General features: G+C 44.2%; 11 protein-coding genes, 4 non-coding genes and 1 pseudogene across 15 annotated transcripts in view; 2 read left to right on the top strand and 14 right to left on the bottom strand.

The window, feature by feature from the left end:
* znf839 (zinc finger protein 839) overlaps nt 1–12,452 on the top strand; it is a 14,657-nt gene extending 2,205 nt beyond the window's left edge. Inside the window, exons 2-10 of the mRNA XM_078289612.1 lie at nt 1–802; nt 1,376–1,507; nt 2,008–2,121; nt 2,233–2,325; nt 4,877–5,023; nt 6,160–6,267; nt 6,715–6,802; nt 10,439–10,619; nt 10,765–12,452. The exon at nt 1–802 is cut by the window's left edge and continues 248 nt beyond it. Coding sequence (XP_078145738.1) covers nt 1–802; nt 1,376–1,507; nt 2,008–2,121; nt 2,233–2,325; nt 4,877–5,023; nt 6,160–6,267; nt 6,715–6,802; nt 10,439–10,619; nt 10,765–11,317 — 2,218 coding nt within the window. The 3' untranslated portion in view covers nt 11,318–12,452. The remainder of the gene's footprint in view (nt 803–1,375; nt 1,508–2,007; nt 2,122–2,232; nt 2,326–4,876; nt 5,024–6,159; nt 6,268–6,714; nt 6,803–10,438; nt 10,620–10,764) is intronic.
* Nucleotides 12,364–15,593, bottom strand: cinp (cyclin dependent kinase 2 interacting protein). The gene is made up of 5 exons (XM_071925598.2): nt 15,488–15,593; nt 14,349–14,526; nt 13,327–13,447; nt 13,105–13,234; nt 12,364–12,802 (listed from the first exon to the last, which is right to left on the bottom strand). Exons 1-5 carry the CDS (start codon nt 15,492–15,494, stop codon nt 12,600–12,602), a joined length of 639 nt encoding a protein of 212 aa, XP_071781699.1. The 5' UTR covers nt 15,495–15,593; the 3' UTR covers nt 12,364–12,599.
* Nucleotides 15,594–18,253: 2,660 nt separating this feature from the next.
* On the top strand, nt 18,254–22,872 carry LOC139932575 (uncharacterized). The gene is made up of 4 exons (XM_071926419.2): nt 18,254–19,320; nt 19,787–19,987; nt 20,829–21,036; nt 21,963–22,872. The coding sequence occupies exons 1-4, from the start codon at nt 18,591–18,593 to the stop codon at nt 22,198–22,200; spliced, it is 1,377 nt and encodes a 458-aa protein (XP_071782520.2). The 5' UTR covers nt 18,254–18,590; the 3' UTR covers nt 22,201–22,872.
* A 1,238-nt stretch (nt 22,873–24,110) lies between these two features.
* On the bottom strand, nt 24,111–31,034 carry dkc1 (dyskeratosis congenita 1, dyskerin). The gene is made up of 15 exons (XM_071925712.2): nt 30,974–31,034; nt 29,965–30,020; nt 29,787–29,873; nt 28,761–28,852; nt 28,144–28,328; nt 27,884–27,948; nt 27,633–27,759; nt 27,257–27,387; nt 26,649–26,792; nt 26,369–26,489; nt 25,758–25,876; nt 25,509–25,612; nt 25,082–25,124; nt 24,654–24,818; nt 24,111–24,475 (listed from the first exon to the last, which is right to left on the bottom strand). The coding sequence occupies exons 1-15, from the start codon at nt 30,987–30,989 to the stop codon at nt 24,410–24,412; spliced, it is 1,521 nt and encodes a 506-aa protein (XP_071781813.2). The 5' UTR covers nt 30,990–31,034; the 3' UTR covers nt 24,111–24,409.
* Nucleotides 26,237–26,317, bottom strand: LOC139932796 (small nucleolar RNA SNORD83). Its single transcript, XR_011785570.1, has one exon. It is a non-coding gene; the product is annotated as a small nucleolar RNA SNORD83 (small nucleolar RNA).
* On the bottom strand, nt 27,033–27,162 carry LOC139932852 (small nucleolar RNA SNORA36 family). The gene has a single exon (XR_011785574.1). It is a non-coding gene; the product is annotated as a small nucleolar RNA SNORA36 family (small nucleolar RNA).
* Nucleotides 28,590–28,665, bottom strand: LOC139932742 (small nucleolar RNA SNORD83). Its single transcript, XR_011785567.1, has one exon. It is a non-coding gene; the product is annotated as a small nucleolar RNA SNORD83 (small nucleolar RNA).
* LOC139932906 (small nucleolar RNA SNORD17) lies at nt 29,278–29,471 on the bottom strand. Its single transcript, XR_011785577.2, has one exon. It is a non-coding gene; the product is annotated as a small nucleolar RNA SNORD17 (small nucleolar RNA).
* A 4,206-nt stretch (nt 31,035–35,240) lies between the features above and the next one.
* On the bottom strand, nt 35,241–36,254 carry LOC139931479 (trace amine-associated receptor 13c-like). Its single transcript, XM_071925030.2, has one exon. The coding sequence runs from the start codon at nt 36,252–36,254 to the stop codon at nt 35,241–35,243; it is 1,014 nt and encodes a 337-aa protein (XP_071781131.1).
* Nucleotides 36,255–44,360: 8,106 nt separating this feature from the next.
* On the bottom strand, nt 44,361–46,426 carry LOC144542567 (uncharacterized; annotated as a pseudogene).
* Nucleotides 46,427–50,365: 3,939 nt separating this feature from the next.
* LOC144542568 (trace amine-associated receptor 13c-like) lies at nt 50,366–51,385 on the bottom strand. Its single transcript, XM_078289613.1, has one exon. It carries the CDS (start codon nt 51,383–51,385, stop codon nt 50,366–50,368), a length of 1,020 nt encoding a protein of 339 aa, XP_078145739.1.
* A 6,676-nt stretch (nt 51,386–58,061) lies between these two features.
* Nucleotides 58,062–68,750, bottom strand: LOC139931565 (trace amine-associated receptor 13c-like). Its single transcript, XM_071925141.1, has 4 exons — nt 68,710–68,750; nt 64,342–64,513; nt 60,726–61,673; nt 58,062–58,367 (listed from the first exon to the last, which is right to left on the bottom strand). The coding sequence occupies exons 1-4, from the start codon at nt 68,748–68,750 to the stop codon at nt 58,062–58,064; spliced, it is 1,467 nt and encodes a 488-aa protein (XP_071781242.1).
* A 5,019-nt stretch (nt 68,751–73,769) lies between these two features.
* LOC139931653 (trace amine-associated receptor 1-like) lies at nt 73,770–78,601 on the bottom strand. Its single transcript, XM_071925254.1, has 2 exons — nt 78,381–78,601; nt 73,770–74,760 (listed from the first exon to the last, which is right to left on the bottom strand). The coding sequence occupies exons 1-2, from the start codon at nt 78,599–78,601 to the stop codon at nt 73,770–73,772; spliced, it is 1,212 nt and encodes a 403-aa protein (XP_071781355.1).
* An 8,040-nt stretch (nt 78,602–86,641) lies between these two features.
* On the bottom strand, nt 86,642–87,520 carry LOC139932191 (trace amine-associated receptor 1-like). Its single transcript, XM_071925931.2, has one exon. The coding sequence runs from the start codon at nt 87,518–87,520 to the stop codon at nt 86,642–86,644; it is 879 nt and encodes a 292-aa protein (XP_071782032.2).
* A 12,377-nt stretch (nt 87,521–99,897) lies between these two features.
* LOC144542559 (trace amine-associated receptor 1-like) lies at nt 99,898–100,875 on the bottom strand. The gene has a single exon (XM_078289593.1). It carries the CDS (start codon nt 100,873–100,875, stop codon nt 99,898–99,900), a length of 978 nt encoding a protein of 325 aa, XP_078145719.1.
* Nucleotides 100,876–112,371: 11,496 nt separating this feature from the next.
* LOC144542558 (trace amine-associated receptor 1-like) lies at nt 112,372–113,349 on the bottom strand. Its single transcript, XM_078289591.1, has one exon. The coding sequence runs from the start codon at nt 113,347–113,349 to the stop codon at nt 112,372–112,374; it is 978 nt and encodes a 325-aa protein (XP_078145717.1).
* Between the last annotated feature and the right edge of the window lie 8,231 nt (nt 113,350–121,580).

The following is a 121,580-nucleotide window of genomic DNA, read 5'->3' on the forward strand; positions in this document are numbered from 1 at the left end:
CCCCGTGGTGGGATCCCTGCTCCCATTGGTCCACAAGCTAACGGGCCAGCCGACCGCAGCCAATGCCGGTACCGGTCCGGTCCAGAAACCCGCCAACCCCCCCGCCCGCATCCAGACTCCCGCCGTCATTAAGACCCCGTCCCCCTCTGCCGGTAAAACTGTTACCGTTCCGCTCATTAAGACCCCGGCTAACGGCACGACGACCGTCTCCGTTAAATGTCCCGTTAAGCCTCCTGCCGTTATCACGGCACCGCGGGTACCGAACACACCCGTCGTCACCAGAACTGCTGGGCCGGCCGCGCCAGCAGCGAGAGACAAAGAGAAAGAAAAGGAGAAGAAAGCCAAAATGAGAGAAAAGAAGGTGGTGAAAGTTCAGACGAGGTCGGGCCGCGTGTCACGACCCCCCAAGTACAAAGCCAAGGACTACAAGTTCATCAAGAACGAGGATCTGGCCGAGAGCCACCAGTCCGACTCCGACGACTACTCCGAGATGAGCGTGGAGGAGGAGGAGGGGGAGGGGCGTAAGGATGGCTCCGCCCCCTCCTCATCCACCGTCACCTACAGCCACAAGTCCAGAGCGTTTCGCTGTCAGAGCTGCGATAAGGCGTACATCGGCCACGGCGGCCTGAACAGACACTACAAACTGAACCCGACGCACGGGGAGCCCGACTCCCCCGGCTCCACCCAGAGGGAGCGGGACGTCCCGCAGGAGACGGGCGCAGGAGGCGCAGGAGGCGCAGCGCCGCAGCTGAAGCAGGAGGAGGAGAAACACGACAAACCTGCAGCTGCAGCTCCACAGAGAGTAAGATGCTGCTACAAACCAGCTTTCATTTTACGGTCTGTTCACTAATTCAGAAGAGACTTAACAAGGAAAATTCCTGACCCCTGACCTTAACCCTGACCTCTGACCCCTGACATTAACTCTGACCTTAAACGTGACCGCTGACCTTAACCCTGAACTCTGACCCCTGACCTTAACTCTGACCTTAAACCTGATCCCTGACCTTAACTCTGACCTTAAATGTGACCGCTGACCTTAACCCTGAATTCTGACCCCTGACCTTAACTCTGACCTTAAACCTGATCCCTGACCTTAACTCTGACCTTAAACGTGACCGCTGACCTTAACCCTGACCTCTGACCCCTGAAATGGGTTTGTTCTGAATGATTGCTGTGTGACTGAAGCATGGGAATTCTGACTGACTTGTTTACTGACTGTTAGCTGACTGGTTTCCCCAGGTGGAGGCTGGACCAGCAGCTCAGGGGCCTCAGTCCCATTTAATGATTGGTTAGTTGACTGGTTAAATGACTGGTTAGGCTAGTTGACTGGTTTGCTGACTCTTTTACTGACTGTTTTACTGCCTGGTTTCCCCAGGTAGAGGCGGGACCAGCAGCAGCAGTGGGGCTCAGGAGCCTCCAGCCCAGGGGCCCCGGCCGGCCCCGAGGCCGAGGGAGGGGGAGGGGGAGGGGGAGAGGCAGGGGGCGAGCGGTGGGGCCGCCGGCCAGGGTGAGTATGGATTCATCTGGATTATTAATCTATATTATATTATAGGGACAGGGGTCGCAAATTAGCCTTGGCTAGAAATCCCATATGCAACACATCTGTATCATGTTATTGTAACCTGTTACAATGTTTGTTTTGCATTATCCCTGACAAATAAACTAATAAAAAAATAAATATTAAACTGGGTTATTAACCGAGATTATTAGTCTAGATTATTTAAACATGGAGATATGGATTAAACTATATTATTTAAACATGGAGGTATGGGTTAAACTAGATTATTAGCCTGGATTATTTAAACAAAAGTATGGATTAAACAAGATTATTTAAACATGGCGGTTTGGATTAAACCAGATTATTTAAACATGGAGGTGGCTCTTGGTTGTCTGCCAGAATCACTGTGTATATAAACTAAAACTAAAATGGCACTAAAATGCCCATAATTCCCCCATAATCTGTAATGTAATCTGACAGGGGGTTGTTGTTGTTGTTGCTGACCTCAGGTGGCGGTGGGCGTGGCCAGCAGGCGGGGGCGTCGAGGCCGACCTCCGAAGCTCGGTGGAGCTGCAGCTTCAGCAGAACAACAGGCAGAGAGGAGGAGAGAGAGACTGCAGGAGGTAAACTGAAGCTTCATTGGCTTGATGAAAGGAGTGTGTGTGTGTGTGTGTGTGTGTGTGTATGTACGTATGTGTGTGTCACTATGACGACTGACTGTTTCCTGTCTGCAGCTGCTGCAGCAGTGTGATGATGAGGAGCTGATGGACATTGTGCTTCCTCGTCTGGCCAAAGCTCTATCTCTGTGGGAGCTGCTGCTGGCTAAGGTATACACACACACGCACTCTCTCTCTCGACGTCTGTCTGTCTGTGTGTCTCACTCTCACTCTCACTCTCACTCTCACTCTCACTCTCACACACACCCAGGAGAGGGGAACACTGAGTTAATGGTAACGGTAATTGCTGCAGCTGGAGTGGTGAGCTTTTGGAGAAGGACAGGGAGGGGAAAAATTATTTTCAAAAGAAATATTCAGTAACTTGTTGACGTGCAGTGAAACCAGTCATGTGTTGTACATCTGCTGCGGCGGCGGCGCCCGGACAGTGTGTCACAGCTGCTGTTTGTACAAGTAACTTGACACTTTTTAACCAGAGACGAGTCAAACTGCTGAACACTCAGACAGACTGGACTCACTGCTGTCACTGTAGCTCCGCCCCCAACAACCACTGCCACAAGTAAACTGACAACCTGTGGAAATGAGACATCCGGTGCGCCGTAGGAAGGTCGCACTGACAATGGCTCCGCAATCAACTCGTAGTTTTTTGTTTATTATTACCTGTATAGCTTTTATTTTTGTACGTACTGCACTGTCGTTCATTCAGTATGCTCAACAAGCACTTTTGGATATTCGTTCGTCACTGGATACGGACTTTCTCTCCACTTACTGGAGTACGTGCTGCGATTCCTTTGTCTTGCCGCCGTTGTGTTTACCAATACGCCGACGGAGGAGAAAGAGAAGAGGCAAACGTGCCGGTATCCTATGCAGATCTCGGACGAAACACTGCAATCCGCCGTTACCGAGCATTTTACTGGCAAATGTTCAATCCCTGGACAATAAAATGGACGAACTACACGCACGGATTAACTTCCAGCGGGACATTGCAAACTACTGCGACCTGGCTAGACCCGACGGTACCTGACTCGGCTGTTACCCCAGCTGGATTTTCCATCTACCGGCAGGACAGAACTACGGAGTCAGGTAAACGCAGAGACGGTGGGGTCTGCATTATGGTTAACTCTCGCTGGAGTTCGGATATAGCAGTGCTTACAAAACACTGCTCACCCAACAGATCTACGGATGACGCCATCGCCCTGACGGTGCACACCGCCCTCTCCCACCTGGATAAGAGTAACACATATGTGAGGATGCTGTTTATAGATTACAGCTCGGCATTCAACACAATTGTGCCCGCTAAGCTCGTTCCCATGCTCAGGATCCTGGGTCTTAACACCTCCCTTTGTAACTGGATCCTGGACTTCCTGACGGGCAGACCCCAGGTGGTGAGAATGGGTAACCTCTCCTCCTCTGTACTGACCCTGAGCACCGGAGCCCCTCAGGGCTGCGTACTCAGTCCCCTCCTGTACGCCCTGTTCACGCATGATTGTGTGGCCACGCGCAGCTCTTTAAGTTTGCAGACGACACCCCCATCCTGGGTCTCATCTCCAACAACGATGAGACCGCCTACAGAGAGGAGCTCAGCGCCTTGACAGAATGGTGCCAGGACAACAACCTCTTTATCAACGTCTGCAAGACTAAGGAAATGATCGTGGACTTCAGGAAGCGACAGGGGGGGTCACGCCCCCATTCACATCGATGGAGCTGAAGTGGAGAGAGTCTCCTGCTTCAAGTTCCTCAGTGTGTTCATCAATGATGACCTCTCCTGGTCCAGGCAATCGGACGCGGTAGTAAAAACTGCCCAAAAGCGCCTATCCTTCATGAGGAGACTCAAGAAGTTGCCTGTCAAAACTCTCACTAATTTCTACAGGTGCACCATTGAGAGCATTCTCACTGGCTGCATTACTACCTGGTACGGCAGCTGCTCCGCTGCTGATCGTAAGGCCCTCCAGAGGGTGGTGAAGACAGTGGAGCGCATCATTGGCTGCCACCTCCACACTGTGCAAAGCATATACCATACACGATGCCTCAGGAAAGCACGGAAAATCATAAAAGACTTCAGCCACCCAAGCTGTGAACTGTTCTCGCTGCTGCCGTCTGGTAGACGTTACCGAAGCATCCAAGCACGGACTACCAGACTCACAAACATTTTTTACCCCCAGGCCATCAGGCTTCTCAACCAGCAGTGATCACATTGATCACATGATCACCTCAATGGGTAGGAAAAGCAGGTGTGAAAGGTCCAGGTCAGGGATTTCCTCGTACTCCTCCTCCCCCATACTCACGCACAGAATAGCACTCCTACACTTTATATTTATAATATTTAATACTCCTTTATAATATTTAATACTCTTATTCTTACTGTCCATATTGCCCATCTTTACTGGCTTTGGAACTGCTGTACTTTTGCTATTTTTGCCCTTATTTGTGACTCTTTAACATTTAATATTTTATATTTTCTTTTTTTTTTCTTTTTTTCTTATGCCTACTACGTAGTTGTTGCTTGCCTTGTCCTAAGAATTTCATTGTTCAGAATGACCTTGTGTGATACTGTGCATTTGATAAATAAAACACTTTGACTTTGACTTTGAAAGACTGCTGTTAATTTACTAATTTCAATGGAGAGTTTTAGTGTCCTCTGGTCAAAATGCTACTGATTTCAGTGGAGAGTTTTAGTGTTTTTATATGGATGCTGGTTGTTCAGGTGGAGAAGGGCGGGCCGGCGAAGAGCCATTTTCCAGACATGTACAGAGAGTTCGAGTCCCTGCAGGCACAGGTGAGGAAGACGGCGCAGGAATACATCTGCAACCCGCAGGGCATCAACACTGCGCTGGAGGTCCGCAACATCGAGGTGAGGGCTGTTCTATTCTGTTCTGTTCTATTTTGATCTATTCTGTTCTGATCTATTCTGTTCCATTTTGTTCTATTCTGTCTAGGGGTGCAACGGATCACAAAACTCACGGTTCGGATCGTGTCACGGTTTTGAGTCACAGATCGGATCATTTTTCAGATCAGCAAAAAAAAAAAAAAAAAAGGGTTAGGGTTAAATTAATTTAAAAATGTGCTACTTTGGCTCTGATGCAGCCGCCTCTGTCTGTAGTCACCACTCTGTAGTCTCGCTCAATGTCCCGCCCACAGCACTATCTGATTGGTTACACGTCACAAGTAATAGCCTATCAACACTGAAGGCTTTGCCACAGACAGGCAGGCAAAGAGACCGGAGCTTCTCCGAGCGGAGCTGCGTGTCGAAGGGAAGGCGGCATATTGCCGAAGTTGCAATAAACATCACAATCTTGTGATCTATTTCAATGATGACAAGCATGCCCAGTTTCCCAGTTACACCACTGAAAATGCCCGAAGTCACAGCCTACGGGATTTCACTCAATGGAGGCGAAAGCGACGGCTTTTAAATCAGTCGCTCTTCCTTGTTTTTTTCTTCCCTAACGCAATCATTGCGCTTCAGAGTAAAACACAGCACGCATCTGTCTTGTCTGTATCTTTTCACTGCAACTCTGCATCGAGATTTAGGGAATTATTACTTTAAAAAGTAACAGTGGCAGTAAAACTGTATTTCACACTATGATGGTTAAACTTTGCAATTAATCCACGGTTCACATGCGTGCCGAACCGTGGGGGGGGATCCGTACGGATCAAATACGGTCCGTTACCGCTAACTCTGTCTGTTATGTTCTGTTCTTTTCTGATCTATTCTGTTCTGCTCTGTTCTGTTCTGTTCTGTTCCAGGTATGTAGTAGTACTGTGCATGTGCAGTAGTACTGTGTGGTAGTACTGCAGTAGTACTGTGCAGCATTACTCAGCATTACAGTACTACAGAGTCTGTAGTACTGTGTAGTAGTACTATGTAATAGTACTCAGTAGTACTGTAGTACTCAATAGTACTGTGTAGTAGTACTGCAGTACTCAGTAGTACTGCAGTACTCAGTAGTACTGTGTAGTACTGCAGTACTCAGTAGTACTGTGTTTCAGGTTGCCAGGTCTCTGGGAATCTTCGACGAAGTGAACAAGCTGAAAGTTCTTCCTGGGGCGTCTCACAGCTCTGCCGCTCTGACCAGCAAGAACGTTCGATACATGGAGGTAAAGATGGTTGTAATATCACCAGCTGATCAATATGCTGATCAATTCAGTCATATGAAGCCTTTTACAATGTTTTTGAACAGCCAACACACTGGCAGACCAATGAAACAGAAAGAACAACAAGGTGTAAAACAGTAAAAAGCCTTTAATACAGATCAAACAAAAGGAATAAACAACAGGCAAGGCAACAAGGATAAAAGGAGTTAAAGCCAACGAAACTGACTCTAAGTTCCACAGGCAAGTTGATCCAAAACCAAAAGTCTGGTCAGCTTTAGTTTGGGTGCAGGAACAGAAAGGAATTTCAGAAAAAAGTAAAACATTTTACGGGGCCTTAAAGATCTAAATATATATAATTAGAGGATAAAACTTAAAGCAGACTTGATTTTTCATCTGAACGATTCAGTTATTGATCCATTGAAATCAAACACAGAAACTCGCCCTTTCCAGAATTCCAAGATGCTGCCGCCATCGAAGAGATTTAAGATGGAGAACAGCGTTCCTGTCCATCAGAACGGCATAGAGACGCCCAAGAAAGGTAGGAGTACTACACTGTACTACTTATTACTGCAGTAGTACATCAATACTGCTACACTGTACTACTTACTACTGTAGTAGTACATTGATACGACACTGTACTACTTACTACTGCAGTAGTACATCAATACTGCTACACTGTACTACTTACTACTGTAGTACTACGTTGATACGACACTGTACTACTTACTACTGCAGTAGTACATCGATACGACACTACTACTTATTACTGCATTATTAAATCAACACTACTGCAGTACTAGGTCAGTACTACACTGTTCTGCATATTACATTACACTGCGTGATTTAGCAAGCGCTTTTGTCCTAAGCGACTTACAATAAGTGCATTTTGTCAACAGTAGTCAAACCAACGGTATATCACAGTCTTTATCAGCTAAGCCTTCAGTAGGAATGAGTAGCATTTGTAGAATCCGTTTTTTTGTGTTTTTTGTTTTTATTGAGAGAAGAAGGGGAAGAAGATTGTTATATGTACAATACATATTCCTACATACATTGCATATTCCTCGGAGGCTAATGTTTCTCCTGCTGCTCAACAAAATCTCCAACGATATAAGCTGCATTAGTAGATGGAGCTCTGGGCCCCTGCAGAGTAGCTATCACTCCTCCTGAGGCCTAGCTCTGACCATTGGCGTCGTTCAGAGGCCAAGCCCAGAGGTTGAGCCGTCGTGGTTCCGAGTGCCACAGAGAACCCGGCCTGTGACAGCAGGTCAGGTCTCAAAGGCAGCTGCCACGGAATCCCTGCAAGGAGAGACTGCAGAAGGCTGAACCACGGGCGCCTGGGCCAAAACGGGGCAATTAGAATCAGGTTGCGCCCTGCCAACTTGTTCCTGTCCAGGGATCAGGGTAACTGGAGGAAAGGCGTACATCAGCCCTCTTGGCCAGTCGTGGGCCAGGGCATCCAGATCCAGAGGTCCCGGTGGTTCTGTCACTGAGAACCAGAGGGGGCAATGTGTGTTTCTTGAGGAGGCAAAGACGTCCACCTGGGCTCTGCCAAACGTCTCCCAAAGCTTTTGCACAACCTGATGATGCAGGCATGCCAGCCCCCCTCTCTTGAGAGCATATCTGCCACTGTGTTGCGAACCCCGGGAATACATGCTGCCTGAAGAGATGCTAGATGTTTCTGGGCCCATAGGAGGAGTTTCCTTGCCATGCTGTGGAGAAGTTGAGATCTCAACCCCCCTTGGTGGTTGATAATAGTCAACCACTGAAGCATTGTCTGTCCTCACCAGCACACGCTTGCCTACCAAGGAAGGGTGGAAACACTGCAGAGCATGAGCGCCACATCAACAATGCCCTTAGACACTGCATTGATACCACCAGACGACCGTGCCTGTGGTGCTTTGGGTAAAGTCTGTGGGAGTTGAACCACTGCTGGAGTGGTCTGAGATGGTGCAGGCCCAAGTGAACCAGTAGTGATGTAGCACGTGTGCCGGGGAAAACATACAGAACCTTAGTCGCTTTAGCCAGTGATTTACCCCCCGCAGATTGAGAATGGGGTAAAACCCACCCCCTTTCTTGAGAATAAAAAAATATGTGGAGTAGAACCCCACGTAGTTCGTTCGTAGATGGCTCTAGCCTCCTGATGGCTTTCTTGCCTAGGAGTGCTAATATCTCCTTCAGGGGGTTGGCCACTGAAGTAATTTGGATGCCCTTGAAAGGAGGAGGCCGGCTTCTGAACTGGAGTCTGTACCCCTGTAGCATAGTAGAAAGAACCCAGGGGGACTCCACCTGCTCCTTCCAGATTGCCCTCTTGAAGCCGGTAACCCCGTCCTCTTGGGAGCCAGCCATCTGGGCCCCTCAGACTAATTCCTCCTCCAACGGCGGTCATCCTGCCTGCGGCTCTCGATTCTCTGCTTAGCAGGGTTTTGTGGGGCATTCCAGGGGAAGGCTAGTAAATGTACCCTGCATAGAGGAAGGGAGCAGAGGTAGCGCCTAGAGGTCACCACCTGGGCCAGAGCCTTACCATTGGCCCAGGCCATGTCCCTCTGAATCTGGGAGATCTGACGAAACACTTACTCTACCTCCTTAATATGTTCTCCTGCTCACTGTGACCTGAGGCAGGAGTTTTTGTAGGTAGGCCTGAAGAAGCAGTGCTGCATTAGATAGGCGACCTAACACCATAAGCAACCCATAGACCGATTAAGGTCGTTGTCGAACATCCTGGGTGGACCAGGTTTAAGGCGGGGGCTTTTCCCAACAACATCTTTGTCTGACAAGACCACGGCCACTATCTTTGTGTCCATGGTTGGGTATTCACAGAGGCCAAGTGAATCTGGCTCTCTGACAAAAGCCCAAGGCCCAGAATCTGGGGTAAAATGGTAGCAGCCCCTCCTCTTGGACTAACCTTCCATCATGGCCTTGTTAAAGCCAAATATGGGGACCGCAGGTGTTCTTCCCCCGGCTCCATCCTGCGTGAGGTCCAGTGCCACAGCAACCCTCTCCAACTGGAACCCTTTTTGATGACCTGGGCCTGCTTCCCGGGTGCTCAGTGCCACCCTCAGAGGGCTCACTCAACTGTACAGCCTCTCTGTGATAAACAGAGTTGGTATGATCCCCAAGGAAGAGCCCATCACTGGCCACCACCGAGAGAGCGTCCTCCATGAGGAGCATACTCTTGCTGACGCCAGCCTGCTCTGGCTGTGGAGTGGGAACCCGGGCTCTCTCTCACTCTTCCCCTATCACGTTTCCTAGGGGGAGCTCCTGAGCAGCTGGAAGGGAGGCAGAGTCCTGTCCTCCTTAGCAGAGGCCAAGGAAGCCTGAGTTACCCAGGAAAAACATGGTCTGCAAATGGGCTGTGTGTAAACACTCCGAAAAGACAGAGCAAAACAGGCAACTATTCCGATGCTTCACTGCCTTCTCAGCATGGTCCAACCCCAGGCAGTTCACACTTCTCACAAAGATATGACATGGTGGAGCAGGCACTGAAGCCACCCTAACAAGGGTCCATGCTCCCAATATACTGAACCCCATAAGGGAATTACAAGCCTTTTTGAAAGTAAACAGTTATACCAATGGCTGTCCCATAAGGGTCTTACACCTCGGCCGCTGCAGCCCAAAGCCAACAAGGACACTAGGTAATGGGGATGACCTGTTGCCTCTAATATTATATATGTAACCAGCAACTTACACACCCGCCAGGCCACCAGGTTATGGCAGTGGCCTGCTGCACAGCTGTTGTTGAGTAGCAGCCAAGCCACCAAGTTATGGTAATGCAGGCTGAAACTACAATTTAAGCAGGAAATCTCAACTGGGTTTCCTAGAAGGAAAAAGGAGAGAAAGAAAGCAAACCTTAGCTCAGCTAGTTATCATAGCAGAAGCATGAGGCAGTAGCTATACAGATAGCTGCTAACAAACTGACACTAGAAGCAAGTAGCCAAAGGTACAAACAGTAAGCAATACTCCAAGAAATACTCGTATGGAAGGGCTAACAGTGTAGCTGCTCCAGGCTAGATCCCTCCACTGGGAATGCTAGTGAATCGTAAAATCCCTCTGCTGCGGAGTGATATCAACATTGGAGTGATCCAACTGAGGGAAACATAACCAGCATAGAACTTAGAACCTAGATCTTCACCGTGTAAAACTTGTTTTTTTTTTTTTTTTTTTCTTCCTTCAAAAGTGGGGACCTCTGCGACTCCTGTGACCTCTGCAACCCCTGTGACCTCTGCGACCCCTGTGACCTCTGCGACCCCTGCAACCCCGGTGACCTCTGTGACCTCGACCCTGAAGTCCTGCTCCGTCGCTGTTTCTCCTCTGGTCTCAGCGGGACCCAGACTCTCCACCACCGTCTCCTCCTCCAGGTAACTCCTCCCCCTGTCTAAGCCAAGTCCTCCCCCTGACCAAGCTAACTCCTCCCCCTGTCCAGAGTAACCCACTAATCCTTGTGAGCTTGACTGCAGTGGGAGAAGAGATTTTTTTAGTCATTCTGTATTTCTGTTCTCCTAGCTCCTGTAGCCCCGCCTCCACCAAGCCGTCGTCTGCCCTGTCCTCGCCCACAGCCATGGAAGTTACCCAGGAAGCTCCAGGCAGCGAGGGGGAAGCTGCAGACTCTGCTGCCCAGGAAGTGTCCCTGCAGGCGGGGCAGGCAGGCTCCATAGAGGATCAGGTTCTGAGCACCAGTGACATCGCAGCCCAGATGAAGGAGCTGGAGAAGGCTTTGGGTTCGAGTCCGGAGCCGGCAGCAGAGAGACGGCAGGCTCCTCCCTCCGGCTCTGCCCACACAGCCGCCTCCTCTCCGCCCCAGCAGAGTGAAGCTGCCCCGGCTGTGACTGGAGGTGTGGTGGCCTGCGAAGCCAAAGGCCTGCAGGAGGGCCAGGAGATTTACATCCAGACTGAAGGTCTGACCATGCAGCTGGCCGAGCCGGGGTCAGACCGGATCGTGATCGTCAACGGGCCGGACGGGACCACCATGCATATCCGAACCCCGGAGGGCGTTCCCCTGGAAGCTGTCCACGCCCTGCTGGGCATCGAGGCTTCAGAGGGCCGAGCGCCGCAGTGATCCGCCTGGACACACACATATGTATATGTATATATATAATATAATATATAATTTATATATACATAGATAATGGACTGATTAAATCTCGCTGTAGACTGAAGTGTTTTTTAATGGAGACTAAGGCTGGGCTTCCACTGGGACAAGAAATATGATTTTGGATCAAGCTCACTGATGTTTCTCAGTAAATATCAGATGGAGTTAGATGATTCTGTTCTGGTGCGACTCTAGCCTCAGTCTGTATTGAGGATGTTTTTTGAGTTTGGAGGCGACTTATAGTATTTGTTGCAATGTCCTTCCTTCCTCTATCTGGAGACCAAACCTAAACAGCAAGTCAAGGATACTGAAATTCTGTTGGAAAGAACACGTTCCAGCTCCTATAGCCTTCTCCAAAAACTCACTAGTTTCTTCACCAAAAACCCTAAACTGGCTAGTCTGTTCTCTAAAAACCCTGAACTCAGTATCGCTCAAACTGCAGCATGTTGGCGAAGGGAAGTGGTTCATTTTACAGACGGGACAGAGTCACAGCGGGCTGGAAGGATGAGAAGTAAACTAAAAAATACAGTCACAAAACTCAGTTCTGCTCTTGGTTTAACCATCTGTTCATTTAATAGAGCTTAGGAAAACAAGGAGTGGACGCTAGAGTCGTGACATCAGTGTCCGCTCCTCTGCTCTTGGTGTTTAGTGTTCAGTAACAGGAAGTAACGATCCTTCATGCTGTCCATCCTCTGGTGGTTTTAAGGTCTCTCCAGTATTCTTTGTAAATTTGTAAACTTGTTCTTTTTCAATGTTTTCATATTTGATAGGAATAGCCCTTCATTTAAGAGAGAAAAAGTGCTTAGTTGGTTGTGATATGTTTATATGTAGATAAATATGGAAACAAAGTTAAAAAAAAGTTGCACTATTTTATTACTTTTTATAAAAATTCCCAGCGTAACATTTTCCAAACGTAAGCTTAGGTTTGTACTACCTTGGGAAATTTATGCAAGGATGGGACATCAAAAAAAGAAATTTGGAGGAAGTAGTACTTTTATTCATTTTCATGTGATTGTTCTGATTGCTGAATGCAGTACAACCATTTCATAAGCTGGTCAGTCCAGTTCAACATGTTCCTCCAATAAAATGATGAGAAACTCAACATTGTGCTGTGAGTCAGTGGATTTCTTCATGTCTCAGAACACACGTATATTTATGTAATAAATATCTATCAACAAATATTACAAATGTAACCCTTTGCAGGCTCACAGTCCGGCTCTGCTCACAGCAGCATCACATCATTTCCTCGTTAAAGCGGCCGGTGTCCGGTCTCCAGCAGCAGCGCCTCCAGCGTCAGCCGGGCCTGTGGGAGGATGAAGGGCTGCTGCAGCCAGCAGGACAGGTAGACCATGCAGAGGTCAGAGGTCATGGTGTGGGCCACTTCCTGCAGGACGGCCCGCTTCAGCCTCAGCTCCTGGCTGTAGGAATTGAACAGGCGGAGGGATGCTTCCACTGCAGAGAGGAGGAACCTTTAAACCTGAGTTGCAGATGGATGTCCAACATGGTGCATGTATACAGGACGTTATGTTGTCATGGTGACGCCTGTCTGTATGATCTCATTAGATTTTGCTGATATTTGCAAACTACTTGGAAAAACTGCTGTAACTCTTTAATTCGTATTAATACCAGCTGTGTCATGTGAAGTATGTTGACAGAAATATTTGCTAATTAATGCATTAATTAGCGAATGAATGACCTAATGAGCATAATTAAAATATCTAGCCCATCAGTAGGACTAACTGGCCCAGACTCACCAAACTGAGCTGTGGTCCAGCTGTGGAACAGCGGAATCTTCCGGCCTTCGGCTCCAAATTGAAACTCTTCCAGATGTGCGATTCCTCTCTGTGACTCCAGCAGACGCTCCATCTTACAAACCACTGCATTCTGGAGGGAGGGAGAGACTCTTTTCAACATGGAGAACATTTATTATTATGATTATTCCTGTGAGTGATGAGCTGCAGAAAGTAAAACTTCACCATCTTGTCCACAACAGCCAGCAGCTTGCAGCACTCCTCCTCCAGCTCTCCGCTCCGACCTGCAGCTCGCTGCGGTTCAGGAGGCGGAGCTTCATCCACCACCTGCTGCTCCGTCTGGGAGCTGAGGACAAGAGTGATGAGACATTCAGACTGTGCTGCACTGTACTGATGAAAACTTTATTGATCCCCAAGGAACCCAAAAACTGAGGCAGCCACCCTACACACAAAACACACACAGACGGTATACACTTCAGCATCAAACACTTGATTATCTGCCGTAGTTCAACATCATATCCAAGATTTAGCCATTATCCAGTGTTACTAGAAAACATCAGTTAAAGCAATATTCCCCTTAGTTTAAACTTAGTTTCAGGTGTCAGGTCTCCCCTTCTGAGCAGAATAACCAGGTTCAGGTTCAGGTTCAGGTTCAGGTTGAACATGGAGTAATCTCACTCTGTCTCAGACTGACGGAGGTCTGGAGAAATTCTTGTCAGAAAATGTAGGATCAGAGACCTTGTGGATCCAGAGGAGCCGTTTGATTGGCTCAGAGTTTGAAAACACACGGCGCCTCGCTTTCTGTCCAGTAGAAACTAATTTCCTGTTTCAGTTCAGCTGCTCTAACCATAAAAACAGATGAAAACTTCCACTGAGTGGATGAAGCCTTCGCAGCTTCTGAGCTCCAACACAGGACGGAACGGCTGTTTACGTTTGATGTATCAAACCCGGCCGACAGCCTGTGATGCATTATGGGGGAGAGAAATGTCTCGTTTCAGTAGTCTGTGATGGTGGAACAGGAAGTCGTTCTAAAGGCCAAAGGGACTGAAGCTGCTGCTGGTGGAAGTTCAGAGGAAGACGAGAAAATACAGAGTGGGGAACGTTCTGTAGGAAACACACAGGTGAGCAGCAGCGCCAGGCTCCGCCCCCAGAGCAATCTGATTGGTTGACGGCAGCCCACAGAGGCTCCGCCCTTTTCTAACCAACTGCTCTGCTTGAATTTCAGAGATACAGACAGAGCGTCTTACTCTTTCAGTCTCAGGTTGACGATCCTGCTGGCGGCGCTGAAGCCTTCGTCGTTCAACTTCTCCCACCTGAGGATCAGGTTGTGCCAGTCGGCCGCGTTGTCTTTGATCTTCCTGGCACTTCCTGTGACAGCAGAGCACTTCCTGTTTCCTGGGGTCACAACGCTGTCACCTGACTGGGCTGGAGGGGGACGTGCAGTCAATATTAATCAGTAATAGTCATTAGTAATCAGTAATATTAATATGGATATGATGAGCAGGTAAAGCCAATCATTGTTAATTTAATTCAGCCAGAACAGACTGATGAGTTAAGAAAGTTGTATTACTTTACAATAACACAGCCTTTAAGACCAGGAAAAGTAACATTTAAGCTTTTTCACAATATTATGATGACCAAAATCCCAGACGGTATCTAGTCTCATATCACGATATCAATACAGATATTTCGCCCAGCTCTCTATTCTAACTGCTGGAATACCTCTTATTATTATTATTATTATTATTATTATTATTATTTCTCCTGTATTTGGTCCAATAACTGGGCCATATGTTGCTTTTTCTATTTCTTTTTTTTAATTTTTATTTAAATCTAAAGACAGTAGCATGTAACCTGGCGGTCTATAATGAGATGAGACAGACTTCACACTTTGTACACGTTTGTCCACATGCTGAACCATCTGCCAACAGACAGAACCATAAAGCCCACCTGTCAAAAGTTTCTCTCATTTTTTATTTTTTGAAAAACCTTTAAAAACTAACCCTAACCGCAGGTTGGCATGAAGTCTGGTACAAACAATCACATAACCTAACCCTAACCTAAACTTAACTTAACTTAACCTAAACCTAACCTAACTGTAACCCTACTGAGAGATCGGTCTGAAGTTTTTTAAACTTTACTGAGTGACTTAATGAGCTTAATACCAAGTTCTGTTACTGAGAACAAACTCAAACTACGATGAGAGAATAAATACTACTACTAATACTACTGCCACTACTACTACTACTACTACTACTACTACTGGCTGCTACTGCAGACAGTCATACTGTCAAGTTATTGAATAACTGTTGTTGAGAAAAGCAGCTGATTAGCAGCAGATAAAGTAAAGTATATATTTATATTTATTTATATTTACTGCGGTTACCTTCCATTGCAGCCCGTCTGCTGCAAAACAAAAGATGACGTCTTGATTATTTACTGCAGCCTCAGTTCGCTCCTTTAAATCAGCAGATAAACAATGTGCTGAGCAGCTGCCACATTAAACTGAGAGCAATATTTCCGCTTTCTTCTTCTTCTTCTTCTTCTTCTTCTTCTTCTTCACCTCTGAGTTTAATGGTAAATATGTTCACATCGCCCTCTGTTGGTTCGGAGTGAAATGAATAGAATATAAAATAAGTACTGCACATGTGCAGTATCTATTTTATATTCTATTAATTTCATCTTTAAAAAATAAATATCTGACATCCTTCATTATTCAAGCAATATACTGAGAGTTTGAATTGTATATAGCCTACATATCAATACTCACGTAATGTTCCCAGGAACCTATTTATTATTTATAATTTACACACTTGAATGTTGAATTATATTATTTAAATGACTGAATGAGTTAAAATAGTTTGAGATGGTTGTTTATCTGTTTTTATTTATTTTAATGTTCACTTTATATTCAGCACTTTGAGCTGCAAACCGTATGAAAGGTGTTTTACAAATAAAGTTTATTATTATTAGAAATGATTATACAGCTGTGTTTTCCATTAGCCTATTATTCAAATTCATATACCAACATTCCTCACATACATCTGAAAGATTTCCTTTGAAGGACTTTATATGAAAAGACTCCGCCTGCAGACTCTCTGGCCAGTGACGTACCAGGCGTTACGTCAGAGTTTTGCTCCCTCAGCGCAGACTGTCAGGCTGTCAATCATCAGCTCGCCTCTTTCTGCAGTCTACACTCTGTTTATGAAATCTAAAAGAAATTAAAAACTTCTCCAAAGCTTTGTAACTTCTCATGATTTCACAGCCATGCTTTGTTAGTGAAAGTGTTTTACAAACCTCATGTAACTTGATAAGCAGTGAGCTGCAGTTAGCTAACTAGTTTGGAGAAATAGACCATATTTAACATGATTTCTTCTTAAAAATGGTCATTGTTAGTCTCTAGCTGTAGTAATTATACATGAGAACACACCTGACTTCAGTGATAAAATGTTAAAACACTTGAGGCAGTAGGCTACTTCCTGCCGGACTGCATTTCACAATTAATTCCTCAAAGGCAGCAGGTGCAAAGCAATGTGATTTCATAAAAGTTCGCAAAATGAGCACAAAGTCTGAAACACAGATTACGTGCTGTGGACACAAATTATGCTTCAGATTCTGGATTCTGTCACAATAACACAATTTTGACACAACATTTTCAGCTAAAAGTTTAGGCAACTAAAACAACTTGGTTAAGGTTAGTGAAAGGCTTTGGTTAAATTATGATAAAAACTTAAAGCTAAAAATTAAAACTTCACTTGTGGTTGAAATCTTCTTGGTATGACTTGAGAATCAACCCCAGGTCATTGGAATTGAAGGTAAATGTATTTGCCCGACCACAACGCCCTGACTTTCCACTGCGCTACTTCAGTGTCAGAGTACTTCTAGTTTATAGTTTCCTCCTTCATGTAAACCTTCACTGCTGGGCACACGGAGTTATCTGACTTTTCGTGCACAGAACACATTTGCATTTTAAGACTTTATTTCATAAAATCTCAGGAGACCAGGCTGGTACAAAGTGATGCTAGCTGCAGTTTGCTAAACAACCAGAGGTGTGACCAAGTCTGCTATGCCGGAGTCCCAAGTCAGTCCCAAGTCTTGAGGCACAAGTCTCAAGTCAAGTCGCAAGTCTAATGTAGATTACCAAGTCATGTCCAAGTCAAGTCCATGTCATTAACGTCAAGTCTCAGGTCTAAATGTAGAACAGCAAGTCAATTCAGATCAAATCAAGAGTCCAGTATCAATTTAATATCTTAAAGAAAACTAAATATCTAGGACTTTTCAATGCAATATGGTTTTAATAGGATAAAAACTTGGTAAGAGCATCATGAGTTTGATTTCTATAATCAGTTTCAACTTCAATAAATTCAATCATTCCATACAAATTCAGAAAACAGAATTTAAATTCAGTCGTCCGCTGGAACAAATCTCATCACTTTCAATCTAAGTCATTTACACAAACACAAGATCTCAAGTCAAGACTTTAGAAACCTTTTCAAGTCATCAAAGTACAAGTCAGAGTCGAGTCCCAAGTCACCAGAACCCAAGTCAAGTCAAGTCTCAAGTCTTCTCTTCATGCATCAAGTCAAGTCTCAAGCTATTAAAACTGTGACTCGAGTCTGACTCGAGTCTAAGTCATGTGACTCTAGTCCCCCTCTGTCGTTTACAGTAGTCTGTAAACGACAGAAGCAGAACGACACATTGAGCCTCAGGACAACAGACCTCTAAAAAGTATTCTAAAGAAAGTTATGAGAATGTCCCGCAACTATTAATATTGACAGAATATCACTGAAGTGTATTCATGTATAGTTAGGGATACAACAATGGCTAGTTTTAAGATGAAATCATGATAATTATAGGCACCTCTCCAAAACTTTAGCTCCTAGGTTAGGTACTAGCCAGCTAACAGCATTACCATGTGGTGCAGTTTGATTATCACTTGCAGTTGACAGAGACGAGCCGCCGCCTGGTCACTGCTGCCTGGACACCGCCGCCTGGCAGACCGTACTGAGGGAACTAAAGTTCCTCAGGCAACACAGACAGGACAACAAGGAAGAGGAAGAAGGAGAAATGACGGGTGAGTCCAATTTACTTTCAGAAATAGATTCAGTCTGTAAAGCTTTGGTAAAAAGACTCAGAAGAATCAAACAGTTAATAGAAGCATCAGAATCTATGAAACATTAGTTAACTGAAGAATCAGCATCTATGAAACATTAGTTAACAGAAGAATCAGAATATATGAAACATTAATTAACAGAAGAATCAGCATCTATGAAACATTAGTTAACAGAAGAATCAGCATCTATGAAACATTAGTTAACAGAAGAATCAGCATCTATGAAACATTAATTAACAGAAGAATCAGCATCTATGAAACATTAATTAACAGAAGAATCAGCATCTATGAAACATTAGTTAACAGAAGAATCAGCATCTATGAAACATTAGTTAACAGAAGAATCAGAATCTATGAGACATTAGTTAACAGAATAATGAGCATCTATGAGACGTTAATTAACAGAAGAATCAGCATCTATGGAACATTAGTTAACAAAGTGAACACCATGACTCTGGGAGAACTGCAGCTTCCTGAAGAAGTTTGGGTTCAGGTGTTCAGCTTCCTGTCAGTTCAGGACAAACTGAGCGTCCGGGCGACCTGCAGGTACTTCAGAGAAATCCTGGACAAATCCTGCTGCCTGTGGAAAGGTTTCTCTGTGGTTCTCAGTAAGTTCTCTGCCTACAACCGGCAGTTTTGGAGCAGCTTAACCCAAAGGAACATCGGCAGCGTGGTGGTGCGGAACGGCAGGAGGAAGAACCTGAAGCAGCTCGGCATGTGGCTTCCCGCCGTCGGCAGCATCGCCTTGGAGAACTGGTCCGAGGTCAGCGCCGACGAGCTGAAGCTCTTCTCCAAGCTGCGGCGTCTGGCCGTCAGATCGTCCGTCAGCCCGCTGAAGGTTTCAGGGTTTCTGATTCCTCTGAGTCTGCAGCTCACCCAGCTCAGCGTCTGTAACGTCAGACTGGCCTGTCCCGCCACCGACTTCATCAACGCCGTGTCCAACATGACGCGTCTGACCTCGCTGCTGTTCCACCATGATGGAAGTCAGCGCATTCCTCTCAGGGATTTTCATGCCTTGCTCAGCGGCCTGCCGAACCTGCAGCACCTGTCCTGGGAGATGATCACCTATAAAACACTGACGCATGACTTCTTTAACCCCACTGCAGGTCAGCACGCTGCGCACGCATGCACACACACACACACACACGTACACACGCACACACACGCACACAATAAAGTATTATTATTGATTCTTTTAGAATCTTTCAGATGAAGTTGGAGTTTTTATATATGAGGAGATGTATTTTAATTCTTACAGAAGATCTGTTGAAGAACCGTGAAAACAGCATTCTCTGAACCTTGAAGCCTTAGACACAGTGTGTTGTTCATATAGTTATTGCAGTAATGGTTACTGTCTCTTTAAGAAACGGCCTGGCCTGTGTTCTGTCTGTTTACTGTAGACAGATAAATTTGGATTAATGCCAGTGGATTGGAGCTGCACAGTTTTCTTACCACATCTTAACGCTATCACATTGTCATTACTTTGCAACAGTTATTCAGACTTTTACTCTATCTTGTAAGATTCATTTAATCTAGTAAGACTAAAACAGAAAGTCTTCTTCTCTGCTGCAGCCTGCGGCCGGCCGGCTGATCTGGTCTTATCCAGTCTGGAGCTGCTGAACTACGACACTGTGGTGTCACAGGAAGTCCTGCGGCCTTTGTCTCGCCTCCGCAGCCTGTCCGTCTATCACCTGTACTCTGTCCCCGGTCCAACGTGCCACCTCCAAACATGGCTGACCGGCCTGCAGCAGCTGACCTGCCTCAGCGTGCATGGTGACGCGTCTAAATATCTATTAACGTTTCATCTTATTTTATCTACACATTTGTTAACGTTTTATCTTATTCTATCTTACTCTATCGACACATCTATTAGTTGTATCTTATTCTATCTACATATCTATTAAAGTTTCATCTTATCCTACCTGAAAGAAGACAGAGGGAAGGTAACAATACTGCTGCCATTGGTCACATTTAACATTAACATTCATTCCTGTTCACTTTACCACTGACAAACACAAAATAAATTTTCCTTAAATATAGTGAGGTATGGAATTTGTCAGAACAATCATTTTTGCATAGATAGATTCCACATGATTCACACCACACACCTTTCTCACTGAGCTTTGATCACAATCACCAGTTGGGACACAAACTAGAACTAGAACAACTCTTGAAAGTCCTTTTATTTAACCAGGTAAATCTCGTTGGGATTAAATCTCTTTTGCAAGAGAGACCTGGCCAAGAGGACAGCATGGAGGAAAAAATGTACATAAAAGTTGCTGACAAGAACAACATAAAAGCAAAACACTTACATGTAGCACAAATAAATACAATCAAGATTAATAGAATCAATAAAGTACATCATTTAAACAGTGTATAAACAATTTCCAATAGAGTTACTTTCTACACCCTTCATAGAAGAGAATTCACCAAAGTAAATCATATCAGTCAGTTTTAAATTATTCTGCAGTGCGTTCCATGTAGAGGGAGCTGAGTACTTTTTTACCCAGCTCAGTTTGAACATCCTGTGAGCGTAAACCATAATGTCCAAGGTTTAGTTTTGTGTGTAGCAGTCTGTGTCCACCTGGTTTCATCAGTGTGTTTTGTGTGGCAGGCGGTCATCCTCTGGGCGTGTACGCAGACTTCCTGCCCGCCTCGCTCCGCAGCCTGACGCTGTGTGTCGACTTGACGGCTGAAGACCTGCAGACGGTCGGGACGAAGCTTCCCGACCTGCAGCACCTTCACCTGGAGCCCTGGGGCTCCGCCGGCCTCGTCGGCCTCGTTCCTCAACTCTTCCCCCGGCTCCGGACGCTCAAGATGCGGTGAGTCAACACCGTGTGCTCCTCATACCACAAGTTTGAATCTGCCTCATGACCTTTAACATCTTCGCTGCTTGGGGATCCGTCTCTCTCCCCACAGCAAATCAGGCCAATTCATTGCAGAAGACTGCCACCTCATGGATTTTTAACTTCAGTTTACTAAAACACTGAAAGAGAAGAAAAAAGAAGAAATACAAACTATGTGGGTGAGAAATACCCACAAGATGTCAAAATGACGTGTGGTAAAGCTAAATTTTCTTCAATTGGTCTCCAAGAGACAGCAGCGTAAGGGTCGGACCATTTTGAGAGTGGACTTAGGCAAATGCCCAGTAATAAAGTTTAAAATTTGGTAATGAAAGACCACCATATATCTGAAGAGGCTGCATGACCAACATATAGTAAAATATCGTCAGCGTAAAGAGATATTTGGTGTGAAGTGTTACTAAAAGTAATCGGATGCAAGATGTTTTCAGATTTTTTGGGCATGAGGCTCAAGAGAAAGGTTAACAAACAATAGAGGAGAAAGGGGGCATCCTGGGCGAGTCCCACATAAATTTTCATTCCTAATTGTCATTTTTTTTAAAGAAAACAAGAAATCTACTTTGATATTATGGATTATCTTTAGATCAGTGACAAAAAACATCTAATTGAATCCATTCTGAATTAAGGCTGCAACACCACAAAATGAATGTCAAGCAGGTTGAACACTTTCTGAAAGCACTGTATTCATGACTAAAAATACATATTAATATAAAAAAAATATATAAAATAAAAAAATATAATATGTATTTATGTATTGTATGCATTTATGTGATGTCATCTCTGCTGTCTTATCAATCCTAACATTGTTTGGACAGAAAAGTACAGCAAACAGTGAATGTCCATTGCATTTTGCGTCACTTCAGTGTGACTTCAGTGTTTTGTTGCAGGCATCACAACGTGCCAGACAGCGACTTCCTGCGTCTGCAGCAGCTGCAGCACCTGGAGACTCTGGAGATTCTGGACTCATACCACCGACCCGACCGGGATGATCCAGACCGAGTCACCTACCGGCCCGGCCCGCACTTACTGTACCTGATCGCTCAGCTGCAGAGCCTGACCAATCACAGAGTCCGAGTCGTCACCTGCAGACAGCACCGAGACCCGTTCACCTGCCACTGTGTTTAACCTCTTACTGTCACTGTGTTTAACCTCTTACTGTCACTGTGTTTAACCTCTTACTGTCACTGTGTTTAACCTCTTACTGTCACTGTGTTTAACCTCTTACTGTCACTGTGTTTAACCTCTTACTGTCACTGTGTTTAACCTCTTTGAGCAAGGCGCCCACCCCTCCCATTTAATGTCACTACAAAATCATTGCAAGGGTGATTTTGGTTCAGTTAAAAATATGGAATGAGCAGATGAGGGTAAAAAAATCTGTATTTAATGCATCACTTTCACATTTTATAATTTACATTAATTTACATGAATGTGTAGTCTGTCAGTATCACAGAAGACAGCTGACCAGGGGAATGTAGACAAACTTTATCTGTAAATAACTTCTCTAGTCAAACTCAATTTCATCCCAGGCCACATCAGCATTATGGTTGCCCTCAAAGGGCCGGTTGTAAATGTAACACTATATAAATGTATCTACTTGTTATCATATTACATAATTGCCTCTGCATTCGATTATTATTAGTTTTAGTAATAACTTAATAATTAATAACTAGCTCTGAAAGCAGAATTCTAGGAAAAATAATGGCAAATAGACATTCAAGTGTACAACTATTATACAATTTATTTGAAAAAATAAATAGTATAAGTAATAAAGTCAAAATAACAATAAAGGTTGTTCAGTTTGTGTAACCAGGTTCTGGTTCAGGTTACTCAGACATGATGTGGAGGAAGTGGGATGTGAGAGTGATGCTGCCTGGACACCAAGCAGATCTCTCCAAGTGATCAGCCTGGATATCACACACCATCCTAATCCATGGATCGATCCCTGCACATAATAACAAATACAAAACATACAAAACACAAGCACAACCATTAGAATGCACACATATTACATTGTACCTAGCTTGATTGAAAATGATATACATTTCATGATATTGTATACGTGAAGGTTTTTAAAATGCTTACCTGTTTGTCTTCTGGCCAGGTGACTGAGGTCAGTCCTGATGTCTTTTAGGTCTCCTGCGGTAACAATCCGTGAAACAGCTGGCGGTTGTCATCGCTGATGCGTGATCTGTGCTTGGCAGCACAGCTCGCGGCTAGACGCCTTCAGTGCGTGGATAACAAAATCGGGATGCATTCTGGGATATGTAGTTTATGGACACCGTACTTCCTTAACGCAGCATAGAATTGTATTGCGCAAATTATATTCTTTGCAAGCTCTCGCAGGCCACATAAAATGAGGTGCCGGGCCGGATTTGGCCCGCGGGCCTTGAGTTTGACACACCTGTGCTAGATCATTGATGGGTATAGTGGAGTGGAGTGTATGTGGAGAGCAAGAAAATGAAAAGGCAAAAGCCACCCGGGGCGCAGACAACTGGGGAGGTTTTACTAAATTGTTTTGAATGTAGCGTAATGTAGGCTATTAACCAATCAAGGGCGATGAGTGTGCGTCGGGAAGGCCCATGTTGTGCGTCGGGTGAAGGTAAGATGCCTTCGCAGTTTATTTTCATGACTTTGTTAGGCTGTGCTTTTTACATATTTGTTGTTTTTCTTGGTTGTAGGTTGCGTATTTAGCAATTGGCAATGTGTGGTGATGGTTAACGGGACATGCACGTTGCGCATTTGGCATTGCGTAATGGTGAAAGCATATGGCTATTTGGCAACAAAATACATGTCAGGAACAAGTAAAGTGCAAATTTTCATAGTAGATAATCCTATTTTGCATGGTAACATTGTGTGTGTTTGAGAGAGAGAACTGATTGATGCTGTGGGTCATTGTGTTGCAATAACAATGGGCATCATATTATTATTAGTTTTTGAGTTTGTATCACTGATGTCTTCCTACCAATATACTCCAACGCTCCACATTTCATTTAATGTAAATCTGAATAAAAGTGTCACTGAAACAGGACAGCAGATAAGAAAACAAGGATTTTTATTTCCAAATTACAAATGTAGGCTTCGCACCCATGGCTATATACAGCTGGAAAAAAAAATACAATGTTACAAAAGACAAAAACATCCGTTACGGCAATATAATCCAACCTCATGTATTCTCTCATTCCTGCCATCATGCAGTCCACATTACAGTTTATACTCCCAGAATGCAGTGGGAGTCCAGGCGCGGCGTCTGGGCGTTCAGCACCGAGTCCGTCAGTGAAACCAGTCAAATGTTCAGCAGAACTTCCCGTTTCCCGCTTCAGGTCTGACCGGAGCGTCACTCTGACACGTCGCCTTCTTTCTGCTTCTTTTTCTTCTTCTTTTTTTTGGCACTTTCCCCCATCTGGAAGAAGAAGAGGCAGCGTGAGCTCGGGTTCAACTGGGGATCAACTGAGGTTTAGCATACAGGAATACATTTAGTGGTCTTCACCATGACCCTCCAGTACTTTGGGTGGATTAGACCTTTAATCAGATTTAAACTCAGTTTTGGGGGACTAAACCTGTAATAGATGTAAACTCACCTCGCCCTCTGGCTCCGCCCCCCCTGCTGGCTCCGCCTCCTCCTCCAGCTTTACTTTCTTCTCTTTCTTCTTCTTTTTCTTCTCCTTCTTCAGCTCCTCCGCCGACGGAGTGGAAGGCGTTGTGTTCGCTCCTTCGCTGTCGCTGTCGGCCGCCTCCCTCTTCCTCTGCAGAAAGATAACCAGATTAGACGATCACTTTACGCTCAAGTTTCATGACCAATATCTGTCAGATTTTAATATCCTGGGTATCGTTTTGGCCACAAACTCACTTGACTAATGAAATAAAAATTAATAAATCTAATAAAAATTATAAACTACGTGGATCCAGCAGCGGTCTGTCTACATTTCCCCAAACTTTTTGACCTTTGACTTTTCCAGACAGAATCCTAGAGGACTGAAACCTTTAACACATTCATCTCAAACTTTACCTTCGCCGTCCCGTCGCACGGCTCCTCCTTTACCTTGGAGACACTAAACGGAAAGAAAACAAACATTGAAATATTGTTTCTTTAAAGATGTCATTAAAACATAGGCAGCTTCATTTAAAGTCTGAATACACCGTTAACCAGTCCAAATAAAACTGTTCTCAGGTCAGCAGCAGCTCTGCAGAGAGCAGGCTGCAGAAGCCGAAATCTGAGAATTTCTGTAGCAGACTGACTCCCTCAGAGAGCATGAGCAGCTCAACAAGGGATAACTGTCTGCACCGCCATCCCATAATAATGATAGTAATAATAAATGCATCATCATCTCTGTAGTTTTCATAGTTAAGCTGAACCTGGAAACATGATTATATTAGACTGGATTAGACTAGATTGTACCTGTAGTTAGATTAGACTGGATTACATTAGACTGTACCTGTAGTCTACATAGTCGTTCTTCCAGTTGGCAGGTGTGCTGCCGTTGGGTTTCCCATGTTTGTCCAGAAGACCTTTCTGAATCATCATCTTCTTCTGGCTGGCCTGGAGGTTTAAACATTTACAACAGACACTTAACTGGTGCTAAGCATTTCTCAGAACAAAAACCCAACAATTCAGGACTGGCACGAATGGATTTGTAGATGCAGAGAGAATGACTCGGAGCTAAAAGCAGCAGCGCCTGTCGTACCTTCGGGCCCAGACCCCACTTCCGAGGATACGTGTCTCTCTCCATGATCACCCTCTTGATCTTGGCGACGACGCCGTGGTCACATGTGGAGATCACCGCCGTCGTCATCAGGGCAACAGCTGAGGAGAAGAGGATCAATCAACTTATTTCAACTCTTGACAGGCGGTAAAGTTAAACCCGAGTATCTTAGATCCTTTGGTTTCACTCTGTACAGACTCGCTGTGCCTCGATAGATTAATAATCCTGAATCAAAGCATTTCTGGCACAGTGAACTTCACTCACCTGACAGATCCGTCATCGCTCTGTCAAGACAAACAATCTTTAGTCTGTCTTTTTCCTCCTCATACATCGCAGGAGTGAGTTACCGAAAACTATCAGCGCAACATTCACTGATATAAACTGTTTAACTGTTTTGCCCTGATGAAAAGGACAACATGGCTTTAGTCTCATTAGTTTAAAGGAGGGATTCGTCCCTAAGAAGCCATCAGACAAGGGTGATAGATAGCAGGTCATCATGGCGCATCAAGCGCTGCTGCAGGCTATTCAGCTCTTCATGTGGCTTCACCTTGAACATCCCCATTCACTCCCTATGGAGAAGCAGGAAACCTCACCTATACAGATGGCCTCCCCCTTCGTCGTTATGACAACGATGTCCTGGTTGATTTCAATCCCGTCTTCGTACCTCAAGACACCGGGCAGCATGATCTTCGCCCCGTAGCAGATCGCATTCACCTGGAGACAAAAACCATTTATTCACCTGGAGACAAAAACATACTTTATGCAAAAAACAAATTCCAAAGATTATTCTATTGTTGTGTTTTGGGGGCAATTCGCAAAACCATATTTCTAATTTTCTCCTTCAGTGGGAGTCAGGTGTTTGGGGAAACTCACAGCGCTGTCCTTCATCACCAGCCTCTTGTGTGACACCAGCAGCTTCTCCAGAGGGAAGATGACTCTCCTCAGGTACGTCTCATCTTTGTTGTGGTCGAACTGCCACTGAGCGTCCAGGACGTCGTGCATCGTCACCATGTTGTCCTGAGAACAGCAGCACAGCAATTCATTATTTAATCAGTGGAGGTTTCCAACTTGCACACCAAACCTGAGCTGATCAAATCCCCCCCCATAATTATTGATAGTACTCAGTTCCCTGTAGTATTACTACAAATTCAGTACCAAAAACAAACTACCTATACTGGATGTCCATCACATGAATCACAAGCATCGTACTAAAACATTCATCTTAATGTGAAGTTAGATGTTTTTATCTTACAAATCACATGTTGGCAAGAGTGAATCCCAAGTCAAAGCTGACAGAGGAAACCAGTCACTCTGAGCCGGTTTCTGTACCAAAGTTTAATTAGCAGACCTGGGGTGTTGGCCCAGGACCGAACTCAACACTTTGGATCGCTAGTTTCTGGAAACACAAACTGAGGAATAAAAAAATAACTTCCTGCAGGGACAGGAAGCTGGTCAGATTTATTCAGATCCAGAAGACTGACCTTCTCGCCCTGAACGCCGGACCGGACTCTCCTCAGCTCCTGCATCTGACCTCCGACCCCCAGCAGGAGGCCCAGGTGGACGCACAGCGTCCGGATGTAGGTTCCTGCCTCACAGCTCACCCAGAAGATTCCTGCAGCAGAGTTAGAGTTAGCTAGCGCTTCAAACTGACAAAACAGATCTATTAGCTTCTTCGATAACCATGTGACCCTTGACCTCATTTTTCAATAACCATGTGACCCGTGACCTCAACCTGTACAGAAACAGGCGAGAGAAAATCTTGCCCGTTTCCACAGGGGGTCAGAGGTCACAGTCGTCCGCTCTGTATGTTCGCACGTAAAGGCTAGCTGAGATGACCGACGGCGCCGGCTTCCTTACCCAGCCTCCTCTCTGGATCATATTCTATCAGCTTGCTCTCATAGATGGTCCGGACTCTCAGCTGGCGCTTCACGGCGGCGATGAGCGGCGGTCGCTGGAACAACGCTCCGGTCAGGGTCTCCAGAGCCTGCAGACAAACACAGTGAGCATCCAGCCGACCGACAGGTTTCCCTTTCAAACACTGAGCGCTTTATTCAGCCTGCAGACTTTCAGTAATTATATTATTTATTCAAGCCTGAAAATAGACTTACCCGAGCCAGAGTGTGCTCGTTTTCAATAGCATTGTGCAGCCGAACTATTCCCACATACTCTTTGCCTGCAACACACAGCAGAAGAGTAGTAAGGAGGGGCCGTTGGTTTTTACTGTCTGACAGCTGTCAAGCAGAGTTTGGTTCAATTCACTTTCAATAAAGGAAGAGCACCAACTTCTGTACCAAAAGTCTGATGTAATGTGTGCAACAATAATAATAATCATTAAGTTGAGCGGTCATGGAGCCGGCGCTCTACGTACCGGCGCTCTGCTGCGACTTCACCAGCCTCGTGGCTCTGTCCACACAGACGATCAGGCAGCCGGTGACTTTCGGGTCGAGCGTCCCGCTGTGACCCGTCTTCTCCACCCGCAGGATCCGCCGGATCCACGCCACGACCTCGTGAGACGACGGATTGGCCGGTTTGTCCAGGTTGATGAAGCCGGACCTGAACACAGGAGCGATCACGGTGAATAAAAAACACATTTGATTTCTCCTGAGAAAGACTGATTCCTTGGCGTTTAAATATTTCCCCTGTCTGGCAGAAAACTTTACCCCCTGCCACCTCAGCTAACCAAACGGCAGTCTGTTATCACTACTAGGTTTATCTACCAATTGAAAATAACAGGTGAACCAAAGTCACAAGCTAGCTCATTAGCAGGAGTCAGCAGTCACTGGTTTCCATGGAGAACAGACTAAAAACAGGTGAAGCCATCAGACTTGGGTGATAGATGACAAGTCATCTTTGCACATTGTGCTCGTGACATCTGAAGTCATCATGTGGCTTTACTGACAGTAAACATTTGTTTAGCAAATCAGATTTGTTTTCCATGTTCCATGCAAAACAAACCTGAAAGGTAAATAAATGAATCAACGCTACCTGACATAGTCCTGAATGTTCCTCTTCAGTGGGTTGGAACCGTTGGGCAGCGGAGTGTAGTGAGCCGTCCGGATGTTGAGTTTATCGAAATTCTGCAAAAAAAATAAAGGTAACGCAGGTCAGTAGAGTCAACCAGAAACTCTGAAATGAATGAAACTGGTGTGAAGTTGAAGCAAAACTATCCAGCCAACTTTACAGGAAAACTCCCCTCAGATACTCAGACTGTTCCAGATCAATCTGTTACACATCAGACTGTTCCAGATCAATCTGTTACAGATTTCTGTGTATTGATGTTTGTTTGATGTTACACAAAAATCTGTAACAGATTGATGTGTAACATCAATCTGTTACAGATTTCTGTGTAACATCAATCAGTTTCCATTAAGATTTGTAGACAAGCTCACTTCTGTTCAAGTCACAGGCAAAAAGTAAGAGTGAGAAAAGGTGAACATGAAACCAACCGTCTCCACTGGAAGTCAAAACTAAACTGACAGAAATGACGGCTGTCATGAAGCATGTGATCAGAACAGTAAATCGTCTCGGCGGCAGCCGGTCCAGAGCCGTGCGCCCGGTTCGGCCCGGTTAGCCGACCCGGTAGAACACCGGGCCGTCGCCGAGCCGGACCGGTCCCCCGAAACCAGAACGGCAGCGGAGGTGGCAGGCGGAGGCCGGCGGCGCTCAGAGAATGGATAAACTTCTTCATCACTTCACATACGGCTGACAGACAGCTGGGTGGAGAGACTTATTGGTTTTAATATTGGGAGTTTTATTAATCGACTCTGGAAGCTACACTACATCTTATTCTACAGTAAAAATGATCCAAGGTTAGGTAACAGTTTTGCTGTTTGAAGCTGCCACTTTAGCATTTTCCACCTTCATCAAAATGAACCAAACTGACTCCAACAGACAAACCTGAACCCTGTTCCTCTTCAGTACTGATGTCATCAGTCTGTGACATGAGCTCAGTCTACAGATATGTTTTACAACACAGGGAACTGGCTGGGCAAAACAAACAACGTTACTCACTTTCAGCAACAACGGCCACTGAGATGTGTCCAAACTGGCAACCCGGGACTCTGGTTTGATGAGGAAATCTCCACTCTGTTGGATTTCCTGTTACAACAAAGTCAGGTTAAACTCCAGTCCAACAGCAGAAGGAAAAAGCAATAAAAACAGAAACCTGGAGCTAAATCTACAGACTTACCCCGACTTCTTCTTCTGCAACTTTCTTTGCCTTCTTCTTCTTCTTCACCGACACTGCTATAAGACAGAAATAATGGCGTATTAAGCAAATTTCACCAAAAGCTGACAGTTCAACCCTCTGATAGATGACTAGCTCGGTGTCATAAAGATAGGGTTAATTGTTTTAATGCTGTTTTATTTTAATTTCATACATTATAGTTTCTCCGGGAAGCAGCCCACGTGGCCTCTCCACCAACACGTGGTTGTTAGCATTAGGATGCTAATGCTAGCTAACAGGCCATCTGGGACAAACTCCAAATTAACAGCTAACTAACGACATAAACACCTACATTTACAAGCCACGTGAAATATTTCATCTACATAATAGATGCTAAAAGGCCTGACAGCAGGAAACTGTCTTGTTTTACGGCGACGGGCCGGCAGCAGCTTTCAACGCAGGAAACCGATAAAGATACGATTGATTTTCTATCCATTTTGTCTCATTTATCTGCATGAAGTAGAAAACTGTTCGCACGCAGAAGAGCAAATTTAGCTCTAACGTTACATTTAACAAACCCGATGTGTGCAGCGGGGGCAGACTGCTGCTCGGTGGCCTTGTTTATCCGCAAAGGAACAGAAGTTACCTGCAAAAATCTGCCTGAGACCTAACCTCAACTTCCACACGTGGTTCACGGCCCTTCGTGGTGTATTTTTAACGGAAGGAGACTGTGAGATTAAAAGGCCGACCAAACCCAAAAGCGTAAACATTATTAAAATAACAGCTGCTCGGTATATAATATGTACGCCGAAGTGAAAAGTGAAACCTGACGATTAAAAAAAAGGTTGAATATCATTTTACCGGTTATGTAGCTTTGCCGATAACTAAAGGCACGTCAACACGCCAGATTTCAAATCGAGTTTGGCGTGAAGTTCTCAGTGCGAGAGAACTGCAGCTAACAGACCCAGACTGTGTTTAACTTGATGCTATGGATCAGTTTCAGTAAAACGCGGAGCTCGTTGCACACACTCACCTTCTGTGTCCGCCATCTTGAACTGAGAGACTCCACACGCCGCCTGCGCCTTCGACCTTCTTCTTCTTCTTCTTCTTCAGTTTTGTTTTATGGCGGTTGGCAAACAACTTGGAGCGCAGTATCGCCACCAGCTGGCCTGCAGTGTGAACTGTGGATTTACATCTCAGTATAAAATAACTCAAACTGTCTATCAGGCTTCTTGTTCTTATGTACTGTAGCAGAAATGTAACTGCTGCAGTACAAGAGTAAGAGCCTTATTTATAAAAGTTACCCACACACAAAAATGATGCACGGCACTTTCCACGCATATGTTGGGATTTATAAAAACAAAACTTACTTACTTATGTACATTACTGGTTACTCCACAGCTCTGCAGCAGAATCCAAGTGTCCTCAAGCCAAACGATTAAACTTTGGGTCCAAAAGTCAAACTTCAGTGTATCGGCATCAAGAAAGTTGCTCCACCACATAGAAGTGGTAACATGGATAAACTACTATCAAAAGTGAAGCCTGCTGGGTTTTTACGCTAAACGCTATGTCTCCAGCCAATTTAAATGAAGAATCTGATCTGTATATATATATATATATTATTATTATATTATTATTATATATATATATATTTTTAAACTTTTTTCTTGGCATTTCTGTTTTATTAGACAGTCACAGTAGAGAGAGACAGTCCGGTACGGTCCGCATTCGAACCCATAGATAAAGACTGAGCTTTACTGGTATGAACTCTACTGGTGGAGCCATCAGCTGGCCTGATCTACAGACATGTTCATTGTCTTATTCATAGTCTAGGAAATATAGATGTAGTTATTCAGGATTGATATATGTATAAATGCAGCATTCATAAGTAGGAGAGGCCATGTATGTGTAGACTATATGTATGAGTATGTGAGGGTGTAATAGGTGTAGCCTATATGTCTTTGTGTGTGTATATATACATATACGTACATATACATATACAGTGACTATGCATGTATAGATGTATGTGCATGTTTCTATTTGGGGTGAAACTGTTCCCTAAAAAAATCTGAACCGTTCGCTTCACCACCCACGGTTCAGGTCGCACATGCGTGCCGCTTTCCATTCGGTTCTGTGTCCCCCACTCCCCACGTGGGTCCGATCTCCCTGGAGCGTAGTGCGAGTTCAGACAGGCACAGAGCAATAACCAAACATGGGGGTAGTGATGCGAGGGTCAGGTTTTTTTTTCACACATCAACCTAGCCTACCCGAACCCCCCCCGTTCGTTCTCAATATTATCTTCAATCGACCCTAAACCGCCCCGACTGCGGGTAAACTTGTGGAACCACGGGACCCGCGGGTTTCGGATCGACTCGTGCGTCACTACTTGGGGTGTTTATAGCGAAAGATTTGTAGCCCTGTTCAGTAGTGGAAGATTTCAGTATACGATTTAAGTTGCATTTTATGTTGATGTTGGCCCACTAACCTACGATGCAGGGATATTTTATAATAACAAAGAGGAGTATTTACTTTTGACTAACCCTAACCCTAACCCTAACCCTTAGTCTGTTGATTTTGTTATACTGGACTTTAATTTTCAGTGAAAAAAGTTTTAATTCAGGCAAACTTTTAAATAAATAAATTGTGTAAATTGGAATTGCAATTGTATTTCCCCTCCCCAGTGCACCAGATATATATACCGAACCGGACCGAAACTGAGACCCCAAAACCGTGATATGAACCAAACCGTGGGTTTTCTGAACCGTTACACTCCTAGTTTCTATATATATATATATATTAGATGATGATGCTCATATGAAGAGGGCTAGATTTTATTTATGGGCCTTTTGGGGGACTTTTATTCTGGTAACCTCAGACACCGATTTCACCAAGAGCAGCAACTGACACAGCTGATGGTGATTTGTAAATTAGCACTCATTAGATCTCGCCAGATCCAACAAACTGGTATTACACACTGATCAAGGCTTGAGCCGAAACGTTTGTGCTGTTTGCTGTTTATTGTTTGTTAGAAGAAGCTGGTTTAAAAAAGAACCCAGTTTGAAAACTACGTCTAGTTACAAACACAACTCTGACACTTCCACAGCTTCCAAATATGTATAAAGCATTTCTTTGAGTCAGACATTGACAAATGTGGTAATTCTAGTTTTAATCATTTGCAGATCTGATACCTTCAAAATACTTTACAATATAACTAAGAAACAAATATAACCATTTAACGACTCATGAAATGAAATTGTCCTCTATATAGCATTGAAAACAATGCATAATTGACTTCATACTGTTTCTTAGTCCTCTTAGACCCAAGAATCCCAGCTGGAGGTCGACTGTCTGACGATATGAGCTTCTCACCTGATGAATTCAGCATTATCACCCGAGATGAAATATAAAAGAAAAATATTCGGCTACGATTAACGTTAGTAGTTTACAGAATGAGACTTGAGATGAAAAAAATGCTTTTGCCGGGGAACCCAGTCCTCTGAACTGAGTTGATCAGCAAAGCCCATCATGCCATAGGGAATTCCTGGTGTAATCTGGAGACGTACAGTAGATGTGATGAAGTGATACACCAATGTATAAGTGCTTTGACAAATGTTGAATTCTGAGGTATTCAGAGGGTGGTTCATAACAACTCCATGTCTGAACCGGTAATCCCTTAAAATAACCCCTTCATTTACATTAATTCACCCCATAATTCATGCAAAATCCCCTTAAAATTAGTTAAGGGAATTATTAATGGAGGAGACCCCATCAAAACCTCCTTAAACTCCCCTTAATGTTTGAATGCTTACTTTCTAACTTAATGATATATTCAGGGAGACAGGAACTTTCCCTTAATAACTCATTAATAACCTGTAAACCTGCACAAAAGACGTGAAGAATCCCTTAATTTCTAGTGTCTCCATGAATCAACCCATGAATAAATCCATTAAAAACCCATGATACTAACCTTACTTTTTTAAAGCTATGCTATTTTTAATGGATAATTAATTTTTTACGTAATGAAAAATTAAGGACATTTCAGGGATAAAATTAAGGGGTTTGGTTTCGTAGTGATGTGGTTTTTAAAATGTTTTGAAATCTTACTAATGTTAAGATTACAGACACATTTGTCATATCTGTACAACAGGATAACTGGATAGAATGATAGATTCCAATTTTATCCAATTAAAGGACACAGAAATAAATAAAGTCTTATGTATTGTGCTTTTCAAGATGAGTGCATTCATTTTCCATTGGTGATAGATGGAATATTTTTAAGGCTTGAATATATTTGCCGTTGCATGCTGTACTTATTTTCTGTGCTGCAACTGAAGACAGAGGAAGACAAACAGCAGAACAGAAAGACAAAATATCTCTTGAGCTTAATGGAACTACTGAAGAGTGTAATTGTAAATATTGCTTTGATATAGATAAACTGAGAAAAAAAAATAGAATGATGACACTAAAGATGACATTATCACTATTGCCTTTTTTATGGTGATTGCCTGTACTTTGTCTATGCAAAATTAAATAATGTTAATATTCATAAGTTTGTTATTTGTAACAGCGTGTGAACAAAACACCCACACATACCATGCAAAAAGATTTAGATTTGTTGATGTATTCTGTCACTTGTAATTGTAATTAAGGGAAATTATATTATTATTATATAATCACAATTACCAGGATCGGGTTATAAAATGTTTTCTAGTCATTACGGGTGACTCAATATAATTAATAATATCATCAGCTTAAATAAATAAGACATTTTAATATGTCCTGTGTTAAGTAGGACTGCAGGATGAACATGGAAAAATGTACAGACACAGCAAATCTGTGTCCAGATACCATTTGTTTGACCAAGTTGCATTGCACCCTAAAATGTTTGTAAAATCCATGCAAGTTTTCTTAACATAAGAAAAACATGTATTTATGCTAATGTAGACGTTCAAGCTACGTCTTATTTTTCATTGAAATAACTTCAGCCATCTGAGTCATGTGTACATCGATTAAAAAATTCACCATAGAATATACTGTAGCTTGAAAAGAGCAATCAGTAAAGAGACAAAAGTAATCAAGGGCAGACGCACTGAGATGAGGCATGATGTTCCAGAAAATGAGCTCTAACATTGAGTTCATCTGCAGCTAGACAAAACACAAATGTTTTTGAAAAGATTGTTGATAAACACTAGAGAAAAACAACAAAGACCTATCCTTCATACAAGTACATAGAACCTCGTTTTAAAAATAACACATTTGAAAATAGGAATGAGTATGATCTCCTGGCATAACTGTGTCAATTAACATACATTTATGGTTGAAGAATGGCAGTTGAATATTTTCAGAGTGACAATAAGACGGAAATATTTCCTGAACCAAGGATAAAACAAGGCATAAATAATTGGGTTCAAGGTTGAGTTGAAGTAACCTAACCAAACAAATACTTCAAACAGGGCAGCAGGCGTGCTGAAGCCGGTGTAGGCATCAATTATAGAATCCAGAAAAAAAGGCATCCAACAAAAGATGAAAGCACCGACCACAATACCTAGAGTCTTCGCTGCCTTCTGCTCAGAGCGTTTAATCAGTCCGCCTCTTCCTCTGTCATTTGAACTTATACATTGGCTGATGTCTTCAATCTTTCTTACATGCTCTTTAGCCACAAAAAATATTTTAGTGTACAGGCCAACCATTACAGTGCAAGGAAAGAAAAAGACAATAAGAGTGTCCAGAGTTCCCCACAGGGTGTTGAAGAGCAGGTTGCAGCTGCCCAGGCAGTAGACTGACGCCAGGTATTCTTCTAAACCGGCGACATTGGCCTTTGAGTACAGCAGTCCGTAAGAGTAGAGAGCCGCCAACACCCAACTGGCAAATACCATGAGGCAAGCCAACGACATGGTGATGTTCCTGGAGTAATGCAGAGGGTTGCATACCGCTTCGTGTCGGTCCACAGCGATGCAGATGAGGTGGAAGATGGAGACGGAGGTGAGGAACATGTCGAAGCTGGAGTGCAGCAGGCAGAAAGCGTCTCCGTAGAGCCAGCAGCCTCGAACTGCCCGCAGTGCGCTGAACGGCATCACAGTGACGCCCAGCAGCAGGTCGGCCGCCGCCAGAGACAAAATCAACACGTTGGTGGGATTCTGCAGCTGCTTGAAATGAGCGATAGACACAATGACAACAGAGTTCCCCACAACAGTAACCAGCATGCCGAAAACAAACACCACATACAGGGCGACCTGGGTTCCCACACTGAACTGTGTCCGGACACAAGACACATTTGAGCCTGGGAAACACTGTTGCTCTTCAAAAGTCGTCATCATAAACACAAAGACACCTGAACCCTAAACACAAAGACACCTGAACCCTAAACACAGACAACCTAACCCTAAACACAAAGACACCCCAATCCTAAACACAGACAACCTAACCCTAAACACAAAGACACCCAAACCCTAAACACAAAGACATCCTAACCCTAACCCAGAGACAGAGGGTTCAGGACTGAGAGAGAGAGAGAGAGAAGCTAAGGAGAGATATCTTAGCATCTGTCTTAGTATCTGTCTCTGTCTCTATATACACCTCTGACACTCTCCTGACACACTGCACCGTCCAATCACAGGCCTTTAAGCTGCGTACATGGTAACAGTCTAACACACAATTTCATTTCTGAACCAACCTCAAACTTGGTAAATCTGAGCCAACACACTCTGGAACATCAGGTTCATTTCTCAGTTCTCAGTTTCTCAGTTCAGCAGGTTTGACCCTGTGGCCCAGGAAACTGCTTCAAAATCCACTGTTCCCTGCAAATGCATCATGTTCTAAAAATAATGCTATTTTTCACTTTCCCTGTAAAGATAAACGTGAGCTTATCAACTTGGCATTTTATTGATGTGTGAATGGTACATGATGTGATGATTTGTAATTTGTTTTATTTTACACAATGTCTGCAAATCAAATTTGCCTTTCAGGACAATACAGATGTAATTAATTGTTAACCTTTTTTGTGGCAAAATGATGAAAACAGAGATAATAGTAGTGTAGTAGTATACCATAGCATAGTAGTATAGTAATATATTAGTATACCATAATATTTTAGTAAATTAGTATACCATAGTATAGTAGTATAGTAATATATTAGTATACCATAATATTTTAGTAAATTAGTATATCATAGTATAGTAGTATATTAGTATTTTAGTGTATTAGTATATTAGTGTATTAGTATAGTAGTATACCATAGTATAGTCGTATAGTAATATACCATAGTATAGTAGTACAGTACAGTTAGAAGAAGCTGGTTTAAAAAATTCCTTGACAGATTTGGTTGTGTGAACTAATCTACTTTGTGTCTACTGGACTTCTGTGTTTGTTGAATGCTCCCCGTTTCTTTGTGTTTTGGTTGAACGTGACAACAGTAACCAGCATGCCTGAAACTTTAACTTCTGCCTCCAAGGACCCAGTTTGAAAACTACGTCTAGTTACAAACACAACTCTGACACTTCCACAGCTTCCAAATATATATGGTCTAAAAGCATTTCTTTGAGTCAGACATTGACAAATGTGGTAATTCTAGTTTTAATCATGAGCAGATCTGATACCTTCAAAATACAACAAATATAACCATTTAACTCATGAAATGAAATTGTACTCTATGGACTGAATTGCAAATGTGTTACCATAGCATTGAAAACAATAATATAATTGGCTTCATACTGCTTCTTAGTCCTCTTAGACCCAAGAATCCTAGCTGGAGGTCGACTGTCTGACAATACAAAGCGTTTAGAGACGGACTGACACGAATTCAGGGGAACCCAAAGACAGACACGCAGACAGGAGCTTAGTTTTCAAGCAGTGTATTTAGACAGACTGTTCGGGGCAAGAGTCAGGTTAGGTCGGGCACTGGAGCTGTGGCTGGCGTGGGCCAAGTAGAGTGGCAGCTGAGGCAGGGTGAGCAGCGGCGTCCCCCAGCTTGGACTGTAGGAGCGGTGGCTCGGCATGGACCGAGCGGAGTGGCAGCTGAGGCGGAGTGAGCAGCGGTGTCTCCCGGCTTGAACTGTAGGAGCTGTGGCTCGGCGTGGACCAGGCGGAGTGGCAGCTGAGGCTGAGTGCGCAGCGATGTCCCCAGGCTTGGGTCAGGCTGTAGGTGCTGTGACTGGCGTGGACCAGGCAGAGTGGCAGTGGAGGCAGTCTGTGACAAGGAGACGAGGAATCAGAATCGGACAGCAGGCATACAACACAATCTAAACTATGACTAGAACTTCTAGAGTTAACTTGGCTTAAAATGTATAAACGTTCATAAGACGGGTCACTAACCAACAGTCTAGCGGCTGGCAGACAGCACACTAGAAACTACAATCTGACAAAGACTGCAGGCACAGCAGGGAGTAAGTAGTCAGCTTGATTGACGGACACACCTCCCCACGTGCGGAATGCAGGTCCAACCTATACACCCACCACCCACCGACACAGAGAGAGAGAGAGAGAGAAGGAGAGGTGCCAGACGGCTGCCATGACAGTACCCCCCCCTCAATGGGCACCTCCAGGTGCCCCACCAGGCCGATCCGGGTGCTGCCGATGGAAGTCCCGGACGACAGTCGGGTCAAGGATGTGGCGTTTGGGAACCCAGCATCGTTCCTCCGGGCCGTACCCCTCCCAGTCCACCAGGTACTGCAATCCACGGCGGCGGACATCTAGGAGCCGGTGGACGGTGTAAGCCGGATGGTCATCCACTAGCCGAGGAGGAGGAGGGGGCAGGACAGGGGGGGACAGGACACTGGTAGTGACAGGCTTAATCCGAGAAACATGAAAAGCAGGATGAACCCGGAGGGTCCGGGGCAGTTTTAAGCGGACCACAGCGGGATTAAGGACTTTCTCAACTTTGAAGGGACCAATGTACCTGGGGGAGAGTTTACGAGATTCAGTCCTTAAGGGCAAATCAGAGGTAGACAGCCATACCTTTTGACCAGGCTGGTATTCCGGGGCTGGGGTCCGATGGCGGTTGGCTTGCCTTTGATAACGCTGGGAGGCTTGCAGCAAAACTGAGCGAGCAGTTCTTCAGGTACGACGGCAGCGACGGATGTGGGCCTGCACTGACGGGACTGCGATCTCTTCCTCCTGGGCTGGGAATAATGGAGGTTGGTAACCCAGAGAGCACTGGAAGGGAGACATACCTGTGGCGGAGCTAGTCAAGGAGTTATGAGCATATTCCGCCCACGGAAGCTGCGACGCCCAGGTAGAGTGGTTGGAAGAGGCAAGGCAACGAAGGGTGGTCTCCAACTCCTGGTTCAGCCGCTCTACTTGGCCATTGGTCTGAGGGTGAAAGCCAGAGGACAGACTAGCAGTAGCGCCCAGCGCAGTACAAAATGCCTTCCATACCTGGGAGATGAATTGAGGTCCATGGTCAGAGACAATGTCAGCGGGAATGCCATGGAGACGGAGCACATGTTGGACCAACAGATCTGCGGTTTCTCTGGCAGTGGGAAGCTTGGAGAGTGCAATGAAATGAGCAGCCTTTGAGAAACGGTCAATGATGGTAAGTATGACTGAGTTACCCTCTGAAGGTGGAAATCCGGTGACGAAATCTACTGCGATGTGAGACCATGGGCGTTGAGGAACAGGCAGGGGACGAAGGGGACTTTGTCCCCTTCGTCCCCTGCCTGTCTTATTCCGGGCACAAACAGAACAGGCAGCAATGAAGCCACGAGTGTCCTTCCCCAAGGTAGGCCACCAGAAGTGACGGCGGAGGACCTCCAGAGTGCAACTCACGCCGGGATGACAGCTGAGACGGGAGGCATGAGACCATTGGAGCACTCGGGACCGCACAGAGTCAGGGACAAACAAGCGCCCGGGCAGACTCAATCTCCCAGGTAACCGAGGCGATGACACAGAAGGTGGGCAGGATGGTCTCCACAGGCGCCTTACTCTCATCAGCAGCATGCTGGGGAGACAAGGCGTCGGGCTTGATGTTCTTGGACCCGGGACGGTAAGTCAAGGTGAAATGAAAGCGTCCAAAGAACAGCGCCCACCTGGCCTGGCGAGAGTTCAGACGCTTGGCAGCTTGGATGTAGGACAGGTTTTTGTGATCAGTCCAAACCACGAACGGGTGCTCAGCGCCCTCCAGCCAGTGTCTCCATTCCTCCAACGCCAACTTAACCGCCAGCAGCTCACGGTTCCCCACATCATAGTTTCTCTCCGCCGGAGAAAGCTGGTGGGAGAGAAAGGCACAAGGGTGAAGCCTCTGGTCTGTGGCTGAACGCTGAGACAGGGCAGCCTCAACCCCAATGTCGGACGCGTCTACCTCCACAATGAACTGCCGGGAAGGGTCTGGCTGGATCAGGATGGGGGCTGAAGTAAAGTGTGTCTTCAGGTCCTGGAAGGCTGCACCCGCCTCAGGGGTCCAATGAAACTCAACAGAGGTGGAGGTGAGGGCCGTCAGAGGGGCAGCAACGCGACTGTAATTCTTGATGAAGCGCCTGTAGAAATTAGCAAATCCCCAAAAACGCTGTAGCTGTTTACGGCTGGTTGGCTGTGGCCACTCGGATACAGCTCTCACCTTGGCCGGGTCCATGAGCATCTGTCCCTCAGAGATGATGAAGCCCAGGAAGGTGGTGGTTGGAACATGGAACTCGCACTTCTCTGCCTTGACGAACAGCTTATTCTCCAGGAGCCTCTGCAGGACTTGACGGACATGCTGCACATGATCGGGAAGAGACCTGGAGAAGATGAGGATGTCGTCAGGGTATACAAAGACGAAACGGTTGAGCATGTCCCTCAAGATGTCGTTGACCATGGCTTGGAACACTGCAGGGGCGTTAGTGAGCCCAAAAGGCATGACCTGGTACTCAAAGTGGTCAAGGGGGGTGTTGAACGCAGTCTTCCATTCATCCCCTTCCCGGATGCGCATGAGGTGGTAGGCGTTGCATAAATCCAGCTTGGTGAAGATGGTGGCTCCATGGAGAGGTTCGAAAGCTGAATTGATTAGTGGAAGGGGATAGCGGTTCTTTATGGTTATGTCATTTAATCCACGGAAATCAATACAAGGCCTCAATGAATGGTCCTTCTTATCCACAAAGAAGAAGCCTGCCCCCAGAGGTGATAAAGAGGAACGAATTATACCAGCAGCCAGTGACTCCTGGATGTAGGCCTCCATAGCCTCACGTTCAGGATGGGAGAGGTTGTAGAGGCGGCTTCCAGGCAGTGGGGCTCCAGGCCGCAGCTCGATGGTGCAGTCGTAAGGCCGGTGAGGAGGGAGTGAGAGGGCACGCTGCTTGCTGAAGACCTGAGGTTGTGATACTCTGGAGGTACAGCAGATAGGTCAGGCACAGCACCTGGGGAGGACTGACAGGGAGAGGCAGGGACCAAGGCAGATTTAAGACAAGTGTTTAAGTGTGAATGACAAAAGGAACTCCAACTGCAGATAGTACCTGAAGTCAATGTTGGGGTTGTGAATCACAAGCCAGGGATGACCAAGAACCAGGGGGACATTAGGGGAGCTGATGACGAAGAAACTGATCTCCTCTTGATGATTACCAGACAGGTGGAGGGTCACAGGCACAGTCTTCTTAGAGACACGAGCTAACAATTGCCCGTTAAGGGTGTTGGCTTCAGGTGGAACCTTTAATTCAGTTAAGGGAATGTTAAGCTGCTCAGCTACAGAGAAATCAATAAAACTTTCATCAGCTCCAGAGTCAACAAGAGCAGGAAAAGAGTTGGATTTACCTTTCCACACCAAGGAGGCTTGAAGCAGGGTTCTTTGACGGGAGGAATGACACCTAGTTTGATCAATCTCTGATTTTATTAATCTCCTCCCAGTTACTGAAGGGCCTGATCTTTTAGCGGCCTCAGGGAGCAGGAGTCAATGAAGTGGCCTGGTTTACCATAATAGAAGCAGCAGTTATTGCGCAACCGGTGTTGTCTCTCCGGAGGAGAGACACGGGCCCTCCTGAGTTGCATCGGCTCCGGCTGGGCAGTCGGCTCTCTCCTTGGCAGCTCTCGGACGTTTTCGAGGGTTGACGGGCCTCGGGTGAAAACGGAAGCACGAGGTGGCAAACGGCGAGAAGAAAACGGGATATGGCCGCTCCTCTCCCTCCGGTGTTCTCGGAGACGGTTGTCAATGCGAACGGCAAGAGAAATCAGCGCGTCAGGACTGTCAGGCTCCTCCCGTGAAACTAGCTCATCCTTTATGGATTCACCTAGGCCATACTGGAAAACTTCCTGGAGTGATGCCTCATTCCAGCCGCTCTCCGCAGGGAGAGTTCTAAACTCAATAGCAAACTCCGCTACACTTCGGGAACCCTGACGGAGTGACAGCAGTCGTTTCGAAGCCTCCCTGCCCTTAACCGGATGATCAAAAACCTTCCTCATCTCCTGAGTGAAAGCTCCGTAAGAGAAGCATATGGGTGACTGTTCTTCCCACACCGGACGCGCCCACTCCAACGCCTTTCCCTTTAGTCATCCCAAGAGGAAAGCGATACGGCCACGGTCAGAAGGATAGGACAGAGGTTGTTGATCGAACACCAAGGAACACTGCAGGAGGAACATGGGGCTCACGATGAGGAAACGTCTGAGCAGGAGGTAAGTCAGCATTGGAAACTGGCGCAGCTAAATCATCGGGGGACTGGCCCTGAACGACAGATGTGTGTAGCTCGCTCCGCAGACTGGCGACATTAGCAGATAAATCACGTAAACCTTCAATGACATCTCGTAGCGCTTGATCATGTTGCCCAATTAACGCTCCCTGGTTTGAGATGGCTTGGTGGATCGAATCGGCGTCTGCTGGGTTCATTCTGGTCAGATCGTACTGACACGATTTCAGGGGAACCCAAAGACAGACACGCAGACAGGAGCTTAGTTTTCAAGCAGTGTATTTAGACAGACTGTTCGGGGCAAGAGTCAGGTTAGGTTGGGCACTGGAGCTGTGGCTGGCGTGGGCCAAGTAGAGTGGCAGCTGAGAGCAGCGGCATCCCCCGGCTTGGACTGTAGGAGCGGTGGCTCGGCATGGACCAGGCGGAGTGGCAGCTGAGGCTGAGTGCGCAGTGGTGTCCCTAGGCTTGGGTCAGGCTGTAGGTCCTGTGACTGGCGTGGACCAGGCAGAGTGGCAGTGGAGGCAGTCTGTGACAAGGAGACGAGGAATCAGAATCGAACAGCAGGCACACAACACAATCTAAACTATGACTAGAACTTCTAGAGTTAACTTGGCTTTCACTAGCAGGGACCACGCCACAACAATATGTCATTTAAAGGTTTAATGGAAATTCAGAGGTATTGGATGTTGAGGACAAGTGGATGGATGTAAGGGGAGGGGTGAAGGTGGAAGGAGGATGTCGTGTGTTAGGCTGGTCTGGGAGGATGTACTGGAGACCGGGCGGAGGGAGACTCAGTGTGGGGGTTCCATCTCAGGCAAGTTCCCACCCGAGCTGATAACAGGCCCCCAAAAGAGTCAGATCTAGATTGAGCTGAGTTGAGTGTGAGCTTGACGGAGATCGTTAAGATTGTTGCGGATATAGGAGCGATATGCCTGAGATAACCAGCGGCCAAGGACCTGGATGGTTTGATCCGAGATGCCCAGTCTGGCTGCTGTGGATGCTGCGCGGAAGGAATGGCTCGAATAGTGTTCTGAAGATATGCCTGAAATGTGGAGGACTCTGTGTAAATGCTTCTGGAACCAGAATCGAGTGGCCATTTTTCCTGTCTCGGCGAGAAAGAGCGGGTGTTGAGGTGATGCCTTGGTGGCATACCTAGAGCTGATTTTTGCTGTATTTTTTGCTGTTTTTCTGTATTTGGCCAGTGGCTCGTATGGGCTGAGATAGGAGTCGAGGCGGAAAATGTAGATAGGGAAAAAAATTCCCAGCTGATCTGTTTTACTCCTTCGGAGCGTGAATATGAGAGAGTCGGAAGTGTGGATGGTTATGTCAGATAGACTGGGATGACGAGAAGGATTATAGGCAGATGAAGTCGGGGCAAATTCGGAGCACCTCAGGAAGCCGAAAAAAGCCAGCAGGAACATGGATTCTAGGGTCAAGTCGACCATAGGGGATATGTAGCCTGAACGTAGAGAACGGATGCAGAGGCTGAGAAGGTCAGAAGTGAGTGGCAAGCGTCTGGTTTGTGCAAGCCTTTGATTAACATGGTAACATGGGAATGGGAGGTAGGAGGACAATGGAGGCCAGTGACTAGTTTGAAGAAGAAGTTGATTCCTGCTAAGTAGGTCTGGATGGTGGAGGACCGGATTTTTTGGACAGAATGAGCATGGGTGATAAAATTGCAGATAGACATGACGTCCAGAGAGGGAAATGACAGCTGGTAGGTGGCGTGGTATGCCTTGAAACAATTCCAGCCAGTTAGGTAGGCTGAGAGAGTGCTTGGGGCGAGGCTGTTGAGGATAGCTTCTTGTGAAGCGTTGGAGAGGTTTCCCAGCTGTGGAGCTAGTTGAATGTTGTGGCTGAAAACGGTGGGATTGGTATGGGATGAAAATCCGATTCGGGGGCCAAGTGTCTGAATTTCTGGAATGAGAAACGAGACAATGAATCAGCGATGCTGTTGTGGTGACCAGGAATGTGGGCTGCCCGGAGGATGAACTGGTGTTGAGCCGAGATTAACGTGAGTCTGCGCAGGAACTGCATGATGGCTGGAGAACGGGATCGACCTTTGTTTAGGATCTCTACGACTGCGGTGTTATCGGAGTGGATGAGTATGGACTTCCTAGACCATTCATGGCCCCAAAGAATGGCAGCTATGACAATGGGGTATAGCTCGTGAAGCGTGGATGAAGGAGAGCGGGACTCGGAGTCGAGAGATTTGAACTCTGAGGGCCAAGCAGAAGCGAACCATCTCCCTCCATAGTAGCCACCGAAACCTATGGAGGGAGCTGCGTCCGTGTAAAGTTGGATGTCCTCGGGCTGGGTGATGAAGTCGTCGTAGAAGAAGGAAATGCCATTCCAAGAAGACAGGAAATGTTGCCACATACGCATTTCCATTTTGCAGGCATCGTCCAGATCGACTCTATCGTGGAGAGAGGGGACGGCTGCAGCTTTAGTCAGAAGGTTGGACAGAAAGGATTTTGCTTGTGGAATTATGCAAATGGCATAATTGAGATGGCCAAGGAGGGCTAGTAGCTGGCGTTTGGTGCATCTGTCTGCCAGGAGATAGTTCGACAGGAGCAGAGTGATGCGCTGTATTTTCTCTGAGGGCAGAGATGCCTGGAAGGAAATTGAGTCCAGGGTGATGCCTAAGAACTCGATGGATGTGCTCGGCCCTGAGGTTTTCTCCTCAGAAAGAGGGACACCAAGTTCTGAGAAAACTTTTGTGAGAGTAGTGAGCCCGAGGTGAGGAGGTGAGGCTGGTGGAGTGACAACGAGGAAATCGTCGAGAAGATGGAGTATGTAAGGGAATCTGTGGTTGTTAGTCAGGATCCAGCACAGGGCTTCTGAAAGAGAGTCGAAGATCCTAGGACTGGATGGATTGGCAAGACTTTGAATGCGCTGGTGATGTCTGCTTTAGAAAGCCAAGCTCCGCGTCCTGCCAGACGGATGAGGTTGATGGCATGGTCGATGGTTGCATATTGCATAGAGAAATCGGGACTAGGAATGACACTGTTGATGCTCGGAATGTGTGAGCCATGCGGGGAAGACAGGTCTATTATCAACCTCTTTTTTCCGGAGTATTTCCAAGTGGCGACGCCTATTGGGCTGATGCGGAATACCGGAAAAGGAGGATTGTCGAATGGGCCTATCATGAATCCTTCCTTGACTTCCTTGGCCAATAGGGTGTCGACAGTGTGAGGTTCCGCAAGAGCGGACTGAAGGTTGTGAGAGACGTGGGAAGTATCGGGAAGTACTTCTATACCTGGATGGAAACCATGTGTGAAGCCATTGATGAGAAAGTGAACGAACTGTCTATCTGGATGGTTTTGTAGAGCAGTGGCAAGGACATGTACCTTAATGGGTGTGCCGAGATGCCGTGCTAGTCAGTCTGCAGGTGTGGTTGGATTGTGGGGGCAGGTACTCCTGGCGTGAGCGCCTCCGCAGAAGGAGCAGATGTGCAGGAGGCGGCAGTTGGAAAGAGTGCAGCCCAGGTGGTTGAAGTTGTTGCACACCATCCTGCCTCCCTGGTAGAGGATTGGCCTTCCCCGTTTGTCGACTCCCTTCGGCACGGGGACATTGACTGAAGGACGTATGTCCGTGGGCCTGGGGATGATGGGAGGTGGGGGTGCGGCTTGTGATAGGCGGTTGAAGACTGGGGCGTTGCGCGAGGAAGAGGGACATGAGCGAGGTGGTGGAGCACTGACTGTGCATGCTGTGGCGGGGTGGGAAGGGGCTCCGCATAACTCGCAGGAGAGGGACGTGCGGGCTGCGAAGATGCGGCAGTAAAGCTCGGAGTCGAGGGCGCCCCAGTATGTTCCCTGATTAAATTGCTGTATCCGGCCAGCTGCCTGGTTAGCAAAGTGAACGTGGTAGCTGTAAAAACCGGTCCCTCCGAAACGTAAGGCCATGTCAAGCACGATAGATAGATAATCATCTAGCTCGGATCTCCGTCCGGGAAAGGCTGAGCAGATAATGTCGCGGTAAAGTGAAAGTGCAAGGGCGAATTCTGCAGGAGTTAAATCCTTTGACCTTGAAGGTAATGGGTGGCGGAGCTGCACTGAACCGAAGTTAGTCTGCATTTCCCTGGGCTGGCTAGTGTCAACAATGGAAGGCTGAAGGAGCTGGGCTAAATCTACGTAGTTACCGGTGAGTATCTGCTGGCGTAATGCAGGAGAGACGGGAGAAGGGCGACAAACTGACGAAGCTGGCTGGGTGGGTGGAGCTGCTGTGGCTAGAGTGTAATTATTGGCACAGGGATAAAAAACATTTGGGTGTTGGGGAAGGGAGGGGGTGGGGATGGAGAAGGGGAGGGGGGGGGGAAAGGACAGACCAGTTGGAAATGAAGGAGGAGGCTGGGAATAAGCGACTTGATTAGCCTGTGGCGGGGCCCCTTGAGTTGCTGGAAGGGGCTCTCGTGCTGCCGTGTTGGCTGTGAAAGAAAAGGGGGGAGCGGAAGCCATGTTGCTGTGAGCGGCTGAAGGAAGGGTAGAGGAAGGGATGATGGGATGAAAGGATGTATGTGCACAGGGATTTTGTGAAGCCTGCGAAGACAGGGATGAAAAGAAAGCTGAGATCAGCTGAGAGAACTCTGAAACGGAGGGAGCAGGCACAGGGGGACATACGACCTGCCCCCCACCAGGGGGGGCTGATGATGCAGGCTGCGGCTGTGGCGGCGGAGGCTCTGTGACGTCACGCCTGACGACACGGGCGGTGGTTGGCTCTGGCGAGGAAGCCGGAAGCGCGGGAGGTACGGTGTTTGTTGTTGCTGTATTGATGGAGGCTGAATATAGTTTAAACAGTGTAGCTTTATTGTCGCCGCGGTGGAAGGGAATGCCTTTCCCTCTCAGGAAACGTTGGAGGCGGGCGACGGTCCACTCTCTGATGTCGGGCTCTGTTTGTGGACGAGGAGACTGCCGAGTGGAAGATGAGGGCACACCGCGAGTGCGTCGTGGTGGATCGCCGAGGACTGTAGGCCTACGTGAGGGGGGCTGCTGCCGATGAGAAGAGGGTTGGAGCCGGCTCCTATGACCATGCCTGCTACGTCCATGGTTTTCGGCCCTCGCTGAAGGAGAACTGCTGGGAGTCGGAGAGATCTCGCTTGGCTGTGGTCTGGTTGCTGTGGCATGTCTGGTGGAGGATAACTGGCTCCGAACAAGTCATCATCGTCCTCTGAATCGGGTGGATTGAGCCGCAGTTCGGGATCCATGGTGAGTTGACTCGATTTAGTAATGCTGTCGAGCGTTTAGGAGCGATGCACGGTCTGTCTGTTGTCGAGAGATCTGAGACAAACGAGGCAGGATGGGTTGACCAGGTATAAGTAGATTAGGCAGGTGATTAGAGGTGTGGTTGAGGCGTGGCCCTGCTCCCGAACCTAAGTTAACTAATTAACTTCATTAAAACGTATAAACCTAAAAACTAACCAACAGTCTAGTGGCTGGCAGACAGCACACTAGAAACTACGATCTGACAAAGACTGCAGGCACAGCAGGGAATAAGTAATCAGTTTGATTGACGGACACACCTCCCCACGTGCGGAATGCAGGTCCAACCTATACGCCCACCACACACCGACAGAGAGAGAGAGAGAGAGCCGGAGAGGTGCCAGGCGGCTGCCATGACATGGACTGACTTGAGTCGAGCTTCTAGTCTGCTGAATTCAGCATTATCACCCGATGCTTTTGCCGGGGAACCCAGTCCTCTGAACTGAGTTGATCAGCAAAGCCCATCATGCCATAGGGGATTCCTGGTGTAATCTGGAGACGTACAGTAGATATGATGAAGTGATACACCAACATATAAGTGCTTTGGCAAATGTTGAATTCTGAGGTATTCAGAGGGTGGTTCATAACAACTCCATGTCTGAACCGGTAATCCCTTAAAATAACCCCTTCATTTACATTAATTCACCCCATAATTCATGCAAAATCCCCTTAAAATTAGTTAAGGGAATTATTAATGGAGGAGACCCCATCAAAACCTCCTTAAACCCCCCTTAAATGTTTGAATGCTTACTTTCCAACTTAATGATATATTAAGGGAGACAGGAACTTTCCCTAAATAACTCATTAATAACCTGTAAACCTGCACAAAAGACGTGAATAATCCCTTAATTTCTAGTGTCTCCATGAATCAACCCATGAATAAATCCATTAAAAACCCATGATACTAATCTTACTTTTTTAAAGCTATGTTATTTTTAATGGATAATTAATGTTTATGTAATGAGAAATTAAGGACATTTCAGGGATAAAATTAAAGGATTTGGTTTCGTAGTGATGTGGTTTTTAAAATGTTTTGAAATCTTACTAATGTTAAGATTACAGACACATTTGTCATATCTGTACAACAGGATAACTGGATAGAATGATAGATTCCAATTTTATCCAATTTGTTTATGACAGTAAAACATCATGAACCACGACCATCCAAACCAGCAGTTGTAGATTATGGTATCACTTATCATGAGACGCCCAACTACTTTATCTATATTTGCTAATCTTGAGACAGTTATGTAGATGTCATTTAAAAATGTGCTTGGTTAAGGACACAGAAATAAATAAAGTCTTATGTATTGTGCTTTTCAAGATGAGTGCATTAATTTTCCATTGGTGATAGATGGAATATTTTTAAGGCTTGAATATATTTGCCGTTGCATGCTGTACTTATTTTCTGTGCTGCAACTGAAGACAGAGGAAGACAAACAGCAGAACAGAAAGACAAAATATCTCTTGAGCTTAATGGAACTCCTGAAGAGTGTAATTGTAAATATTGCTTTGATGCAGATAAACTGAGAAAAAATAGAATGATGACACTAAATATGACATTATCACTATTGCCTTTTTTATGGTGATTGGCTGTACTTTCTCTATGCAAAATTAAATAATGTTAATATTCATAAGTTTGTTATTTGTAACAGCGTGTGAACAAGATGAAACTGTCTCACTGTCTGTCACTGTAGAGCATTACATCAACCTATTTGCTTGTACTGAGTATTTGATGCAATGTTTTCTGATGCAGTGTGGCCTTCATTGTATTAAAGTTGGTCCATCCTTCTATTATTGAGAAAAAAGCTTCAGCTGTAGTTTATGACAAAAGCCATAACAATGATGTAATGTTCATTTTACATCAAACCACCCACACATACCATGCAAAAAGATTTTGATTTGTTGATGTATTCTGTCACTTGTAATTGTAATTAAGGGAAATTATATTATTATTATATAATCACAATTATCAGGATCGGGTTATAAAGTGTTTTCTAGTCATTACGGGTGACTCAATATAATTAATAATATCATCAGCTTAAATAAATAAGACATTTTAATATGTCCTGTGTTAAGTAGGACTGCAGGATGAACATGGAAAAATGTACAGACACAGCAAATCTGTGTCCAGATACCATTTGTTTGACCAAGTTGCATTGCACCCTAAAATGTTTGTAAAATCCATGCAAGTTTTCTTAACATAAGAAAAACATGTATTTATGCTAATGTAGACGTTCAAGCTACGTCTTATTTTTCATTGAAATAACTTCAGCCATCTGAGTCATGTGTACATCGATTAAAAAATTCACCATAGAATATACTGTAGCTTGAAAAGAGCAATCAGTAAAGAGACAAAAGTAATCAAGGGCAGACGCACTGAGATGAGGCATGATGTTCCAGAAAATGAGCTCTAACATTGAGTTCATCTGCAGCTAGACAAAACACAAATGTTTTTGAAAAGATTGTTGATAAACACTAGAGAAAAACAACAAAGACCTATCCTTCATACAAGTACATAGAACCTTGTTTTAAAAATAACACATTTGAAAATAGGAATGAGTATGATCTCCTGGCATAACTGTGTCAATTAACAGATAAATTTATGGTTGAAGAATGGCAGTTGAATATTTTCAGAGTGACAATAAGACGGAAACATTTCCTGAACCAAGGATAAAACAAGGCATAAATAATTGGGTTCAAGGTTGAGTTGAAGTAACCTAACCAAACAAATACTTCAAACAGGGCAGCAGGCGTGCTGAAGCCGGTGTAGGCATCAATTATAGAATCCAGAAAAAAAGGCATCCAACAAAAGATGAAAGCACCGACCACAATACCTAGAGTCTTCGCTGCCTTCTGCTCAGAGCGTTTAATCAGTCCGCCTCTTCCTCTGTCATTTGAACTTATACATTGGCTGATGTCTTCAATCTTTCTTACATGCTCTTTAGCCACAAAAAATATTTTAGTGTACAGGCCAACCATTACAGTGCAAGGAAAGAAAAAGACAATAAGAGTGTCCAGAGTTCCCCACAGGGTGTTGAAGAGCAGGTTGCAGCTGCCCAGGCAGTAGATTGACGCCAGGTATTCTTCTAAACCGGCGACATTGGCCTTTGAGTACAGCAGTCCGTAAGAGAAGAGAGCCGCCAACGCCCAACTGGCAAATACCATGAGGCAAGCCACCGACATGGTGATGTTCCTGGAGTAATGCAAAGGGTTGCATACCGCTTCGTGTCGGTCCACAGCGATGCAGATGAGGTGGAAGATGGAGACGGAGGTGAGGAACATGTCGAAGCTGGAGTGCAGCAGGCAGAAAGCGTCCCCGTAGAGCCAGCAGCCTCGAACTGCCCGCAACGCGCTGAACGGCATCACAGTGACGCCCAGCAGCAGGTCGGCCGCCGCCAGAGACAAAATCAACACGTTGGTGGGATTCTGCAGCTGCTTGAAATGAGCGATAGACACAATGACAACAGAGTTCCCCACAACAGTAACCAGCATGCCGAAAACAAACACCACATACAGGGCGACCTGGGTTCCCACACTGAACTGTGTCCGGACACAAGACACATTTGAGCCTGGGAAACACTGTTGCTCTTCAAAAGTCGTCATCATAAACACAAAGACACCCTAACCCTAAACACAGACAACCTAACCCTAAACACAAAGACACCCCAACCCTAAACACAAAGACACCCCAAACCCTAAACACAAAGACACCCCAACCCTAAACACAAAGACACCCTAACCCGAAACACAGACACCCTAACCCTAAACACAAAGACACCCTAACCCTAAACACAGACACCCAAACCCTAAACACAAAGACATCCTAACCCTAACCCAGAGACAGAGGGTTCAGGACTGAGAGAGAGAGAGAGAGAGAGAGAGAAGCTAAGGAGAGATATCTTAGCATCTGTCTTAGTATCTGTCTCTGTCTCTATATACACCTCTGACACTCTCCTGACACACTGCACCATCCAATCACAGGCCTTTAAGTTGCGTACATGGTAACAAACAATTTAATTTCTGAACCAACCTCAAACTTGGTAAATCTGAGCCAACACACTCTGGAACATCAGGTTAATTTCTCATTAGTAAGTTCAGCAGGTTTGACCCTGTGGCCCAGGAAACTGCTTCAAAATCCACTGTTCCCTTTGCAAAATGCATCATGTTCTAAAAATAATGCTATTTTTCACTTTCCCTGTAAAGTCACTTTAACAATTTACTTTTGTGACCTTGTTTAACTGGATTATATTGAAACAGTTCAGACATTTTGAATCACAGCCTGGTTTGATAAACGTGAGCTTATCAACTTGGCATTTTATTGATGTGTGAATGGTACATGATGTAATGATTTGTAATTTGTTTTATTTTACACAATGTCAGCAAATCAAATTTGCCTTTCAGGACAATACAGATGTAGTTAATTGTTAACCTTTTTTGTGGCAAAATGATGAAAACAGAGATAAAAGGATACCACACAAAAAGCTTTACATTGTTGATTACACACTAATTTACAACCTAAAACCACAAACCCACCTCAGTATGGTCAGGCAGTTCATTTTTGAGATGAAAAAGTTATATGGTTCTAAATTATATTGTTTTAAATCTACGACCATTATTCCCTTGGACAGGCTGGCATTAGCACTACCATGCTGCACTCTGTTCAGTATAGTAATATACCATAGTAAAGTAGCATAGTCGTATACCATAGTATAGTAGTGTAGTAGTATACCACAGTATAGTAGTGTAGTAGTATACCATAGCATAGTAGTATAGTAATATATTAGTATACCATAATATTTTGGTAAATTAGTATACCATAGTATAGTAGTATAGTAATATATTAGTATACCATAATATTTTAGTAAATTAGTATATCATAGTATAGTAGTATATTAGTATTTTAGTGTATTAGTATATTAGTGTATTAGTATAGTAGTATACCATAGTATATTAGTATATTAGTGTATTAGTATAGTAGTATACCATAGTATAGTCGTATAGTAATATACCATAGTATAGTAGTACAGTACAGTTAGAAGAAGCTGGTTTAAAAAATTCCTTGACAGATTTGGTTGTGTGAACTAATCTACTTTGTGTCTACTGGACTTCTGTGTTTGTTGAATGCTCCCCGTTTCTTTGTGTTTTGGTTGAACGTGACAACAGTAACCAGCATGCCTGAAACTTTAACTTCTGCCTCCAAGGACCCAGTTTGAAAACTACGTCTAGTTACAAACACAACTCTGACACTTCCACAGCTTCCAAATATATATGGTCTAAAAGCATTTCTTTGAGTCAGACATTGACAAATGTGGTAATTCTAGTTTTAATCATGAGCAGATCTGATACCTTCAAAATACAACAAATATAACCATTTAACTCATGAAATGAAATTGTACTCTATGGACTGAATTGCAAATGTGTTACCATAGCATTGAAAACAATAATATAATTGGCTTCATACTGCTTCTTAGTCCTCTTAGACCCAAGAATCCTAGCTGGAGGTCGACTGTCTGACAATACAAAGCGTTTAGAGACGGACTGACACGAATTCAGGGGAACCCAAAGACAGACACGCAGACAGGAGCTTAGTTTTCAAGTAGTGTATTTAGACAGACTGTTCGGGGCAAGAGTCAGGTTAGGTCGGGCACTGGAGCTGTGGCTGGCGTGGGCCAAGTAGAGTGGCAGCTGAGGCAGGGTGAGCAGCGGCACCTCCCGGCTTGGACTGTAGGAGCGGTGGCTCGGCATGGACTGAGCGGAGTAGCAGCTGAGGTGGAGTGAGCAGCGGTGTCTCCCGGCTTGGACTGTAGGAGCTGTGGCTTGGCGTGGACCGGGCGGAGTGGCAGCTGAGGCTGAGTGCACAGCGGTGTCCCCAGGCTTGGGTCAGGCTGTAGGTGCTGTGGCTGGCATGGACCAGGCAGAGTGGCAGTGGAGGCAGTCTGTGACAAGGAGACGAGGAATCAGAATCGGACAGCAGGCATACAACACAATCTAAACTATGACTAGAACTTCTAGAGTTAACTTGGCTTAAAATGTATAAACGTTCATAAGACGGGTCACTAACCAACAGTCTAGCGGCTGGCAGACAGCACACTAGAAACTACAATCTGACAAAGACTGCAGGCACAGCAGGGAGTAAGCAGTCAGCTTGATTGACGGACACACCTCCCCACGTGCGGAATGCAGGTCCAACCTATACACCCACCACCCACCGACAGAGAGAGAGAGAGAGAGAGAAGGACAGGTGCCAGGCGGCTGCCATGACAGTACCCCCCCTCAACGGGCACCTCCAGGTGCCCCACCAGGCCGATCCGGGTGCTGCCGATGGAAGTCCCAGACGAGGGTCGGGTCAAGGTTGTGGCGTTTGGGAACCCAGCATCGTTCTTCTGGACCGTACCCCTCCCAGTCCACCAGGTACTGCAATCCACGGCCCCGGCGGCGGACATCTAGGAGCCGGTGGACGGTGTAAGCCGGATGGTCATCCACTAGCCGAGGAGGAGGAGGGGGCAGGACAGGGGGGGACAGGACACTGGTAGTGACAGGCTTAATCCGAGAAACATGAAAAGCAGGATGAACCCGGAGGGTCTGGGGCAGTTTCAAGCGGACCACAGCGGGATTAAGGACTTTCTCAACTTCGAAGGGACCAATGTACCTGGGGGAGAGTTTACGAGATTCAGTCCTTAAGGGCAAATCAGAGGTAGACAGCCATACCTTTTGACCAGGCTGGTATTCCGGGGCTGGGGTCCGACGGCAGTTGGCTTGCCTTTGGTAATGCTGGGAGGCTTGCAGCAAAACTGAGCGAGCAGTTCTTCAGGTACGACAGCAGCGATGGATGTGGGCCTGCACTGACGGGACTGCGATCTCTTCCTCCTGGGCTGGGAATAATGGAGGTTGGTAACCCAGAGAGCACTGGAAGGGAGACATACCTGTGGCGGAGCTAGTCAAGGAGTTATGAGCATAGTCTTATTCCGGGCACAAACAGAACAGGCAGCAATGAAGCCACGAGTGTCCTTCCCCAAGGTAGGCCACCAGAAGTGACGGCGGAGGACCTCCAGAGTGCAACTCACGCCGGGATGACAGCTGAGACGGGAGGCATGAGACCATTGGAGTACTCAGGACCGCACAGAGTCAGGGACAAACAAGCGCCCCGGAGGACCGGTTCCGGGATCAGGCTGGGTGCGCTAGGCCTCCCGGATGGCAGACTCAATCTCCCAGGTAACCGAGGCGACGACACAGAAGGTGGGCAGGATGGTCTCCACAGGCGCCTTACTCTCATCAGCAGCATGCTGGCGAGACAAGGCGTTGGGCTTGATGTTCTTGGACCCGGGACGGTAAGTCAAGGTGAAATGAAAGCGTCCAAAGAACAGCGCCCACCTGGCCTGGCGAGAGTTCAGACGCTTGGCAGCTTGGATGTAGGACAGGTTTTTGTGATCAGTCCAAACCACGAACGGGTGCTCAGCGCCCTCCAGCCAGTGTCTCCATTCCTCCAACGCCAACTTAACCGCCAGCAGCTCACGGTTCCCCATGTCATAGTTTCTCTCCGCCGGAGAAAGCTGGTGGGAGAGAAAGGCATAAGGGTGAAGCCTCTGGTCTGTGGCTGAACGCTGAGACAGGGCAGCCCCAACCCCAATGTCGGAAGTGTCTACCTCCACAATGAACTGCCGGGAAGGGTCTGGCTGGATCAGGATGGGGGCTGAAGTAAAGCGTGTCTTCAGGTCCTGGAAGGCTGCACCCGCCTCAGGGGTCCAATGAAACTCAACAGAGGTGGAGGTGAGGGCCGTCAGAGGGGCAGCAACGCAACTGTAATTCTTGATGAAGCGCCTGTAGAAATTAGCAAATCCCAAAAAACGCTGTAGCTGTTTACGGCTGGTTGGCTGTGGCCACTCGGATACAGCTCTCACCTTGGCCGGGTCCATGAGCACCTGTCCCTCAGAGATGATGAAGCCCAGAAAGGTGGTGGTCGGAACATGGAACTCGCACTTCTCTGCCTTGACGAACAGCTTATTCTCCAGGAGCCTCTGCAGGACTTGACGGACATGCTGCACATGATCAGGAAGAGACCTGGAAAAGATGAGGATGTCGTCAAGGTATACAAAGACGAAACGGTTGAGCATGTCCCTCAAGATGTCGTTGACCATGGCTTGGAACACTGCAGGGGCGTTAGTGAGCCCAAAAGGCATGACCTGGTACTCAAAGTGGTCAAGGGGGGTGTTGAACGCAGTCTTCCATTCATCCCCTTCCCGGATGCGCACGAGGTGGTAGGCGTTGCGTAAATCCAGCTTGGTGAAGATGGTGGCTCCATGGAGAGGTTCGAAAGCTGAATTGATTAGTGGAAGGGGATAACGGTTCTTTATGGTTATGTCATTTAATCCACGGAAATCAATACAAGGCCTCAAGGAATGGTCCTTCTTATCCACAAAGAAGAAGCCTGCCCCCAGAGGTGACGAAGAGGGATGCATTATACCAGCAGCCAGCGACTCCTGGATGTAGGCCTCCATAGCCTCACGTTCAGGATGGGAGAGGTTGTAGAGGCGGCTTCCAGGCAGTGGGGCTCCAGGCCGCAGCTCGATGGTGCAGTCGTAAGGCCGGTGAGGAGGGAGTGAGAGGGCACGCTGCTTGCTGAAGACCTCTCTGAGGTTGTGATCCTCTGGAGGTACAGCAGATAGGTCAGGCACAGCACCTGGAGAGGACTGACAGGGAGAGGCAGGGACCAAGGCAGATTTAAGACAGTGTGTATGACAAACGGAACTCCAACTGCAGATAGTACCTGAAGTCAATGTTGGGGTTGTGAATCACAAGCCAGGGATGACCAAGAACCAGGGGGACATTAGGGGAGCTGATGACGAAGAAACTGATCTCCTCCTGATGATTACCAGACAGGTGGAGGGTCACAGGCACAGTCTTCTTAGAGACACGAGCTAACAATTGCCCGTTAAGGGCGTTGGCTTCAAGTGGAACCTTTAATTCAGTTAAGGGAATGTTAAGCTGCTCAGCTACAGAGAAATCAATAAAAATTTCATCAGCTCCAGAGTCAACAAGAGCAGGAAAAGAGTTGGATTTACCTTTCCACACCAAGGAGGCTTGAAGCAGGGTTCTTTGACGGGAGGAATGACACGTAGTTTGATCAATCTCTGATTTTATCAATCTCCTCCCAGTTACTGAGGGGCCTGATCTTTTAGCGGCCTCAGGGAGCAGGAGTCAATGAAGTGGCCTGGTTTACCACAATAGAAGCAGCAGTTATTGCACAACTGGCGTTGTCTCTCCTCCGGAGAGACACGGGCTCTCCCGAGTTGCATCGGCTCCGGCTGGGCAGTCGGCTCTCTCCTTGGCAGCTCTCGGACGTTTTCGAGGGTCGACGGGCCTCGGGTGAAAACGGAAGCACGAGGTGGCGAACGGCGAGAAGAAAACGGGATACGGCCGCTCCTCTCCCTCCGGCGTTCTCAGAGACGGTTGTCAATGCGAACAGCAAGAGAAATCAGCGCGTCAAGACTGTCAGGCTCCTCCCGTGAAACTAGCTCATCCTTTATTGATTCACCTAGGCCATACTGGAAAACTTCCTGGAGTGACGCCTCATTCCAGCCGCTCTCCGCAGCGAGAGTTCTAAACTCAATAGCAAACTCCGCTACACTTCGGGAACCCTGACGGAGTGACAGCAGTCGTTTCGAAGCCTCCCTGCCCTTAACCAGATTATCAAAAACCTTCCTCATCTCCCGAGTGAAAGCTCCATAAGAGAAGCATATGGGTGACTGTTCTTCCCACACCGGACGCGCCCACTCCAACGCCTTTCCCTTCAGTCATCCCAAGAAGAAAGCGATACGGCCACGGTCAGAAGGATAGGACAGAGGTTGTTGATCGAACACCAAGGAACACTGCAGGAGGAAGGAACCACAGGAGCCCAGGTCTCCATCATATCGCTCCGGCTGGGGAACATGGGGCTCACGATGAGGAAACGTCTGAGCAGGAGGTAAGTCAGCATTGGAAACTGGTGCAGCTAAATCATCGGGGGACTGACCCTGAACGACAGATGTGTGTAGCTCGCTCCGCAGACTGGCGACATTAGCAGATAAATCACGTAAACCTTCAACGACATCTCGTAGCGCTTGATCATGTTGCCCAATTAACGCTCCCTGGTTTGAGATGGCTTGGCGGATCGAATCGGCATCTGCTGGGTTCATTCTGGTCAGATCGTACTGACACGATTTCAGGGGAACCCAAAGACAGACACACAGACAGGAGCTTAGTTTTCAAGCAGTGTATTTAGACAGACTGTTCGGGGCAAGAGTCAGGTTAGGTCGGGCACTGGAGCTGTGGCTGGCATGGGCCAAGTAGAGTGGCAGCTGAGGCAGGGTGAGCAGCGGCGTCCCCCGGCTTGGACTGTAGGAGCGGCGGCTCGGCATGGACCGGGCGGAGTGGCAGCTGAGGCGGAGTGAGCAGCGGTGTCTCCCGGCTTGGACTGTAGGAGCTGTGGCTTGGCGTGGACCAGGCGGAGTGGCAGCTGAGGCTGAGTGCGCAGCGGTGTCCCCAGGCTTGGGTCAGGCTGTAGGTCCTGTGACTGGCGTGGACCAGGCAGAGTGGCAGTGGAGGCAGTCTGTGACAAGGAGACGAGGAATCAGAATCGAACAGCAGGCACACAACACAATCTAAACTATGACTAGAAATTCTAGAGTTAACTTGGCTTAAAACGTATAAACGTTCATAAGACGGGTCACTAACCAACAGTCTAGTAGCTGGCAGGCAGCACACTAGAAACTACGATCTGACAAAGACTGCAGGCACAGCAGGGAATAAGTAATCAGTTTGATTGACGGACACACCTCCCCACGTGCGGAATGCAGGTCCAACCTATACACCCACCACACACCGACAGAGAGAGAGAGCCGGAGAGGTGCCAGGCGGCTGCCATGACATGGACTGACTTGAGTCGAGCTTCTAGTCTGCTGAATTCAGCATTATCACCCGATGCTTTTGCCGGGGAACCCAGTCCTCTGAACTGAGTTGATCAGCAAAGCCCATCATGCCATAGGGAATTCCTGGTGTAATCTGGAGACGTACAGTAGATATGATGAAGTGATACACCAATGTATAAGTGCTTTGACAAATGTTGAATTCTGAGGTATTCAGAGGGTGGTTCATAACAACTCCATGTCTGAACCGGTAATCCCTTAAAATAACCCCTTCATTTACATTAATTCACCCCATAATTCATGCAAAATCCCCTTAAAATGAGTTAAGGGAATTATTAATGGAGGAGACCCCATCAAAACCTCCTTAAACCCCCCCTTAATATTTGAATGCTTACTTTCTAACTTAATGATATATTAAGGGAGACAGGAACTTTCTCTAAATAACTCATTAATAACCTGTAAACCTGCACAAAAGACGTGAAGAATCCCTTAATTTCTAGTGTCTCCATGAATCAACCCATGAATAAATCCATTAAAAACCCATGATACTAATCTTACTTTTTTAAAGCTATGTTATTTTTAATGGATAATTAATGTTTATGTAATGAGAAATTAAGGACATTTCAGGGATAAAATTAAGGGGTTTGGTTTATTAGTGATGTGGTTTTTAAAATGTTTTGAAATCTTACTAATGTTAAGATTACAGACACATTTGTCATATCTGTACAACAGGATAACTGGATAGAATGATAGATTCCAATTTTACCAATTTGTTTATGACAGTAAAACATCATGAACCACGACCATCCAAACCAGCAGTTGTAGATTATGGTATCACTTATCATGAGACGCCCAACTACTTTATCTATATTTGCTTATCTTGAGACAGTTATGTAGATGTCATTTAAAAATGTGTTTGCTTAAGGACACAGAAATAAATAAAGTCTTATGTATTGTGCTTTTCAAGATAAGTGCATTCATTTTCCATTGGTGATAGATGGAATATTTTTAAGGCTTGAATATATTTGCCGTTGCATGCTGTACTTATTTTCTGTGCTGCAACTGAAGACAGAGGAAGACAAACAGCAGAACAGAAAGACAAAATATCTCTTGAGCTTAATGGAACTCCTGAAGAGTGTAATTGTAAATATTGCTTTGATGCAGATAAACTGAAAAAAAAAAAATAGAATGATGATGCTAAAGATGACATTATCACTATTGCCTTTGTTTTATGGTGATTGCCTGTACTTTGTCTATGCAAAATTAAATAATGTTAATATTCATAAGTTTGTTATTTGTAACAGTGTGTGAACAAGATGAAACTGTCTCACTGTCTGTCACTGTAGAGCATTACATCAACCTATTTGCTTGTACTGAGTATTTGATGCAGTGTTTTCTGATGCAGTGTGGCCTTCATTGTACTAAAGTTGGTCCATCCTTCTATTATTGAGAAAAAAGCTTCAGCTGTAGTTTATGACAAAAGCCATAACAATGATGTTCATTTTACATCAAAACACCCACACATAACATGTAAAAAGATTTTGATTTGTTGATGTATTCTATCACAATTGTAATTTATGTAAGGGATATTATATTATTATTGCATTTCACCCTAAAATGTTTGTAAAATCCATGTAAGTTTTCTTAACATAAGAAAAACATATATTTATGCTAATGTAGGGCGTTCAAGCGACGTCTTATTTTTCATTGAAATAACTTCAGCCATCTGAGTCATGTGTACATCGATTAAAAAATTCACCATAGAATATACTGTAGCTTGAAAAGAGCAATCAGTAAAGAGACAAAAGTAATCAAGGGCAGACGCACTGAGATGAGGCATGATGTTCCAGAAAATGAGCTCTAACATTGAGTTCATCTGCAGCTAGACAAAACACAAATGTTTTTGAAAAGATTGTTGATAAACACTAGAGAAAAACAACAAAGACCTATCCTTCATACAAGTACATAGAACCTCGTTTTAAAAATAACACATTTGAAAATAGGAATCAGTATGATCTCCTGGCATAACTGTGTCAATTAACAGATAAATTTATGGTTGAAGAATGGCAGTTGAATATTTTCAGAGTGACAATAAGACGGAAACATTTCCTGAACCAAGGATAAAACAAGGCATAAATAATTGGGTTCAAGGTTGAGTTGAAGTAACCCAACCAAACAAATACTTCAAACAGGGCAGCAGGCGTGCTGAAGCCGGTGTAGGCATCAATTATAGAATTCAGAAAAAAAGGCATCCAACAAAAGATGAAAGCACCGACCACAATACCTAGAGTCTTCGCTGCCTTCTGCTCAGAGCGTTTAATCAGTCCGCCTCTTCCTCTGTCATTTGAACTTATACAATGGCTGATGTCTTCAATCTTTCTTACATGCTCTTTAGCCACAAAAAATATTTTAGTGTACAGGCCAACCATTACAGTGCAAGGAAAGAAAAAGGCAATAAGAGTGTCCAGAGTTCCCCACAGGGTGTTGAAGAGCAGGTTGCAGCTGCCCAGGCAGTAGATTGACGCCAGGTATTCTTCTAAACCGGCGACATTGGCCTTTGAGTACAGCAGTCCGTAAGAGTAGAGAGCAGCCAACGCCCAGCTGGCAAATACCATGAGCCAGGCCACCGACATGGTGATGTTCCTGGAGTAATGCAGAGGGTTGCATACCGCTTCGTGTCGGTCCACAGCGATGCAGATGAGGTGGAAGATGGAGACGGAGGTGAGGAACATGTCGAAGCTGGAGTGCAGCAGGCAGAAAGCGTCCCCGTAGAGCCAGCAGCCTCGAACTGCCCGCAGCGCGCTGAACGGCATCACAGTGACGCCCAGCAGCAGGTCGGCCGCCGCCAGAGACAAAATCAACACGTTGGTGGGATTCTGCAGCTGCTTGAAATGAGCGATAGACACAATGACAACAGAGTTCCCCACAACAGTAACCAGCATGCCGGAAACAAACACCACATACAGGGCGACCTGGGTTCCCACACTGAACTGTGTCCGGACACAAGACACATTTGAGCCTGGGAAACACTGTTGCTCTTCAAAAGTCGTCATCATAAACACAAAGACACCTGAACCCTAAACACAAAAACACCCTAACCCTAAACACAAAGACACCCAAACCCTAAACACAAAGACACCTGAACCCTAAACACAAAGACACCTGAACCCTAAACACAGACACCCTAACCCGAAACACAGACACCCTAACCCTAAACACAAAGACACCCAAACCCTAAACACAAAGACACCCAAACCTTAAACACAAAGACATCCTAACCCTAACCCAGAGACAGAGGGTTCAGGACTGAGAGAGAGAGAGAGAGAGAGAAGCTAAGGAGAGATATCTTAGCATCTGTCTTAGTATCTGTCTCTGTCTCTATATACACCTCTGACACTCTCCTGACACACTGCACCATCCAATCACAGGCCTTTAAGTTGCGTACATGGTAACACACAATTTAATTTCTGAACCAACCTCAAACTTGGTAAATCTGAGCCAACACACTCTGGAACATCAGGTTCATTTCTCATTAGTAAGTTCAGCAGGTTTGACCCTGTGGCCCAGGAAACTGCTTCAAAATCCACTGTTCCCTTTGCAAAATGCATCATGTTCTAAAAATAATGCTATTTTTCACTTTCCCTGTAAAGTCACTTTAACAATTTACTTTTGTGACCTTGTTTAACTGGATTATACTGAAACAGTTCAGACATTTTGAATCACAGCCTGGTCTGATAAACGTGAGCTTATCAACTTGGCATTTTATTGATGTGTGAATGGTACATGATGTGATGATTTGTAATTTGTTTTATTTTACACAGTGTCTGCAAATCAAATCTGCCTTTCAGGACAATACAGGTGTAGTTAATTGTTAACCTTTTTATGTGGCAAAATGATGAAAACAGAGATAAAAGGATACCACACAAAAAGCTTTACATTGTTGATTACAGACTAATTTACAACCTAAAACCACAAACCCACCTCAGTACGGTCAGACAGTTCATTTTAGAGATGAAAAAGTTATATGGTTCTAAATTATATTGTTGTAAATCTAATCATCATTCCCTCTGACAGGCTGGCATTAGCACTACCATGCTGCACTCTGTCCAGTGTAGTAGTATACCATAGTATACTAGTATAGTAGTATACCATAGTATAGTAGTATAGTAGTGTAGTAGTATACCATAGTATACTAGTATAGTAGCATACCATAGTATAGTAGTATATTAGTATACTAGTATAGTAGTATAGTAGTATATTAGTATACCATAGTATAGTAGTATATCATTATACCATAGTATAGTCATATAGTAATATACCATAGTATAGTATAGTAGTACAGTACAAATTTACAGAAACATAGGCTCACTAGAAAAATATTTATGTGGGAAATCTCCAATAATTATCCTTGCGCCAATTAAGTAAAGTCTTTATTTTATATGACAGATTTATGTTTTATTTTTCATAACAGATTAAGGTGTAACTTGCAGGAAATTAAAGCTAAGTTATTCCTTATGTATAAAGAAAAGGGGTCCATTGATATCTGGTATAAACCTAAATTAAGGACATACTGTCAAATCAAGAACACTCATATTTCAGAACCCTATGCTATGTTAAACTTACCTAGATGTCCCAGATCTCTTTGTGCACAGTTAAGGTCTGGTACATTACCACTAGCCATTGAAAGTTTAGTAAAACTCCTGAAGATGAAAGAAGTCTACTTTGTGATTTGGAAGAAACTGAGAACGAGATTCATTTTATGTTCTATTGTCTGGCTTATGTTGTATTACAAATGACTTCCGTACGTATGAATTTCTTCTGGCTAGATGATTATGAAAAACTTGAAATATGTTTTAGAAAGGGCAGTTCCCATATTGCTCGCTTCATTTGTAAAGCATGGGAAATAAGGCAAAATATTTTGTTTGTGTGAGTTTGCCGAATCTTTTTCCTTCTTTTACTATTATGTTGTACACCCAGCAGGTCCAGCAGCAGACAAGATGGAACATAAAAAAGATGAAGGACAAGGCAGAAAACTCTTGAGACCAAATCACAAGTCTCCAGCATTAAGTCCTCAGCGAAATCAAGCAGAACATCAGCCAGTTCGGCAGCAACTATGGAGAGAAGGAAGCAGCCATGATGAAGCAGCGGTCTACGAAGATGCAGCTGTATTGGAAGATGGATCACTTGATGAGTTAGCACAGACACCGCTGACCCATGAAGATCGAGCTCAACGGACAACTGAGTATGTACAGAACCACTCTGTGTCGCAATACACTCCACAGCAATTTCCAGATTGTCAGACGCAGCAGCAAATCTTCAAAGATCCAGGACAAACCCAACCAAGGACAAGCCAACCTCCTCTTCATGCTTATTCAACAAATGCCAGGATGGAGCAGCATGTTAAGGATAAAAGAGCATATCACCTGAGAAATGAATTTCATATGCACGATACCACCCCTCGTCTCGTACGTCCTTCGTAGGTGACTACGTGTCTATGCCACTGCAAATGCCGAAGCACCTGGTCAGAAGAGAGTTAGTGAGTTCTGGGCTGCTGAAATTCGACGACCATCCAGAAAACTACTGGGCGTGGAAGACATCATTCCAAGGCATCACACAGGATCTCGACCTAACAGCAAGAGAGGAACTTGACCTGCTCACCAAATGGCTTGGTCCAGAGTCATCCACACGAGCAAAGAGAATCAGGTCAGTCCACACCCACAATCCAACAGCAGGTGTCAACATGATAATGGCAACGCCTAGAAGACTGATACGGATGCCCTGAGGTGATTGAGCATGCTTTGATAAAAAGGCTTGAGGACTTCCCCCGCATCTACAAAAAAGACACTCTTCAACTGAGAGAGTTAGGAGATTTACTCCTAGAGGCGGATTCAGCAAAGTCTGGTGGACTCTTACCAGGCTTGGTGTATCTTGACACTGCACGGGGAGTTAAACCCATTATTGAAAAGCTCCCATACGGTCTACAGGAAAGATGGATGACACTAGGCTCCAAGTACAAGGACGACTATCACGTCTCCTTTCCACCATTCAGCTTTTTTGTGAGATTCATTTGCAACTAGGCAAAGACCAGAAATGATCCAAGCTTTGCATTCTCCTCAGGTAGCAGCTGGAGCCATGCAAAATCAGAAAAAATAGTCAAGTATGATCAGAAGACATCCGTCTCAGTAAGAAAAATGGAGGTGTCAACCACAACTCCAACCTCAGCCTTGTACACCTGGACAGAAAGCAGAGGAACTGGACAAGCAATGCCCTATTCACAATAAGTCACATCCTTTGGCAAAGTGTTGTGGATTTAGAAGCAAGCACCTAGATGAAAGGAAAGCCTACCTGAAAGAAAGATCAATTTGCTTCTGATGCTGTGCATCCACCAAACACATTGCAATGGACTGCAAGATCACTGTGAAATGCAAGGAATGTGACAGCGAAAAGCACATCTCCGCGTTACACCCAGGACCTGCTCCTTGGTCAGCTGAATTGTCCACAACGGAACAAGAGCAAGGCGGGGAGCTAGACAGTGATGCAAGACCTGAGATCACATCTAGGTGCACAGGGATATGCGGTGCTGCTCCCAGGCCTAGATCATGCTCCCAAATATGCCTGGTGAGTGTCTACCCCTCTAACCATCCTGATAAGGCAGAGAGAGTTTATGCAGTGCTAGATGACCAAAGCAATCGGTCACTGGCAAAGTCAGAATTCTTTGATCTTTTTAGCGTCAGCGGCCACTCAACCCCTACACCCTGAGGACATGCTCAGGTGTAAAGAAGACGGGGGGAAGGAAGGCAAGTAACTTCACAGTTGAATCACTTGACGGAAAACAAAGGTAGCACTTCCCACTATCATAGAACGCAATATGATGCCGGGTGACATCTGAAATCCCCACAGCTGATATCACGCAGAACTTTCCTCATCTCGCAGCAGTGGCAGACAAGATACCAAAACTAGACCCCAGCGCTCCTATCCTTCTCTTGCTAGGAAGGGGCATACTGAGTGTGCACAAGGTACGTGAGCAGTACAGTGGGCCTTATAACACACCATACGCACAGCGACTAGATTTAGGTTGGGTCATTATGGGTGAGATTTGCCTCGATGAAGCCCACAAGCCAGATGATGTCAATGTCTACAAGACTAGTGTGCTTCTTAATGGTCATGCCTCATTTCTCACTCCATGCACTAACAGTATCTATGTTAAGGAGCGATTCAGTGCTCCTCCAGAGCAGTATCTTCCGGTCCTAACATGCTATACAGAGAAGCAGTCCCAGACCTCATTATCAACAACAAAATGTGTTTCAGGCCATTTGTCAGCCTAGTGATAATAACCATATTAACAAAGCTACAGGCCAATATGAACAAATTCATAGGCAATTCTATTCAATTGGAAACATGAGTGATTAAAGTGATTAATTAGTATCGTACATATATTATCATACATATATTATATTATTATATTATTTCTTGATCAATAAAGTTCTATCTTATCTTACTACAGGAGCAATAGATGTGCGCATCAAAGCACCATGTCCAAATGCATTTCCCTATTTAAATCGCAAACAATAACACACCATAAACATTCAATTAATTTGTGACGCCAACCTAAACCTCCTACATGTGGTTTCCAGCCGTCCAGGAGGGAGCCGTGACTCGGTGCTGCAGAACAGCAGGGTGTTGTGCGTCTTGACCAGGTGCTGCTGGAGATGCACGGCGCATATTGGACTGAATGGAAGTTAAATTAACCAGTCTCAAGACTAACTAGTTTGTCTCTAGGTGATAGAGGTTATGCATTGACCACATTGCTAAAGCCACAACTGATAAACCTTCAGACCCCTCAGCAGCGATCATATAATTATCATACGGCCACTCGCTCCGCCACAGAGCGCAGCATACTGTGCTGGAAGGCTGTGATGAGTTTGGACGCCGCAGGAAGAAAGCTCCTGTCAAGAGCTACAGTCAAACCAGTGTCCAACTCCGCTGATGACTGGACACCTGACAGCACAGTCTCCATATTATTCCCACAATCCTTTGCAGCGCCCTGCCGTCCGCCTGGAGCTAATAAACTGCATCTATTTGGAGTTAGACTGTGGCTGACGCTTTTTCAATTCTAACTGTAGGCCTAAGTCAAACTGTTTCTTTTTCATTGAATTCAAGGTGTGTTTCTGATGTTGCAGCATTTACAGCATCAGTAATTTCTTGCCATGTTTTTTTTTCTCAGTTGCTGTCACTCCACCGCTTACACTTTTAAAAAGTATATATATTTTTTTCTCTCACTCCCGACAACACTATTTCAGAGTTTGAATTTTTCTTCTTGGGTCTGTTTGCCATTCTCCACCACTCCAGTAATGCTTTTCCATTTGCACACGACCCTTCAGACAGCAGGCCTTTTATGGAGTTGCCAGGGCATCTACCTATGCTAATCAGTCAACAGGCACGCGCATCCAATTAAGGAACAAGTGGCATTCATCATCAGATACACCTGGAATACGCAAAAATCGAGACTCTGCGCATGCTTCATGAATCCCACGTTGGTTTTATGTAGGCATGTTTCTTAAGAACAAAAGTAAGAACAATTTAAGAAAAGTTTCGTGAATGAGGCCCAATGTATTCCAAAGGATCCCTGATGATGACAAACTCAACCTTTCTGTAGAAGATAGCATCTTAACGTCATGGACAAAGAAGTGTACACTGATGAGGAAAACCACTGGGTGGCACCCTTGTCATTTCGCCTAACTTGCAGGCCACTTCCAAACAACAGGGAGCAGGCATCACACCGGCTCTCTTCCCTGCAGCACACTCTCCGGAAAAGGCCAGACATGAGAGAGCATTTTTTTGACTTTATGCAGAAAGTCTTTGACAACCATCAAGCAGCACCAGCTCCTCCACCACAACAAGGTGAAGAGTGCTGGTACCTGCCTATTTTTGGTGTGTAACACCCCCAGAAACCTGGCAAGATCAGGGTGGTCTTCAATTCGAGTGCCCAATACAAAGGCATTTCCCTCAACAACATACTCTTGAGTGGACCTGACCTAAATAACACACTGCTAGGTGTCCTGCTCCGAAAAGAACAAGTGGCCATTACAGCTGACATCAAGCGGATGTTCTACTGCTTCAAAGTCAGGGAAATCAGGGAATTTTCTCAGGTTCCTGTGGCACAAAGATAATGACCCAGACAAAGACATCATTGATTACAGAATGATTGTGCATGTTTTTGGAAACAGCCCCTCTCCAGCTGTAGCCACAACAAGCAGCACGACTTGGTGAGGCAGAGCATGACTCAGAGGCAAAGGAGTTTGTCCTGAGGATTTTTTATGTTGACTATCGTCTTGCATCTGTGTCCAGTGAAGCTGAAGCTGTCGATCTCCTGAAACGCACAAAGAGGATGCTGGCAGAGTCAAACTTGAGGCTTCACAAAATAGCCTCAAACAGTGCCCAAGTTATGGAGGCATTCTCACCAGAAGACAGAGCCAAGGAACTCAAGGATCTGGACTTGGGTGCTGACCCTCTACCTCTCCAGCGAAGCCTAGGAGTGAGCTGAAATCTACAGAATGACAGTTTAACATTCAAAGTGTCACATGATGTCAAGCCATTCACACGAAGAGGAATACTGTCTACAGTCAATAGTCTCTCTACGACCCCCTTGGATTTGTTTCCCCCATTACTATCCAGGGCAGGGCCCTAGTAGGAGAGCTCTCTTCACAGCAGCATGAATGGGATTTACCTCTCCCAGCAGACAAAGAGGCACAATGGAAAGCGTGGTCTGACTCTCTAACAGAGCTTGAACAATTGCAGATCCATAGGCCCTACATACCAATCTCATTGTCACACACTCAGTGGAGGGAATTGTGCATCTTTTCAGATGCATCTACAATGGCAATAGCCACGGTAGTTTACGTTCGTGTTGTGGACACAAAAGGACAGTGCCATTTATAATGGGAAAATCAAATACCATACCCTGCTCATACCATCCCACGCCTAGAACTGTGTGTTGCAGTCTTACGCCCAGGCCACACAGCCTACCTGAGCAGCGCGTGTGCGTCGTGGAACCTGTTGCTTTTCATTTCGGCGCCCATGTTAACAGGTTAGAGCAGCCACACAGCCCGCGTGAGCAGCGCGGCTCAGGCGCGGTGCGGCTGCGGCTCATCTAGAGATTCGGCGTGTCGCCTATTTTTTTCACGTGACGCGCATGGTTCTCAGCAAAAATAGACAGTGAAAATGATCTGTTGATAGTGATATTGACATCATACCAGCAACATTACACCTTTCAATACAGTTTCAATATCTATATCTGTAGAATATGTCACAGACATGAAAAAAATAATTATTCTTTTTAACTCAACACTTCCTGTTTCCGTTTCAAATTAAAAGCCCTCTAGCGTTTCTGTGGACAGAATTCCTTCATTTGTTAACACAAGGCTTTTATTGTGAAATATTTGCAGGACCGTGTTGTAGAAAATTCAGTGACTTGCACGGCTAAATTAGTTGAGTACCGGCTTTTAACTGTGGAAATACGGTAATCATAGCAACAATAGTTAATAAGTTAAAAGAACATCAGGTGAAGGGCAGTTTTTTTCTGGTGTGCTCTCTCTCTCTCTCTCTCTCTCTCTCTCTCTCTCTCTCTGAATGAGGGTAAACAAAAATGACATATATATATCATTTATATATATAAATAATGACATGAAATGAAACATTCTATGGCCATTATCAAAGGCAAACTCAATGTAGAAAGATTGGGCTGGAAGGCAGTGCCTCAGCAGAGCCTCAGCAGCGCCGCAGCAGCGCCGCAGCAGCGCCGCAGCAGCGCCGCAGCAGCGCCGCAGCAGCGCCGCAGCAGTGCCGCAGCAGCAACGCTGTCTGTGTGGACACCACAGGCGTGCGAGCCACAGCAGTTCAGCGAGGTAGCCGTCACACACAGGTAGAGGTAGGCGGTGTGGCCCGGGTGTTAGCTGTTGAGCTGGCTGAACTGATAAGAGGAGAGATTGACATGGAGCTGCATGCAGTCAAGTCAGTCACTGATAGTCGTATAGTGCTTGGCTACATTCACAACACCGGGTTCTATGTGTATGTTGCAAACAGGGTGGCATGCATAAGGAAATCTACCAAACCGGACCAGTGGCATCATGTCGGTTCAGAGCAAAACCCAGCTGATCACGGTACCAGACGTGTCCCAGCAGCACACTTACCACACACCAGCTGGTTCTCTGGCTCAGAATTCCTGAGACAGGCTGACGTACAGGAATTCATTGAGGCAGAGTCTTTCAAGCTAGTGGAACCGGATTTGGATGATGAGATTTGGCCGCAGGTGACCACACTCATAACCAAGGCCACAGAGCAGCCACTTGGGTCAGATAGGTTTCAGCGCTTCTCAAGCTGGAAGTCCCTTGTGAGAGGAATTGCAACACTTAGCCACATTGCTAAGTCATTCTCCAGAGCTTCACACACAGACAACTGCAGAGGCTGGCACAACTGCAAAATACCCCACACCACAGAATTCTTACAGACCAGGACGTCTATCATCAGAGCTGTACAACAGGAGACAAGGAGAAGAGGAGTTCAAGACTCTGACACAGGATGGGAAAGTGTCACGACAAAGCCCTCTTAAAACTCTGGACCCCTTCATCAACGAGGAGGGTTTGATGAGAGTTGGTGGTCGTGTCCAGTCAGACGATCTCTTAGAACATCCTGTGGTTATCCCGGCCAGTCACCATGTAGCCACACTGTTAGTCCGACACTATCATGATAAAGTAGCTCACCAAGGGTGCCATTTTGAAGAAGGTGCCTTACGCACCGCTGGGCTCTGGATCGTTGGAGGCAAAAGACTCATTTCCAGTGTGATCTACAAATGTGTCACATGCAGGAACTTGAGAGGAAGGCTTGAGGATCAGAGAATGTCAGACCTACCTGCAGATAGGGTTGCTGTGGATCCACCATTCACTCACGTAGGCCTTGATATTTTCAGGCCATGGAGCATCATATCTCACTACACAAGAGGGAATACTGCTAAAAGCAAAAGATGGGCTGTCTTATTGAGTGATTGAGTCCATGACGACTTCTAGTTTAATTAATTCTTTGAGATGTTTCTTGTCAATTCAAGGGCTTGCCAAGCACCTTCGTCTGACAGAGGCACAAATGTCATTGGAGCTTGCAAGGAACTCCAAATCAACACTGAAGACACAGAGATCAAGAGATACTTACAGGACCAAGGCTGCACATGGACGTTCAATGCACCCCAGTCATCCCATATGGGAGGAGCATGGGAGCGAATGATTGGCATTGCTTGGCGCATCCTTGATGCACTCCTGCTGAAAAATGGCACTACACGACTCACACATGAAGTTTTGACTACCTTAATGGCTGAGGTCATGGCCATCATGAATGCCAGACCCTTGGTTCCTGTCTCAACCGACGCAGAAATGCCTGAAATTCTCTCACCTGCAATGCTCTTAGCACAGAAAGCTAGCATTGCACCAGCTCCGCCAGGAGACTTTAAGATGGATTACGTCTGCAAAGGCCAGTGGCGGCAGGTCCAAAGTCTAGCAGATTCTTTCTGGAAAAGATGGAGACAAGAGTATCTGACAACATTGCAGACTAGGAGGAAGTGGACTGACAAGAAACTCAACCTTCAAGAAGGTGATGTCGTTTTGCTGAAGGACAGTCAGGTGAAGCACAATGAATGGCCAGTTGGACTCATTGTAAAGGCTATACCAAGCAGTGACAACAGAGTTCGCAAAGTCATGGTGAAGACTAATAAACAAGGGACTGTCAAGGAATATCTCAGGCCTATCCATAAGATAGTTCTGCTTCTATCTAGTAATTAATAAAAGGACTGGAAAATAGTGGTATAATTGTAATTATACCAGGCGGGGAGTGTTCTGACCCCGGTTGGATGTTGCTTCACTGACCTCTGTTGGTTGTTTTTGGGTACTACCTAACCAGTTAAGTTTTGTTTTTTGTATCCTTCATTTTCCCAGTCCAGCACGTCAGCCTGCAGTGTGCATGATAGTTTTCTTTCTCTTTCGTTGAAACCTTGGAGTTGATATGTCCGTAAGTACAGATACTTACCTGTTTTAATGTGATAAATACTAAATGATACAAAAAAGTTAAATATGTTAAAAGAAGTTGAGTTGCATCTAGTATGTAGAAATAATGTACTGCTTTTTTGGGGGATGTTGCTAGCTATCTAATTCTTGAGCTGATGTGTCCAAGCTAATTGTATATCCTGAGATCAGTCAAATTCATTTTAATTGAATTCATTGTGTTTAAAGGATAAGGCTGGTGTTTTTTAATGCATTTCTTACCGTCAACAAATCCTATGAAAATAACAAAATCAGCAATGATTTTGTTTTGCCAACAAGTCTCGTCCATGTAGCCGGTGCCCAATGAAGCCATGTCCCAGCAGCCATAGAACTCCATTGTATTAAAAAAACTATTAAAAACACGTCACAGAGCCATGCCGTTGCACTGGGCAGCATATTTCATCATCACGATGCACCGGGCCAGCCAACTTTTTCCTCAAACAACTTAATAAGCCGGCTGTAAAGACTTTGCGATCTCAGGAAAGTAGTTCTGTAGCACCGAAAATAGTCCCCGGCGTAATGAAGAACTTGTTCCCATTTGAATTTGACTTGGTAATAACTATAACAGCCTGACTTTTCGTGGTAACAGTTAGCGATTTTAAAAATTGAAACTATGTCTTGAGCTGTATTTCAAGATTTTTAGCTTACAATTAGAGCCAATGACTTCCGGGTCGAAGGCTAAAAACAGTACGTGGGATGTCAGAAAGTAACGGGAGTAGAGCAAACGCATTGTTGATTTTGTTAATTTCATAGGATTTGTTGACGGTAAGCAATGCATTAAAAAACACCGGCCTTATCCTTTAAACAAATGGAACTATGTACACATATGGAATTTTGAGTTCATATATAGATGTGGACAATGTATGTGAGCTCAACAGTAACACTGTACCATTGTTTGTATTTTTTTAATTTTACAGTTTAAGCCACCAGTAAAGCCATTCTGAAAAGAAGATAACGGTTTATTGGACTTTTTTATTAGTTATCTGTCTAGCCTTGCACAGAGACGCAATTGCGATGGCAGAAAAGTGATAGTGTTATGTAAGTCCGTGTGGGCTGGGCACCTTGTGTGTATGACACTTAAATCAACTAAATCAATCAATCAGTACAGTGGTATATTAGTATAGTCGTATAGTAATATACCATAGTATAGTACTAGTACAGTAGTATATTAGTATAGTACTAGTACAGTAGTATAGTAGTATACCATAGTATAGTTGTATATTAGTATAGTATAGTAGTATAGGAGTATACCGTGGTATATTCGTATAGTAGTATACCATATTATAGCAGTATATATAGTATAGTAGTATATCATAGTATAGTAGTATATTAGTATAGTAGTATACCATAGTATAGTAGTATACTATAGTAGAGTATAAATAGTACTATACCACAGTATAGTAGTATACCATAGTATAGTAGTATAGTAGTACAGTATACTAGTCCATTGCAGCAGCTTTCACCTTAATGGCTCCTTCTCTCTTTTTTAGATTTGGTTTTACTTGAACTACTTGATTTTACTCTGCCCTTGTTTTTAGATTGTTTTGAATGTTTTATTTTGTCCCATATATGTTGATTATGCTGTTCCATTTTCTATTTTTACATATTGATTGTGTTTTTTATGCTTATGTACTGGAATGTTTTATTCCATGTATTTTGTTTCATGTTTTATCTCTTTTATTTCTATCCCAGCTGTCTTTTCTCCTGTGAAGCACTTAAGAGAACGTAAGAACTTTGTAACTCTGTTTTGATATGTGCTACAAGGTAAGAATTATTATTATTATTATCATTATGATTATTATTATTAGCAGTGGTAGTAGTAGTAGTAGTAGTACTAGTAGTAGTAGTATTAGGAATAAGCGTCTTGTTAATGGAGACATCAGTAGTGACTATTGAGAAAGAAAAGTGTAATAATCTTAATTTTTTCTGCCATACTTTTTTCTGCCATACATTCATAAGCTCATTTCTCTGAGAGGCACCTGCCACGGCAAATTTTTTTAAGATTTATTCTGTGAACAGTTTTGTGTCTGAAATGTCAGAATTAAAGATTTTACGTGAAATGATCACTCGAAATGCCTTTCTGAACCAGCTGTAAAAGAATGCGTACACCAAAGGATTCACAGTAGAATTCAAATAGCCGACCCACAACAGTGTTTCTAACAATGCCGATGGAATCGAGTAACTGATAAAGGGATCAATGACGTTACACACAAAAAAAGGAGTCCAAAATGAAAGAAATGCCCCCATGATGATAGCGAGTGTTTTGGTGGCTTTAGTTTGGGATGGATCAGATGTTCTCGTGTTGTGGATGCTGCGCACTTGTCTCTGTGCCACCAGGAAAATCTTCAGGTAAATACCGAGCATGACAACTCCGGGAATGTAAAAGGAGAGAAGCGATGAGACTGTACTTGATACTCCACTCTGAAACAAAAGACATCCTCCTTCACATGCAACATGAGTATAGTAGAACTCCTCAATTCCCAAAATATTGAGCTTGAGGAAGACCATTCCAAAGCCCACTACAGCCGAAACACTCCAACTGACCAGAATCATGATCAACACAGCATTAACAGTTATTTTACTTCTATACAGCAGAGGCTGGCAAACAGCATAATATCGGTCAATCGATATGAAAGACAGATTTAGAATTGAGGCTGTGCACAACAAGACATCAGCACTGGTGTAGACTTTACAGAACACATCTCCAAAATACCAGCAGGTCTCCACACATCGGATCATATTGGGGAACATGACCAGCAGCCCCAGCAGCAGGTCGGAGACGGCCAGGGAGAGGATGAGGTAGTTGGTGGGAGTGTGGAGCTGCTTGAACTGAGCGACCGACACGACGACCAGAGCGTTCCCACACACCGTCAAGACGACCATGATGCCCAGCAGCAGGTAGAGAGAGACGCGGACAGACAGAGGATAGATGGTCCTCAGACAGGAAGTGTTCCTGGACTCAAAACAGAGCGCTGGCTCCATCTGTCTGGATAAACTTTATTTATAAAGCACTTTTCAAAACCAAAGTTACAAAGTGCTTCACAACAAGGAACAAGTGCAAGGAAGAAAACATTAAAATTAAACTGAAGGTACTGATAAAAAAGCATAGCAAAGAGATAAAAACACAAACAAAGAACAAGTGACAGTAAATAACACAAAATATGATTAAATGATGATTAAAAAATGCAATAATGAACGAGGCAAACTTGATTGACAGGATTAAAGGTAAGCTTTTCGATAAAAGTCTGTTTTTAGGAGTGATTTAAAAGATGATACTGACTTAGTCAGCCACACAGTTTCACACCTGTTCCACAAGACAATGAACCATACTTAGAGTAAGTAACTTATAGGTTAAGAGTTCTATAGTTAATAAAATATTTGTCATAATAAAACTTTACAATTGAGAATTGCTTCAACTGTATGAAATTCAATATATTGGCATGCCCAATCATCTGAGTGTCTTCCTAGTTGTGAAAAAGGTTCATAAAAGTTACATTTTCACCTGTAACTTATATATCTTATGTTTGGTTCACCAGGGAAACAAACATGTTGTCTAACAATTCCACTTTTTTCCTATTTGAACAGAGATGTTATGAAATCATACTGTTTACAATATGTGGAAAAAAGCAGATATAACACACATTGGGTTAGTGACATGAAGCTCATATAGAAAAATTCCATAATCTGAAAATGAAAAGTGATTTGATGCTGCTATTCCAGTCAGAAATAAATTCATGCCAAGAAGTCACAGAAATATCAGCAGCTAACTGATTCCCTGTTTAGCAAAGGCTATCTGATGTTTCTGCTTGCTTTTTACTTCTTCAGGACACAAAGAACAAACCTCTCCTGTTGTTGAAAACTAGTTTAAATACTTATATTTGCAGAAATACATGGAGATTATGATGGATTCTTGAATAAGCTTTTAAATAGATTTCCCTGCATTGTTTCAGCTAATCTACCATGACAAAATAACACTGCTTGTGGAATTATTATTTTCAGTGATGTTTCACAGTAAATAAAACCCTAACCCTAACCCTAACCCTAACCCTACACACATACAGGGCCAACGTCATGTCCAACAGCTCAACCCAAAAAGTGATTAAAAACCATCTTTTCAACACAATAACACCCACACTGCAGTTGAACATGTCTTTAAATAGCACACCAATAGATTGGATCATTTTTAAAACTGACTGCTGACATCGGTGGATTATCTGCTGTGTTCACCGCTTGTGTTGACTCACTTCCTAAATTTGTGATGCCAGGTGGGAAATAACAGAGGCGCAAAAAATTCCCCACATATTCTGCTTCATTACCACTAGGACGTTGATGTAAATGTTTTTTCCCAGTCAGCAATTCATATTTACAGAAAATCCAATATGCACTGAACGCAGCATCAGAGTTCTTGAGGTCTAGCTCATGCTAGTTAAAATAACATAACTAATACTGAAATATAGAGTTTCAGGCAATTGATAATCGGTAATTGGATGCAGGAAGGTTCCACTGCGGTGAGTGTTAATGTGTTTTAATCACTTTCTGGGTTCAGCTATAGGAGATTACCTGTTGGCCCTGTGTGTGTGTGTGTGTGTGTGTGTATTGAACTGAAGCTACATCAAGCTCTACAGTGAAATAAGTCATGAAATTTTCACACATTTTCAACACAATCAAACATCATGATGGCAAAATCTAAGGCACAGGTTGGAAATATTGATAAATAATTATCCTTTAAAAAGTCCTACATTCTAAAGTAATCCTAGCATAGCAATAATGCAACAATAATAAAAAGCGTTTATACAATACTCAACGTGTGAACACGAGCTAGCTTCCCAGAAACACATCATACCTGAATGCAGAAACATTTAGTTAAAGTGTCTCTTACCTCACACACTCACAGCTGGACAGAATGAGCGTCCTGTGTGTTTCCTGACACACCGTCACAGCTGTAACTGTCGGTCTCTGTCTGGCCTTTAAAGCCCGAGGCTCTGTGGACTGCAGTGTCTCCTGTGGACTGCAGTGTCTCCTGTGGACTGCAGTGTCTCCTGTGGACTGCAGTGTCTCCTGGCCGCCAGCCGCCTCAGGGAGTGAAGCTGGACACTCGTCCCAGTGGATGATGGACCGCACTCACTGCTGTTTATATTCAACTCTTCTTACATCTCTTTTCATGTTATAAGGATAACTTGACTACTGACTAAAATGTTTGTCATCCAATCAGGCCAGGATAGATTATTATATAATAATAATAATAATATATTTTTTGAATATAGCACTTTTCAAAACAGAAGTTACAAAGTGCTTTACACAATGAAAAGAATAATAAAACAACACAACACAATAAAACAGTAGTAAAACAGTGACAATTCAACACAAAGAAAAACAAGGGTAAATTGACAAATGCTAACTTAAGAATGCATAGAGCAAAAAGTTTACAGAAAAGCCAATGAAACTAAAAAAAAAACCACTAAAAAAGAGGGTCTTTAAGAGTATTTTAAAGTCAATACACCCTTAGCTAATCTGAACTCTTTGGGAAGCGCATTCCATAGTTCTGGGGCCCTGACAGCAAATCCTCGATCCCCTCTTGAAATGAATTTGGATCTAAGAACAACTAGGAGAGACTTTCCTGCAGACCTCAGGTTACAGGCTCATAAGGAATTAAAAGATCTAAAATGTAGTCTGTGGCCTGTCCAAGACATGCTTTAAAAGTGATAAGTAAAATTTTAAAATCAATTCTAAAGTTTATAGGCAGCCAATGCAAGGATGCTAGGACAGGGGTGATATGCTCCCGTTTCTTTAGACCCATTAGCATTCTGGCAGCAGCGTTTTGGACTAGCTTAAGGCGTGAGATTTGCTTCTGGGTGAGGCAGGAATAGAGGGAGTTACAGTAATCCAGGCGAGAGGATATAAAAGCATGAATTACTTTCTGCAAGTCATTAAAAGACAGGAATGTTCTGATTTTAGAAATAGTTCTAAGCTGAAGAAAGCAAGTCTGAACAACTTTCTTAACCTGCTCCTCAAATTGAGGTCCTGATCAAAAACCACACCCAAGTTCCTCGCAGAAGTTTTGACGTAAGGTCCCAAAGAACCTAGATCATTCTGAAAAGAGTTGATGGAGTGAGGGGGGCCAATTAGCAATATTTCAGACTTATTGTTGTTTAGGTGCAAATGATTTTGGGACATCCAACTTTTAATGTCTTTTAGGCAGTTGTGATGGGAAGATCAGATGTGAATTGATGTCCATTTGGAGCAGCTTTTGACCCATCAGGTGGGGTTGCACTGTGTTAAAGGCGCTTGAGAAGTCCACAAAGACCATTCTGACATATGCCTTGGGCTTCTCAAGGTGGGTATAAGCACCGTGCAGCAGTGTCAGAACAGCATCATCAACCCCCCTATGTTGTTTATATGCAAACTGGAGAGGGTCAGTGTGCACGTCTACTTCCTTCTGTAACTGGGAAAGAACAAGCCTCTCAAAGCTTTTCATTACCAGGGATGTTAAGGCTACGGGTCAGTAGTCGTTATCACAGGTGGGGTTGCTTTTCTTGGGTACTGGACAAATAATAGAGGATTTCCATATTGTAGGGATTGAGTGTTCTGCCAAAGTGCTCGCAGAAAACACCGGACAGTTGACTGCAGCAGGCCTTCAGCAGGCTGCCACAGATCTGGTCAGGCCCAGGTGCTTTGTTTGGGTTTATCCTCTTCAGGGTGAGTTCTACCTCCCCAGGCTGCAGTTCCAGGTTTGCAGTGGTGAGTGACATGGTAGCCAGGTCAGATAGCTCCTCCCTCTCCAGTGTAAAGTTGTGCTGGTCAAACCTGCAGTAGAAGTTGTTCAAGTTCTCTGCCATGCTGACACAGTCTTTTGCCTCAGATTTGGGTATGGTTGGAGTATTAGGGAGGCCAGCCAGTGGTTTAATGCCTCGCCAGGCGTCCCTGGCTTTGCCTTCCCGGAAGAGCTTCTCAAATTTCTCCTTGTACACTCTCTTGGCCTCTTTTATTTGTTTGTTCAACTTGTTCTGAATGAGTTTGGACTCAGTTCTGTTTCCTGAGATAAATGCTATTTTCTTTTCGTTGAGTGTTACTTTCAGAGCTTTTGTTTTTTCCAGGGCTTATTGTTAGAAAATACCTTGACAGATTTTGTGGGGACTATCATCTCCTCGCAAAAGGTGATGTAGTGAGTGACAACATCAGTAGCCTCCTCTAGACTGCCCCCCTGAGTTAGCACCTCCCACTCTGTACAGTCAAAACAGCCCTTTAATATCTCACATGCATTATTGTCCCATACTTTCACCAGTTTCTTAACCACGCCCTCTCTCTGTAACTTTGTGCGGTAGGCAGAGATGAGATGGATAGCATTGTGGTCGGCAGTACTAAGGGGTATTTTTTTGTGGGCTTTGTATGCATTCTTAGCATTGCCATAACAGAGGTCAATTGTTTTATCACCCCTGGTGGCGCATGTGATATACTGCTGATAAGTCAGGAGTGTTTTGTTCAGCCTACAGCCGTTGAAATCCCCAAGGATGAGGACAGGGGAGTCTGGAGATGCGCATTCAATATGATGAACACACATGGCTATAGCCTCTGACGCGCGTGTGAGGTTGCCAGATGGCAACAAGCACTAAAGCAAGCTGACCGAACTCTCGGGGGAGATACTTGGGTCTAAATGTCACGGCTAGCAGCTCTATATCAGGTGTACAGCAGGAATCCTTCATTTTAGCGGTCTTACTCCATGCTCTGTTTATGTACACACATAAGCCCCCCCCAATGTCTCTTCTGGCTGCTCACAGTGTCCCGGTCTAATCTGAGTGGGGTCCCGAAGCCATCTAGAGAGAGTTCTGAGTCGGCGATCGTGTTGTCAAGCCAAGTCTCTGTGAGGCAGATCAGACTGGCCTCCTTGTATGCCCACTGGCATGTTATATTTGCTTGTAATTCGTCCAGTTTGTTGCATAAAGATCGGACATTAGCAAGCATGATAGAGGGGAGCGGCGGACATACCTGTGTGCCGGTGAGTCTCTTCAGTCTCTGCCTAACTCCCCCCCTTCTCCCCCGCCTCCTCTTGGGCACTTTGTCCTGCTGATTGCGGCCCTCTCCGCACTGCTTTGTTATTAACTCCCAACAGTAGTCCAGATTTCGTAGCAGCAGTATATTCTCCCGAGTGTACCGTGATATTCCGCCTCCAAGAGCACTTGTTCCCACGGGTGTTGCCAGTAACGACTCGATTGTCCAAAACAGGAACATCAGCAGTAGGGAAATCCATTTCCTCATGATTGTCACTTGATGCAAAATAAATAAGACAAAATAATCCAGTTGACTAATGTGTTGTACAGGGCTCTTGTGAGAAATTACCGCTGTAGTTGCCACTCGACAAACGCAAACACATGCAAACCCAGGTAATGCACGCTGATAGACGCCTCTCCACGTGTCGCCATTACAGCGCCACCCCTGTCTGTCTGAAACTGTCAAGGTGGTTAAGCATACGTCTTGCGATGCACCTGGACACATCATCAGTGATGTTCCTGGGTCATCGGGTGTTTCGGGTCTCACAACATCAGACACCCTCACCCAGGCGACCCAGCCCCGGCTTGTGCCCAGGTAGCACTACTTCACCCATGGATCCACTCTCCTGATCCACAACCACCTGCAGGCAACTTCAGTTGCCTCTGTCAAACATGACAGTTTTCTTCACTGGGCGGAAGAAAGCTTAAGGCTGATTTATAGTAGGGCGCTCGACACCTTTGATAAGTGTCGCTCGACAGAAAATAAAGAGCCGTGCGACGTTTGTAATTTATGCTTCGGCGAAAGGTTTCAGTCGTCTCTGGTAACCAGAAGCTATCCTAACGTTAAACTTCCATGATACAGAATAATCTTCTCGACCACCGAGTGATTATTGTTTAGCCTACTGTAACATTTTCGTCTGACCAATAAAGATAGCAAGGATAGTAAACATAGCCTACCTGTCCCGTAGATTTTTCCACCGACGTTTGCAGTCCAACATACTGATATTCAGGGTATCGGCAATCTCTTTCCACAACGTTAATGCCATCTGCGCATCTTTGTATTCTTTCATTGAAGAATCACACAGGTGGCGATACTGTCTAACTTGTTCTGCCAGTCTTTCATCTATACCCTCCATATTTGCTACGAGCTAAGCTAAACTAATGAAACTAATTAAACAAGGACGAAAAAGTTACAGACCAAAATATCAATAAGGACGTTCAGTGAAAACTACAATCTCCATGGCGAGAGCCCTGGGCGAGGTAGCACCCCTCGCCCAGGGCTCTCGGAAAGCAGCTGAGGATGTGCTCGAGGGTTCCCCTCTTCAGGCACAGCAGGCACGCTGAAGAGTCGATCTTCCCCCAGCCGAATAGGCTGGATGGGCTCGGTAGGACGCCGTAAACCGATTGGATTAAGAACTTGATGCGCTGAGGCTCGGCCTTCCAGAGCTCAGGCCATGAGACCTTTCTCTCCACCGCCTGCTCCCATCTTGTCCAAGCTCCCTGCTGCTGCATCCCGACCATCCTGCTGGCTCGCCCTTCCTCGACTGCTGCACGCACCTCTGCCTAGACCAGCTTCCTCCCATACTTCCCCTGGGCCTTGTCGTAGGGTGGTGTTGAAATGCTACCAAGGCCAGCTCTTCCACGGGTCACCATCCCCACCAGCATGCTGTGCTGCAACCAAGACTCTGCGTTCTCCACTGCCTCTACTGCCCTCCACTTCCTTCCTGTCCTGACCTCGATGCCGGCCTGGGAGACTTTTGGGTCGTGAGATTCCCGGCACTGCAGAACCTCCCTTGTACGGGTCACCTTGAACTCCTCGCTCAGGCTGCTGATGGGGAGCTTCAGCATGTTGTTATGACCGTACAGGGCGATGCTGCTTAGGCTTCGAGGCAGTCCAAGCCACTTGCGAAGGAACCTGACCCTCTTCTCAAAGCCCTCGATTGTAGAGATCGAGACCTTGTAGACCAGAAGAGGCCAGAAGATCCGTGGGAGGATAGCGTGTTGGTACATCCAGGCCTTGAACTTGCCTGGTAGGCTTGATTTGTCCACTGCAGCTAACCAGGCTTCCAGCTCCTGGTTGGTTGCTCGGATGGATGCTGTATCCCTCAGGCTACAGTCGAGCACCTTACCCAGGCTCTTCACTGGTTTCTCTGTGATGGTTGGGATTGGAGTGCTGTCAAGAATGAAGCGGAACTTGTCCATAGTCTTTCCTCTCTTCAGCACCAGCGACCTGGATTTCGTTGGTTTGAAGCTCATGCGAGCCCACTTAATCAGTTACACAAATAGTAATACTTCCATCTACTGGTGTAGTACTGTAAGTGCCTTGCTTAAACCAGAACTTTTATTTTGAAACTGTCAAGGTGGAAACCACATTAAAAATGCATCACTTCTGGGTCAGAATTAGGAAAATGCTGTCTACGTACGAATAGTGTTTTACGAGTGAGGGCACAAACAGCCAAAAGTGTGAACGTAAAAAAAACCCCAACTTATTGATAAACGTAGTAGTAGTGATAGGTATTGATAAACATATAAACAGAGCTGCAAAATGAGAATTGAAGGCATAAATAGTCATAGTTAAGGATTTAATTTGTAAAACATGGGTTACAATCCTGTTTATAGATTTACAGAACTGACTTTGGGTTTTCAGATTCGTTTTTTACGACTGAACCATTTCACAATCTTGGGTTTATGTGCGATTTGTTTTGGCGGAAATATGCCTCCATACTCCTCTATATTGTGCGTTGGAGCTGGAATAAAAGCTTGGTCGGACGCAAGAAATGCCTCAGAGAACTTACTTGCAGAGCTTGAATTGAAAACACATGAATAGACACGAGAACATCGTACAGGAGCAGGCTGGGATATGGGTACATTAAAAACAATAGCCTTATGGTCGGACATACAGTAATCTATTACAAACAAACACCAGATGATAGAACAAGGTCCAAAGTGTGTCCCTTTTCATGGGTAGGCCCTTTAACAGACTGGGAGAGGCTAAAATAATCTATAAAATCTGACATATGATGCGTAGATCCTGATCATAGAATCAGATTTTGGCAGCATTGTTATCAGATGTTTCATGTCTGATCTGGAGGTGGTAAGGCTTGTATTGTGACCAGAATTAGTCTGGACACAATCCAGGATAAAAACACATTTGAACAATAAAGAGGAATGGGGAGAAAGTTTCGGGAAAGGTAATGTGGTTACAGATTTAAATTAATACCGCATATATTATATATTATTATTATATATATTATATTAGAAACACTTCTAATGGAGCAGCAGCAGCCAAGCATTAGAGAGGCAGGCTGGTGACCGGAGGGTTTTAATTTTATGGCTGTTTCATAGCCATAGATATGAATTAAATGGACAAACCTTAACTGTTTACTGGGGATTTGACCATCTGTATTACAGAACTGGCATATTCTTTGTCTTAGGCTGCACTTCAGCAAGCCCTTGCAACTTCTGTGGCAAAATTGAGATCAACCAAGAAAAAAAAAAAAAAAAACTAGAAAATGTGCTCAGTAGAGCACAGACCTCCTCCGTGTCAACACCCCGCAAGGCAGTTATGCACCTTTTGGTAATATGCCACGCCCACCACCACACCCACTTTTGGCCAATCAACATGAAAAGTTAATCAGTTCTTCCGTCTGTCCATCTCCATCACACACAGAGATGTGTGTGAAAACATTAGAGAAGGTTCATAACTTTAACCTTTGATTGGCAGGTTACAGCAGCAGGACTCACAACAGGGTTTAAAGAAACATCACTGTTAATCAAGTATTCTCTGAAACAGAACAAAACCGCTGCTCCCTTTGACTTATTGTCTCCAAATTAACAAAACCAAAGTGCAGGCTCAGCATTACATCTCTTTGAATCCATGGCTGACACATTCCTTTGGTATTTTAACAGCTTTGCAGAGAGCTGTTATCATTCCATGTTAGGTCTTCCGCATTTTCATCATTATTTGTGTATGTTGTAGGGTTTGACTAAGTTTCACTGGGTGCCAGTCAGAATAGTTTGACAAAAGATTGACTGTTTAGTCAGAGTCAAGAGTCAAACCCCACAAAGGATCCATGTACATCATGAACATTATCCTGAACCAGAATTATAACCAAGATAACCGGTAATCAATAGAATGTAGCTTTGCAATATAAATAGCAATAAACACTCAACATAAGAGAAATAAGCACAAACAACACAAAATTCTCAATTTCAAGTAATAATTGTATTAGATCAAAATAAGAAAGAATGTGAGTTCAGTTAATTTTAGTTTAGTTAATAACGTAACAAAAAAAATCACTTTGGGTTTTCCTGGTACTCCAAATGAAACATCAAAACAAGGAAGTAATCCAGCCAATCACAAATCAGTCCGACAGTTCTATCGAAGTTCAGTTCTCTTCATCAACAAAAAGAAAACTAATCTTCATAAAAACCCGCCAATGTTCAGTTCGAAAAGAAATTAGGGTAACCCTTCGTTTTACAGGTCCCTAACAACGTATGAACTATTCCTAATTAGACGTTAACAAAAATGCTATTACACAGTAACGTGGCTGCGTTATTTGATCTTAAATGATGTTATTGTCTAACTGGCCTAACTTACCATTTAGTTATTGCACTGTTAATTTCTAACAATGTATGAACTGTTCATTAACAAAAAATAATTATACAACAACATATTTGCGTTCATATGTATTTACATAGTACTGCGACCTGTAATATGAAGCGGGTGTAAGTGGACAATAATTCATACAATGTGACCATGTTTATTTTCTTTATTGACATTTAAATGGTACATTTAAACGGGACAGCAGCTTACATTCCATACAGACCAGACCGTAAAGTGCCGGGGGATCAATTTTACAGACACTGAGACGTTCGCTAGCTTTAGCCTATCCGGGGGTGAGTGAAAGGTTATGCATGCTATGAACTTCAGCACCCTCCTGGGAGCTAGCATGGCTAACTTTTCTAGAGTGCTGACTGTTAGCTAACGGTTGGCCATATTAGCTTCCAGTCATGTGCCTGCGTTCGTTGTAGTAGAAGTAATAGTAGTAGTAGTAGTATTAGTAGCAGTAGTAGTAGGAGTAGTAGTAGTAGCAGTAGCCTAGTAATAGTAGTAGTAGTAGTAGCAGTAGGAGTAGTTGTAGAAAGGTTGAGGGTCGAGTTACTTTATAAACTCAGCTTTATTTATTAGCATCAACTGCAACAGCTAACAACTAACAACTGTCGTAACACTTAACATGTGACTATTGCCCATATATAGATATATATATGACAGTAGTAGTAGCAGCAGTAGTAGTATCTTGTAGTAGCAGTGGTAGTAGCAGTAGTAGTAGTAGCAGCAGTAGTAGTAGTAGTAGCGGTAGTAGTACTGGTAGCAGTAGTAGTAGTAGCAGCAGTAGTAGGAGTAGCAGTAGTAGTAGCATCAGCATTAGTAGTAATAGTATTTTTACCACAGCGCAGCCGAGGGCATTACACGGCAAGTTCAGGTCATGCATTCAGTCACTTAGTCAGTCAGTCAGGTAATGCTTAGTGAGATGTCGCTTCGTGAGATGGCCTCTAGAGGGCGTCTCTGACTAAGAGACGCCCTCTAGTGTGTTCCAGGTTTGGCAAAAGCTGTTGATGCTATAAAAGTGATGCCCATCCCCTAACTGGTACCCTTGTACACAATAATATTCAGTTCATAAGAAAGTCTCAACATGGTGCATTAATTTAAATCATCCAGCACATGTATAATAAATATTAATGAATAATATTTTGAGAGCTGACTTTTTTGTCACGTCATGTTTCCTCTAGCAAGAGGAAGTTGAGCAAGTTTTGAGGGAAGTGGCACAAAATAGTGATACTCAGGTACAATCACCTTCAAACAAGGAAATGCTAGTAAAATATGAACCAAATGAATTGTATTTTTTTAAAGGTAATGTTGTCCATTCTATCAGTATCTTAGCAAGGACAATAAGAGATTGAGGAAGTCAGGGTCACCAACCAAACCCAGATCTAGACAGGACACTGCACCACCCATGGCTTCACTAAAGCCTTTTTCTGTTTATTTTATGTTTTCAGCTGTTGGTGCCAAGTTATAATAATTATTTAAAACAATTCCATTCTATTATAATAGAGATGTATGTTATAAGATCTTTAATTTCATCAATTTACGATTTAAGTTAACTGCATAGTGATGTGTACATTACAGGATTCTTCAATGCGAAGCATCTTGTAACTGGGCTTGTAACGCAGTAGAGTGCCCCAAATGCTGCCCAATTTGATCTGTAAGGTAAAATACATGGAATGTCCCTCCCAGGTTCAGCCCCACATTACTTGGGCTCAGCCCCAGATGTATTCAAACCTTGGTGACGCCCCTGCCTCCCACACTGAGCCCCACTCTCTGCTGTTAATTTACATACATCTACTTCTTCCGTTGCCCTATAAACCTTAATGTTAGGTAACGTTATTACCTGTGGTATTTAAGTGACGTTAGTGGAATTATTTAACTGATAACCGTGTCGTAATGCTTCAGTGCAGTGAATTGAATTGAACACGCGCCATGGGTCTGTACAGGATCTGTGCTTGTTTATGCTTAATGTTCTGGAATGTTTTATTCCATGTATTTTGTTTCACATTTTATCTCTTATTTCTATCCCAGCTGTCTTTTCTCCTGTGAGGCACTTTGTAAGAACTTTGTAACTCTGTTTTGATAAATGCTATAAGGTAAGTTATTGTTATTATTATTATTATTATTGTTGAGGAATACGTGTCTTGTTAATGGAGACATCAGCAGTGACTGTTGAGAAAGAAAAGTGTAATAAGCTTTATTTTTTCTGCCATACTTTTTTCTGCCATACATTCATAAGCTTATTTCTCTGAGAGGCACCTGCCATGCCAAATTTTTAAGATTTATTCTGTGAACAGTTTTATGTCTGAAATGTCAGAATTAAAGATTTTACCTGAAATGATCACTCGAAATGCCTTTCTGAACCAACTGTAAAAGAATGCGTACACCAAAGGATTCACAGTAGAATTCAAATAGCCGACCCACAACAGTGTTTCGAACAATGCCGGTGGAGTCGAGTAACTGATGAAGGGATCAATGACGTTACACACAAAAAAAGGAGTCCAAAAAGAAAGAAATGCCCCCATGATGATAGCGAGTGTTTTGGTGGCTTTAGTTTGGGACGGATCAGATGTTCTCGTGTTGTGGATGCTGCGCACTTGTCTCTGTGCCACCAGGAAAATCTTCAGGTAAATGCCGAGCATGACAACTCCGGGAATGTAAAAGGAGAGAACCGATGAGACTGTACTCGACAGTCCACTCTGAAACAAAACACATCCTCCTTCACATGCAACATGATCATAGTAGAACTCCTCAATTCCCAAAATATTGAGCTTGAGGAAGATCATTCCAAAGCCCACTACAGCCGAAACACTCCAACTGACCAGAATCATGATCAACACAGCATTAACAGTTATTTTACTTCTATACAGCAGAGGCTGGCAAACAGCATAATATCGGTCAATCGATATGAAAGACAGATTTAGAATTGAGGCTGTGCACAACAAGACATCAGCACTGTTGTAGACTTTACAGAATACATCTCCAAAATACCAGCAGGTCTCCACACATCGGATCATACTGGGGACCATGACCAGCAGCCCCAGCAGCAGGTCGGAGACGGCCAGGGAGAGGATGAGGTAGTTGGTGGGAGTGTGGAGCTGCTTGAACTGAGCGACCGACACGACGACCAGAACGTTCCCACACACCGTCAAGACGACCATGACGCCCAGCAGCAGGTAGAGAGAGACGCGGACAGACAGAGGATAGATGGTCCTCAGACAGGAAGTGTTCCTGGACTCAAAACAGAGCGCTGGCTCCATCTGTCTGGATAAACTTTATTTATAAAGCACTTTTCAAAACCAAAGTTACAGAGTGTTTCACAACAAGGAACAAGTGCAAGGAAGAAAACATTAAAATTAAACTGAAGGTACTGATTAAATAAGTATAGCAAAGAGATAAAAACACAAACAAAGGACAAGTGACAGTAAATAACACAAAATATGATTAAATGATGATTAAAAAATGCAATAATGAACGAGGCAAACTTGATTGACAGGATTAAAGATAAGCTTTTCGATAAAAGTCTGTTTTTAGGAGTGATTTAAAAGATGATACTGACTTAGTCAGCCACACAGTTTCACGCCTGTTCCACAAGACAATGAACCATACTCAGAGTAAGTAACTTATAGGTGAAGAGTTCTATAGTTAATAAAATATTTGTCATAATAAAACTTTACATTTGAGAATTGCTTCAACTGTATGAAATTCAATATATTGGCATGCCCAATCATCTGAGTGTCTTCCTAGTTGTGAAAAAGGTTCATAAAAGTCACATTTTCACCTGTAACTTATGTATCTTATGTTTGGTTCACCAGGGAAACAAACATGTTGTCTAACAATTCCACTTTTTTCCTATTTGAACAGAGATGTTATGAAATCATACTGTTTACAATATGTGGAAAAAAACAGATACAACACACATTGGGTTAGTGACATGAAGCTCATATAGAAAAATTCCATAATCTGAAAATGAAAAGTGATTTGATGCTGCTATTCCAGTCAGAAATAAATTCATGCCAAGAAGTCACAGAAATATCAGCAGCTAACTGATTCCCTGTTTAGCAAAGGCTATCTGATGTTTCTGCTTGCTTTTTACTTCTTCAGGACACAAAGAACAAACCTCTCCTGTTGTTGAAAACTAGTTTAAATACTTATATTTGCAGAAATACATGGAGATTATGAAGCATTCTTGAATAAGCTTTTAAATAGATTTCCCTGCATTGTTTCAGCTAATCTACCATGACAAAGTAACACACTGCTTGTGGAATTATTATTTTCTGTGATGTTTCACAGTAAATTCACACAAATGGTTTAAATGTATTCAAATCACCAGCCATGATTAAACCAAAATTCGTCCTGTTCACATGGGATGGGCTTGATTTTTTTCACATACACATCTACTGCTCCACTCCTCTTATGTAGTTCTATAACAGGAGTGGAGAACTGCCATATGATTTGTGATGTCTTCATTTTACACCAATGCCACTGAGGATGTTGTGATATTTAGCTAATCATTCCCTCAATAATTAATCAGAGAATAAATCATTTTATGGAGACATCAACCAACAGTCAATAGTTAAAGGATAAATCCGGTCATTTTCAACATGGGCCTTATTTACCTGTTTTTTTGCCGTCATGACAATTGATTGTGTTCAAGATGTCATCACTCACTTCACTGTGGAGCTTGACGTGGTTTCAGTTAAACAGGAGCACTGCTGTCCAATACACACATACAGGGCCAACGTCATGTCCAACAGCTGAACCCAAAAAAGTGATTAAAAACCATCTTTTCAACACAATAACACCCACACTGCAGTTGAACATGTCTTTAAATAGCACACCAATAGATTGGATCATTTTTAAAACTGACTGCTGACATCGGTGGATTCTCTGCTGTGTTCACCGCTTGTGTTGACTCACTTCCTAAATTTGTGATGCCAGGTGGGAAATAACGGAGGCGCAAAAAATTCCCCACATATTCTGCTTCATTACCACTAGGAGGTTGATGTAAGTGTTTTTTCCCAGTCAGCAAGTCATATTTACAGAAAATCCAATATGCACTGAACGCAGCATCAGAGTTCTTGAGTTCTAGCTCATGCTAGTTAAAATAACATAACTAATACTGCAATATAGAGTTTCAGGCGATTGTTAATCGGTAATTGGATGCAGGAAGGTTCCACTGCAGTGAGTGTTAATGTGTTTTAATCACTTTCTGGGTTCAGCTATAGGAGATTACCTGTTGGCCCTGTGTGTGTGTGTGTGTGTGTGTGTGTGTATTGAACTGAAGCTACATCAAGCTCTACAGTGAAATAAGTCATGACATTTTCACACATTTTCAACACAATCAAACATCATGATGGCAAAATCTAAGGCACAGGTTGCAAATATTAATAAATAATTATCCTTTAAAAAGTACTACATTCTAAAGTAATCCTAGCATAGCAATAATGCAGCAATAATAAAAAGTGTTTATACAATACTCAACGTGTGAACACGAGCTAGCTTCCCAGAAACACATCATACCTGAATGCAGAAACATTTAATGTCTCTTACCTCACACACTCACAGCTGGACAGAATGAGCGTCCTGTGTGTTTCCTGACACACCGTCACAGCTGTAACTGTCGGTCTCTGTCTGGCCTTTAAAGCCCGAGGCTCTGTGGACTGCAGTGTCTCCTGTGGACTGCAGTGTCTCCTGTGGACTGCAGTGTCTCCTGGCCGCCAGCCGCCTCAGGGAGTGAAGCTGGACACTCGTCCCAGTGGATGATGGACCGCACTCACTGCTGTTTATATTCAACTCTTCTTACATCTCTTTTCATGTTGTAAGGATAACTTGACTACTGACTAAAATGTTTGTCATCCGATCAGGCCAGGATAGATTATATATAATAATAATAATGATAATAATAATAATAATAATAATAATACACTTTTCAAAATAGGGTCAAACAAGTGTAAAATGACAAATGATAACTTGAAAAAAGTGGGTCTTTAAGAGCGTTTTAAAAATACACCCTTAGCTAATCTGAGCTCTTTGGGAAGCGCATTCCATAGTTTTGGGGCCCTGAAAGCAAATGTTCGATCCCCTCTTGAAATGAATTTGGATCTAAGACTATAGGAGAGACTTACCCGCAGACCTCAGGTTACAATCAGGCTCATAAGGAATTAATAGATCTAAAATGTATTCTGGGGCCTGTCTAAGATGTGCTGTAAAACTGATAAGTAAAATTTTAAAATCAATTCTAAAGTTACGGAAGCGTAATGCATTCACTTGAGAAAAAAAAATTGCCCTGTTTTTCTGAATTAACAAGATAATTATCTCAGAATTCTGAGAAAAGTTTTCATGGAAAAAAAAATTCTGCTCTGTTTTTCTTAATTAACGAGATACCTCAAAATCCTGCGAGAAGCTCTCACCTGCATGGAGTAGCCTACGGTTGCAATACCATCTATATTACTTAAAGACACGAGTATCTCCCAATGTTTCAAACCAAAAGCAAAATAAAACTGGATTCAACTCAGAAATTCAGAATTCAGAAATTCAAATTCAAATTTCAAATTTTTTTTTCTCAAGTGAATGCATTACGCTTCCGTATAAAGTTTATAGGCAGCCAGTGCAAGGATGCTTGGACAGGGGTGATATGCTGCCGTTTCTTTAGACCCATTAGCATTCTGGCAGCAGCGTTTTGGACTAGCTGAAGGCGTGAGATTTGTTTCTGGGTGAGGCAGGAATAGAGGGAGTTACAGTAATCCAGGCGAGAGGATATAAAAGCATGAATTACTTTTTGCAAGTCATTAAAAGACAGGAATGTTCTGATTTTAGAAATAGTCCTAAGCTGAAGAAAGCAAGTCTGAACAACTTTCTTAACCTGCTCCTCAAATTGAGATCCTGATCAAAAACCACACCCAAGTTCCTCGCAGAAGTTTTGACGTAAGGTCCCAAAGAACCTAGATCATTCTGAAAAGAGTTGATGGAGTGAGGGGGGCCAATTAGCAATATTTCAGACTTATTGTCGTTTAGGTGCAAATGGTTTTGGGACATCCAACTTTTAATGTCTTTTAGGCCGTTGTGAAGGGAGGCTAGTCCATGAGGCTCATTGGGAGTGATAGGCACATATAGCTGCTTATCATCTGCGTAACAATGGAAGGAGATGTTATGATCACGAATTATGTGACCTAATGGGAGCATATGAAGGGAGAAGAGAATTGGACCCAAAATTGAACCTTGAGGTACAACACATGTAATGTGGGCAGGATGAGGAGGTACCTGACAACAGAATAACTGAGTGGGGGGAACAATCTGAGCTCTGATGTCAGCAACTTTCTCGTTAAAGAATGTGAGAAATTCTTTGCGTTTGATAGGGGAACATTTAGTATGAGATGAGGGGCTGACAACACGATTAACAGTATTGAATAACACCCTTGAGTTCTGACAATTTTTTGAGAAAACAAGGCCATTCTTGTGTCTTTAACGGCTTTCTGGTAGGTGCACATTAAACTTTTTAGGATCTCGTAAGAGACCTGTAGTTTATTTGATTTCCAGTTACGCTCGGCTTTGCGACACTCTCTTTTTAGAGTCCGAGTGTGCTCATTAAGCCAGGGCAATGACTTTGGCTTGGAGGTCCTTATTTTCATCGGAGCAATAGAGTCCAGAATATTTGTGCATTTATCATTTCAAACTTTGACTAGCTTTTGATTGGATTGCAACTCCTGTTTTGCAAGTACAATCCTCAGTTTACATTTACGAATCACCATTTACGCCTTGCCTCAGTTTTTCCATTGGTGAAGAAGGCTGAGGAGAGGAGAGGAGAGAGACAAGTGCATGCGTAAAAGCATATTCCCAAAATGATTTAATGGACAGAGCTAATTACAAATGTATAAATATTTGACATTTAATGTTGCAAATGTTATCCATACTGGTTATTTCCTATTATTTTATAACACTGTAAGGTAGGCTATAGGAAATGTGAGATGAGTGCGTGCATAAACGGTCATTCCCAGAATTCCATACAGTAAATTCCCGATTTTTGAAGAATCCTTTTTAAATAGTTTTTTAAATAACTTATAGTTCGTTACTGTTTATCATTTAATTGCGCAATTCTTTTTGTAGTTTTGCTCACTCAAGTGCTTTTGGCGATGTACCTAATATTTAATATAATTAAGTAATATGCCTACGTTTACCCCTGTATCTATTGTATTTAACAAATAAATACACAGACACTAATTTGATTGTGTTGTTTATATTCGAAAGCAGGAGTTTTGAAGTAGGCTATGACATTTTGATGTTGGTTTAAGGCCTACAGCTGACACATTTGTGTATTATGTTTTCATCAACACTTTCATCAACACACATCAAAAAGTTGTTGAAAAAGGAGAAATTGAGTAGCCTAAAAATTAATTTCATACTGGCGAAAGGCATAAGCCTATTTGCCTACATAAAAAAGCAGCCATGAGTTTCACTCTCCAGACATATGAAAAATATTGGCATATAAGAATAGGCTACACAATGTAATTAGGACTATAGCCCACATGTTTATTTTTCATAAAAACTAATCCATATAAATGTTTGTGAAAAGATGATATATTAATTGGGCAATAATTTGATAAACGGTTAGGACCAGCAGATTATAATTTTACCTTATCCCAAATATATTATATGAAAATATGATTATAGTCCTATTCTGCTAAGTAAGACGTGTTTCATATTCAATTATAGGCTACTACACAATCGGCCTAGTTTAAGCCCAATCCTTCCTATCAAGAAAACCAATATAGCAAGTTAAAAACAACAACAACAACAACAACAATAATAATAATAATAATAATAAAGAATAGTTATACAAATAGTAATACTTCCATATACTGGTGTAGTACTGTAAGTGCCTTGCTTAAACCAGAACTTGTATTTTGAAACTGTCAAGGTGGTTAAGCATACGTCTTGCGATGCACCTGGACACATCATCAGTGATGTTCCTGGTTCATCGGGTGTTTCGGGTCTCATAACATCAGACACCCTCACCCAGGCGACCCAGCCAGGGTTGATCAAGCCCCAGCTTGTGCCCAGGTAGCACTACTTCACCCATGGATCCACTCTCCTGATCCACAACCACCTGCAGGCAACTTCAGTTGCCTCTATCAAACATGACAGTTTTCTTCACTGGGCGGAGGCGCTTACAGTTGCTGATCCCGCTGCAGATGGTGTCTGCTATGACCTTCAGCACCTGGTCATGGCGCCAGTGGTAGCGTCCCTTGCCCCGGGCTCTCAGACAGCAGCTGAGGATGTGCTCGAGGGTTCCCCTCTTCAGGCACAGCAGGCACGCTGGAGAGTCGATCTTCCCCCAGCCGAATAGGTTGGATGGGCTCGGTAGAACGCCGTAAACCTCTTGGATTAAGAACTTGATGCACTGAGGCTCGGCCTTCCAGAGCTCAGGCCATGAGACCTTTCTCTCCACCGCCTGCTCCCATCTTGTCCAAGCTCCCTGCTGCCTCATCCTGACCATCCTGCTGGCTCGCTCCTCGTCAACTGCTGCACGCACCTCTGCCTGGACCAGCTTCCTCCCATACTTCCCCTGGGCCTTGTCGTAGCGTGGTGTTGAAATGCTACCAAGGCCAGCTCTTCCACGGGTCACCATCCACACCAGCACGCTGTGCTGCAATTGAGACTCTGCGTTCTCCACTGCCTCTGCTGCCCTCCACTTCTTTCCTGTCCTGACCTCGATGCTGGCCTGGGAGACTTTTGGGTCGCGAGATTCCCAGCACTGCAGAACCTCCCTTGTACGGGTCTGTGAAGTCTGGGAGGCAGATCAACTCATTTTAAGCCCATGGTGAGGCACATTTATTCGAGCAGAACTTTTTACAGGTGCTACCACCAGCCCAAGCAGCATTACCCAAACAGCCTTGGATCCCCACACACAGTCACTCCTTATATACCTCCCTACCCAGGTGCTTAATTAGTGGACCAAACTACCAACAGGGGAGCTCCAACAAGAACATACTTAAACATATAAATTAACACATTTACAGATATATTTAACGGTTATACAATTTGTAGTTTCCTATATATATATTACAATAATTTAGGAAATATTAACTACTAACAATAAAACCTTACTATAACTCCCCCCCCCCCTTAGGATGTCCCCCCCTCAATTAGCAATGGGAGGACCCAGAACTATAAATTTGGCTACCGTTGCTGTAGGAGTCTTTTGCCCGAACACCAGGACCTACAACACACACTGGTAAGTACATCGAGAGAAACAGCAGAAATGGTTACCGTTGCAATTATGTTAGCAGTATTTGGACTACCATCAAACAATAGACAGCCAGCATGCCTGTTTGTGGTATTGCCCCAACCGCTTCTCCATGTCTCCTGCCTTGTGTCGGACTGACTTCCATGGCTGCCAAGAACTGCAGACCAGTGAATCCTCCTAAGTTACACAAGCACAGACATTAATAAAACACACAGCACACAACATGATGTGAGGGAAGTGAGGGAACTCCATCACATTTCCTTCCCCCTCTCCCCAGAGTTCCTAAGGCCACCAATCACTTCAATCGCCCTCCTCCGGGATGCAGGAAAGACAATCTGCCACCAGGTTGGTCTTTCCCGCCCTATACTTCACAGTGAAGGTATATGGCTGCAATGACAGATACCACCCAGCAATCCTCATGTTGGCATCTCGCATTTTCTGCAGCCACTGCAATGCCCTGTGGTCTGTTTCAAGCACAAAGTCTCTTCCTAGCAAATAGCACCTCAACGATTCCATTGCCCACTTCATTGCCAGGCATTCTTTCTCTATCGTGGAATACTTGGTCTCCCTGGGCAGCAGCTTCCGACTCAGGAACACCACTGGCCTCTGTTCCTCATCCACTTCCTGCAGCAGCACAGCTCCCAAGCCCACTCCTGATGCGTCTGTCTGCAAGGTAAAGGGCTTAGAGAAGTCAGGGGTATGGAGGACTGAGGACTCACAAATGGCTCCTTTCAGCTCCTTGAAAGCCTTGTCGCAGTCATCAGACCATCTCACTCTGTTCGGTGCTGAATCCTTCTCCAGGTCGGTTAGCACTGCAGAGATGTCAGCAAAGTTAGGGATAAATCTCCTGTACCACCCCACTAACCCCATGAAAGATTTCACCTTTCTCTTGGTTGTAGGCACTGGGAACTCCTGGATTGCCTCCACCTTTCCCACTTGTGGTCTGATCATCCCATTCCCAATCCTGAACCCCAGGTACTGTACCTCTCTGTGGGCAAAAGCACATTTTCCCGGATTGATGGTGAGACCTGCCTCTTTTATGTGCTGGAGCACCTGGCGGACATGTGCTACATGGTCTTCCCAGGAGTTGCTAAAGATGACCACGTCATCTAGATAGGCTGCCGCAAACTCTGGGACCTCCTTTAGCACATGATCCATCAGCCTCTGAAATGTGGCTGGTGCCCCATGCAGGCCAAAAGGCATCACTGTGAACTGGAACATGCCGAATGGTGTCTTGAAGGCAGTGAGCTCTTTGGATTCTGGAGCGAAGGGCACCAGCCAGTACCCCTTGCTCAAATCCAGTGTGGTGATGTACCTGGCTCCTCCCACTCTCTCCAACAGCTCATCCACTCGTGGCATGTTGTATGGGTCAAACTTGGAAACTGCATTCACTAGTCGCAGGTCAATGCAAAACCTAATAGTGCCGTCTTTTTTGGGGATCAGCACAATAGGACTGCACCATTCGCTACAAGAAGGTTCAACCACACCCAGGGCCAACATTATCTCCAGTTCCTGCTTTAGAGCTGACAGCAGCCTCTCTGGGATCCGGTAGGACTTCTGACAAGCTGGGGTGTTGTCCTTCAGGTAAATTCTGTGATGAATCAGGTTGGTGTACCCCGGCTTTTCCTGGAACAGCTCCGGTTCCAGCAGTTCAATCAGATCCTGTTTCTGGGCATCAGACAAATGATTCAACTCCACCAGATATTGTTCTGATGGTGCAGGGAAAACATTTCTGAGGTCTCCTCATGCCCACTTACTGCTCTCTCTCACTTTCCTTCACTGGTTCTGGCCTAGCATGAAACTCTTTCAGCAAATTAACATGAAAGGTTTGATACTTCTTACCCCTGTCCGGCATGTAGAGTCAGTTTCCCCACCTTTCTTGTGATCTTGTAGGGCCTGTGCCACTTCGCCAATAACTTGCTCTCACTGGTGGGAAGGAGAAGAAGTACCTGCTGACCTGGTTGCAATTCTCTGGATCTAGCCTTCTTGTCATACCAGGTCTTTTGTGTCTCTTGCGCCGCCTGTAGATTTTCCTGTGCCAGCGCCGTCATCTTCTCCAATCGCGCTCTCATTTTCACCACATAAGACACCACATTGTCTCCACCAGACTTTGGTCTCTCCCAGTGCTCCTTCAAAAGGCCCAAAGGACCCTTTACATCCCGCCCATACAGCAGCTCAAACGGGGAGAATCCTGTTGATGCCTGGGGTACCTCCTCATATGCGAACAGGAGGTATGGCAGCCACTGATCCCAGTCTGAACCTGTTTGAGACACAAACCTACGAAGCATATTCTTTAAGGTTTGATTAAATCGTTCAACCAAACCGTCTGTCTGTGGGTGATATGGAGTGGTTTTGATGCCCTAAATGCCCAACAGCTGATACACATGCTTGAGGAGTTTTGACAAGAAGTTTGAGCCTTGATCTGTGAGAACTTCACTGGGTAATCCTACTCTTGAGCACAGTTGGAGTAGAGCATTAGCTACATCTCTAGCCTTGACACTTCTCAGAGGAAAAGCTTCTGGGTACCTTGCTGCATAGTACACTACAACCAGAATGAAACGGTTGCCTGATGCGCTCCTCTCCAGTGGTCCTATCACATCCATCCCTATCCTGTCAAAAGGAGTTTCGATGATTGGAAGGGGTTGTAAACTTGCCCTGGCCACTCCCTTGCCTGAAACAACTTGACACTCATTACATGTCTTACAGAAGGTTTTTACATCTGTATATATACCCGGCCAAACAAAGTGTCTACTGATCCTTGCCAGCGTTTTGTTGAACCCCAAATGACCAGCCCATGGAATTGAATGGCCCAAAGTCATAACAGTGTGCCTCAGAGACTGTGGCATTACCAAAGCATCTACTTGGCCCTTCCTCTGATATAGACTGCCTCCCTTCAAGATGTACAGTGTATCATCTCTTATGCTTGGCTGTCCTTGTTTCACCCCATCCTTTCCTGACACTTTCCCAAACCATGCCAACCATGTAGGGTCCTCTCTTGTAACTGTGCAATGTCTGATGGGATGTGCATCTCTACAGGGAGGGTGGGGTTGGGTAAGCTTTCACTGGATGGTTTAGTACCACCCAGAAACTTGTCACTTAGCTTCTGGCTCTTTGATTTCACCCTTTTTTCTGGTGTCGGTTCCAGTTCAGTGTCATCAGGCTCATCAAGGCAACTCTTTGAAATCCTCAACTATACTCTGTGCCCTTGTAACGACCATATTACACTCTTTAGGCTTGTGTAATAGGTCCAACATAATTGGGATGTCCCAGCCCAACACAACCGGGTAAGGTAGCTTTGGTGCTAGTGCTACTGGGAGGAAAAAGGTTTGGCCACCTGCTGTCACGTAAATCTCTGCAGTGGGGTAAGGTTTCTCATCACCATGTATAGAAGTTACTCCCACCCCTTCCTGACAGCTCCACCCTTTCCTAGATACCAGGCTTGCTAGCACTACTGTCTGTGAGCTCCCTGTGTCTATTAGGGCTGTCTGTTTCTTGCCATTAACCAGCACTGGTGTAAAATGACGAGTATCCCCCACGAAACACTCTGATGGGACTGGTCTAGGTACAGAGCAAAGGAGGACCTGCTTGCTTTTTCGGGCAGGACAAAAGGGTTTTGTGTGCCCCAACTCCCCACAGTAAAAAACATCTTACATCTTTTTTGTTAGTGCCAATAGATGGTATGATACCTGAACTGTGGCCACTAGGGGAATTGAAATGGATGGCAGAAGTGCTACGATTGGCACTACCCTGACTCCCCTCTGCACCCGCTGACTTACTGCTGACCTGGTGTCTATTGTCTTTTCTGAAGGTGGTACTTCTGCTTCCCTGTCTGGCAGACGTAAACACTTCAGCCAGGCGAGCCGCCTCCTCTGCCTCGGCCAACCTTACAACAACAACCTAAGGAAATGATCGTGGACTGTCGATCGATAGAGCTGAAGTGGAGAGAGTCTCCTGCTTCAAGTTCCTCGGTGTGTTCATCAATGATGACCTCTCCTGGTCCAGGCAATCGGACGCGGTATTAAAAACTGCCCAAAAGCGCCTATACTTCCTGAGGAGACTCAAGAAGTTTGGAATGCCTGTCAAAACTCTCACCAATTTCTACAGGTGCACCATTGAGAGCATTCTCACTGGCTGCATTACTACCTGGTACGGCAGCTGCTCCGCTGCTGATTGTAAGGCCCTCCAGAGGGTGGTGAAGACAGCGGAGCGCATCATTGGCTGCCACCTCCACACTGTGCAAAGCATATATCACACACGATGCCTCAGGAAAGCACAGAAAATCATAAAAGACTTCAGCCACCCAAGCTGTGAACTGTTCTCGCTGCTGCCGTCTGGTAGACGTTACCGAAGCATCCGGGCACGGACTACCAGACTCACAAACATTTTTTACCCCCAGGCCATCAGGCTTCTCAACCAGCAGTGATCACATTGATCACATGATCACCTCAATGGGTAGGAAAAAGCAGGTGTGAAAGGCCCAGGTCAGGGATTTCCTCGTACTCCTCCTCCCCCATACTCACCCACAGAATAACACTTTATATTTATAATATTTAATACTCCTGATCCAGTCATTTGCTGTAGTCAAATATGACCATCTACAGTGTATTTCACTGTGTAACATACACACATCTCTACTACTACTGCTACTGCTACTGCTACTACCACTAGTGGTACTTCAGTTTCTAATACTGATAGTCCAAATACTACTACTACTGCTGCTAATTGTATTACTTCTCCTCCTGATATTACAACTGCTGCTTTTACAACAACCCATAATACTACAACCTTTAAAAACATTATTAGGCCTACCTATCCTTTCATGTATTGATAACGACAGGACTTTTTGCTTTCAGATAAATTGCAAAAGATCCAAATAATCAAAATGTAAAGACATTTAAACTCTTTGTAATGAATTCAACTGTCTTCAAGCACACAAATGTTCTTCAGAAAATGTAACCTTTTCTAGTTTATGCTTAATGTACTGGAATATTTTATTCCATGTATTTTGTTTCATGTTTTATCTCTTATTTATCCAAGCTGTCTTTTCTCCTGTGAGCCACTTTGTAAGAACATGGTAACTCTGTTTTGATAAGTGCTATATAAGGTAAGTTATTGTTATCATTATTATTATTATTATTGAGGAATACGTGTCTTGTTAATGGAGACATCAGCAGTGACTGTTGAGAAAGAAAAGTGTAATAAGCTTTATTTTTTCTGCCATACTTTTTTCTGCCATACATTCATAAGCTTATTTCTCTGAGAGGCACCTGCCATGTTATCATTTTTTAAGATTTATTCTGTGAACAGTTTTATGTCTGAAATGTCAGATTTAAAAATTTTACCTGAAATGATCACTTGAAATGCCTTTCTGAACCAGCTGTAAAAGAATGCGTACACCAAAGGATTCACAGTAGAATTCAAATAGCCGACCCACAACAGTGTTCCAAACAATGCCGATGGAGTCGAGTAACTGATGAAGGGATCAATGATGTTACACACAAAAAAAGGAGTCCAAAAAGAAAGAAATGCCCCCATGATGATAGCGAGTGTTTTGGTGGCTTTAGTTTGGGACGGATCAGATGTTCTCGTGTTGTGGATGCTGCGCACTTGTCTCTGTGCCACCAGGAAAATCTTCAGGTAAATGCCGAGCATAACAACTCCGGGAATGTAAAAGGAGAGAAGCGATGAGACTGTACTCGACACTCCACTCTGAAACAAAACACATCCTCCTTCACATGCAACATGAGTATAGTAGAACTCCTCAATTCCCAAAATATTGAGCTCGAGGAAGATCATTCCAAAGCCCACTACAGCCGAAACACTCCAACTGACCAGAATCATGATCAACACAGCATTAACAGTTATTTTACTTCTGTACAGCAGAGGCTGGCAAACAGCATAATATCGGTCAATCGATATGAAAGACAGATTTAGAATTGAGGCTGTGCACAACAAGACATCAGCACTATTGCAGACTTTACAGAATAGATCTCCAAAATACCAGCAGGTCTCCACACATCGGATCATACTGGGGACCATGACCAGCAGCCCCACCAGCAGGTCGGAGACGGCCAGGGAGAGGATGAGGTAGTTGGTGGGAGTGTGGAGCTGCTTGAACTGAGCGACCGACACGACGACCAGAACGTTCCCACACACCGTCAAGACGACCATGACGCCCAGCAGCAGGTAGAGAGAGACGCGGACAGACAGAGGATAGATGGTCCTCAGACAGGAAGTGTTCCTGGACTCAAAACAGAGCGCTGGCTCCATCTGTCTGGATAAACTTTATTTATAAAGCACTTTTCAAAACCAAAGTTACAAAGTGCTTCACAACAAGGAACAAGTGCAAGGAACTGACAATAAATAAAATAAAGGACAATAAATAAATGACAGTAAGTAACACAAAATCTGATAGGAAATTAAAAAATGCAATAATGAACGAGGCAAACTTGGCTAAAATCAGAACAGGATTAAAAGTCAGCTTTCTGATAAAAGTCTGTTTTTAGGAGTGATTTAAAAGATGATACTGACTTAGTCAGCCACACAGCTTCACCCCTGTTCCACAAGGCAATGAACCATACTCAGAGTAAGTAACTTATAGTTGAAGAGTTCTTCATTTAATAAAATATGTCATAATAAAACTTCACACTTGAGAACAGCTTCAACTGTATGAAATTCAATATATTGGCATGCCCAATCATCTGAGTGTCTTCCTAGTTGTGAAAAAGGTTCATAAAAGTCACATTTTCACCTGTAACTTATGTATCTTATGTTTGGTTCACCAGGGAAACAAACATGTTATCTAACAAACTTTTTTTCCTATTTGAACAGAGATGTTATGAAATCATACTGTTTACAATATGTGGAAAAAAGCAGATACAACACACATTGGGTTAGTGACATGAAGCTCATATAGAAAAATTCCATAATCTGAAAATGCAAGGTGATTTGATTCTGCTATTCCAGTCAGAAATGAATTCATGCCAAGAAGTCACAGAAATATCAGCAGCTAACTGATTCCCTGTTTAGCAAAGGCTATCTGATGTTTCTGCTTGCTTTTTACTTCTTCAGGACACAAAGAACAAACCCCTCCTGTTGTTGAAAACTAGTTTAAATACTTATATTTGCAGAAATATGTGGAGATTATGATACATTCTTGAATAAGCTTTTAAATAGATTTCCCTGCAATGTTTCAGCTAATCTACCATGACAAAATAGCACACTGCTTGTGGAATTATTATTTTCAGTGATGTTTCATAGTAAATTCACACAATGATTTAAATGTATTCAAATCACCAGCCATGATTAAACCAAAATTCATCCTGTTCACATGGGATGGGCTTGATTTTTTTTCACATACACATCTACTGCTCCACTCCTCTTATGTAGTTCTATAACAGGAGTGGAGAACTGCCATATGATTTGTGATGTCATTTTACACCACTGCCACTGAGGATGTTGTAATATTTAGCTAATCATTCCCTCAATAATTAATCAGAGAATAAATCATTTTATGGAGACATCAACCAACAGTCAATAGTTAAAGGATAAATCCGGTCATTTTCAACATGGGCCTTATTTTCCTGTTTTTTTGCCGTCATGACGACTGATTGTGTTCAAGATGTCATCACTCACTTCACTGTGGAGCTTGACGTGGTTTCAGTTAAACAGGAGCACTGCTGTCCAATACACACATACAGGGCCAACGTCATGTCCAACAGCTGAACCCAAAAAGTGATTAAAAACCATCTTTTCAACACAATAACACCCACACTGCAGTTGAACATGTCTTTAAATAGCACACCAATAGATTGGATCATTTTTAAAACTGACTGCTGACATCGGTGGATTCTCTGCTGTGTTCACCGCTTGTGTTGACTCACTTCCTAAATTTGTGATGCCAGGTGGGAAATAATGGAGGTGCAAAAAATTCCCCACATATTCTGCTTCATTACCACTAGGAGGTTGATGTAAGTGTTTTTTCCCAGTCAGCAAGTCATATTTACAGAAAATCCAATATGCATTGAACGCAGCATCAGAGTTCTTGAGGTCTAGCTCATGCTAGTTAAAATAACATAACTAATACTGCAATATAGAGTTTCAGGCGATTGTTAATCGGTAATTGGATGCAGGAAGGTTCCACTGCAGTGAGTGTTAATGTGTTTTAATCACTTTCTGGGTTCAGCTATAGGAGATTACCTGTTGGCCCTGTGTGTGTGTGTGTGTGTGTGTGTGTGTATTGAACTGAAGCTACATCAAGCTCTACAGTGAAATAAGTCATGACATTTTCACACATTTTCAACACAATCAAACATCATGATGGCAAAATCTAAGGCACAGGTTGCAAATATTAATAAATAATTATCCTTTAAAAAGTACTACATTCTAAAGTAATCCTAGCATAGCAATAATGCAGCAATAATAAAAAGTGTTTATACAATACTCAACGTGTGAACACGAGCTAGCTTCCCAGAAACACATCATACCTGAATGCAGAAACATTTAGTTAAAGTGTCTCTTACCTCACACACTCACAGCTGGACAGAATGAGCGTCCTGTGTGTTTCCTGGCACACCGTCACAGCTGTAACTGTCGGTCTCTGTCTGGCCTTTAAAGCCCGAGGCTCTGTGGACTGCAGTGTCTCCTGTGGACTGCAGTGTCTCCTGTGGACTGCAGTGTCTCCTGTGGACTGCAGTGTCTCCTGTGGACTGCAGTGTCTCCTGGCCGCCAGCCGCCTCAGGGAGTGAAGCTGGACACTCGTCCCAGTGGATGATGGACCGCACTCACTGCTGTTTATATTCAACTCTTCTTACATCTCTTTTCATGTTGTAAGGATAACTTGACTACTGACTAAAATGTTTGTCATCCAATCAGGCCAGGATAGATTATATATAATAATAATAATAATACATTTTTTTAATATAGCACTTTTCAAAACAGAAGTTACAAAGTGCTTTACACAATAAAAAGAATAATAAAACAACACAACACAATAAAACAGTAGTAAAACAATGACAATTCAATGCAAAGAAAAACAAGGGTAAAATGACAAATGCTAACTTAAGAATACATAGAGCAAAAAGTTTACAGAAAAGCCAATGAAAAGAGGGTCTTTAAAAGTGTTTTTAAAGTCAATACACCCTTAGCTAATCTGAGCTCTTCGGGAAGCGCATTCCATAGTTTTGGGGCCCTGACAGCAAATCCTCGATCCCCTCTTGAAATGAATTTGGATCTAAGAACAACTAGGAGAGACTTTCCTGCAGACCTCAGGTTACAGGCTCATAAGAAATTAAAAGATCTAAAATGTAGCCTGTGGCCTGTCCAAGACATGCTTTAAAAGTGATAAGTAAAATTTTAAAATCAATTCTAAAGTTTATAGGCAGCCAGTGCAAGGATGCTAGGACAGGGGTGATATGCTCCCGTTTCTTTAGACCCATTAGCATTCTGGCAGCAGCGTTTTGGACTAGCTGAAGGCGTGAGATTTGCTTCTGGGTGAGGCAGGAATAGAGGGAGTTACCGAGACTCTGCGTCCTCCACTGCCTCTGCTGCCCTCCACTTCCTTCCTGTCCTGACCTCGATGCTGGCCTGGGAGACTTTTGGGTCACGAGATTCCCAGCACTGCAGAACCTCCCTTGTACGGGTCACCTTGAACTCCTCGCTCAGGCTGCTGATGGGGAGCTTCAGCATGTTGTTATGACCGTACAGGGCGATGCTGCTTAGGCTTCGAGGCAGTCCAAGCCACTTGCGAAGGAACCTACTGACCCTCTTCTCAAAACCCTCGATTGTAGAGATCGGGACCTTGCTAGACCAGAAGAGGCGAGAAGATCCGTGGGAGGATAGCGTGTTGGTACATCCAGGCCTTATGGTCGGACATACAGTAATCTATTACAAACAAACACCACATGATAGAACAAGGTCCAAAGTGTGTCCCTTTTCATGGGTAGGCCCTTTAACAGACTGGGAGAGGCTAAAACAATCTGGAAAAAATCTGGCATATGATGAGTAGATCCCGATCATAGAATCAGATTTTGGCAGCATTGTTATCTGGTGTTTCATGTCTGATCTGGAGGTGGTAAGGCTTGTATTGTGACCAGAATTAGTCTGGACACAATCCAGGATAAAAACACATTTGAACAATAAAGAGGAATGGGGAGAAAGTTTGGGTAAAGGTAATGTGGTTACAGAATTAAATTAATACCGCCAACACATCATTTTAGGGTTAGGGTTAGGGTTAGGGTTAGACATGTTTTTGATGAGGGTTCATATTATATTAGAAACAATTCTAATGGAGCAGCAGCAGCCAAGCATTAGAGAGGCAAGCTGGTGACCGGAGGGTTTTAATTTTATGGCTGTTTCATAGCCATAGATATGAATTAAATGGACAAACCTTAACTGATTACTGGGGATTTGACCATCTGTATTACAGAACTGGTATATTCTTTGCCTTGGGCTGCACTTCAGCAAGCCCTTGCAACTTTTGTGGCAAAATTGAGATCAACCAAGATAAAAACTAGAAAATGTGCTCTGTAGAGCGCAGACCTCCTCCGTGTCTGACAACACCCCGCAAGGCAGTTATGCACCTTTTGGTGATATGCCATGCCCACCACCACACCCACTTTTGGCCAATCAACATGAAAAGTTAATCAGTTCTTCCTTGGCCCATAACCAACCTTCATACCAAGGTTTGTCTAAATCCATGCCCAACTTTTTGAGATATCCTGCTAACAGATGGACAGACGTCCGTCTGTCCATCTCCATCACACACACAGATGCGCGTGAAAACATTAGAGAAGGCTCATAACTTTAACCTTTGATTGGCAGGTTACAGCAGCAGGACTCACAACAGGGTTTAAAGAAACATCATTGTTAATCAAGTATTCTCTGAAACAGAACAAAACCGCTGCTCCCTTTGGTTTTGTTAATTTGGAGGCAATAAGTCAAAGTGCAGGCTCAGCATTACATCTCTTTGAATCCATGGCTGACACATTCCTTTGGTATTTTAACAGCTTTGCAGAGAGCTGTTATCATTCCATGTTAGGTCTTCCGCATTTTCATCATTATTTGTGTATGTTGTAGGGTTTGACTAAGTTTCACTGGGTGCCAGTCAGAATAGTTTGACAAAAGATTGACTGTTTAGTCAGAGTCAGGAGTCAAACCCCACAAAGGATCCATGTACATCATGAACATTATCCTGAACCAGAATTATAACCAAGATAACCGGTAATGACTTCCGGTGATGCAAGCAACCAAGTAGCCACGCTTCGCTGGAGCTCCGGCGCACCCTACTATTTTATAACTGTATGTCATTATTTTTAACAACCTAGCTAAGGTATTACGGAGTACTACCTCCGGGGAATGTCTTTGGAGCACTTTTGGGGCAGTTCTACTGGTAAAATGCCTCTGAAACAAACCAAGAATAACACCACCGCTGAAAAGTCTCACTCCTGCCAAGATGGCGGCAGCTCATGCGACATACCTGAACTAGACCCAGCAATCGCCAATGCTATGGAGGTAATGACGGCTAATATCATTAGCGCAATTGATGATAAGTTGGAACGCATGTTGCATAGTATCAACACTAATATATCTCAGCATCTGAAGGAAATCAATGACCGGGTCAGAGAGGCCGAGGAAAGGATATTGGCGGTGGAGAACACCACATTTGAGGCAGAAAAACACATTGCTGTCTTAGCTAAGTCAGTTGACGGGCTGACAGAGCGCTTGCAGGATTATGAAAATCAGGGTCGCCGAAAAAAATCTGAGGATCCTGGGAATATGTGAAAAAGCAGAGGGCAGTGACGTGGTGAAGTTTATGGAGAAGTGGATCCCCCAGATTCTGGATATGGAAACAAAGGCTGACCGAATCAAGCTGGAGCGAGCTCACCGTAGACCTGGTCCTGTCACATCGCGGCTACCCCGGGCCATGATCGCCAGATTCCACAACTTCTCTGACCGTCAGAAAGTCATGGATGCTGCCCGTCGCAAAAAAGAGGTTCTCTTCGAGGGATCCAAAATATTTTTCTTTCAGGACTTTGCAGCAGAGACACTCAAACGGAGACGGGAATTTGCGGATGTCAAGAGGAAACTGCAAAACATCCCCGGAGCCCACTATGCTATGCTATACCCGGCTACACTCAGGATCACGGTGAACGACACCTCCAAAACTTTCTGCACTCCAGACGAAGTATCCGCATACATTGACTCTCTGGAACGGCCGTAGAAGTCCCCTAATGTGGTGAGTGTCATTATTGCCGGAGAACTGAACTGTATCGTATGTCTGACGCTAACATTACTGCTTTGACTGTTCTCCCGATCGTTTTGTGAGAGAAAGGACATAATGTAATGAAAAAAATACTAACACTTTTGAAAAAGGAAGGGGTTAAAATTGCACTTTTACAAGAAACTCACCTTAAAGATATAGAACATATTAAACTCAAACGTGACTGGGTGGGACAGGTCTTCTTCTCATCCTTTACCTCCAATAGTAGAGGTGTGTGTATCTTAATCCACAAATCACTGCCATTCAAGGTGGAAAAATGTATTCGAGATGAGGGAGGACGATATGTTATAGTAAGAGGTCTGTTATTTGGTAAGCATATTTCTATAATGAATATATATTACCCCCCTAATCATCCAACAGAGTTAATTACTAAGGCTTTCGCAGAGTTTGCTGAGATAGAATGTGAACAGTCAATAATAGGAGGGGACTTCAATTGTCTATTGGACCCCCAAATGGATAAATCTCCAACAGAGAGAGGACCTCCTAGTAAAAGGGCCAGGGCAGTAATAGAGCTATGTGAGGAGATGGGATACCTTGATATATGGAGGATCACACATCCAGGAGAGAAGGACTTTTCCTTCTTCTCAAGTGTACATAAGAGTAGCTCAAGAATAGAGTATTTCTTTGTTCCCAAGTCTAAATTAAATCTGATAACCTCCTGTTCTGTTGGCAATATCACAATTTCAGACCATAGCCCCATATTCCTTCAGCTCCTCCACGAGGGGAGCACTCGTCCTACCAAGACGTGGAGATTCAACTCTTCCTTGCTCAGTGACCCTAACTTTATCTCCTATTTTACCTCTGAATTCAAGGTATTTTACACAATTAACAATACACCTGACATCTCTCCTTCAACTCTTTGGGAAACAAGCAAGGCATATTCCAGAGGCTTAATAATATCGTATGTGAAAAGTAAACGTTGAAAAGCGCTTGAGTGTCAGAGGGAGTTGGAGATTCAATTATCAGAAGCGGAAAAGACTTATGTTAAAAACCCTTCTGAGACTAATTTGAAAACATTGTTGGCTATCAAGGCTTCACTGAACTCCTTACTCACTCATAAAGCTGAACAGTGCATCAGATTTGCTAAACAGAAGTTATATGAATTCGGCAACAAACCAAGCAAATACCTAGCTAGATTAGTAACTAAGAAATCTGATTCCCAATGTATCTCAGCCATTAAGGATGCTGACGGTAAAAGGAAAACGGATGCAGAGAACATTAACAAGGTGTTATATAAAAGTGAACAACCCATGTCTAGTCAGAGGTTCTCTGAGCTTTTTTTTCTAATCTGAGTCGACCTAAATTCACAGATCTACAGAGGGAAACACTTAATGAACCAATAACAGAGCAGGAAGTCAAGGGAGCTCTGAATTCACTGCAATCAGGCAAAGCCCCAGGCCCAGATGGGCTGGGCTGTGAATTCTATAAAGAATTTAAATCCTTACTAATACAACCCTTGCTTAATGTTTCATGACTCGTTGAGGAGTGGCTTCCTCCCCAGATCACTAACAGAGGCCAATATCAGCCTTATTCTTAAAAAGGGGAAGGCTGATGATGAGTGTGCGTCTTACAGGCCTATAAGCCTGTTGAATACGGATCTTAAATTGCTTTCCAAGACCCTTGCTTTGCGTTTAGAAATAGTCCTGCCTTCCATTATAAATAATGATCAGACAGGATTTATTATTGGCAGAAATTCATGCAATAATATGAGGAGGCTTCTCAATGTGATTCAGCTTTCCCAATCTGGCAAAGTAGACTGTGTAGTTATTAGCCTGGACGCGGAGAAAGCTTTCGATCGGGTTGAGTGGCCCTATCTCTTTTCTACTCTGGAGATACTGGGCTTAGGGGAGGCATTCATTAGCTGGGTGAAGTTACTATATAATAACCCGTTATCTGCTGTCCTAACAAATGGCAATAGATCATCTTATTTCCGCCTGGGCCGGGGTACAAGACAGGGTTGCCCTCTGTCCCCGCTATTATTTGCAATTGCTATCGAGCCTTTGGCGGAGGCTATTAGACACACCCCTTCTATTACAGGTATCTCATCTGGGAGTAAGATTCATAAAATTTCCTTGTATGCCGATGACGTGCTATTGTTTCTTACTAATCCAGAGGTCTCAATACCAGCAGTTCTAGATCTGATCAGTTGCTTCAGTCAATTTTCGGGCTACAAAATACATTTTTCTAAGTCAGAAGCTCTTCCTTTGGGTGGTCTTCGTGATGTTCGCCCCCCCTTATCTTGCCCATTTAGGTGGGCACCGCAGGGCTTTACATATTTGGGGATAGTGATAACCCCATCGCTTCATCAATTATATAGAGCTAATTTTACACCCTTGCTGAAGTGTATACATGAGGATCTTGAAAGATGGATTTCCTTACCGCTGTCTATGTTGGGAAGGATCTCATTACTTAAAATGAATATTCTGCATAAACTTCTATATGTATTTCAGATGCTTCCAATCTTGTTTTCAAGAAAAGTGATTAAAGAAATAAATAGTTGGTTTAGTACTTTTGTCTGGAATGGAAAAAAACCTTGTATGAGTCTGGCTAGACTTATGAAGCCACAGGAAAAGGGTGGTCTATCAGTTCCTGATGTTAGGCTTTACCAATTGGTTTCACAACTAAGCTACATTGCTGACTGGATTAAAAATGACAGTGAATCTGTATGGCTTGACCTAGAATCTTCTCAGGTTAATCAGTCCTTAAGTGGTCTCTTGTTTACTTCAGAACAAAAGAAGATTAAAACTTTTATTGGCGACAAGCCTGGCGGGATATAAGAAGGTTGGAAGGACTAGAGGGACAGCTGTCCTCCCTCTCGCCAGTATGGGGTAACATAGACTTCCCTCCTGGTACCACGGATAGGGGCTTTAAGCTGTGGGACAGTAAAGGGATTGTTACTATTGGGCATTTATATGAAAAGAAAATACTACTTCCATTTGATCAGTTATGTAAGAAATATAACATACCACGAAATGAGTTTTTTAGATATCTCCAGATACGAAGTTTTTTAAATAGCCGAAAAGACACTGACCTTTGTCATCAACCTTCTCCGTTGGAGAACATAGTTTCTGATGGAAGAAAGAAAGGTATTTTGGGGCTTGGGTATAGAGCACTTTCTAAATGTGATAAAGGAAAACCTGCGTTCACGCCCAAAGATTGAAATAATGACCTGAACATGGACATTGATGAAGCAACCTGGTTACAAATATGGGAATCGGCAAATAACATTTCAGTTTGTAATAGGACGAAGGAAACTCAATTTACTACTACTACGACTACTACACCGTCTGCAGATTACTCCCCAGCTTAGACATAAAATGGATCACAATAAATCTGAACTGTGTATGAAGTGTAATGCTGAGGCTGGGAGTTTTATCCATTGTGTTTGGACTTGTAAATATATAGATGATTATTGGAAAAACATAGCGGATAGACTATGCCTAATTCTTGATATTAAACTGAACAAGGACCCTATGTGTTTGTTGTTTGGGCTGCCAGACACACAACTTAAAAGTATACATTCCAAAAGACTTCTATGTATCCTTACTTTCTGTGCAAGAAAAAATATATTGCTGAAATGGATAGACTGCAAACCTCCAACAATAGCTTGGTGGCACAAGGTTATTTTTGATATAATACCTATGGAATATTTGACATACAGATCGAAGTGTATGATTAAGGTATTCTATAAGATTTGGTCCCCGTTCTTAGACTATATTGGAACTAGACTGGCAGCCATTGTGTTGAAGGGTCTGGTGGATCACAGTTGGGAATCCACACGATGTATTAATGCATAACTGATTTGCTGTGGGATTGCACGGATCACAATATAGAAGTGCTCAAGTGTTAGTGATGCTGTACTGTATAAGAATGCAAGACTTGGATGCTGTCTCCAATGGGGGTGATCCCCCCCCCTTTTTATTTATCTATATTATTTTAGTTTATAATATTTTGTCTGTTTTTGATGTGTGACATGGCCTCCCCCTTTTTTTTTGGGGTGGGGGGGGGTATTTCCCATCTTTGCTGAGCAAGAGTTTTAGGAATTAAAGGCCTGTCCCATATAGACGCCTGTCCCAAATATAGGCCGGTTGAGTTCAGTGTTTGAAGCAAATAAAAGCCCGGGCTATTAATTGAAGTTTTATGGTACGTCGAGCAGACGTCAGACTCAGAAAACCAGACTTTCTTAAAGGGACCGTGTCTCCTTAACCCTGAGAAGCACACAATATAACTGTATGTGTTAAACATCCCCAAACCACAGATTATGGTGAATAATGTCTATAGAGTCCGCCACAAACTGTTTATTAACAAAAAATAATTATACAACAACATATTTGCATTTATATGTATTTACATAGTACCGGACCTGTAATATGAAGCAGGTGCAAGTGGACAATAATTCATACAATGTGACCATGTTTATTTTCTTTATTGACATTTAAATGGTACATTTAAACGGGACAGCAGCTTACATTCCATACAGACCAGACCGTAAAGTGCCGGGGGATCAATTTTACAGACGCTGAGACGTTCGCTAGCTTTAGCCTATCCCGGGGTGAGTGAAAGATTATGCATGCTACGAACTTAAGCACCCTCCTGGGAGCTAGCATGGCTAACTTTTGTAGAGTGCTGGCTGTGTTAGTTAGCCAACGCTTGGCCATATTAGCTTCCAGTCATGTGCCTGCGTTCGTTGCAGCAGCAGCAGCAGCAGCAGCAGCAGCAGCAGCAGCAGCAGCTGGTGGAAGTAGTATTTTTCCCACGGCGCAGCCGAGGGCATCACACGGCAGATTCAGGTCATGCATTCAGTCAGTCAGTCAGTCAGTCAGTCAGTTAGTCAGTCAGGTAACGCTTAGTGAGATGTCGCTTCGTGAGATGGCCTCTAGAGGGCGTCTTGGACTAAGAGATGGCCTCTCGCCTAAACGCCACATTCAGTCCCATATTGATAATGCCATATTGGATCTCACACAGAGCCACACTCTTCGCCGTCAATTTACAGACATCCACATCTTCTGCTGTCCTGCAAACCTTAACGGTAGGTAACGTTATTACCTGTGGTTTTTAAGTGACGTTAGTGGAATTATTTAACTGATAACTGTGTCATAATGCTTCAGTGCAGTGAATTGAATTGAACACGCACCATGGGTCTGTACAGGATCTGTGCTTGTTCATGCTTAATGTACTGGAATGTTTTATTCCATGTATTTTGTTTCTTGTTTTATCTCTTATTTCTATCCCAGCTGTCTTTTCTCCTGTGAGGCGCTTTGTAAGAACTTTGTAACTCTGTTTTCTCTAGTGCTATATAAGGTAAGTTATTGTTATTATTATTATTATTATTGAGGAATAAGTGTCTTGTTAATGGAGACATCAGCAGTGACTGTTGAGAAAGAAAAGTGTAATAAGCTTTATTTTTTCTGCCATACTTTTTTCTGCCATACATTCATAAGCTTATTTCTCTGAGAGGCACCTGCCATGTCATCATTTTTTAAGATTTATTCTGTGAACAGTTTTATGTCTGAAATGTCAGAATTAAAGATTTTACCTGAAATGATCACTCGAAATGCCTTTCTGAACCAGCTGTAAAAGAATGCGTACACCAAAGGATTCACAGTAGAATTCAAATAGCCGACCCACAACAGTGTTCCAAACAATGCCGATGGAGTCGAGTAACTGATAAAGGGATTAATGACGTTACACACAAAAAAAGGAGTCCAAAAAGAAAGAAATGCCCCCATGATGATAGCGAGTGTTTTGGTGGCTTTAGTTTGGGACGGATCAGATGTTCTCGTGTTGTGGATGCTGCGCACTTGTCTCTGTGCCACCAGGAAAATCTTCAGGTAAATACCGAGCATAACAACTCCGGGAATGTAAAAGGAGAGAAGAGATGAGACTGTACTCGACACTCCACTCTGAAACAAAACACATCCTCCTTCACATGCAACATGAGTATAGTAGAACTCCTCAATTCCCAAAATATTGAGCTCGAGGAAGATCATTCCAAAGCCCACTACAGCCGAAACACTCCAACTGACCAGAATCATGATCAACACAGCATTAACAGTTATTTTACTTCTATACAGCAGAGGCTGGCAAACAGCATAATATCGGTCAATCGATATGAAAGACAGATTTAGAATTGAGGCTGTGCACAACAAGATATCAGCACTACTGCAGACTTTACAGAACACATCTCCAAAATACCAGCAGGTCTCCACAGATAGGGTCATACTGGGGAACATGACCAGCAGCCCCAGCAGCAGGTCGGAGACGGCCAGGGAGAGGATGAGGTAGTTGGTGGGAGTGTGGAGCTGCTTGAACTGAGCGACCGACACGACGACCAGAACGTTCCCACACACCGTCAAGACGACCATGATGCCCAGCAGCAGGTAGAGAGAGACGCGGACAGACAGAGGATAGATGGTCCTCAGACAGGAAGTGTTCCTGGACTCAAAACAGAGCGCTGGCTCCATCTGTCTGGATAAACTTTATTTATAAAGCACTTTTCAAAACCAAAGTTACAAAGTGCTTCACAACAAGGAACAAGTGCAAGGAAGAAAACATTAAAATTAAACTGAAGGTACTGATAAAATGAGCATAGCAAAGAGATAAAAACAGAAACAAATGACAATAAATAAAATAAAGGGCACATGTAACACAAAATCAGATGCAAAAAAAAATGCAGGACCAGGATTAAAGGTAAGCTTTCTGATAAAAGTCTGTTTTTAGGAGTGATTTAAAAGATGATTCACACCTGTTCCACAAGGCAATGAACCATACTCATACAGTAAGGAACTTATAGGTGAAGAGTTCTTCATCTAATAAAATATTTGTCATAATAAAACTTCACACTTGAGAATAGCTTCAACTGTGTGGAATTACTTTTTTTCCTATTTGAACAGAGATGTTATGAAATCATACTGTTTACAATATGTGGAAAAAAACAGATATAACACACATTGGGTTAGTGACATGAAGCTCATATTGAAAAATTCCATGATCTGAAAATGAAAGGTGATTTGATGCTGCTATTCCAGTCAGAAATAAATTCATGGCAAGAAGTCAGAAAAATATCAGCAGCCAACTGATTCCCTGTTTAGCAAAGGCTATCTGATGTTTCTGCTTGCTTTTTACTTCTTCAGGACACAAAGAACAAACCTCTCCTGTTGTTGAAAACTAGTTTAAATACTTATATTTGCAGAAATATGTGGAGATTATGATACATTCTTGAATAAGCTTTTAAATAGATTTCCCTGCAATGTTTCAGCTAATCTACCATGACAAAGTAACACACTGCTTGTGGAATTATTATTTTCTGTGATGTTTCACAGTAAATTCACACAAATGGTTTAAATGTATTCAAATCACCAGCCATGATTAAACCAAAATTCGTCCTGTTCACATGGGATGGGCTTGATTTTTTTTCACATACACATCTACTGCTCCACTCCTCTTATGTAGTTCTATAACAGGAGTGGAGAACTGCCATATGATTTGTGATGTCATTTTACACCACTGCCACTGAGGATGTTGTAATATTTAGCTAATCATTCCCTCAATAATTAATCAGAGAATAAATCATTTTATGGAGACATCAACCAACAGTCAATAGTTAAAGGATAAATCCGGTCATTTTCAACATGGGCCTTATTTTCCTGTTTTTTTGCCGTCATGACGATTGATTGTGTTCAAGATGTCATCACTCACTTCACTGTGGAGCTTGACGTGGTTTCAGTTAAACAGGAGCACTGCTGTCCAATACACACATACAGGGCCAACGTCATGTCCAACAGCTGAACCCAAAAAGTGATTAAAAACCATCTTTTCAACACAATAACACCCACACTGCAGCTGAACATGTCTTTAAATAGCACACCAATAGATTGGATCATTTTTAAAACTGACTGCTGACATCGGTGGATTCTCTGCTGTGTTCACCGCTTGTGTTGACTCACTTCCTAAATTTGTGATGCCAGGTGGGAAGTAATGGAAGCGCAAAAAATTCCCCACATATTCTGCTTCATTACCACTAGGAGGTTGATGTAAGTGTTTTTTCCCAGTCAGCAAGTTATATTTACAGAAAATCCAATATGCATTGAATGCAGCATCAGAGTTCTTGAGGTCTAGCTCATGCTAGTTAAAATAACATAACTAATACTGCAATATAGAGTTTCAGGCAATTGTTAATCGGCAATTGGATGCAGGAAGGTCTGACTGCAGTGAGTGTTAATGTGTTTTAATCACTTTCTGGGTTCAGCTATAGGAGATAACCTGTTGGCCCTGTGTGTGTGTGTGTGTGTGTGTGTGTGTGTGTGTGTGTGTGTATTGAACTGAAGCTACATCAAGCTCTACAGTGAAATAAGTCATGACATTTTCACACATTTTCAACACAATCAAACATCATGATGGCAAAATCTAAGGCACAGGTTGAAAATATTAATAAATAATTATCCTTTAAAAAGTACTACATTCTAAAGTAATCCTAGCATAGCAATAATGCAACAATAATAAAAAGCGTTTATACAATACTCAATGTGTGAACACGAGCTAGCTTCCCAGAAACACATCATACCTGAATGCAGAAACATTTAGTTAAAGTGTCTCTTACCTCACACACTCACAGCTGGACAGAATGAGCGTCCTGTGTGTTTCCTGACACACCGTCACAGCTGTAACTGTCGGTCTCTGTCTGGCCTTTAAAGCCCGAGGCTCTGTGGACTGCAGTGTCTCCTGTGGACTGCAGTGTCTCCTGTGGACTGCAGTGTCTCCTGTGGACTGCAGTGTCTCCTGTGGACTGCAGTGTCTCCTGGCCGCCAGCCGCCTCAGGGAGTGAAGCTGGACACTCGTCCCAGTGGATGATGGACCGCACTCACTGCTGTTTATATTCAACTCTTCTTACATCTCTTTTCATGTTGTAAGGATAACTTGACTACTGACTAAAATGTTTGTCATCCAATCAGGCCAGGATAGATTATATATAATAATAATAATAGTAATACATTTGTTTAATATAGCACTTTTCAAAACAGAAGTTACAAAGTGCTTTACACAATAAAAAGAATAATAAAACAATACAACACAATAAAACAGTAGTAAAACAGTGACAATTCAACACAAAGAAAAACAAGGGTAAAATGACAACCAATATAGCAAGTTAAAAACAACAACAAAAACAACAACAACAACAATAATAATAATAATAATAATAATAATAATAATAATAAAGAATAGTTACACAAATAGTAATACTTCCATCTACTGGTGTAGTACTGTAAGTGCCTTGCTTAAACCAGAACTTGTATTTTGAAACTGTCAAGGTGGTTAAGCATACGTCTTGCGATGCACCTGGACACATCATCAGTGATGTTCCTGGTTCATCGGGTGTTTCGGGTCTCACAACTTCAGACACCCTCACCCAGGCGACCCAGCCAGGGTTGATCAAGCCCCAGCTTGTGCCCAGGTAGCACTACTTCACCCATGGATCCACTCTCCTGATCCACAACCACCTGCAGGCAACTTCAGTTGCCTCTATCAAACATGACAGTTTTCTTCACTGGGCGGAGGCGCTTACAGTTGCTGATCCCGCTGCAGATGGTGTCTGCTATGACCTTCAGCACCTGGTCATGGCGCCAGTGGTAGCGTCCCTTGCCCCGGGCTCTCGGACAGCAGCTGAGGATGTGCTCGAGGGTTCCCCTCTTCAGGCACAGCAGGCACGCTGGAGAGTCGATCTTCCCCCAGCCGAATAGGTTGGATGGGCTCAGTAGAACGCCGTAAACCTCTTGGATTAAGAACTTGATGCGCTGAGGCTCGGCCTTCCAGAGCTCAGGCCATGAGACCTTTCTCTCCACCACCTGCTCCCATCTTGTCCAAGCTCCCTGCTGCCTCATCCTGACCATCCTGCTGGCTCGCTCCTCCTCAACTGCTGCACGCACCTCTGCCTGGACCAGCTTCCTGCCATACTTCCCCTGGGCCTTGTCGTAGGGTGGTGTTGAAATGCTACCAAGGCCAGCTCTTCCACGGGTCACCATCCACACCAGCACGCTGTGCTGCAATTGAGACTCTGCGTTCTCCACTGCCTCTGCTGCCCTCCACTTCTTTCCTGTCCTGACCTCGATGCTGGCCTGGGAGACTCTTGGGTCACGAGATTCCCGGCACTGCAGAACCTCCCTTGTACGGGTCTGTGAAGTCTGGGAGGCAGATCAACTCATTTTAAGCCCATGGTGAGGCACATTTATTCGAGCAGAACTTTTTACAGGTGCTACCACCAGCCCAAGCAGCATTACCCAAACAGCCTTGGATCCCCACACACAGTCACTCCTTATATACCTCCCTACCCAGGTGCTTAATTAGTGGACCAAACTACCAACAGGGGAGCTCCAACAAGAACATACTTAAACATATAAATTAACACATTTACAGATATATTTAACGGTTATACAATTTGTAGTTTCCTATATATATATTACAATAATTTAGGAAATATTAACTACTAACAATAAAACCTTACTATAACTCCCCCCCCCCCAACTTAGGATGTCCCCCCTTCAATTAGCAATGGGAGGACCCAGAACTATAAATTCAGCTACCGTTGCTGTAGGACTCTTTTGCCCGAACACCAGGACCTACAACACACACTGATAAGTATATCCAGAGAAACAGCAGAAATGGTTCCCGTTGCAATTATGTTAGCAGTATTTGGACTACCATCAAATAATAGACAGCCGGCATGCCTGTTTGTGGTATTGCCCCAACCGCTTCTCCATGTCTCCTGCCTTGTGTTGGACTGACTTCCATGGCTGCCAAGAACTGCAGACCAGTGAATCCTCCTAAGTTACACAAGCACAGACATTAATAAAACACACAGCACACAACATGATGTGAGGGAAGTGAGGGAACTCCATCACATTTCCTTCCCCCTCTCCCCAGAGTTCCTAAGGCCACCAATCACTTCAATCGCCCTCCTCCGGGATGCAGGAAAGACAATCTGCCACCAGGTTGGTCTTTCCCGCCCTATACTTCACAGTGAAGGTATATGGCTGCAATGACAGATACCACCCAGCAATCCTCATGTTGGCATCTCGCATTTTCTGCAGCCACTGCAATGCCCTGTGGTCTGTTTCAAGCACAAAGTCTCTTCCTAGTAAATAGTACCTCAACGATTCCACTGCCCACTTCATTGCCAGGCATTCTTTCTCTATTGTGGAATACCTGGTCTCCCTGGGCAGCAGCTTCCGACTCAGGAACACCACTGGCCTCTGTTCCTCATCCACTTCCTGCAGCAGCACAGCTCCCAAGCCCACTCCTGATGCGTCTGTCTGCAAGGTAAAGGGCTTAGAGAAGTCAGGGGTATGGAGGACTGAGGACTCACAAATGGCTCCTTTCAGCTCCTTGAAAGCCTCATCGCAGTCATCAGACCATCTCACTCTGTTCGGTGCTGAATCCTTCTCCAGGTCGGTTAGCACTGCAGAGATGTCAGCAAAGTTAGGGATAAATCTCCTGTACCACCCCACTAACCCATGAAAGATTTCACCTTTCTCTTGGTTGTAGGCACTGGGAACTCCTGGATTGCCTCCACCTTTCCCACTTGTGGTCTGATCATCCCATTCCCAATCCTGAACCCCAGGTACTGTACCTCTCTGTGGGCAAAAGCACATTTTCCCGGATTGATGGTGAGACCTGCCTCTTTTATGTGCTGGAGCACCTGGCGGACATGTGCTACATGGTCTTCCCAGGAGTTGCTAAAGATGACCACGTCATCTAGATAGGCTGCCGCAAACTCTGGGACCTCCTTTAGCACATGATCCATCAGCCTCTGAAATGTGGCTGGTGCCCCATGCAGGCCAAAAGGCATCACTGTGAACTGGAACATGCCGAATGGTGTCTTGAAGGCAGTGAGCTCTTTGGATTCTGGAGCGAAGGGCACCAGCCAGTACCCCTTGCTCAAATCCAGTGTGGTGATGTACCTGGCTCCTCCCACTCTCTCCAACAGCTCATCCACTCGTGGCATGTTGTATGGGTCAAACTTGGAAACTGCATTCACTAGTCGCAGGTCAATGCAAAACCTAATAGTGCCGTCTTTTTTGGGGATCAGCACAATAGGACTGCACCATTCGCTACAAGAAGGTTCAACCACACCCAGGGCCAACATTATCTCCAGTTCCTGCTTTAGAGCTGACAGCAGCCTCTCTGGGATCCGGTAGGACTTCTGACAAGCTGGGGTGTTGTCCTTCAGGTAAATTCTGTGATGAATCAGGTTGGTGTACCCCGGCTTTTCTTGGAACAGCTCCGGTTCCAGCAGTTCAATCAGATCCTGTTTCTGGGCATCAGACAAATGATTCAACTCCACCAGATATTGTTCTGATGGTGCAGGGAAAACATTTCTGAGGTCTCCTCATGCCCACTTACTGCTCTCTCTCACTTTCCTTCACTGGTTCTGGCCTAGCATGAAACTCTTTCAGCAAATTAACATGAAAGGTTTGATACTTCTTACCCCTGTCCGGCATGTAGAGTCAGTTTCCCCACCTTTCTTGTGATCTTGTAGGGCCTGTGCCACTTCGCCAATAACTTGCTCTCACTGGTGGGAAGGAGAAGAAGTACCTGCTGACCTGGTTGCAATTCTCTGGATCTAGCCTTCTTGTCATACCAGGTCTTTTGTGTCTCTTGCGCCGCCTGTAGATTTTCCTGTGCCAGCGCCGTCATCTTCTCCAATCGCGCTCTCATTTTCACCACATAAGACACCACATTGTCTCCACCAGACTTTGGTCTCTCCCAGTGCTCCTTCAAAAGGCCCAAAGGACCCTTTACATCCTGCCCATACAGCAGCTCAAACATCCTGTTGATGCCTGGGGTACCTCCCGATATGCGAACAGGAGGTATGGCAGCCACTGATCCCAGTCTGAACCTGTTTGAGACACAAACCTACGAAGCATATTCTTTAAGGTTTGATTAAATCGTTCAACCAAACCGTCTGTCTGTGGGTGATATGGAGTGGTTTTGATGCCCTAAATGCCCAACAGCTGATACACATGCTTGAAGAGTCTTGACAAGAAGTTTGAGCCTTGATCTGTGAGAACTTCATTGGGTAATCCTACTCTTGAGCACAGTTGGAGTAGAGCATTAGCTACATCTCTAGCCTTGACACTTCTCAGAGGAAAAGCTTCTGGGTACCTTGTTGCATAGTCCACTACAACCAGAATGAAACGGTTGCCTGATGCGCTCCTCTCCAGTGGTCCTATCACATCCATCCCTATCCTGTCAAAAGGAGTTTCGATGATTGGAAGGGGTTGTAAACTTGCCCTGGCCACTCCCTTGCCTGAAACAACTTGACACTCATTACATGTCTTACAGAAGGTTTTTACATCTGTATATATACCCGGCTAAACAAAGTGTCTACTGATCCTTGCCAGCGTTTTGTTGAACCCCAAATGACCAGCCCATGGAATTGAATGGCCCAAAGTCAGTCTGCCTCCCTTCAAGATGTACAGTGTATCATCTCTTATGCTTGGCTGGCCTTGTTTCACCCCATCCTTTCCTGACACTTTCCCAAACCATGCCAACCATGTAGGGTCCTCTCTTGTAACTGTGCAATGTCTGATGGGATGTGCATCTCTACAGGGAGGGTGGGGTTGGGTAAGCTTTCACTGGATGGTTTAGTACCACCCAGAAACTTGTCACTTAGCTTCTGGCTCTTTGATTTCACCCTTTTTTCTGGTGTCGGTTCCAGTTCAATGTCATTAAAAAGGCAACTCCTTGAAATCCTCAACTATACTCTGTGCCCTTGTAACGACCATATTACACTCTTTAGGCTTGTGTAATAGGTCCAACATAATTGGGATGTCCCAGCCCAACACAACCGGGTAAGGTAGCTTTGGCGCTAGTGCTACTGGGAGGAAAAAGGTTTGGCCACCTGCTGTCAAGTAAATCTCTGCAGTGGGGTAAGGTTTCTCATCACCATGTATAGAAGTTACTCCCACCCCTTCCTGACAGCTCCACCCTTTCCTAGATACCAGGCTTGCTAGCACTACTGTCTGTGAGCTCCCTGTGTCTATTAGGGCTGTCTGTTTCTTGCCATTAACCAGCACTGGTGTAAAATGACGAGTATCCCCCACGAAACACTCTGATGGGACTGGCCTAGATACAGAGCAAAGGAGGACCTGCTTGCTTTTTCGGGCAGGACAAAGGGGCACGCCCTCATTCACATCGATAGAGCTGAAGTGGAGAGAGTCTCCTGCTTCAAGTTCCTCGGTGTGTTCATCAATGATGACCTCTCCTGGTCCAGGCAATCGGACGCGGTATTAAACACTGCCCAAAAGCGCCTATACTTCCTGAGGAGACTCAAGAAGTTTGGAATGCCTGTCAAAACTCTCACTAATTTCTACAGGTGCACCATTGAGAGCATTCTCACTGGCTGCATTACTACCTGGTACGGCAGCTGCTAATCGTAAGGCCCTCCAGAGGGTGGTGAAGACAGCGGAGCGCATCATTGGCTGCCACCTCCACACTGTGCAAAGCATATACCATACACGATGCCTCAGGAAAGCACGGAAAATCATAAAAGACTTCAGCCACCCAAGCTGTGAACTGTTCTCGCTGCTGCCGTCTGGTACTCAGACTCACAAACATTTTTTACCCCCAGGCCATCAGGCTTCTCAACCAGCAGTGATCACATTGATCACATGATCACCTCAATGGGTAGGAAAAAGCA

This window comes from Centroberyx gerrardi, chromosome 17, assembly GCF_048128805.1.
Source record: "Centroberyx gerrardi isolate f3 chromosome 17, fCenGer3.hap1.cur.20231027, whole genome shotgun sequence".
NCBI lineage: Eukaryota > Metazoa > Chordata > Actinopteri > Beryciformes > Berycidae > Centroberyx > Centroberyx gerrardi.

Bases quoted from the DNA above. Each gene is read 5' to 3' on its own strand.
- LOC139931653 (XM_071925254.1), bottom strand. From the start codon at position 78,601: ATGGCAGAGAACTTGAACAACTTCTACTGCAGGTTTGACCAGCACAAC. The intron at 74,761-78,380 runs GTCCGGTGTTTT...TTATAAATAAAG, and splicing joins AAGGCCTGCTGCAGTCAACT to TTTATCCAGACAGATGGAGC.
- LOC144542558 (XM_078289591.1), bottom strand. From the start codon at position 113,349: ATGGAGCCAGCGCTCTGTTTTGAGTCCAGGAACACTTCCTGTCTGAGG.
- cinp (XM_071925598.2), bottom strand. The intron at 13,235-13,326 runs GTGAAGTTTTAC...CCCTCCCTCCAG, and splicing joins TGGCTGTTGTGGACAAGATG to AATGCAGTGGTTTGTAAGAT. The intron at 12,803-13,104 runs GTGAGTCTGGGC...TCCTCTCTGCAG, and splicing joins CTGGACCACAGCTCAGTTTG to TGGAAGCATCCCTCCGCCTG.
- LOC139931565 (XM_071925141.1), bottom strand. From the start codon at position 68,750: ATGAAAAGCAACAGGTTCCACGACGCACACGCGCTGCTCAG. The intron at 61,674-64,341 runs GTGAGCAGGTCA...GTCCGGACACAG, and splicing joins ACTCTGGACCAAGCCATTTG to TTCAGTGTGGGAACCCAGGT. The intron at 58,368-60,725 runs GTTAATTGACAC...TCCTTGTCACAG, and splicing joins CTTCAACCATAAATTTATCT to ACTGCCTCCACTGCCACTCT.
- LOC139932575 (XM_071926419.2), top strand. From the start codon at position 18,591: ATGAGCATCTATGAGACGTTAATTAACAGAAGAATCAGCATCTATGGA. The intron at 19,988-20,828 runs GTGACGCGTCTA...TTTGTGTGGCAG, and splicing joins GACCTGCCTCAGCGTGCATG to GCGGTCATCCTCTGGGCGTG. The intron at 21,037-21,962 runs GTGAGTCAACAC...GTTTTGTTGCAG, and splicing joins CTCCGGACGCTCAAGATGCG to GCATCACAACGTGCCAGACA.
- LOC139932191 (XM_071925931.2), bottom strand. From the start codon at position 87,520: ATGGTCGTCTTGACGGTGTGTGGGAACGTTCTGGTCGTCGTGTCGGTC.
- dkc1 (XM_071925712.2), bottom strand. The intron at 26,793-27,256 runs GTCAGTCTTCTG...TGCTGTTCTCAG, and splicing joins CCGGCGTTCAGGGCGAGAAG to GACAACATGGTGACGATGCA. The intron at 25,877-26,368 runs GTGAGGTTTCCT...TCTTCTCCTCAG, and splicing joins GGGGGAGGCCATCTGTATAG to CTGTTGCCCTGATGACGACG.
- LOC144542559 (XM_078289593.1), bottom strand. From the start codon at position 100,875: ATGGAGCCAGCGCTCTGTTTTGAGTCCAGGAACACTTCCTGTCTGAGG.
- LOC139931479 (XM_071925030.2), bottom strand. From the start codon at position 36,254: ATGACGACTTTTGAAGAGCAACAGTGTTTCCCAGGCTCAAATGTGTCT.
- LOC144542568 (XM_078289613.1), bottom strand. From the start codon at position 51,385: ATGACGACTTTTGAAGAGCAACAGTGTTTCCCAGGCTCAAATGTGTCT.